Source organism: Phyllobates terribilis, unplaced genomic scaffold (genome assembly GCF_046119375.1).
Source record: "Phyllobates terribilis strain yellow unplaced genomic scaffold, ASM4611937v1 Scaffold_3__8_contigs__length_932513732, whole genome shotgun sequence".
NCBI lineage: Eukaryota > Metazoa > Chordata > Amphibia > Anura > Dendrobatidae > Phyllobates > Phyllobates terribilis.
In genome coordinates, this window is record NW_027362763.1 from 841228264 (window position 1) to 841350159 (window position 121896).

Here is a 121896-nt window from a genome sequence, read left to right on the forward strand (position 1 = left end):
CTCAGCCAAGGCGACTCGGTCAGGGTCATCATAGATGAGGGTCAGAGCTCCGAAAAACCCCTCCACAGACAGGAGACAAACCGAGTTCTGCGGTAACGAAAATGCCCATGACTGAGGATCATCCTGCAATAGAGAGATCACAATACCAACCCGCTGCTCCTCATTACCGGAGGAGTAGGGACGAAGTTTGAAATACAATTTGCATGCCTCTGACGCGCCCCTGGGCCTGTGTCGCGCTGCGTTGCGCACGCGGGAGCTTACCCGGAGCCGGATCTCTTGAGGGTTGTAGTCTCGTGGCGGTGATCCGGTCCGTGCCCAGGGAGTCAGACTAAGTGGCGCTGTATTAGCGGTAGATGTTGGACGACTACGCCACCCGTTGAGTACAGCTAAGGAGCTGCTGCTGCAGGGCAGACCGCTGAGGCCGGTGGTAGGATTGTGCAGCGTGATAGTATAACCCCCAACGGGAGGGGTATGGCCTCAGGGCAGCCGACGTGGATGATGGGGGTAGCAGGAACCACTCGGAGACGGTACGGTGTAGTTCAGGGTCTTTACTGGTGACAACGATAGACCCTCCCGGAGTACTGGTTAGCGATTGGGGCCTGGTCAGTCCTTGAGCAGATGGGATCTCCCCTGGCCAGGCGGAGTTGTAGGCCTCCCAAACTAACGATACTCTTCTGGCTACCTTGATAGAAGCGGGTATAAGTAGCCCACGTCCCTGAGTGTACCGTGTGGTGCTCACCCGTATGGCCGGTGACTCGGGGCCTTCTAGTAGCTTCCGCTCCACGACGGCGGTGCTGGTCCCACGCGTGTGACCGTGCCTTCGGGTTTCTGGGCCAGGGGACCTGCAATCCCCTGCCGGTCGGTTTCTGCTGCTGGATAGGAGTTAGTCCCCACAGCCTCGGACTCCGGGTCCGGTGATAGCTTCTCAGTCAGGGCGAGCTCTGCAGCTGCCAGCCCCTGACTCCTTGTAGCACTGCTCCCACAGAGCTCCTGATGTTCTTTTCCTATATCTGCTTCTCTTCTCTGTCTCTACTTCTTCTCTACTCACTCACCCTGCCTCAGCCCTAGGTTTATATAGGGGAAGTTCTTCCCCTCCCAGGACTGGGCAGGAGGTGTGGCATGCACAGGATCCCTGACCAAGAGACCTCCCACCTGCTCTCAGACATAACATTGCCGTTACTGTGGAAACCAGACCCCTGGGGTGCCACATTCCCCCCTAGTGAAATTTAGTACTCCGGGACTAAACATATTTTTAGAAAAACATAACAAGGTATAAACAATAATAATACAATAAGAAAAACACATAAAGATGGTTACGGCGTGTCCGCAACCGGGCGCAGTCTTTGAAGAAAAGCAAGGTGTCCATTTCACCAAAACAGGGAGACGTAACCAGGTAGGGGTCTGTCCTGCCCCGAGTCCTTAACAGTCTTTAGTCCGTCCTGGGTTACGCTCCAACTATACACAAAGGATTCCCGGTAAATCCACCAAGGACTCCTATAAATAACTAGAAACACATAATTATACACAAGCAACAAGAAAAACAGGTAACCACAAATAAAACAATTTATACACTTCAAATCCTCCAACGTGCGGGTAACTGGCCTCTAGTGGCCCTAGTGGACCTACGGAGCTGACTGTCTAGCCCTGAACTACAGGGTGTAGGAGCTGTCAAGGGTAAACTAGGCAGCTGTCTACCGGCTCTTTGACTCACTAGGGGTACGGCAGGCTCACTATAAGCAGAGGGTTGATCCTCCTGTTCTGCTTGTGTGGAGTCTTCTGCCTCCTGGACCGGCTGCTCTTCCAGCTCTACCTGTTGCTCCGTAGGCACTTGGGATGCTGGTTGGAGGAACGTGAGGACGGGTACCACAACTGCACCATTGACTTGAGTCCAGGACCGAGGGAAGTCTCTGAGCACAGTACTAAGCATATCTTCCCTTTCCTCTACGGGTTGATGGTCTTCCTGTTCCTCTTCAGGGTTCCGTAGCTGTTCAGGACACTTCTTCAGGTGATCCCGGGATACAATGGCTATGGTCTCCCCTCCGTCTTTACTGATGGTACAGACTTTCGGGTTCTCGTGGCTTGAGGGCAGTACGGTGTACGGGTCCTTCTCCCACTGGTCGTCCAACTTGTGGAGCCGTCTTTTCCTCTTCAAGACCTGCTCTCCGGGTACCAGGGGAACAGCGGGAGCATACTGGTTGTAAGTTTTCTCTTGTCTTTCCCTAGCTTGACAGAGACTTCGCTCCACGCTCTCCTGTACTTTCCGGTACTGCTGCTGCCTCTCTGTGTCCCAGTCTGCTTCTGGTGAAGTGTCCTCGGGTGTCAGGACTCCCATCTCCAGGTCAACAGGTAGCTTACCAGGTCTTGCCCTCATCAGGTAAGCCGGGGTACAGTTGGTGGAACCTACCGGGATGTGGTTGTATAGGTCCACTAGGTCGGGCAGCCTCTCAGGCCACAGACTGCGTTCTTCCAGGGGCAATGTTTTCAGAAGATCTATCACCACCTGGTTCATTTTCTCACAAAGTCCATTAGTTTGCGGATGATAGGCTGTCGTCCTTATCTTCCGGCAGCCATACAGATTGCAGAATTCCTGGAAGACCTCCGCTTCAAAGGCAGGTCCCTGGTCCGTCAGCACTTGGTCCGGGTACCCGTGTGGACGGCAGAAGTGCTGCTGGAAGGCTCTAGCTGCTGTTTGAGCCGTTAAGTCCTTAACGGGGACGACAACCAAGAACCGGGAGTAATGATCCACAATGGTTAACGCGTAGACGTAGCCACTTCTGCTTGGGGTCAGTTTTACATGATCCAAGGCTACCAGTTCCAACGGCTGCCGGGTGACGATGGACTGCAGGGGAGTCTTCTGGCTGGCACGGTCCTTCCTTCTTAGGTTGCACGGGCCACAGTCTCTGCACCACCTCTCGATGGTTCCCCTCATGCCTACCCAGTGGAACCGCCCACGCAGCAGGAACTCCAGCTTCTTCCATCCGAAGTGTCCAGCCCCGTCGTGGTATGCCTCCATCACCACGGCTGCGTCTCTTCGTGGCACCACTACTTGCCAGATTAGTTCATGCGTCCGGGAGTTAACCATTCGGCGGCACAACTTCCCCTTATAAAGGAACAGTCGACTCTTCTCAGCCCACAGTTGCTTGGCTTCCTCCGGAGCGTCTGGGTCAAGGCGAGCCTCTGGCCGAGTCAGCATCTCCTTCACCAGTCGGACGGCAGGGTCACTGTCTTGCGTTTCCTCCCAGTTGTAGTGAGGCAAGGGGTTAAACGTAGCGGCTTGCTTACTCCTTACCCGATGGGAATACTGGATAGTCCCATGACGGTGGAACGCGGGGAGTTCGACTTCTTCCAGTCCCTCTGGATCTTCTCCTATGTCCGGTAGGTTTGGCATCCTGGACAGGGCGTCCGCGTTGGTATTGGAGCGTCCTGCCCGGTATTTGATTGTGAACTCGTAGTTGGACAGACGGGCCATCCATCTCTGCTCTAGGGCACCGAGTCTTGCCGTGTCCAGGTGTGTCAACGGGTTGTTATCCGTGTACACGGTGAACCGGGAAGAAGCGAGGTAGTGCTTAAAGCGTTCGGTGACTGCCCACACCACTGCCAGGAACTCTAGCTTAAATGAGCTGTAATTCTCAGGGTTTCTTTCGGTGGGTCGCAGTTTTCGGCTGGCGTAAGCGATTACTCGTTCTTTCCCCTGCTGGATCTGGGACAGCACGGCTCCTAGCCCGATGTTACTTGCGTCGGTGTAGAGGATAAAGGGCTGGCTGTAATCAGGGTACGCCAGGATTTCATCCCCCGTGAGGGCCATCTTCAGCTGGCGGAAGGACTCTTCTTCTAACTTCTCCCATCTGAAGGGTGGTTTCTGGTTCTTGGCCTTCCGGGACTGGCCTATCAGGAGGTCCTGCATAGGAGCTGCCTTTTTGGTGAAACCGGGGATGAATCTGCGGTAATAGCCTACCAACCCGAGGAACTGCCGCACTTCCTTTACACTGGAGGGACTTGGCCATTCCTTAATTGCGGTGATCTTATCAGGGTCGGGAGCCACTCCATCAGCGCTCACCACGTGTCCCAGGTACTGCACCTTTGGTTTCAGGAGGTGACACTTGGAGGGTTTCACCTTTAGGCCGTAGCTTGCCAGAGCTTCGAACACTTCCGCCAGGTGTTTCAGGTGGTCCTCATACGTCTTGGAATATACGATGACATCGTCCAGGTACAACAGGACCGTTTCAAAGTTTCTGTGGCCCAGACAACACTCCATTAATCGTTGGAAGGTTCCTGGTGCATTGCAGAGTCCAAACGGCATGCAGGTAAACTCGCTAAGTCCCATCGGGGTGGTGAATGCGGTCTTCTCCCGGTCCGCCTCTGCTACAGGAACCTGCCAGTACCCACTAGTGAGATCCAAGGTAGAGAAGAAGTTAGCAGATCTTAAAGCAGCCAAAGACTCCTCTATCCTTGGTAAGGGGTACGCATCCTTGTGTGTGATACGGTTGATTTTCCGGTAATCTACACACATCCTCATGGTGTTGTCTTTCTTTTTGACTAAGACTAGTGGAGCTGCCCAGGGGCTACAGCTATCCCTGATCACCCCAGCCTCCTTCATGTCTCTAAGCATCCCCTTGGCGTGTTGGTAGTGTGCAGGGGGTACGGGTCGATACCTCTCTTTTATGGGAGGATGGTCTCCCGTGGGGATGTGGTGTTCTACCCCCTTGACTCGCCCGAAGTCTAACGGGTGTTTACTAAACACTCTCTCGTACTCTTGAACCACCCGATAGACTCCCTGTTTCTGGTGTGAGGGAGTGGAGTCAGTACCCAAATGTAGTTGCTGACACCAGTCCTCCATTGTTTTCTGAGAGCCGTTACCTTCCTCCGGGGAAGATGGAGGCAAGGGTGCTACGGACTCTATGGAATCTTGATTGATGGTATACAATTTGGCTAGCGTGGCATACCGGGGCAGGTACACTTCCCTCTTCCCGATATTTATTATGCGAACGGGCACCCTCCCATGGCGTACATTGACCACCCCCCGTGCTGTCAAAATGGTGGGCCCACTGTCTGAGTAAACTGGTTCTACCATTGCCTGGTAATCTCTACCTCTCAGACCAATAGCTGCCCGGCACCAAATCATCATTTCACTTTTCGGGGGCATGGCAATAGGGAAAGGGTCACACATTCGCACGCTACCAATCTCACCACCGGAGAGTTCTAGCTGTTGCCGTCGCATCAGTGCCCGGATCTCTTTCTGGAGCACTCGCTGCTGGCCGGAGCTGGCGTTCTTGGCAACCTGCTGTAAAAGGAAAATCACCTCTGCAAGACAATTTTCAATTACATTAGTTCCTAGAGTTATCTTTGGGTGACTCTCGTGTTTGTCAATGTCTACAATGATCAGTCCCTGTGCTGCCAGTTCGACTCTACCGATTTTAATGGTCACCTCTTTAAATCCAATCTGTGGCACGGGCTGACCATTGCTGGCGATGATACTCAAGTCGTCGTCAGGGTAGCGGGTGATATCCGAGTCATTCCAGTACTGCTTGAAGAGCACGTATGGGATGGTGGTGACCTGTGACCCGGTGTCCAGTAGGGCACTCATAGGAATGCCATCCAGTACCACGGGTAAGACTGGACGTCCTCCCACATATTTGTCGCGCCAGTTCGATGGGCCTGGTGATCTTTTTCCTGGGGGTTGGCCCTCTACCCCAGGTTGTGCCAGTTTAAAGGACAGTACCTTGCCATATGCCCGGGTTGATTGCAGCGGCGGCAGATGGGTCGTCCGTCCTCGTGGTATCGGTCGCTGGGTCTTCCTCTGGCCGGTGGGGTCCTCCTTGGTCGACGCCACGGGATGTCCTCCGGTCCGGATGCCAGCTGGATCTTCCCTGGAGTGGAAACCTGTAAAGACTGCACAGTTCGGGTTAGCGCAGCAACGCTTTTAGCTAGCTCTTGGACCTGATGGTGCAGGTCTGGAGCCGGGTCATTGTTCAAAGCCTGCGCATCAGCTCCCACAGGCCCTGCCGACAAGGGCGCCGCCTCCTGGTGGTAAATGGTAGTGGGGCGCCTGGGGGTCACAACGCCACCTGGTGCCGGTTCTCGAAGCACCCGGATGGCTCTGTCCTTGAACTGTGCAAATCCCAGATGAGGGTCCTGTAAGGCCATTGCCCGCAACTGGGTTCGGTGGGCATTGCAATATAAACCCTCTATAAATTGTTCAGTCAACAGCCTGTCCTCGTCTCCCACGCCATCAGGGTCGGTCTGCTTAATGGCTCTCAGGGCCTCTTGTAGGTTCAGGGCATAGTCCCTTATACTCTCATGTGCCCGCTGTTTGCACCCGTAGAATCTAAGCTTGATCTCGGCTGAGGTGCGGGTATCAAAGGTGTCCCTCAGCCGGGTTAGTATCCCTGCGACAGTCCTCCCCCCAGGTGGCCAGGACTTTACCTCCCTTTGGGCTGCCCCGGTTAATTGGGCCACCAGGATGCTCACTTTTTGCTCCTCTGTGAGGGGGTACACCTGGAAGAGGCTATCCAGCTTTTCTCTAAAGTCATGCAGGGTATGTGACTCCCCTGAGTACTGGGGTAGCCAGGCTGCCCCCGGGATATAGGGCATGGTGAAAGGCATGACCGCAACAGCGGTGGCGCTGGCGGGGGTTGAAGCGGTGAAGCTCTCCTCCGTATCCGGCATCCTTCTCCCCCCTAGTGGACCGTGGCCTACCTTGCGATGATCCTCTTCCGTAGGCCGCGGCTCCGCAGTGAATCGTCAGGGTTGAGGACCTTCCGTCGCGCTCCTGTGACGTCGGCGTCTGCTGGGCTCCTTCCAGGACCTTACGCAACGTCCGGACGTGAGGCGGGGCTTCAGTTCTCGCGCGCTTTCGGAGTCCACGCCCCTCTTCTTCCCGCGCGGCGTCCTCAAGATGGCGTCCAATGGCGGGAAAACTCCACGTATGGCGGGAAGAAGGCTGAAGATGGCGCCGGATGGCGGGAAAACTCCACCGATGGTGGGAAGGAAGCGGAAGATGGCGCCGGATGGCGGGAATCTTCACCACAGGTAAGTTTGAACAGTCTTTTTCAGGCACGCAGTACCCGGTGGTTGCGGGCACGAAATCCTGCCGACTACGCCAAAAGTTGACGCGCCCCTGGGCCTGTGTCGCGCTGCGTTGCGCACGCGGGAGCTTACCCGGAGCCGGATCTCTTGAGGGTTGTAGTCTCGTGGCGGTGATCCGGTCCGTGCCCAGGGAGTCAGACTAAGTGGCGCTGTATTAGCGGTAGATGTTGGACGACTACGCCACCCGTTGAGTACAGCTAAGGAGCTGCTGCTGCAGGGCAGACCGCTGAGGCCGGTGGTAGGATTGTGCAGCGTGATAGTATAACCCCCAATGGGAGGGGTATGGCCTCAGGGCAGCCGACGTGGATGATGGGGGTAGCAGGAACCACTCGGAGACGGTACGGTGTAGTTCAGGGTCTTTACTGATGACAACGATAGACCCTCCCGGAGTACTGGCTAGCGATTGGGGCCTGGTCAGTCCTTGAGCAGATGGGATCTCCCCTGGCCAGGCGGAGTTGTAGGCCTCCCAAACTAACGATACTCTTCTGGCTACCTTGCTAGAAGCGGGTATAAGTAGCCCACGTCCCTGAGTGTACCGTGTGGTGCTCACCCGTATGGCCGGTGACTCGGGGCCTTCTAGTAGCTTCCGCTCCACGACGGCGGTGCTGGTCCCACGCGTGTGACTGTGCCTTCGGGTTTCTGGGCCAGGGGACCTGCAATCCCCTGCCGGTCGGTTTCTGCTGCTGGATAGGAGTTAGTCCCCACAGCCTCGGACTCCGGGTCCGGTGATAGCTTCTCAGTCAGGGCGAGCTCTGCAGCTGCCAGCCCCTGACTCCTTGTAGCACTGCTCCCACAGAGCTCCTGATGTTCTTTTCCTATATCTGCTTCTCTTCTCTGTCTCTACTTCTTCTCTACTCACTCACCCTGCCTCAGCCCTAGGTTTATATAGGGGAAGTTCTTCCCCTCCCAGGACTGGGCAGGAGGTGTGGCATGCACAGGATCCCTGACCAAGAGACCTCCCACCTGCTCTCAGACATAACATTGCCGTTACTGTGGAAACCAGACCCCTGGGGTGCCACATTCCCCCCTAGTGAAATTTAGTACTCCGGGACTAAACATATTTTTAGAAAAACATAACAAGTTATAAACAATAATAATACAATAAGAAAAACACATAAAGATGGTTACGGCGTGTCCGCAACCGGGCGCAGTCTTTGAAGAAAAGCAAGGTGTCCATTTCACCAAAACAGGGAGACGTAACCAGGTAGGGGTCTGTCCTGCCCCGAGTCCTTAACAGTCTTTAGTCCGTCCTGGGTTACGCTCCAACTATACACAAAGGATTCCCGGTAAATCCACCAAGGACTCCTATAAATAACTAGAAACACATAATTATACACAAGCAACAAGAAAAACAGGTAACCACAAATAAAACAATTTATACACTTCAAATCCTCCAATGTGCGGGTAACTGGCCTCTAGTGGCCCTAGTGGACCTACGGAGCTGACTGTCTAGCCCTGAACTACAGGGTGTAGGAGCTGTCAAGGGTAAACTGGGCAGCTGTCTACCGGCTCTTTGACTCACTAGGGGTACGGCAGGCTCACTATAAGCAGAGGGTTGATCCTCCTGTTCTGCTTGTGTGGAGTCTTCTGCCTCCTGGACCGGCTGCTCTTCCAGCTCTACCTGTTGCTCCGTAGGCACTTGGGATGCTGGTTGGAGGAACGTGAGGACGGGTACCACAACTGCACCATTGACTTGAGTCCAGGACCGAGGGAAGTCTCCGAGCACAGTACTAACCATATCTTCCCTTTCCTCTACGGGTTGATGGTCTTCCTGTTCCTCTTCAGGGTTCCGTAGCTGTTCAGGACACTTCTTCAGGTGATCCCGGGATACAATGGCTATGGTCTCCCCTCCGTCTTTACTGATGGTACAGACTTTCGGGTTCTCGTGGCTTGAGGGCAGTACGGTGTACGGGTCCTTCTCCCACTGGTCGTCCAACTTGTGGAGCCGTCTTTTCCTCTTCAAGACCTGCTCTCCGGGTACCAGGGGAACAGCGGGAGCATACTGGTTGTAAGTTTTCTCTTGTCTTTCCCTAGCTTGACAGAGACTTCGCTCCACGCTCTCCTGTACTTTCCGGTACTGCTGCTGCCTCTCTGTGTCCCAGTCTGCTTCTGGTGAAGTGTCATCGGGTGTAAGGACTCCCATCTCCAGGTCAACAGGTAGCTTACCAGGTCTTGCCCTCATCAGGTAAGCCGGGGTACAGTTGGTGGAACCTACCGGGATGTGGTTGTATAGGTCCACTAGGTCGGGCAGCCTCTCAGGCCACAGACTGCGTTCTTCCAGGGGCAATGTTTTCAAAAGATCTATCACCACCTGGTTCATTTTCTCACAAAGTCCATTAGTTTGCGGATGATAGGGTGTCGTCCTTATTAGTGTTGAGCCACCCCCGTAGTGTTCGGGTTCGGTTCGGTTCGTCGAACACCGGGATGTTCGAGGAACTGTTCGTCGAACTGTTCGTCGAACACCTTAGAACACCGTCGAACACCGTTAAAACCAATGGCAGGCAAACAAAAACACATAGAAACACATAGAAAACACCTGCAAAGGTGTCCAAAAGCTGACAAACTGCTCAGAAGACACTCTCTTTAAAAAAAGCCGGCCAGCAAATTCAGCAGCGGCATACACCGGTACCCGACAATTTAGACAAGAAGGAATAGAGCATCACACATAGATTAGATAGATAGAAACATGTCAGTCACATATATAAGAAGCACAGTGACAGTGTTGGTTACTGCACTTGTCATTTAGTGTAAAGGATTTATTAAAAAAAATATTAGTGTTTTCATGCACCGTCTCTTTAAAAAAGCCGGCCGGCAATTCAGCATCTGTACCCGACAATTTAGAACAGAAAGAATAGAGCTTCACACATAGATTAGATAGATAGAAACATGTCAGTCACATATATAATAAGTACAGTGATAGTGTTGCTTACTGTACTTGTCATTTAGTGTAAAGGATTTATTTAAAAAAATAATAGTGTTTTCATGCACTGTCTCTTTAAAAAAGCCGGCCGGCAATTCAGCAGCGGTACCCGACAATTTAGAACAGAAAGATAGAGCATCACACATAGATTAGATAGATAGAAACATGTCAGTCACATATATATGAAGTACAGTGATAGTGTTGGTTACTGTACTTGTCATTTAGTATTAAAATAAAGGATTTATTATTAAAAAAATTGGCGTGGGGTTCCCCTTAATTTTAGGCTCTAGCGGAGGTTAAGCAGACGGCTGGGGCAGATGTTTGAAGCCTGGGAAGGGGGTAATACCCACGGAGCTTCCCAGGCTACTAATATCAGCCCCCAGCTGAATACATAGCCTTTACTAGCTATTAAAATGGGGGACCCCCCAAAAAAAATGACGTGGGGTCCCCCCTAATTTAATAGCTAGCAAAGGCTAGGCAGACAGCTGGGGGCTGATATTAATAGCCCAGGAAGGGAGCCATGAATATTGGCCCCCTCCCAGGCTAGAAACACCAGCCGTCAGCCGCCCCAGAAATGGCGCATTCATAGGATGCGCCAATTCTGGCACTTAGCCTCGCTCTTCCACGCTGCCCTGGTGCGGTGGCAGGGGGTAATAGGGTTGGGGTTGATGTCAGCTTATAATGCCAGCTGACATCAAGCCCAGGTTAGTAATGGAGAGGCGTCTATAAGACACCCCCATTACTAACCCCATAGTCAAAGTTAAAAAAAACACAAACACCCAGAATAAAGTCCTTTAATTGAAATAAAGACACAATCCTTTATTGTTCTAAATTAAACCATACTTACCATCACGCCCATTCCAGCTGAAGCCAACGATCTCCTGCAAGCAAGCCTGCGCTTCTCAGTGTCTGCGGGATGAGAGGCTGGATGGCAGCGTTCTGCTGCGGTCCAGCCTGTCATCTCGATGTAGCAGAGCTGAAGCTGTCGTGGGAACCATGGAAAGGTAAGGATGAGGTTGCTTTATTATTTTTCTTTTATTGCAGGAGATCGTTGGCTTCAGCTGGAATGGGCGTGACGGTAAGTATGGTTTAATTTAGAACAATAAAGGATTGTGTCTTTATTTCAATTAAAGGACTTTATTCTGGGTGTTTGTGTTTTTTTTAACTTTGACTATGGGGTTAGTAATGGGGGTGTCTTATAGACGCCTCTCCATTACTAACCTGGGCTTGATGTCAGCTGGCATTATAAGCTGACATCAACCCCAACCCTATTACCCCCTGCCACCGCACCAGGGCAGCGTGGAAGAGCGAGGCTAAGTGCCAGAATTGGCGCATCCTATGAATGCGCCATTTCTGGGGCGGCTGACGGCTGGTGTTTCTAGCCTGGGAGGGGGCCAATATTCATGGCTCCCTTCCTGGGCTATTAATATCAGCCCCCAGCTGTCTGCCTAGCCTTTGCTAGCTATTAAATTAGGGGGGACCCCACGTCATTTCTTTTGGGGGGTCCCCCATTTTAATAGCTAGTAAAGGCTATGTATTCAGCTGGGGGCTGATATTAGTAGCCTGGGAAGCTCCGTGGGTATTACCCCCTTCCCAGGCTTCAAACATCTGCCCCAGCCGTCTGCTTAACCTCCGCTAGAGCCTAAAATTAAGGGGAACCCCACGCCAATTTTTTTAATAATAAATCCTTTATTTTAATACTAAATGACAAGTACAGTAACCAACACTATCACTGTACTTCATATATATGTGACTGACATGTTTCTATCTATCTAATCTATGTGTGAAGCTCTATTCTGTCTGTTATAAATTGTCGGGTACCGCTGCTGAATTGCCGGCCGGCTTTTTTAAAGAGACGGTGCATGAAAACACTATTATTTTTTTTGATAAATCCTTTACGCTAAATGACAAGTACAGTAAGCAACACTGTCACTGTACTTCGTATATATGTGGCTGACATGTTTCTATCTATCTAATCTATGTATGATGCTCTATTCTGTCTGTTATAAATTGTCGGGTACCGCTGCTGAATTGCCGGCCGGCTTTTTTAAAGAGACAGTGCATGAAAACACTATTATTTTTTTAAATAAATCCTTTACACTAAATGACAAGTACAGTAATCAACACTGTCACTGCACTTCTTATATATGTGACTGACATGTTTCTATCTATCTAATCTATGTGTGATTCTCTATTCCTTCTATTCTAAATTGTCGGGTACCGCTGCTGAATTGCCGGCCGGCTTTTTTAAAGAGACGGTGCATGAAAACACTATTATTTTTTTTGATAAATCCTTTACGCTAAATGACAAGTACAGTAAGCAGCACTTTCACTGTACTTCGTATATATGTGGCTGACATGTTTATATCTATCTAATCTATGTGTGAAGCTCTATTCTTTCGGTTCTAAATTGTCGGGTACCGGTGTATGCCGCTGCTGAATTGCCGGCTTTTCATGTTTCACTGTTGGCACTGTTCCCATCGATTTGGGCAATCACTGTAATGCCACAACCACCATGGCTGTGGCATTACAGTGAGTGGCAGACAATCCCTGCATGATTGGTGCTCTAAATAGCGCCAGACATGCAGGACACGCTTTTGGTGCACGAACAGTTATCGAACATAACCTCGAACAGCCGAATTTTTTGCAAATCGTTCGGGTTCGTCGAACAACTCGAACACCGCCCAAAACAGCTCGAATTTGAGATTGGCGAACAGTTCAAGTCGAACACCGCTCATCTCTAGTCCTTATCTTCCGGCAGCCATACAGATTGCAGAATCCCTGGTCCGTCAGCACTTGGTCCGGGTACCCGTGTGGACGGCAGAAGTGCTGCTGGAAGGCTCTAGCTGCTGTTTGAGCCGTTAAGTCCTTAACGGGGACGACAACCAAGAACCGGGAGTAATGATCCACAATGGTTAACGCGTAGACGTAGCCACTTCTGCTTGGGGTCAGTTTTACATGATCCAAGGCTACCAGTTCCAACGGCTGCCGGGTGACGATGGACTGCAGGGGAGTCTTCTGGCTGGCACGGTCCTTCCTTCTTAGGTTGCACGGGCCACAGTCTCTGCACCACCTCTCGATGGTTCCCCTCATGCCTACCCAGTGGAACTGCCCACGCAGCAGGAACTCCAGCTTCTTCCATCCGAAGTGTCCAGCCCCGTCGTGGTATGCCTCCATCACCACGGCTGCGTCTCTTCGTGGCACCACTACTTGCCAGATTAGTTCATGCGTCCGGGAGTTAACCATTCGGCGGCACAACTTCCCCTTATAAAGGAACAGTCGACTCTTCTCAGCCCACAGTTGCTTGGCTTCCTCCGGAGCGTCTGGGTCAAGGCGAGCCTCTGGCCGAGTCAGCATCTCCTTCACCAGTCGGACGGCAGGGTCACTGTCTTGCGTTTCCTCCCAGTTGTAGTGAGGCAAGGGGTTAAACGTAGCGGCTTGCTTACTCCTTACCCGATGGGAATACTGGATAGTCCCATGACGGTGGAACGCGGGGAGTTAGACTTCTTCCAGTCCCTCTGGATCTTCTCCTACGTCCGGTAGGTTTGGCATCCTGGACAGGGCGTCCGCGTTGGTATTGGAGCGTCCTGCCCGGTATTTGATTGTGAACTCGTAGTTGGACAGACGGGCCATCCATCTCTGCTCTAGGGCACCGAGTCTTGCCGTGTCCAGGTGTGTCAACGGGTTGTTATCCGTGTACACGGTGAACCGGGAAGAAGCGAGGTAGTGCTTAAAGCGTTCGGTGACTGCCCACACCACTGCCAGGAACTCTAGCTTAAATGAGCTGTAATTCTCAGGGTTTCTTTCGGTGGGTCGCAGTTTTCGGCTGGCGTAAGCGATTACTCGTTCTTTCCCCTGCTGGATCTGGGACAGCACGGCTCCTAGCCCGATGTTACTTGCGTCGGTGTAGAGGATAAAGGGCTGGCTGTAATCAGGGTACGCCAGGATTTCATCCCCCGTGAGGGCCATCTTCAGCTGGCGGAAGGACTCTTCTTCTAACTTCTCCCATCTGAAGGGTGGCTTCTGGTTCTTGGCCTTCCGGGACTGGCCTATCAGGAGGTCCTGCATAGGAGCTGCCTTTTTGGTGAAACCGGGGATGAATCTGCGGTAATAGCCTACCAACCCGAGGAACTGCCGCACTTCCTTTACACTGGAGGGACTTGGCCATTCCTTAATTGCGGTGATCTTATCAGGGTCGGGAGCCACTCCATCAGCGCTCACCACGTGTCCCAGGTACTGCACCTTTGGTTTCAGGAGGTGACACTTGGAGGGTTTCACCTTTAGGCCGTAGCTTGCCAGAGCTTCGAACACTTCCGCCAGGTGTTTCAGGTGGTCCTCATACGTCTTGGAATATACGATGACATCGTCCAGGTACAACAGGACCGTCTCAAAGTTTCTGTGGCCTAGACAACACTCCATTAATCGTTGGAAGGTTACTGGTGCATTGCAGAGTCCGAACGGCATGCAGGTAAACTCGCTAAGTCCCATCGGGGTGGTGAATGCGGTCTTCTCCCGGTCCGCCTCTGCTACAGGAACCTGCCAGTACCCACTAGTGAGATCCAAGGTAGAGAAGAAGTTAGCAGATCTTAAAGCAGCCAAAGACTCCTCTATCCTTGGTAAGGGGTACGCATCCTTGTGTGTGATACGGTTGATTTTCCGGTAATCTACACACATCCTCATGGTGTTGTCTTTCTTTTTGACTAAGACTAGTGGAGCTGCCCAGGGGCTACAGCTATCCCTGATCACCCCAGCCTCCTTCATGTCTCTAAGCATCCCCTTGGCGTGTTGGTAGTGTGCAGGGGGTACGGGTCGATACCTCTCTTTTATGGGAGGATGGTCTCCCGTGGGGATGTGGTGTTCTACCCCCTTGACTCGCCCGAAGTCTAACGGGTGTTTACTAAACACTCTCTCGTACTCTTGAACCACCCGATAGACTCCCTGTTTCTGGTGTGAGGGAGTGGAGTCAGTACCCAAATGTAGTTGCTGACACCAGTCCTCCATTGTTTTCTGAGAGCCGTTACCTTCCTCCAGGGAAGATGGAGGCAAGGGTGCTACGGACTGTATGGAATCTTGATTGATGGTATACAATTTGGCTAGCGTGGCATACCGGGGCAGGTACACTTCCCTCTTCCCGATATTTATTATGCGAACGGGCACCCTCCCATGGCGTACATTGACCAACCCCCGTGCTGTCAAAATGGTGGGCCTACTGTCTGAGTAAACTGGTTCTACCATTGCCTGGTAATCTCTACCTCTCAGACCAATAGCTGCCCGGCACCAAATCATCATTTCACTTTTCGGGGGCATGGCAATAGGGAAAGGGTCACACATTCGCACGCTACCAATCTCACCACCGGAGAGTTCTAGCTGTTGCCGTCGCATCAGTGCCCGGATCTCTTTCTGGAGCACTCACTGCTGGCCGGAGTTGGCGTTCTTGGCAACCTGCTGTAAAAGGAAAATCACCTCTGCAAGACAATTTTCAATTACATTAGTTCCTAGAGTTATCTTTGGGTGACTCTCGTGTTTGTCAATGTCTACAATGATCAGTCCCTGTGCTGCCAGTTCGACTCTACCGATTTTAATGGTCACCTCTTTAAATCCAATCTGTGGCACGGGCTGACCATTGCTGGCGATGATACTCAAGTCGTCGTCAGGGTAGCGGGTGATATCCGAGTCATTCCAGTACTGCTTGAAGAGCACGTACAGGATGGTGGTGACCTGTGACCCGGTGTCCAGTAGGGCACTCATAGGAATGCCATCCAGTACCACGGGTAAGACTGGACGTCCTCCCACATATTTGTCGCGCCAGTTCGATGGGCCTGGTGATCTTTTTCCTGGGGGTTGGCCCTCTACCCCAGGTTGTGCCAGTTTAAAGGACAGTACCTTGCCATATGTCCGGGTTGATTGCAGCGGCGGCAGATGGGTCGTCCGTCCTCGTGGTATCGGTCGCTGGGTCTTCCTCTGGCCGGTGGGGTCCTCCTTGGTCGACGCCACGGGATGTCCTCCGGTCCGGATGCCAGCTGGATCTTCCCTGGAGTGGAAACCTGTAAAGACTGCACAGTTCGGGTTAGCGCAGCAACGCTTTTAGCTAGCTCTTGGACCTGATGGTGCAGGTCTGGAGCCGGGTCATTGTTCAAAGCCTGCGCATCAGCTCCCACAGGCCCTGCCGACAAGGGCGCCGCCTCCTGGTGGTAAATGGTAGTGGGGCGTCTGGGGGTCACAACGCCACCTGGTGCCGGTTCTCGAAGCACCCGGATGGCTCTGTCCTTGAACTGTGCAAATCCCAGATGAGGGTCCTGTAAGGCCATTGCCCGCAACTGGGTTCGGTGGGCATTGCAATATAAACCCTCTATAAATTGTTCAGTCAACAGCCTGTCCTCGTCTCCCACGCCGTCAGGGTCGGTCTGCTTAATGGCTCTCAGAGCCTCTTGTAGGTTCAGGGCATAGTCCCTTATACTCTCATGTGCCCGCTGTTTGCACCCGTAGAATCTAAGCTTGATCTCGGCTGAGGTGCGGGTATCAAAGGTGTCCCTCAGCCGGGTTAGTATCCCTGCGACAGTCCTCCCCCCAGGTGGCCAGGACTTTACCTCCCTTTGGGCTGCCCCGGTTAATTGGGCCACCAGGATGCTCACTTTTTGCTCCTCTGTGAGGGGGTACACCTGGAAGAGGCTATCCAGCTTTTCTCTAAAGTCATGCAGGGTATGTGACTCCCCTGAGTACTGGGGTAGCCAGGCTGCCCCCGGGATATAGGGCATGGTGAAAGGCATGACCGCAACAGCGGTGGCGCTGGCGGGGGTTGAAGCGGTGAAGCTCTCCTCCGTATCCGGCATCCTTCTCCCCCCTAGTGGACCGTGGCCTACCTTGCGATGATCCTCTTCCGTAGGCCGCGGCTCCGCAGTGAATCGTCAGGGTTGAGGACCTTCCGTCGCGCTCCTGTGACGTCGGCGTCTGCTGGGCTCCTTCCAGGACCTTACGCAACGTCCGGACGTGAGGCGGGGCTTCAGTTCTCGCGCGCTTTCGGAGTCCACGCCCCTCTTCTTCTCGCGCGGCGTCCTCAAGATGGCGTCCAATGGCGGGAAAACTCCACGTATGGCGGGAAGAAGGCTGAAGATGGCGCCGGATGGCGGGAAAACTCCACCGATTGCGGGAAGGAAGCGGAAGATGGCGCCGGATGGCGGGAATCTTCACCACAGGTAAGTTTGAACAGTCTTTTTCAGGCACGCAGTACCCGGTGGTTGCGGGCACGAAATCCTGCCGACTACGCCAAAAGTTGACGCGCCCCTGGGCCTGTGTCGCGCTGCGTTGCGCACGCGGGAGCTTACCCGGAGCCGGATCTCTTGAGGGTTGTAGTCTCGTGGCGGTGATCCGGTCCGTGCCCAGGGAGTCAGACTAAGTGGCGCTGTATTAGCGGTAGATGTTAGACGACTACGCCACCCGTTGAGTACAGCTAAGGAGCTGCTGCTGCAGGGCAGACCGCTGAGGCCGGTGGTAGGATTGTGCAGCGTGATAGTATAACCCCCAACGGGAGGTGTATGGCCTCAGGGCAGCCGACGTGGATGATGGGGGTAGCAGGAACCACTCGGAGACGGTACGGTGTAGTTCAGGGTCTTTACTGGTGACAACGATAGACCCTCCCGGAGTACTGGCTAGCGATTGGGGCCTGGTCAGTCCTTGAGCAGATGGGATCTCCCCTGGCCAGGCGGAGTTGTAGGCCTCCCAAACTAACGATACTCTTCTGGCTACCTTGCTAGAAGCGGGTATAAGTAGCCCACGTCCCTGAGTGTACCGTGTGGTGCTCACCCGTATGGCCGGTGACTCGGGGCCTTCTAGTAGCTTCCGCTCCACGACGGCGGTGCTGGTCCCACGCGTGTGACCGTGCCTTCGGGTTTCTGGGCCAGGGGACCTGCAATCCCCTGCCGGTCGGTTTCTGCTGCTGGATAGGAGTTAGTCCCCACAGCCTCGGACTCCGGGTCCGGTGATAGCTTCTCAGTCAGGGCGAGCTCTGCAGCTGCCAGCCCCTGACTCCTTGTAGCACTGCTCCCACAGAGCTCCTGATGTTCTTTTCCTATATCTGCTTCTCTTCTCTGTCTCTACTTCTTCTCTACTCACTCACCCTGCCTCAGCCCTAGGTTTATATAGGGGAAGTTCTTCCCCTCCCAGGACTGGGCAGGAGGTGTGGCATGCACAGGATCCCTGACCAAGAGACCTCCCACCTGCTCTCAGACATAACATTGCCGTTACTGTGGAAACCAGACCCCTGGGGTGCCACACCTCCTTAAATACAAGAAACTTAAATACAAGAAACTTAAATACAAGGTATACCCAGGACAATCGGAGTGGGAAGATTGTCCAGAACATAGCAAGGGATGATTTCACAATGAACTGACCCCACCCTCAGTTTTACATTATATACAATCTGAGTAAATTCTTTCTGTGCAAGTGGCACCAAGTCAATGAGAAAGATGGGAATAGGTTCAGCTATAGCACAGCAAGCAAGTCCATGAGTTTTCACAAGCTCAGCATCAACCATGCTAACTCTGGCTCCACTGTCAACAAACACAGACATTTTTTCGGTTTTTCTCTCTAGCACCACCTCTGCTGTCAGGACAAAGCGGGAACTGCAGTTTGGCCACAGTTGCCCCCCTTGTTTATCCAACTCCAGACTACCAAGAGTTAATCGAGTCTCCTTTTGTTTAGCAATTGAAGGACAGGTCCCAACAAATTGACCCTTTTTCCCACAAAAAAACATAAGCCTTTTTTCTTGTGAATCTCTGGGGAGATGTATGATGTAGAGACACCCCCTAACTGCATGGGTTCCCCCACCTCCCCCAGTACTGGTTCACCCCCAGACTGCTCCCCTGGCAGAGGTACACAACCCCGACAAGAAGGCCCCGGAGAAGGTGGTCGCACCCGTCTATCCCGAAGGAGTCTATCCAGACGTATGGCCAAAGACATGGCAGCCTCCAAGGACTGAGGGGTTTCATATACAGCCAAGGCATCTTTCAACCTTTCAGTAAGCCCCTCACAAAATTGACTTCTAAGGACTGAGTCATTCCATTTGGAATCTGTTGCCCATCTACGGAATTCCGAACTGTATGTTTCCACTGACTGAATCCTCTGCTGAAGGCAACGTAGCCTAGACTCAGCCAAGGCGACTCGGTCAGGGTCATCATAGATGAGGGTCAGAGCTCCGAAAAACCCCTCCACAGACTGGAGACAAACCGAGTTCTGCGGTAACGAAAATGCCCATGACTGAGGATCACCCTGCAATAGAGAGATCACAATACCAACCCGCTGCTCCTCATTACCGGAGGAGTAGGGACGAAGTTTGAAATACAATTTGCATGCCTCCTTAAATACAAGAAACTTGTCCCTACCTCCTGAAAACCTGTCCGGGAGGGCAACCTTGGATTCAGGCTGGACAGGTCTACCTGCAGAGACTCCCACATTGGCGACCTGTAACCGCTGATGCTGCTGCTGTACCTCACAGCGGAGGTCATTCACCTCCAGAGACAGACAACGGAACTGCTATGTGAGCTCTGGAACTGAACCCATACCAAAGGGAGAAGGGGGGAAAAAAAGGTGCACGCCAAAAATACACAAAGAAAAAAAAAAAAAAAATGTCAGTTTTCTGTTTTTGTTATTGGACTCGAGGAGTTTGGTGACTCTGATAAGGGCCACACTCCCTCACCAGTTGATCCCCAGGAAAAACGTGAGCGTCCGCTGTATTCATGGGGATGCCAAAGACTACCCTGTTGCCAGAATGACTATAAAAACAAACTGCGGCACGGAGTCCCATGAGGTTGGAGTACTTAAGTACCTGTTACACCTAGTGATAATAGCCTTTAGCCTGTTCAGAGACTTATGGTGGAAAGAAGGCGCACCACATGACTCAGGAAGGAGCCGGTTCCACCATGTTGAATCTCCAACGCAGTTGGAGACGGATGATTTCTCCCTGTGTGTCCTTGCCGGTGACAAGAACGAGATGGTGACCCAAGAGGCCGAGATTCCTGAGTTGGAGGTTTCTTGTGGGGAATTTTGGTACTGCTCAGATGCAGGATCTCATATTGAAAAATGCATTTGATAATGTGTCTGTAAAAAATGGGTTGCTCAAGAGCCGGGGGTTGACACCAGGTTCCCATATTTCACACTAAATGAGGAACTGCTTTATTGGATCACTAAACCAAGAGGGGAAGTGGTAGAGCAGTTGGTGGTGCCGTGTCCCTATAGGCGTAGAGTGTCAGAGCTGGCCCATTCTCATATCTTGGGTGGGCATCTGGGAGTAGAGAAAACCCAAGAGCGAGTCCTGCAGAGGTTCTACTGGCCTGGATGTCACAGAGAGATTAATTACTCCTGGTCCTGCCCCACCTGTCAGCTAACTGCTCCCGTGTCCCGCTTCCTAAGCCTTCTAGTGCCATTGCCTATTATAGAGGTCCCATTTGACCGGATCGCCATAGACCTTGTCGGCCCTTGGTTAAGTCAGCCAGGGGACACCAATACATCCTGGTAGTGTTGGACTATGCCACTCGGTATCTGGAGACGGTACCACTGAGAAACTCCTCCACCAGGAATATAGTGTCACAGGTGTGTCAGGTGTGTCAGACAGTCATTCTGGATCCAGCTGTAGAAGGTCATTGCGCTTGGCTCTGCAGGCACCTTCTTGATCTTTTTATTTCTGCAGTGCAGTGATATCCTGCTCTCTCTAGAACCTAGCAGTTACCTTCACCTTCTGCTGCTAATTGACACATCCTTGCTGGAAGTTTAAATACCCTCAGTCTCTTCAGAGAGCCGCCGGTGATAGCTGATAGAAGCAGTCAGGGATTAGGTTTCCTGCTCAGCGTTAGGTGCGGAACCTATTTAGGAACGTTAGGGGAGTCAGGGTGTTGTTAGATCTGCCTAGGAGTCTCCACTCCTCCTTTCCTTAGTGTTTGGGCTTCCTCCCCCTCTTCCCGTCCTTGTTCACTTAGACGTTTTCCTTTCTACAGTCTCTACGGAGACCTTGCCTGCATTTTTGTCTGGTTTTGAGGACGTATTTTCTGAGAAGGGGTGTCAGGATTTGCCTTTGCATCGTGCATATGACTGTCCTATTAACCTGACTCCAGAAGCTAAGCTACCAAAGTCCAGACTATATAATCTTTCTGACCCTGAGAAGCCATGAAGGATTTCATTGCGGAGAGTCTGGAGAAGGGACATATCAGACCCTCATTTTTGCCAGTGGCGGCAGGGTTCTTCTTCATGAAGAAGAAAGATGGCAGTCTCCGTCCCTGTTTATATTTCTGGGAATTTAATCAAATTATCATCCGAGATCCATACCCTCTTCCTCTGATTCCAGATTTATTCAACCGGCTTGTGGGAGCTAAAGTGTTCTCCAAGTTGGATTTAAGGGGAGCCTACAACCTCGTTAGAATCAGAGAGGGGGATGAAAGAAAAATGGAGTTCAGTTCCCCGGAGGGACATTTCGAGCATCTGGTTATGCCGTTCGGTTTGACCAATGCACCTGCGGTTTTCCAGCATTTCATAAATGGTATTTTTCATCATTTGGTATGCAGGTTTGTAGTGCTCTATCTGGATGATATTTTGGTTTACTCACCTTATTTTGAGGCACATCGGGGACATGTTAAACAGGTGCTCCAGATATTAAGGAATAACAAAGTATATGCCAAACTAGAGAAATGTGTTTTCGCCGTCCAGGAGGTGTAGTTTTTTGGGTACCTGTTGTCATCTTCGGATTTTCGGATGAATCCGGAGAAGGTCCGTGCGATACTTGATTGGGACCGTCCCAAGAACCTGAAGGCATTACAGCGCTTTCTGGGCTTTACTAATTTTTACCGGAAATGTATTCAAAATTATTCGGTAACTGTGAAACCCCATACTGACATGACAAGGAAGGGGTCTGATTTTTTGAAATGGTCGAATGCCACCCAGCAGGATTTTAACTCTCTAAAGAGTTGTTTTGCCACAACACCTACACTCAGTCAACCCGATGTTTCTCAATCTATAATCGTAGAAGTTGATGCATCGGAGGTGGGAGTTGGGGCTGTGTTGTCTCAGGGTCCGTGCCCTGGTAAATGGTGTCCATGAGCTTTCTTTTCCAAAAAATTATCTTCGGCTGAGAGAAATTATGACATGGATAATAGGGAGCTTTTTGCAATTAAATTGGTGTTCAAAGAATAGCGACATTGGTTGGAGGGGGCAGTCCATCCCATTATAGTTATAACGGACCATAAGAACCTGTCATATCTTCAGTCTGCTAAACGTCTCAACTAGTGATGAGCGAGCACTATAATGCTCGGGTACTCGTTGCTCGGGTCGAGCACATTGGAATACTCGGGTGCTCGACCCGAGCAATGAGCCCAATGTAAGTCTATGGGAAACTTGAGCATTTTTCAGGTGGCTCCCCCCGGCGGTCTGTAGAGGGCCTAAAAATTGCACAAATCGATGGGAACAGTGCTAAAATGACATGGGAACAGCATGGGGAAGACCCATGGAAGCATTTCTGACTCCCAGGTCACTGCTGTCAACAACGTTGTCAGAGCATTACGCCACTTTTACGGACTCACAATAAAACATACAAAAACTAAACCAAAATGCATTTTCCTGGGAAATATGTTAAGGAACATCCTTTCCAGGGTAATGACTTGTGTATAAGGCAAAATAAATAACCAACAACAAAAATACTCCTCCACACCTTGAGCTATGTTCACAGGTAGCGCTTTTGATGCGTTTTTGCACTTTTGCATTGCTTTCAACCAAGAAAAATGCATTCACCAGGAAATGTAATTTTAACATTTTACAACCTTATCTGGCCATGTGGTGTGTGACACATCATCAGACACATGCATACAGTGCTGAAAAGACATGGGAACAGCATGTGGAAGACCTCTGGAAGCATCTCTTACTCCCAGGTCACTGCCTAAAAGTGTACCCATCATAAGTGATCCTTGGCGCATGCGAAGATGCCTCCCGCCATGCACCTGTCATTGCAGACTTGCAACAATCACCGTCCACGTCCTTGTCCCAGTGCAGCGTTCAGTTGTCCCTACCCCATTCCTTGGAATGCAAGCGCAAGTATGCAGCCAGCCACCCACCAACCCACAGGCTGCAATACTATACTGCCAAATTTCTGACAGCTGCTTGTACTTGAAATGTGGCCTTTTAGGCTCGTGGAGGCGGAAGCTGTCCACAATCTTATGGGGGTGGCGACCGGGTATCCATACTCGGTCCCCAGCTGCCACTATTTGTCCCGGTGACGTCTCCGCCTTCCACAAGCATGAGTCCCACAACATTACCCATGCCCTCCCCAGTGCACTTACTGGGAAGGACCGCCTAACCACAAACACGTGGACAGGTGAATGTGGCCACGGATGGTACGGAGCCAGTCCACAGCTTTTTTTGCTGAGTTGTATTTCACCACAGCCATATTCTTTAGCTTGGTGAAAGGACTTGGGAAACCATATCTATCCAGCTGTCATTTCTCCCAGGAAATCCTCTAAAGCTGCTTTCACTTGAAATTTGGCCTTTTAGGCTGGTGGAGGTGGAAGCTTTTCATAACCTTATGCCGGCGGCGGCCGGGTGTCCATACTCGGTCCCCAGCTGCTACTGTTTCTCCCGGTATCGTCTCCGCCTTCCACAAGCACAGGTCCCTCAATATTACCCGTGTCCTCCCCAGTGCACTTACTGGGAAGGACCGCTTAACAACAAACACATGGACAGGTGAATGTGGCCAGTGATGGTACGGAGCCAGTCCACAGCTTTTTTTGCTGAGTTGTATTTCACCACAGCCATATTCTTTGGCTTGGTGAAAGTACTTTGGAAACCATATCTACCCAGCTGTCATTTATCTCAGGAAGTCCTCTAAAGCTGCTTCCACTTGAAATGTGGCCTTTTAGGCTCGTGGAGGCGAAAGCTTTTCATAACCTCATGCCGGCAGTGGCCGGGTGTCCATACTCGGTCCCCGGCTGCCACTGTTTCTCCCGGTATCGTCTCCGCCTTCCACAAGCACGGGTCCCACAACATTACCCGTGCCCTCCCCAGTGCACTTACTGGGAAGGACCGCCTAACCACAAACACGTGGACAGGTGAATGTGGCCAGGGACGGTACAGAGTCAGTCCACAGCTTTTTTTGATGAGAGTTGTATTTCACCACAGCTATATTCTTTAGCTTGGTGAAAGGACTGGCATAGAGGGAAACCGTATCTACTCTGGGTGTCATTTCTCCCAGGAAGTCCTCTAAAGCAGCTTGTTGCAGAAGCAATGGCAGCCCGTCCAACATCAACTCGGTGGTGCTTTGACACACAAACATCTTTCTTTGCGCATTTAATTTCATGACTACAGAGTTGGGCAATGGCCTGATCTGCAATGCGGTTTGAGAAATAACATGCATAAGCACGTCCGATCCACATTGAAAAAACAGCCATAGAGTGTCCGGGAACCTTCCCCCACACTTTTCTTAGCCAGGGCTGCTTCTTGGCAGGGTTGGACAGACCCACCAGAAAACCGGAGACTCCTCCAGTGGGCCCTGGCTTCTCCTTCAGGAGAGTTCATAGTGCCGAGGTGAGGCCATGATGATGATAGAGGCCACCATCTGCTTAGTTTTCTGTTACTTGGAATGCAAGCGCAAGTATGCAGCCAACCACCCACCCACAGGCTGCAATACTAAACTGCCAGAATTCTGGGCAGCTGCTTGCACTTGAAATGTGGCCTTTTAGGCTTGTAGAGGCGGAAGCTTTTCACAACCTCATGCCTCGTGTCCATACTCGGTCCCCAGCCATCACTATTTCTCCCGGTGTTGTCTCCGCCTTCTACAAGCGCGGGTTTCTGAACATTACTGCTGGTACTTTTCTGTAGGAATTTGCTTGCCTCCTACCAGCCTGGAATATTTCCAGAAAACTATGGTATGACGCCATGGTATTAGCACTGCCCCCAGTAACAGTAGCAAAGCCATCCCCAATTTCCTTCTCAGGAATTTTATTTGGTAGACTGAGTGGCTGCCCAAATACATTAGTTTCTCACAAAGGAGCTGAAGATAGAGTGGCAGTAGGTGCAAGTTTCTCCAGCCTGTTAGATATTAGAGGGTGAACGGCAGCACATTGGATCAGTAGTTAGCACTGAAGCCTTGCAGCACTGGGATCCTGGGTTCAAATCCCAGCAAGGACAACATCTGCAAGGAATTTGTATGTTCTCCCCATGTTTGCATGGGTTTCCACCTCAGAAAAAGAGCTGCCATAGAGTGTCCGGGAACCTTCACACACACTCTTCTTAGCCAGGACTGCTTCTCGGCAGGGTTGGACGGTCCCACCAGAGAATCCTCTGGTGTGCACTGGCTTTGCATCTTTCTTTGCATAGGAGAGTTCATGATAGCACTAATTTTGCAGCTGCTATGGGGCTATTGAGCGGGGGAGAAAGGTGAGCCCTCAGAATCAAATCCTCTGGTGGGCAAAATGTTTTTCAATCAGAAACAGCTTCTCAGTGGGAGTTGTATTTCACCACAGCCATATTCTTTAGCTTGGTGAAAGGACTGGCATAGAGGGAAACCGTATCTATTCCGGCTGTCATTTCTCCGTTACCATGTTCCGCCCATTGTCACACACGACCATGCCTGGCTGTATGTTCAGCGGTGAGAGCCACAGAACAAGCTGCTGTGTTACAGCTTTCAACAACACTGCAGCTCTGGGCGGTTTGTCACCTAAGCATTAAGCATGTTATCTTCAGCACAGCCTGTTGCCACTTGGCCAAGGCAGTGCTGCAGTGCTTTCAGCTTGTGACTGATGTGGTCATTTCGGAGATGGAGGAGGAGGTGCGGGAGCTGAACAATGTGATTACATTGAGGTTACATTGGCGACTCTGTTTTTATGCTAAAGAAAGATCCTACTGTTTTTTTCTTTTACGTTATTTTTTAAGGCAAATGCATTCGCCGGGAAATGTCATTTTAACATTTTACAACCTTATCTGGCAATGTGGTGTGCGACACATCATCAGACACATCCTGTTTCATTGATGATGGAGGGACTCTGAAAGACACATAGAGCAGGGCAAAAGTAACGAGTACGACATGTTCCCATTAGAAAGGAGAGAGTCTGCTATACAGTTATAAGGTATGCAGTGAGTCCAACGGCTGACCAATTTTAGGAAAAAACCCACAAAGAATTTAAAGACACATAGAGCAGGACCACAGTAACGACAAATTCCCATTAGAAAGGAGAGAGTCTGCTATACAGTTATAGGGTATGCAGTGAGTCCAACAGCTGACCAAATTTAGGAAAAACCCCACTAAGAAATTAAAGACACAAAGAGAAGGGCCACAGTAACAAGTACGACATGTTCCCATTAGAAAGGGGAGGGTCTGCTATACAGTTATAGGGTATGCAGTGAGTCCAACGGCTGACCAAATTTAGGAAAAACCCCACTAAGAAATTAAAGACACATAGAGCAGGGCTACAGTAATGACAAATTCCCATTAGAAAGGAGAGAGTCTGCTTTACAGTTATAGGGTATGCAGTTAGTCCAACGGCTGACCAAATTTAGGAAAAAACCCAATAAGAATTTAAAGAAACATAGAGCAGGGCCACAGTAACGGCAAATTCCCATTAGAAAGGAGAGAGTCTCCCATAGTGTTGGCCTATGCAGTGAAAGCAAGGGCTGCCAAAAATTTGGAGGCACTTCAATGCCCCTTGGAAGAGACATGGAGGTCAGAGGGCCTCCTGAAAACAATGCTCCCATTATTAGGAAGTGGGTCTCCCATAGTGTTGGTCTATGCAGTGAATGCAAGGGTTGCCAAAAATTTGGAGGCATTCTAATGCCCCTTGGAAGAGACGTGAGGAGGGCCTCATAAAAAAATGTTCCCATTAGAAAGGAGTGTGCCTCCTATACTTGTAATGCTGATGCACTAAGTGTATGGGCTGACAAACATTTACCTCTGGGGGGTATACATGAGCATACTGTATAAAAAAAAATTTTACGGGCATCATAAACACCCTTTAAAAAAATTATGTGGGTGTTGCATCACGGACCACGGTCACCCTGGTGATATGGTGGTGGAGGATGAGGAGAAGGAGGAGGACAAGAGCAAATAGCCAAAATCAGGAAGCGTATACCCATGTCTGGGTGTCAAAAGGTGCATGGGAATACACCTCCAAAGAAAAGACACTGGATTTGAGTTTATGTTACGCTGCTATCATTCGGTGGTGTTGAGAAGTCTGGCCCAATCCAGCCCTTGTTCATTTTAATAAGAGTCAGCCTGTCAGCATTTTCAGTTGACAGGCGGATGTGCTTATCAGTTATATTTCCACCAGCGGCACTAAAATCCTGCTCTGATAAAACGCTGGCGGCAGGGCAGGCCAGGACCTCCAAGGCATAGAGAGCCAGTTCATTCCACGTATTCAGCTTGGATACCCAATAATTATAAGGCACAGAGAAATCACGGAGGACGTTGATACGGTCGGCAAGGTACTCCCTCAGCATCTTCTCAAACTTTGCACTCCTTGTGAGAGTACCCCGTGCCAAAGGGCCTGTGCGATGGGAGGGGCTGAGAAAACTCTCCCAGAACTTTGACAGTGTTCCCCTGCTGGATTGAAGTTGTGTCTCTCTCACCTGTACTCCTTGGTTGTCCAACGAACTGTGACCTCTGCCGCCAGTGTTTTCAGATGGGAATTTTTTTAATAGTTCCGCAACAAGGGCCTTCTGCTACAGCCCCATTTTTGTAGACCTGTCCGCCTCAGGAATAAGAGATAGAAAGTTCTCCTTGTAGCGTGGGTCTAGAAGTGTCACCAACCAGTAATGACTGACACCCAAAATTTTGAGAACGTGAGGGTCATGGGAAAGACAGCGTAACATAAACTCAGCCATGCATGCCAGACTATTAACAGGCAAGACTTCCGTGTCCTCACCAAGAGGATGACTGACCATGCTTTCCTCCTCCTCTCTGTCCTCCTGCCATCCACGCTGAACAGACGGTATGACAGCTGTGCAGGTAGTACCGTCCATAGCGCATGAAACTAGCTCCTGTCCTTCCTCCTCCTCCTCCTCTTCCTTATTGTCACCCAATCCACGTTGGGATGAGATGAGGCTGGGCTGTGTGTAATCACCCTGTATGGTTCCTTGCTCCATCTCATCGTGCTCCGCCTGCAATGCATCCTCTTTGATTGTGAGCAGAGAGCATTTCAGAAGACAGAGAAGCGGGATGGTGACGCTAATTATGGCGTCATCGCCGCTCACCATCTTGGTGGAGTCCTCAAAGTTTTGGAGGATGGTACATATGTCTGACAGTCATGTCCACTCCTGAGGTCTTATGTGTGGAGTCTGAACTGAAAACCGACGGCCTTTTTGATGCTAGTACTCAACAACTGCCCTCTTCTGCTCACAAATCCAACCCAACATCTGCAGTGTAGAGTTCCAACGTATGGGGACATCACACACCAGTCTGTGAGCCAGAAGCTGCAAATGCTGCTGAAACACGGCAAGTGCAGCGGAAGCTGTAGCTGACTTTCTAAAATGGGCACACAGGCGGCGTACTTTAACAAGCAGATCTGGCACCTCCGGGTAGAATTTGAGAAACCGTTAAACCACGAGGTTAAGCACATGGGCCAGGCATGGTACTTGTGTGAGCTCGCCTCGCCTCAGATCCGCCACCAGGTTCCGGCCATTGTCACACACGACCATGCCTGGCTGTAGGTTCAGCGGTGTGAGCCACAGATCTGCCTGCTCTTTCAGAGCTGTCCACAACTCTTCAGCATTGTGCGGTTTGTCACCTAAACATATTAGCTTCAGCACAGCCTGTTGTTGCTTGGCCGAGGCAGTGCTGCAGTGCTTCCAGCTTGTGACTGAAGTGGTCATTTCGGAGATGGAGGCTGAAGAGGAGGAGGAGGCTGAGGAGGATGAGGTGCAGGAGCTGTAGACCATGGGGGCAACTCTGATTGACCTAGGGCCCACAATCCTTGGCTTCGGGAGTACGTGTTCCGTCCCAAGGTCTGACTGGGTCCCGGCTTCCACTATGTTAATCCAGTGTGCCGTCAGCGAGATGTGCCGTCCCTGCCCACAAGCACTTGTCCACGTGTCTGTGGTTGGGTGGACTTTCCCGGTAACTGCGTTGTTGAGGGCACGGTTAATGTTTTGGGCCACGTGCTTTCGTAGTGCGGGGACGGCACACCAGGAGAAATAGTGGTGACTGGGGACCGAGTACCGAGAGATGGCCGCCGCCATCAGGTTGCGGAAAGCTTCCGTCTCCACGAGCCTAAAAGGCAAGCAGTCATGAAATGTGAGAATTTAGTAGTGTGGTCTGTGGGGCGTTGGCTGCATATTTGCGCTTGCGTTCCAAGGACTGGGGTATGGACAACTGAAAGCTGCGCTAGGACAAGGACATGGATGTGCTTCCTGATGCTGCTACTTGAGAGTGTGCAATGACAGGTGCAGGGCAGGAGGCATCTTCGCATGCACCATGGACAGGGGATTGGCTTCCATGCACAACAGCGGAAGAAGCAATGGTGCCACCCGCAGACCCTGTTCCTGGAACCTGGGGTTCAGCCCATAAAGTCAGGTGCTTTGCTGCCATGTTCCTGATCATGCTGGTGGTGGTCAGGCTGGTCGTTTTGCCACCCCTGCTGATGCTGGCCTGGCAGGTGGTGCAAATGGCCTTTTTGGGGTTATCGGCAGAGTTTTTAAAAGACAACCAGACCCGGGAAGATCTAACAGTTGTACTGGTAACTTCCTTCGTGTTGGTATTACGGGGAAGGTTGCCTGCCTTCTGTCTGCGGCCACCACACTGCTTCTTCCTGCCTGTTGGGGTACTCTGCCTCCTTCCCCCTGTGTGCTGCTGTCCTCGCTCTGCATGTCCTCCTGCCAGGTTGAGTCAGTTACTATATCATTCACCACCTCGTCTTCCACTTACGCACCCTCCTCCTGACTTTCTGGCAATTGTGTCTCATCATCGTCCACCTCTTGTGACACTTTCCCACAGTCGCCTTCGTGTGACTGTGGCTGCTCAAATATTTGGGCATCGCTACATGCGATCTCCTCTTTCCCCGCTTCAAGTGGACCGGGCGAGAGGCCTGAATCTATAAATGGAAAAGTGAACAGCTCTTCAGAGTGTCCAAGTGTGGGATCAGTTGTCTCCGGGCACTCTGAATGGTGGGAGGAAGGAGGATCAGGGTGAGGAATATGTGGTCTAGACTCACGGCTACTGAGACTTGACCGTGTGGAAGACAGGGTGGTGGTGGTGGCTAAGTGACTGGAAGCATTATCCACTATCCAACCAACAACCTTTTGACACTGCTCTGGGTTCAATAGTGGTGTGCTGCGGTCCCCTAGGAATTGGGACAGGAAGTTCGGGCGAGAAGATGTGGGTGTTTGTTGTGGCACAATTTCAGCTTGCCCACGGCCTTGTCCTCGGCCTCTGCATGCACCATCACCATCACGTCCAGTTCCCCGTCCCTTGCCACGTGCCTTGTCCATTTTAAATGGAGGACAGTATCTTCCACGCTCACTACAAATGACTGAGTTTGGAGCGAACTTATATGTGATCCGTGTGATGAAGAAAACAGAGTTTTAAATACCTGGCCTGTAGGTAACTAGTTTGAACAGCGAACTGGTGTGAATTGCTTCACTGACACACAGAAAGAAATTTTTAATGGAGTCCAGAAATGGCAGTATTTTCTGACAACGCATATGTGATCCGTGTGATGGAGAAAACAGAGTTTTAAATACCTGGCCTGTAGGTAACTAGTTTGAACAGCAAACTGGTGTGAATTGCTTCACTGACACGCTGAAGGAAATTTTTTAATGGAGGCCAGAAATGGCAGTATTTTCTGACAACGTATATGTGATCCATGTGATGGAGAAAACAGAGTTTTAAATACCTGGCCGGTAGGTAACTAGTTTGAACAGCAAACCGATGTCAAAAACTTCGCTGACACAGTGAAAAAAAATTGGAATGGAAGCCAAAAATGGCAGTATTTTCTGAAAACGTATATGTGATCCGTGTGACAGAGAAAACACGGTTTTAAATAGCTGGATTTCTAGCGCTGTAATATGGAAAGGACCTGGCTGTATTCTGCAGTGCCAACATGCAAATGGCGCAGAAAAACGGTGTTCTCTGGATTGCTTTTTAAGCAAATAATGAGGATTAAGATCCAAAAAAAAGTATTCCTGGCCCCTGAGACCTGGGCCTTTGTATAGAAATATCTAACAGCAGCAGAAGGCAGAATTGGAATGGAGCCTCTTGTGCTATATGCACTGCAGTCTGCTAAATACACTGCCTGCCTATATACCCTGCCTGCCTGATATCTCTGCAGATGGATTAGTTAGTCCTAAAAAGGACTGTTTGTTAAGATGGATATGTGTAATGTACGTTTTTTCTCCCTACACTACCTAATACACAAGCAAATCTCTCCCTGACGCAGCTGCACCTCTCCCTACTCTGCCTGATTCCGGAGTGACTGTGACGAGCACAGCGGCGCCAGGTCTGATATAGACCTGATGACGCTGTGCGGCCATCCAATCACTGTAATGCCACAACCATCATGGCTGCGGCATTACAATGAGTGGTAGGCAATCCCTGCATGTTGATTGGCGCTCTAAAGAGCGCCAAACATGCAGGTAGGGGACCCGAGATCCCGCCGAGCAACCCTGGAAATACTCAGCGAGCGCCAAGCATCTCGAGCAGTGAGATGCTCGGGCGAGCACCGTGCAGTAGCGAGCATGCTCGCTCATCACTAGTCTCAACCCTAGGCAGGCTAGATGGTCCCTGTTTTTTAGTAGGTTTAATTTTGTTGTCACTTTCCATTCGTTCTGCAGCTAATTGACACACCCTTGTTGGATGCTTAGATACCCTCAGTCTCTCCAGAGAGTCGTCGGTGATAGCTCTATTTTCCTATGTCCAGGCTTGAAGTACTAGTGTCTTCTTGGAGTTTCTTTGGAGGATAGTTGGAATGATCTCTTTGGTGTTTTCTCAAGCTAAGTGTATTCCCTTGTCTGTTTACCTTTTTGTCTTTAGTTGTAGTGGGGGCTGACTAGTGCTCACCCCGTCCCCTCCCTATCTAGGGCCTATCGCTAGGGGTAGTCAGGGATTAGGTTTCCTGCTCAGCAATAGGTGTGGAACCTATTTAGGGACGTTAGGGGAGTCAGGGTGTTGTCAGATCTGCCTAGGGGTCTCCACTCCCCCTTTCCCTAGTGTTTGGGCTTCCTCCCCCTCTTCCCGTCCTTGTGCACTTAGTCTTTCCCTCACCTTGCATGACATATAGCCAAAGAGGTAGTGCATATTTTCTCCCGGACAGGCCAGGCAAATGAGATCCTGACTGACCAGGGAACTCCTTTTATGTCCAAGGTAATGAGGGAGTTGTGTAAAGCTCTCCAGATTACACAGCTCCGGACATCGGTATACCATTCGTAGACGGACGGCCTAGTGGAGAGATTCAACAAGACCTTAAAGTCTATGCTGTAGAAGGTTGTGGAGAAGGATGGGCGAGACTTGGATCACCTACTGTCATACCTGCTGTTCTCCATCCGGGAAGTTCCCCAGAACTCTATGGGATTCTCACTGTTTGAGTTGCTATATGGATGGCACCCTCATGGACTTCTAGATATAGCGAAAGAGACCTGGGAAGCAGAGGTTAAACCCCACTGGGGCATCATCGAGCATGTGACTCAGATGTAGGATCGGATCACGAAGGTGATGCTTCAAGCACAAGAAGCCCAAGCAAGGGTCTACAATCGGGCCATCAAGCTGAGACTATTCAGTCCTGGAGACTGGGTATTGGTGTTAGTATCCATGGTCAAAAGTAAATTTCTGGCCAAGTGGCAAGGGCCATACAAGGTGGTTGAGAAGTTGAGTGACTATAAAGTCCACCAGCCAGGAAGAAGGAAGCCATACCAGATATACCAAATCAACCTGCTTAAACAGTGGCAAGACAGGGAACCAGTGGAAGCTACCTGTCTGGCGGCCAATCCTGAAACCAGGGTCGAGGATGTCACAATGGCAGAAACACTGTCACCGGCCCAAAAGCAACAGTGTCTAGAACTGCTTCAGCGAAACCGAGACCTGTTTTTGGAGTTGCCAGGATGTATGTAGGTCATGGAGCATGAGATCTTGACGGAACCGCATGTGTGGGTGAACCAGAGGCCATCTCGAATACACAAAGCCCGCCGCGAGGTGATCTCCAAGGAGGTGTGGAGAATGTTGACCATGGGTGGCATCGAGCAGTCAAAGAGCGGATGGTCCAGCCCCATTGTTCTTGTTCCGAAGCCGGACGGAGAATGGCACTCCTGTAATGCCTACAGAAAGCTAAATGAAGTGAATAAATTCAATGAATATCCAATGCCCTGGGTTGATGAACTTATTGAAAGGCTAGGGCCAGCCAGATACATCACCACCCTGGACCTAACAAAATGGTATTGGCAAATCCTCCTGTCTCCAAGTGCCAAGGAGAAGATGGCTTTCTCTACACCCAACGGGTGTTTTCAGTACACCAGGATGCCGTTCGGTCTGCAGGCTGCCCCAGCTACCTTCCAGAGGGCCACGGACCGGATCCTAGCCTCGCACAAGAAGTACGCCATCGTGTACTTGGACGACATCGTGATCTTTAGCCCAATCTTTAGATTGGGGAAGTCATCTACAGAAGGTCCAGGCGGTACAGGATGTGCTGAGGAAGACCGGCTTTATCATAAACCCGAAGAAGTGCGCTATGGGAAAAGAAGAGGCAACATACTTGGGCTACATAGTCGGCAGGGGTGAAATAAAGCCGCAAGTGAAGAAGGTGGAAGCAATCCAAAAGTGGCCGGAACCGGCCTCCAAGAAACATGTTCAGGCGTTTCTAGTAATTGTTCGATACTATAGGCCATTTATCCCAAATTTCGCCATGATAGCAGCACCCCTGATCGACGTGCTTAAAGGGACAAAGACGGCGATGCCCAAATGGTCTGCTGAAGCGGAGGGAGCGTTCCAGGAATTGAACTCTCCCTGTGTAAACAGCCAGTCTTGATTGCTCCTGACCTCAATAAGGAGTTTGTGGTCCACAAAGATGCCTCAGAGGTTGGGTTAGGAGCCGTGTTGTCCCAAGAAGTGAACGGGGAGGAACATCCCATCCTGTATCCAAAGAAGAAAACTCTCTGCTTGTGAGAAAAACTACGCCATCGTAGACAACGAGCGTTTGGTCATCAAGTGGGCAGTTGACACCCTGAGGTATTGCCTTTTAGGCCGAAAGTTCAGGTTAGTGTCAGACCATGCACCTTAGATGGATGAGGGAATGGATGGGGAAGAATGCCCGAGTCACTAGGTGGTTTCTAGTGCTCCAGGACTTTAGTTTCCATGTGTAGCACAGGCCCGGGTAACTACATGGTAACGCAGATGGCTTGTCCATAATTCCCAGTTTAGCAAGTGAAGGTGCCAAAACCCCCGGCTTTGGGCAGAAGGGGGGGATATGTGACAAAGTCACTGACAGAGTGATGGACGAGAGATATGTTTCACTGAGGCTATTAGCTTCAGTCATGTGAAACCAGCATGTTATGTGCTGAGAGGGTTAAACTGGCATTTTGAAAGGGCTGTTTTTTTTGTGAATGACCATAGTGTGGGTGGTAGGTCATTCACCATATCTCCACCCTACGGTGTGGTCTGGGCTATAAATAGCCAGCCTTTTCACTCAGGTGTTGTTCAGTATCTGGAAGCCAGCTCCAGAGAGAGGAGCTTGTGTTATTTTGTGCTAATCTGAACCGTGTGTTGTGCTAACCCTGAGTGGCCGGACCCTGGCATGTACAAGGACTATGCTGGACATTTTCTTTTGTTTCGCTATTATGCCAGAAGGACCGTGTTTAATTTTTTAAACTCTATATTGGTTTATAATAAACTTATCACATAGACATAACAAAGTAGAGGCACTTCCTTAACTCATAAAAAACCTACAACACAATGGAAGCAAAAACTGCCAATAGTCAGAAAAATAATTACCTTTATTTAATCGATTAAAAATATTAAAAGGGGAAAACTGACTGACAAAGTACAAACAGCCAAGTCACATCTCACACAGTCACTAGAGGGAGCTAATATTCCATAGTTAATAAATGTACAGAAAAATTGATATACATACAAAAAATAAATTAAATTATGCACTAATTGATAACTTCACAGGAACAGTACAGTGATAGTAAACTATATGCATATATATAAATAAAGTGTTCAATGCAAAAGTGCAAATGCATACAGCTATTTGACCAAGGATACCAAAATGGGCAGCCACAGAATTCTATAGACTATAGTGCATAGTAAACATATACAGAGTCTAAACATAAGCCATCACGTGCAAACAATCAACCATACATAATACTGGAGATGACCAGGGATAGTTGAACGGCCCCCGCGTCACCCCCTTGGAAGAAGCTACGTGCGAAACGCGCGCGTCGGGACCGTTCAACTAACCCAGGTCATGTCCAGTATTATGTATGGTTGATTGTTTGCACGTGATGGCTTATGTTTAGACTCGGTATATATTTACTGTGCACTATGCACAATAGTCTATAGAATTCTGTGGCTGCCAATTCTGGTATCCTTGGTCAAATAGCTGTATGCATTTGCACTTTTGCATTAAGCACTTTATTTATATATATGCATATAGTTTACTGTCACTGTACTGCTCTATCGAGTCTCATGCATTTAATTTAATTTATTTTTTTGCATGTACCGTATTTTTCGGACAATAAGACGCACTTTTTTTCCCCAAAATTTGGAAGAAAAATGGGGGGTACGTCTTATGGTCCGAACGTTACTTTACCGGTGGTGGTGGAGCGGGGATCGCGGGGTCCTCTGGCGGCGGCAGACGTGAGATGCGGCTGGAGCCGGGACCTGTACCTGTGCTGGAGTGGCTGGTGTCGGGTGGTGAAGCAGAGGAGCCGGGGCCTGTGCCGGGCTGTGAGTGGCGTCCAGCGGTGAGGCAGAGGAGCCGGGGCCTGTGCCGGGCTGTGAGCGGTGTCCGGTGGTGCGGCAGAGCAGCGTGTGCGGCTTTCGGTGGCCGTGGCCATCTTCCTGAGGCCGCGATCTACAGGAAAATGGCCGCCTGAGCCGGCGCATGCGCCGACCGGGGCTCAGGCAGCCATTTTCCTTTAGATCACGGCCACTGGAAGCCGCAAATGCTGCTCTGCTGCATCGCCGGACGCTGCTCACAGCTCGGCACAGGCCCGAGCTCCTCTGATTCACTGCTGGATGCCGCTCACAGGTCCAGGCCCCAGCAGGTCCACAGGCCCCAGCAAGTCCACAGGCTCCAGCAAGTCCACAGGCCCCAGAAAGTCAACAGGCCCCAGGCAGGCCACAGGCCCCGGGCAGGCCACAGGCCCCAGCCAGTTCACAGGGCCCAGCAGGTCCACAGGTCCCAGCTAGATACCGGCATCTCACCTCTTCTGCTGGTGCCGGGTTCCTGAGGCAGGGAATGGAGGGACCTGCGATCCTGCTCCACCATCACCGCAACTCACAGCTGCTGGAGCACCGGCTTCATGTATCCAGGGTCCACAGCATTCTTCCACTTCCGCCGGGCCGGTTTCCTGAAGGACCCTGCCTCCTGCTCCACCACCCCCCAGGTAATATACCTAATCAGACTATAAGATGGACACAATCTTATAAAAAATATTTTTTTCCTATTTTCCACCCCAAAATTTGGGGTGCGTATTATGGTCCGGTGCCTCTTATAGTCCAAAAAATACGGTATATCCATTTTTCTGTACATTTATTAACAATGGAGTATTAGCTCCCTCTAGTGACTCTGTGAGATGTGACTTGGCTGTTTGTACTTTGTCAATCAGTTTTCCCCTTTTAATATTTTTAATCAATGTTGTTAAATAAAGGTAATTATTTTTCTGACTATTGGCGTTTTTTGCTTCCATAGTGTTGTAGGTTTTCTATATTGGTTTATGCTGTTTAATAAACCAACAAGAAATTTAAAGAGACAGCGATCCGTGTCTACCTCCATGTGCAGCCGAGTGAGCCGATCTACCACACATACTACATTTCATCTTTTAATTCTTTGGTGCTGATATTTTTCTCTATAAAAGGGTACACATGATAAAATCGAAATTGTTTTTTTTTACTACTCTGCTACCTAAAGCAGGCTACATTTCATTTTTTCATTTTTTGGTGTTGATATTGTTCTCCATACTGGTGTACACGTGATAAAATCAAAATTGGTTTTCTTACTATCATGCTACCTAAATCAGGCTACATTTCATCTTTTAATTATTTTGTGCTAGTATTGTGCTACAGCAGGAGCCTACACTTAAGAGTCTAAATTGTTTGCGCTAATAGCGTGGCCCTGAAACCATGACACATTTCAGCATTGGACAGAGCTTGGAGCAGCATTTCTAACTTGAACTTTGATCAGTAACTGGTGGATGAGTGACAGGTGTAGGCTTGGTGCGCTGAGAGCTCTGCCAAATTCAGGCAACACACATGAAGGAGACACAACTTGGAGACCAAACATTTCCAATAATTATGGGCAGATACCACAAAAGTGGCATCAATTTCTATTTATTTATTTTATTCACTTATATAGCGCCAATAATTGCGCAGCGCTTTACAGACATTATCATAGTAGAAATAGTATAATGGGGCTCTGACACCCCTTCCACTACAGACAACCCATCAGATGGAGACCCAACTTGGAGTCTTCACATTTCCCAAAAATTTTAGTAACATCAGCAGCAATAACAACAACAGGCGCAGAAGCCATGACAAAGGTGTCACAGACTGCAATTACACAAGATCAATGCAGCATGCTAAAAAGTACACCATGGCCTAGTCTTCCCGGTCTGCGACTGGGGTGCAAAAGTCCTTGGAAATCCATGACTTGTTCATCTTGATGCAAGTTAGGCGGTCTACACTTTCAGGGGATAGCCAAATGCACTTGTCCATGAACACACCAGCAGCACTGATGACACGTTCTCAGAGAACGCTGGCTGCTGCCCATGACAAAACTTCTAAGGTGTGACAGGTGAGCTCAGGGCACTCTTCAATTTTTCTAGGCCAAAATTCAAAAGGGTCCAAACCCCCCCGATGACATTGTTATTGAGTTCGAGATACTCCTGAACCTTCTTGTTCAGTCATTCACTATGTGTCAGACTTGTACTCTGTTCTGCAGGTGCACAGTCTGGTTTAAAACAGGAGTGAAACGATTCCCAGGTTTTTTTTACATTTATTTTACTCATATAGCACCATTAATTCCACAGCGCTTTACAGACATTAGTGGCACTGTCCCCATTGGGTCTCCAAATCTAAATTTCCTATCAGTATGTCTTTGGAGTGCGAAAAGAAAAATGAGTACCCAGAGGAAACCAAAACAAACATGAGGAGAACATATAAACTCCTTGCAGATGTTGTCCTTCATGGGGTTGGGATGCAGGACTCAGCGCTGCAAGGCTGGTAATGTTTTTGCGTTGAAGATTCAACATGCCTGGGGTTGGAAGCCTATGACTGTGATGCATACTGTGTGCCTCACTGCAGTCTTGAGGAAAATCACTACCGCTTGTCTTCAAGCGTGTTTCGATACTCCAGCATTGGCGCGTCACTTTCCGGGGGGATCTTCTGGCAAAATTTACTCTTGTACCGTGGATCAAACAGGGTGGCAACCCAGTAGTCAGCACTATTTTGAATCCTAACTAGTGTTGAGCGAGTATGTTCTCTTCCGAGTATGCTCGGGGAAGCTCCGAGTATTTACAGCTGCTTGGTGATATGTTTGAATTGCTCCCGTGTGCATGATTTGCAACTGTTTGACATCTTTATTACATATGAGGAATGTGTAAGAAATAGACATTCCTCACATGTAGTAAAACTGTCAAACAGTCGCAAATCATGCACACGGGAGCGATTCAAACACATCACCGAGCAGCTGTAAATACTTGGAGCTCAGCCCGAGCATACTCGGCAAAAGGGTTAATAGAACATACTCGCTCAACACTAATCCTAACAATACGGGTAACAATCATGTTGCAGATAGTGCTGCCAGAAGGCAAGCATGGGTCGGTCTCTTTCATGAGGTCCAAGGTCGTAATGTGTTGGTGGCGGGATAATACTCAAGCTTGCTTCCTCAATCCCTTCCTGTCAACCACGGACAACAGAGAGGGGATCATTATCCTGTTCATCTCGAATCAATCATCTCTTCCTCCTCATCCTCCTTCATTTATTCCTCGGCTCTTGCACCTTCACTAACAGTTTGTCTAGTACCTAGAGCCCTGATCACTCTAATCCACCCTCCCATGGCAACCACCTGTGCGACAACAGTCTGGAACTTAGAGATATTGTTAGTCCTTCTGCATCCTTATCTGCTTTCTACTATTACCCTGGGACCACCACCTCCTCCCGCAGACTATCCAAAGTGTGCTCCAGCATGTAGATGACCAGAATAGTGATGCTGATGATGGCATTATCAGGGCTAACCATCTTAGCAGCCATTTCTAAAGTATGCAGAAGGGTGCAGAGGTCCTTCATCTGTGTCCACTCCGCAAGTGTGATTTGCACCACGTCCGTACTGCATTTGCCCAGGCTGCACGACATGACATCCTGCGTCAGGGCTCGTCGCTGCTGCCACAGTCGCTGCAACATGTGCAGAGTTGAATTACACCATGTTGGCGCATTGCATATCAAACAGTTGACCGGTAGGCCGAAAGATTTCTGTAGCGGCACAAGTCGATGACCCGGGGGTTGCGAATGGTGGAAGTGAGCACACAGCGATCGTGGTTTCTGCAGCAGCGCATCCAGGCCGGGATATGCGGCAGAGAAATTGCTGTACCATCAGGTTGAGGATATGAGCCATGCAAGGCACATGTGTGAGGTTGCCCCGGTGTAGGGCCAACACCAGGTTAGCATCGTTATCACACATGACCTTCCCTGTCTCCAGGTTCAGTGGTTGCTTAATCTCAGCATGGATAGCTGTCCACAACTCTTGATCAGTATGACTGCGATCTCCAAGTCATATTAATTTAAACACTGCCTGATTGCGGTGAGCCCTGGCTGCACAGTACAGATGGTGAGGATTCTCTCTGCACTGTTGGATCGTGTGTCTCATTAAAACCGAGGTTGAGGGCACAGGTGGAGGCCCTAGAGGAGGTGGAGGAGGCAGAAGCACTGAAGGAAGTGTTAGATGCAGAGGTCTGTCCCGCAAACCTTGGAGATTCCAAGACTTGGTGTCTAGTGGTTTAGTTCTCCATCCCCTGGTGTATAGTGGTTTAGTTCTCCAATCCTAGCTGTTTAGTAGTATAGTTCTCCAACCCATGTTGTCTATTAGTTTGGTTCTCAATGTTCTGGTGTGTATTTGTTTCGCTCTCCAACTCTAAGTGTTTAGTAGTTTAGTTCTAAAACCCCTGTTGTCTAGTAGTTTAGTTCTCCATCTTCTGGTGGGAAGTGGTTTAGTTCTCCATCCACAAGCGCCCTACAAGCCTTGGGGATTCCAAGACTTGTGGAGCAGCCCATTCTCTGCCTGCCGCCACAGCCACCAGAGTCACCCAGTGCCCAGATGTAACGCCCTTGGCCATGCTTGCTTGTCCAGGTGTCAGTGGTGAAATGCACCCTGTCAGACCTAGATTTTTTCAAGGAACAGGTGATGTAGTCTGCTCTTTGCTTTGGCATGTGTAGGAAGAAACAATCTTTTACATGACCACAACTGTGGGATTGAGGGCTGACTGCTGTACTGAGAGAGGGTGGAGTAGGGTGAACACGACAAGCTGCTGGACTGTGAGAGAGGTGCAGGTGGAGATGTTATGGTGGATTGAGAAAGATGGGGTGTGCTCGGTGAAGCAATAACAGCAGGCATGTCCACTTCCGTTACAACTGATGGGTTCTCACTCACCCCAATTGTAGCAGGTGAACTATTGGAGGTTCTGCGGCTGGAGACCTGTGTGAGAACACTTGCCACGGTGACAGAGTAGGAAGAAGCAAAAGATGCGGTTGATGGGGCGGCCGATGGTTGGCGAGGTCCGCTAGTCTGCATTTATTTTGCTCATTGAGGTTCCCACATTAATGCATGTTCATCACACATGTGTCAATTCATGCATATATGTAGTAGTCAAATTATTGCATTTTTTTACTGTACTCTGTTGTTTTTAACAAAATTGGCAAATAACTTGAGCTGTGTCATTTGTTTCAGTGTCAAAAAAGTCCCAGGCTAGACAACCCTTGCTACCCCTGCAAACTGCAGACCTGCAAATGATGCTGACCGCTGCCAGAGTTGGGGCTGAGGATGCAGTGTTAATCATGGTTGCATAACTCTGTGTCTGTGCGAGAAGCTGCAACGTAACCTCCTCGTCTTCCTCCTCTGAAAAAAATGTTGGGCATCGCTGCACATGCTTTCCTCCTCTTGAGTCTGTGAATCTTTGGATCAGACATCTGATACCCCGGAATAGAATGTGTAAACAGCTCTGCAGACTCACCCATCTGTAGCTCCCCACAGTCAGTTGGGCGGTTGGAGAGTTGTGAGGTGGGGGGAGCAAGGGTAATTAGAGTGGCACGTCTGAGGACTGTGCTGTGTTTGATGTTGAGGTGAAGGAAGTGGAGTAGAGGCCATTTGATGCAGCACTTGCCATCCACTGGAGCATATGCTCTTTCTGTCTCTCATCTACAAGGCATATTGATGTGCAGGTGTAAAAGATAGGGAGTGGAGTAGCCCGCCCAGTAACAGAAGTTGTCAAAACGCTGCGCAATTGCTCACTGCAGCAAAACAAACCTACTTCTCATCTCTCATATCATCCATGTCTTACAACCCTAAACAGCTATTCAGTACTTTCAATTCTCTCCTCCGTCCACCAGCTCCCCCTCCCTCTCCTCTCATCTCAGCTGAAGACTTTGCCTCATTCTTCAAGCAGAAGATTGACAACGCAAGGCAAAGCCATTGCTTAAAGTCCTCACAGCCCCTCCTCATAACTACTCAGCTCTCCTCCTCCGCCATCAAAAACATCAACTTTCTTCTTTACTCGGTGGAGCCCCCGTACCACTGGACACCTACAGTACAGCAAGCATGGGGACCGCAGCATGGGGACCGCAGCATGAGGACCGCAGCATGAGGACCGCAGCCATCTTCCGACATCTGCCTCTGCCGGAAGGCAGAAACTTCCAGCTGCAGAGATCTCCTGACTCTTGCCCCAACCCTGCCACCAGGGATCCTGCTCCACCAATGGCTCAGCCCCTCAGGTAAGCTGATTATAACACGCACCAGTTTATAAAAAAAAAAAAATTCCTATTCTTCTCCCCAAAATTTGGGGTGCGTCTTATAAACCGGCGCATCTTATAATCCGCAAAATACGGTATACTTGTACTCTGGGTCAATTGTTGCCACATTCCTGGTGTTGCCCCTAATTTGATTTGTTTTGCCATCTTTTGGGCCCATTTGAAGGTGTCGTGTATGCGTTTGGTTTTGCCTCCCATTGAATCCAATGGGGTTTGATATGTTCGACGAACTGTTCTACGAATTAGTCGATGAACATTGGGAAGTTCGCCGAACTGGAACGAACCAAAAATTTAAAGGTTCGCTCATCTCTAGTATCTTGCATCCAAATTGAAATAGACCATTTCTAATTCTCTTTTCCTGCTTCGACGTCACTTTTCCAAGATTATATATATTTTTTTAAATACAAGTTATTGAGAGATTGCAGAACAGAAAAAAATAACAATGGCTACAGAATGAAAATACATAATTACCGTATTTTTTGGACTATAAGTCGCACCGGACCATAAGACACACCTAGGTTTTAGAGGAGGAAAATAGGAAAAAAATTGAAGTAAAAAGTGGGATCATGATGTACTGTTGTGGGGGGAGGTGTCTGCTGCTAACACTGTTAGAGGGAAAATGTCCCCCAATTCTATACTAATATCCCCCATCCTAGTGTATATACAGTGTATATCCCCATCCTCGTATATATGATCCCCATCCTGGTATATATGATCCCCCAATCCAGGTATATATGTTCTCCAATCCAGGTATATATGGCCCCCAATCCAGGTATACATGACACCCAATCCATGTATACATGGCACCCCATCCAGGTATACATGGCCCACATCCTAATACTGGTATGCATGGCCCCTTCATCCCTATCCTGGTATACTTGGCACCCTCATCCCCATCCTGATATACATGGCCCCTTTATCCCCATCCTGTTATACATGGCCCTCTCATCCCCATCCTGGTATACATTCCCCCCTTATCCCCATCCTGGTATACATGGCCCCCTCTTTTCCATCCTGGAATACATGGCCCCCCATCATCCTGGTTTGCATTGCCCCCTCATTTCCATTCTTGTATGCATGGCCCCCCCATTTGCATCCTGGTATACATGGCCCCCTCACCACCCCCCCTGGTATACATGGCCCCCTCATCCCTCTCCTGGTATACGTGACCCCCTCATTTCTATCCTGGTATACATGGCCCCCTCATTTCCATCCTGGTATACATAGCCGCCTCATCCTGGTCTTCTCATCCATCCTCCCAGTGGATGGCCATGGAACAATGAGGTGGAATAAGATTCTACAGGTGAACAACTGGCTACGTCGATGGTGCCGTCAACAAGGATTTGGATTTCTGGATCACGGAATGAATTACCTATACGATGGACTACTTGCTAGAGATGGGGTGCATCTTACGAAGACTGGAAAACATGTATTTGGAAGTCGCCTTGCTACACTCATCAGAAGAGCTTTAAACTAGAACAATGTGGGAAGGGAAGCAAAAGGCCAGAATAAGCCATACAGCTGACAAATACTATTGAGATCTCTGCTACTGGAAGTGGAAAGGAAGAACAAAGACAAAACAATTTAAATAATAAAAATATGGGAGGAAGAGAAACCAATCACAAACTAAAATGTTTTTATACAAATGCACAAAGCATGGGCAACAAACAAGGAGAATTGGAACTACTAATGCAGGAAAAGGAATATGATGTCATTGGAATCACTGAAACTTGGTGGGACGATACACATGATTGGAATAAAAGGCTAAAAGGATACAACTTATTTGCAAGAAACAGACTTGATAAACGAGGAGGAGGTGTTGCATTGTATGTTAGAAAAGCGTATATCTGCACAGAGATTGAAGCTTCAGAGACTGGGAGTTCTGTGGAAACTGTTTGGGTAAGAATACAAGGAGAGAACAACGGAAAGGACACCATTGTAGGCATTTACTACAGGCCACCTGGGCAAGCTGAAGATATGGATGAACTCTTCATGTATCAAATGACCAAGTTCTCCAAAAAATATGACGTAGTGGTCATGGGAGATTTCAACTATCCAGACATTTGTTGGGAATCTCTCTCAAGTAAAACTAACAGGTCAAGCAAATTCTTGTCCTCTCTTGCTGACAACTTTATCTTCCAAAAGGTAGGGGAGAAAACAAGGGGATCTGCTACTTTGGATCTAATCCTTATAAACAGGGAGGAAATGGTTGAGGAGGTAAAGGTGGCTGGGACCCTAGGAGGCAGGGATCATGCTATTATAGAATTTTGGATAACTGGAGGAGGAAGACATGTGAAGACTCAAACTTCAAGGTTAGATTTTAGAAAGGCAGATTTTAAGAGACTCTGAAAGAGAATAGGAGGGATCCAATGGCTGGATGTCCTTAAGGACAAAAATGTCCAGGAAGGATGGGAAATTTTTAAAAATGAGATTCTCAAAGCACAATCGTTAACAATCCCGAAAAGTAGGAAGAATGGGAAGCATTTAAGGAAACCAGGATGGATGAACACAGAACTTAAACACATGCTAAAAAGAAAGAAAGAAATGTTTATTAAATGGAAAGAGGGAGGCATATCTAAAGAAGATTATAATGCAGTCTGCAGATCCTGCAGGGCACGTATCAGGTTAGCTAAAGCTGACAATGAATTAAGGCTTGCAAGAGATGTCAAAAGCAATAAAAAAGGATTTTGGGGGTATGTCAAAAGTAAAAGAAAAGTCAAAGATGCTATAGGATTTTTACAGGATGAAAATGGAGAAATGGTAAGAGAGGATGTTGATAAGGCCGAACTTTTTAATTCCTATTTTGCATCTGTTTTCTCTCAGAAAGAAAATGTAACATCAACTGATCTTCACTGTCCTTTTAAAGGAATAGAGGAATCCAAGTTATCTGTAAACAGAAAGATTGTGAGGGAATATTTAGCTAACATAAATGAGTTCAAGTCTCCAGGTCCAGATGAATTACACCCCAGAGTACTGAAGGAGATCGTAGAAGAAATTTTAGAACCACTCTCCATAATCTTTGAAAATTCTTGGAGAACAGGAGAAGTCCCAGAAGACTGGAGAAGAGCAAATGTTGTTCCTATCTTCAAAAAGGGGAAGAAGGTGGACCCAGGGAACTATAGGCCGGTGAGTCTGACTTCTATACCAGGAAAGATCTTTGAACAAATTATTAAACAACATGTATGTAAGTACATGGATAAGAATGAAGTGATTAACCAGAGTCAGCATGGGTTTGTAACTAACAAGTCATGTCAGACTAACTTAATTTCCTTCTATGACAGAATCACTGACTGGGTGGATCAGGGAAATGCTGTAGATATAGTATATCTTGACTTCAGCAAAGCATTTGACAAAGTATCTCACATCATCCTTATTGAAAAAATGACCAAGTATGCAATGGACCAGGCAACTGTTAGGTGTATTCATAACTAGCTTAGTGATCGGACTCAAAGGGTGGTTGTAAATGGCTTCACATCCAGCTGGATGAATGTCTCAAGTGGGGTACCACAGGGCTCCGTCCTGGGACCTGTATTGTTCAACATCTTTATCAATGATTTAGATGAAGGAATTGAGGGTAAACTGATTAAATTTGCTGATGACACAGCTAGGAGGGATAGCTAATACTAGAGAAGAGAGAGAGAGGATTCAAAAAGACCTAAATAAACTGGAGCAGTGGGCAGCAACCAACAGAATGGTTTTTAACAGGGAAAAATGCAAAGTACTACATCTGGGCAATAAAAATGAAAAAAGCATATACAGAATGGGAGGAATAGAGCTAAGCAACAGTACATGTGAAAAAGACTTAGGTATACTAATAGATCATAGACTGAACATGAGTCAACAGTGTGATGCAGCAGCAAAAAAGGCAAATACAATTCTGGGATGTATTAACAGAAGCATACAGTCTAGATCACGTGAAGTCATTATCGGTCTTTACTAGAGATGAGCGGTGTTCGACTAGAACTGTTCGCCAATCTCAAATTCGAGCTGTTTTGGGCGGTGTTCGAGTTGTTCGACGAACCCGAACGATTTGCAAAAAATTCGGCTGTTCGAGGTTATGTTCGATAACTGTTCGTGCACCAAAAGCGTGTCCTGCATGTCTGGTGCTATTTAGAGCACCAATCATGCAGGGATTGTCTGCCACTCACTGTAATGCCACAGCCATGGTGGTTGTGGCATTACAGTGATTGCCCAAATCGATGGGAACAGTGCCAACAGTGAAACATGAAAAGCCGGCAATTCAGCAGCGGCATACACCTGTACCCGACAATTTAGAACCGAAAGAATAGAGCTTCACACATAGATTAGATAGATATAAACATGTCAGCCACATATATACGAAGTACAGTGAAAGTGCTGCTTACTGTACTTGTCATTTAGCGTAAAGGATTTATCAAAAAAAATAATAGTGTTTTCATGCACCGTCTCTTTAAAAAAGCCGGCCGGCAATTCAGCAGCGGTACCCGACAATTTATAACAGACAGAATAGAGCTTCACACATAGATTAGATAGATAGAAACATGTCAGTCACATATATATGAAGTACAGTGATAGTGTTGGTTACTGTACTTGTCATTTAGTATTAAAATAAAGGATTTATTATTAAAAAAATTGGCGTGGGGTTCCCCTTAATTTTAGGCTCTAGCGGAGGTTAAGCAGACGGCTGGGGCAGATGTTTGAAGCCTGGGAAGGGGGTAATACCCACGGAGCTTCCCAGGCTACTAATATCAGCCCCCAGCTGAATACATAGCCTTTACTAGCTATTAAAATGGGGGACCCCCCCAAAAAAATGATGTGGGGTCCCCCCTAATTTAATAGCTAGCAAAGGCTAGGCAGACAGCTGGGGGCTGATATTAATAGCCCAGGAAGGGAGCCATGAATATTGGCCCCCTCCCAGGCTAGAAACACCAGCCGTCAGCCGCCCCAGAAATGGCGCATTCATAGGATGCGCCAATTCTGGCACTTAGCCTCGCTCTTCCACGCTGCCCTGGTGCGGTGGCAGGGGGTAATAGGGTTGGGGTTGATGTCAGCTTATAATGCCAGCTGACATCAAGCCCAGGTTAGTAATGGAGAGGCGTCTATAAGACACCCCCATTACTAACCCCATAGTCAAAGTTAAAAAAAACACAAACACCCAGAATAAAGTCCTTTAATTGAAATAAAGACACAATCCTTTATTGTTCTAAATTAAACCATACTTACCGTCACGCCCATTCCAGCTGAAGCCAACGATCTCCTGCAATAAAAGAAAAATAATAAAGCAACCTCATCCTTACCTTTCCATGGTTCCCACGACAGCTTCAGCTCTGCTACATCGAGATGACAGGCTGGACCGCAGCAGAACGCTGCCATCCAGCCTCTCATCCCGCAGACACTGAGAAGCGCAGGCATGCTTGTGCTCCTCAGTGTCTCGCTGTGACGGCATCCAGATGAGCCGAGGTCATGTCCAATGAACTCAGCTCACCTCATGCACGTCACTGACAGCGTGGGAAAATTCTCACGCTGAAGCGGTGAGTGCAGGAGAATTCTCCCACGCTGTCAGTGACGTGCATAAGGTGAGCTCATGTCCAATGAACTCAGCTCACCTCCTGCACGTCACTGACAGCGTGGGAGAATTCTCCTGCACTCAGCGCTTCAGCGTGAGAATTCTCCCACGCTGAAGCGCTGAGTGCAGGAGAATTTTCCCACGCTGTCAGTGATGTGCATAAGGTGAGCTCATGTCCAATGAACTCAGCTCACCTCCTGCACGTCACTGACAGCGTGGGAGAATTCTCCTGCACTCAGCGCTTCAGTGTGAGAATTCTCCCACGCTGAAGCGCTGAGTGCGGGAGAATTTTCCCACGCTGTCAGTGACGTGCATGAGGTGAGCCGAGTTCATTGGACAATAACTCGGCTCATCTGGATGCCCTCACAGAGAGACACTGTGGAGCGCAAGCAAGCCTGCGCTTCTCAGTGTCTGCGGGATGACAGGCTGGATGGCAGCGTTCTGCTGCGGTCCAGCCTGTCATCTCGATGTAGCAGAGCTGAAGCTGTCATGGGAACCATGGAAAGGTAAGGATGATGTTGCTTTATTATTTTTCTTTTATTTCAGGAGATCGTTGGCTTCAGCTGGAATGGGCGTGATGGTAAGTATGGTTTAATTTAGAACAATAAAGAATTGTGTGTTTATTTCAATTAAAGGACTTTTTTCTGGGTGTTGTGTTTTTTTTAAATACTTTACTAGAAATTCATGGTGGTCATGTCTAATATTGGCGTGACCCCATGAATTTCGGGCTTAGGGCCAGCTGATAATGCCAAGCTGGCCCTAACCCCTTTATTACCCAGTGAGCCACCGCATCAGGGCCCTGGATGAGTTGGGTACAGCGCCAGAAGATGGCGCTTCTATGAACGCGCCATTTTCCGGGGTGGCTGCGGACTGCAATTTGCAGCGGGGGTGGCCCAGAAAGCTTGGGCCTCCCTGCGCTGCGGATTCCAGCCCCCAGCTGCCTAGTTGTACCTGGCTGGACACAAAAACAGGGCGAAGCCCCACGTCAATTTTCTTTAAATTATTTCATGAAATAATTAAGAAAAAAAGGGCTTCCCTATATTGTTGTGTCCGGCCAGGTACAAATAGGCAGCTGGTGGTTGGGGGCAGCCCGTTCCTGCCTGCTGTACCTGGCTGGACACAAATATAGTGCGAAGCCCCACGTCAATTTTTTTTAAATTATTTCATGAATTTCCTGAAATAATTTAAAAAAATTGAAGTGGGGCTTCGCACTATATTAGTGTCCAGCCAGGTACAGCAGGCAGGAACGGGCTGCCCCCATCCACCAGCTGCCTATTTGTACCTGGCCGGACACAACAATATAGGGAAGCCCTTTTTTTCTTAATTATTTCATGAATTTCATGAAATAATTAAAAAAAATTGAAGTGGGGCTTCGCACTATATTTGTGTCCAGCCAGGTACAGCAGGCAGGAACGGGCTGCCCCCAACCACCAGCTGCCTATTTGTACCTGGCCGGACACAACAATATAGGGAAGGCCTTTTTTTCTTAATTATTTCATGAATTTCATGAAATAATTAAAAAAAAAGTACGTGGGGCTTCGCCCTATTTTTGTGTCCAGCCAGGTACAACTAGGCAGCTGGGGGCTGGAATCTGCAGCGCAGGGAGGCCCAAGCGTTCTGGGCCCCCCCCCCCGCTACAAATTGCAGTCCGCAGCCACCCCGGAAAATGGCGCGTTCATAGAAGCGCCATCTTCTGGCGCTGTACCCAACTCATCCAGGGCCCTGGTGCGGTGGCTCACTGGGTAATAAAGGGGTTAGGGCCAGCTTGGTATTATCAGCTGGCCCCAAGCCCAAAATTCATGGGGTCATGCCAGTATTAGACATGACCGCCATGAATTTCTAGTAAAGTATTTAAAAAAAACACAACACCCAGAATAAAGTCCTTTAATTGAAATAAACACACAATTCTTTATTGTTCTAAATTAAACCATACTTACCATCACACCCATTCCAGCTGAAGCCAACGATCTCCTGCAATAAAAGAAAAATAATAAACCAACCTCATCCTTACCTTTCCATGGTTCCCACGACAGCTTCAGCTCTGCTACATCGAGATGACTGGCTGGACCGCAGCAGAACGCTGCCATCCAGTCTGTCATCCCGCAGACACTGAGAAGCGCAGGCATGCTTGCGCTCCTCACTGTCTCGCTGTGACGGCATCCAGATGAGCCGAGGTCATGTCCAATGAACTCGGCTCACCTCATGCACGTCACTGACAGCGTGGGAAAATTCTCACGCTGAAGTGCTGAGTGCAGGAGAATTCTCCCACGCTGTCAGTGATGTGCATGAGGTGAGCTCATGTCCAATGAACTCAGCTCACCTCCTGCACGTCACTGACAGCGTGGGAAAATTCTCCTGCACTCAGCGCTTCAGCGTGGGAGAATTCTCACGCTGAAGCGCTGAGTGCAGGAGAATTCTCCCACGCTGTCAGTGACGTGCAGGAGGTGAGCTGAGTTCATTGGACATGAGCTCAACTTATGCACGTCACTGACAGCGTGGGAGAATTCTCCTGCACTCACCGCTTCAGCGTGAGAATTTTCCCACGCTGTCAGTGACGTGCATGAGGTGAGCCGAGTTCATTGGACATGAACTCGGCTCATCTGGATGTCGTCACAGAGAGACGCTGAGCAGCGCAAGCAAGCCTGCGCTTCTCAGTGTCTGCGGGATGAGAGGCTGGATGGCAGCGTTCTGCTGCGGTCCAGCCTGTCATCTCGATGTAGCAGAGCTGAAGCTGTCGTGGGAACCATGGAAAGGTAAGGATGAGGTTGCTTTATTATTTTTCTTTTATTGCAGGAGATCGTTGGCTTCAGCTGGAATGGGCGTGATGGTAAGTATGGTTTAATTTAGAACAATAAAGGATTGTGTCTTTATTTCAATTAAAGGACTTTATTCTGGGTGTTTGTGTTTTTTTTAACTTTGACTATGGGGTTAGTAATGGGGGTGTCTTATAGACGCCTCTCCATTACTAACCTGGGCTTGATGTCAGCTGGCATTATAAGCTGACATCAACCCCAACCCTATTACCCCCTGCCACCGCACCAGGGCAGCGTGGAAGAGCGAGGCTAAGTGCCAGAATTGGCGCATCCTATGAATGCGCCATTTCTGGGGCGGCTGACGGCTGGTGTTTCTAGCCTGGGAGGGGGCCAATATTCATGGCTCCCTTCCTGGGCTATTAATATCAGCCCCCAGCTGTCTGCCTAGCCTTTGCTAGCTATTAAATTAGGGGGGACCCCACGTCATTTTTTTTGGGGGGTCCCCCATTTTAATAGCTAGTAAAGGCTATGTATTCAGCTGGGGGCTGATATTAGTAGCCTGGGAAGCTCCGTGGGTATTACCCCCTTCCCAGGCTTCAAACATCTGCCCCAGCCGTCTGCTTAACCTCCGCTAGAGCCTAAAATTAAGGGGAACCCCACGCCAATTTTTTTAATAATAAATCCTTTATTTTAATACTAAATGACAAGTACAGTAACCAACACTATCACTGTACTTCATATATATGTGACTGACATGTTTCTATCTATCTAATCTATGTGTGATGCTCTATCTTTCTGTTCTAAATTGTCGGGTACCGCTGCTGAATTGCCGGCCGGCTTTTTTAAAGAGACAGTGCATGAAAACACTATTATTTTTTTAAATAAATCCTTTACACTAAATGACAAGTACAGTAAGCAACACTATCACTGTACTTATTATATATGTGACTGACATGTTTCTATCTATCTAATCTATGTGTGAAGCTCTATTCTTTCTGTTCTAAATTGTCGGGTACCGCTGCTGAATTGCCGGCCGGCTTTTTTAAAGAGACGGTGCATGAAAACACTAATATTTTTTTTAATAAATCCTTTACACTAAATGACAAGTGCAGTAACCAACACTGTCACTGTGCTTCTTATATGTGTGACTGACATGTTTCTATCTATCTAATCTATGTGTGATGCTCTATTCCTTCTTGTCTAAATTGTCGGGTACCGGTGTATGCCGCTGCTGAATTTGCCGGCCGGCTTTTTTAAAGAGAGTGTCTTCTGAGCAGTTTGTCAGCTTTTGGACACCTTTGCAGGTGTTTTCTATGTGTTTCTATGTGTTTTTGTTTGCCTGCCATTGGTTTTAACGGTGTTCGACGGTGTTCTAAGGTGTTCGACGAACAGTTCGACGAACAGTTCCTCGAACATCCCGGTGTTCGACGAACCGAACCGAACCCGAACACTACGGGGGTGGCTCAACACTAGTCTTTACTCCTCTTTGGTCAGACCTCATCTGGAATACTGTGTACAGTTTTGGGCACCACATTTTAAAAAAGACATAGACAAACTGGAGCAAGTTCAGAGAAGAGCGACCAGAATGGTGACTGGTCTGCAAACCATGTCCTATGAGGAACGGTTGCAGGATTTGGGAATGTTTAGCTTGCAAAAAAGAAGACTGAGAGGAGACTTAATAGCTGTCTACAAATATGTCAAGGGCTGTCACATTGTAGAAGGATCATCTTTATTCTCATTTGCACAAGGAAAGACTAGAAGCAATGGGATGAAACTAAATGGGAGGAGACACAGATTAGATATTAGAAAAAACTTTTTGACAGTTAGGGTGATTAATGAGTGGAACAGGCTGCCACGAGAGGTGGTGAGTTCCCCTTCAATGGACGTCTTCAAACAGAGGCTGGACAGACATCTGTCTGAGATGATCTAGTGAATCCTGCTTTGAGCAGGGGGTTGGACCAGATGACCCAGGAGGTCCCTTCCAACTCTACCATTATATGATTCTATGATTCTATGATTCTATGCATGACCCCCTCATTTCCATCCCGGTATGCATGGCCCCCTCATTTCCATCCCGGTATGCACGGCCCCCTCATCCTGGTTTATATGGCCCCCTCATTTCTATTCTTGTATGCATGGCCCCCTCATTTTCATCCTGATATACATGGCCCCATCTTCCTGGTTTGCATAACCCCCTCATTTCCATTCTGGTACTCATGGCCCCCTCATTTCCATCCTGGTATGCATGGCCCCCTCATTTCCATGCTGGTATGCATGGCCCTCTCATTATAAAAAAAATTGAAAATTTCAGTGTAATTTATGAAAGAAGCAAGAAGTGCCAAAAATTAGGGACTCAGAGGGACTCAGATACACCCTGCATTACACATGAAGGAGGGCCTCATACACATTCTGTTCAAATTGTAATGTAGTGGTACTCCTAGACTCATAAAGTCTAGGCACCAAGTGCCCAAAATTACAAGCAGGGTCACGGGTGTGTCAGAGGTGACAGACAATCGCCTTGCAGTGGGTTGCAGTAGATCTCTACTTTTGGCATTGCAGACAGCTTCTTAGATAAGAGGCTGTCTTTAGGACCGAACGGCTACCTCTCTCTTGCTATTTAGCTCTCTGGCCTGGGCGTATATATACCTGGTGTGTCTGAGAGGGAGTCGCCGGCTATATTCATTTCTACTTGTGTGGCTTAGCAGGAGCAGTACTTCGTCCTTTCTGGAACTTGAGGCCGTGTGCATATTTGCAGTCATCTAAAGCTAAGCAATTTCCCCCTGTTTTGTCTTCCCTTGTTGTCTATAGTGTTTAGTGGAGGTTGACTAGTGCTCATCTCCTTCCATCCCTAGCCGTAGCCATAGGGAAAGTAGGGCGAGGCACGCGTGTGGCGATTGCTGAAGAGGCAATATAGGGACGGTAGTTGAAACAGGGTGACGCTAGACCAGACTAGGAGGTCTCCACTTCCCCTTTCCCTAGTGTCTGGTCTCCCTTTCCCTTTTCCCTCTGTGTTGCACTAACACCTAGCGTGACATTATAGTTGCCCGAGCACGTTTTGAAAAGGGAAAAAAAAAGGAACTGACATTTTGTTTTTTTTTCTTTTCTTTGTGTGTTTTTGGGCGTGCAGCTTTTTTCTTTTTTCCTTTCTGCCTTTTGTATGGGTTCAGTTGCAGAGCTTGCAGAGCAACTGCACAGGCTGTTGCTGGAGGTCCAGCCTAAACCCAAGGTTGCCCTTCCAGACAGGTTTTCGGGAGGTAGGGTGAAGTTTTTTGTATTTAAGGAGGCATGCAAATTGTATTTCAAACTTCGTCCCTACTCCTACGGTAATGAGGAGCAGCGGGTTGGCATTGTGATCTCTCTATTGCAGGGCGATCTTCAGTCATGGCCGTTTTCGTTACCGCAGGACTCGGTTTGTCTCCAGACTGTGGAGGGGTTTTTCGGAGCTCTGGCCCTCATCTATAATGACCCTGACCGAGTCACCTTGGCTGAGTCTAGGCTACGTTTCCGTTTCGGTCAGTGGAAACATACAGTTTGGAATTCCGTAGATGGGCAACGGATTCCAAATGGAATGACTCAGCCCTTAGAAGTTAATTTTGTGAGGGGCTTACTGAAAGGTTAAAAGATGCCTTTGTCTGTATATGAAACCCCTCAGTCCTTGGAGGCTGAAATGTCTTTGACCATACGTCTTGATAGACAACTTCGGGATAGACGGCTGCGACCACCTTCTCTGCGGCCTTCTAGTCGGGGTTGTGTACCTCTGCAAAGGGAGCGGTCTGGAGGTGAACCAGTATTTGGGGAGGTGGAGGAACCCATGCAGTTAGGGGGTGTCTCTACATCATACATCTCCCCAGAGATTCGCAAGAAAAAAGGCGTATGTTTTTTTGTGGGAAAAAGGGACATTTTGTTGGGACCTGTCCTTCAATACCTAAACAAAAGGAGACTCGACTTGGCAGTCTGGAGTTGGATAAACAAGGGTGCATTTGTGGCCAAACTGCAATTCCTGTTTTGTCCTGACAGCAGAAGTGGTGCTAGAGAGCAAAACCTAAAAAATATCTGTGTTAGTTGAGAGTGGAGCCGGAGTCAGCATGGTTAATGCTGAGTTTGTGAAAACTCATGGTCTTGCTTGCATTGCTTTAAGCTGAACCTGTTCCCATCTTTGCCATTGACTTGGCACCACTTGCACAGAAAGCATTTACTCAGATGTACATAATGTAAAACTGAGGGTGGGGTCTGTTCATTGTGAAATCATCCCTTGCTATGTTCTGGACAATCTTCTCACTCCGATTGTCTTGAGTATACCTTGGCTTGTTAAACATAATCCGCTGATGGTATGGCAAACTGGGGAGATTATTCAATGAGGAGATTACTGCCATGAGAACTGTCTAGATATTTCCATTGCTACTGTCTCTACGGAAATATTACTTCTTTTCTGTCTGGTTTTGCGGACGTTTTTCCTGAGAAGGGGGTGTCAGGATTTGCCTCCTCATCATGCTTATGACTATTCTATTAACCCGACCCAGGTCCAGACTGTATAATCTTTCTGGCCCTGAGAGACAAACCATGAAGGATTTCATTGCGGAAAGTCTGGAGAAGGGACATATCAGACCCTCATCTTCGCCCGTTGTGGCAAGGTTCTTCTTTGTGAAGAAAAAAGATGGCGATCTATGTCCCTGTTTAGATTTCCGGGAATTAAATCAAATTACCATCTGTGATCCATAGACTCTTCCTCTGATTCCTGATTTGTTCAGCCAGGTTGTAGGAGCTAAGGTATTCTCCAAGTTGGATTTAAGGGGAGCCTACAATCTGGTTAGAATCAGAGAAGGGGGCGAATGAAAGAAAGCGTTCAATACCCCGGAAGGACATTTCAAGAGTCTGATTATGCCTTTTGGTTTGACCAATGCACCTGCGGTATTCCAGCATTTCATAAATGATATTTTCCATCATTTGGTGGGGAGATTTGTGGTGGTCTATCTGGACGATATTTTGGTTTATTCACTTGATTTTGAGACTCATCGGGGACATGTTAAGCAGGTGCTCCAGATATTAAGGGATAACCAACTTTATGCCAAACTAGAAAAATGTGTTTTCGCTGTTCTGTAGGTGCAGATTTGGGGTTACTTGTTGTCATCTTCAGGTTTTTGGATGGATCCGGAGAAGATCCGTGCAGTTCTTGACTGGGAACGTCCCGAGAACCTGAAGGCTCTACAACGTTTTTCTGGGCTTTACTAATTTTTACCGGAAATTCATCCAAAATTACTCTGTAACAGTGAAACCCCTTATTGACATGACTAAGAAGGGGTCTGATTTTTCCAAATGGTCGGATGCTTCCTTCCAGGCTTTTTCTTCCTTAAAGAATCATTTTGCCTCTGCACCTATACTCAGTCAACCCAATGTTTCTCAACCCTTTATTGTGGAGGTTGATGCTTCGGATGTCGGGGTTGGAGCTGTGTTGTCTCAGGGTTCGTCCCCTGGTAAATGACGTCCATGCACCTTCTTTTCTAAAAAATTGTCTTCGGCTGAGAGAAATTGTGACGTGGGTAATAGGGAACTTTTGGCGATCAAATTGGCGTTCGAGTAATGGTGACATTAGTTGGAGGGGGCTGTCCATCCTGTTACTGTTATTACTGACCATAAGAACCTGTCATATCTCCAGTCAGCTAAACGTCTCAACCCTAGGCAAGCCACACAGTCCCCGTTTTTTACTAGGTTCAATTTTGTTGTCACTTTTTGTCCAGGGGTCAAAAATGTCAAGGCTGCTGCTTTGTCCCGGAGCTTCCCTGGTGGTGGTGACCATGAGAACCCTGCCCTGATATTACAGAAAGGTGTAGTCATCTCGGCTCTTTATCCTGAACTGGAGAGTGAGGTGTTGGAGGCTCAGGGGGACGCCCCTGCCTCCTGCCCTTCAGGAAAGTTATTTGCACCATCTGATCTGCGCCGAAAAGTAATCAAGCAATATCATAACTCTTTGTTTGCTGGGCATCCAGGTGGTAAGGCAACTGCGGACCTCCTCTCTCGTCGTTTTTGATGGCCGGGGTTGCATCGGGATGCAATTGAACATGTAGCTGCTTGTTGTATTTCCTTGCGTTCTAAGGTTTCACATACCCGTCCATCTGGTACTCTTCTTCCGCTACCTATCCCTAGTAGGCCATGGACACACTTGTCCATGGATTTTATTACTGACCTACCGGTTTCTGCAGGCAAAACGGTGGTTTTGGTGGTAGTAGATAGGTTCAGTAAAATGGTTCACTTTGTCGCATTACCTGCACTTCCCAATGCCAAGACTCTTGGTCAGGTGTTCATAAATGAGATCGTGAAGCTTCACAGGGTTCCCTCCGATGTGGTGTCAGATCGGGGGACCCAGTTTGTTTCCAAGTTCTGGAAGGCATTCTGTTCTCGACTTGGGGTGCAGCTGTCTTTTTCCTGTGCCTTCCACCCTCAGTTGAATGGTCAGACAGAGCGTGTCAAACAGAACTTAGAGACATACTTCAGGTGTTTCGTCTCGGAAAATCAGGAGGATTGGGCATCTTACTTTCCGCTGGCAGAATTTGCCATCAATAATCATCATCAAGAATTCACTGGCAGGTCACCGTTCTTCGGTGCATACAGTTATCATCCACAGTTTGGTACCTTCAGTGGCGGAGGAGCTTCAGGAGTTCCTGAGGAGGAACGGTTTGCTTTGTCGCTCTCTTCGGTATGGCAGGGTGTTCTGAGTAACTTAAAGATCATGGGAGACAGGTATAAACGTACGGCTGACAGAAAAAGCTTGCCAGGTCCAGACCTGAATGTGAATGACTTTGTGTGGTTATCTACCAGGAAAATAAGATTGAAAGTTCCTTCTTGGAAGCTGGGACCTAGGTTTATTGGTCCCTATAAAATAACTGCCGTCATTAACCCAGCACCGTTTCGTTTTGAACTTCCTCAGGCCCTTAAGATCCACAATGTGTTCCACAGGTCCTTACTCAAAAGGCATGTGGAACCTCTTGAGCCCTCACATCTACCACCGCCCCCAGTAATGGTTGATGGTATTCTGGAGCTCCAGATTTCGAGGATTGTAGATTCTTGTCTCCAACGTCCTTCTCTACAATACTTGGTGCACTGGAAAGGCTATGGTCCAGAGGAGAGGATGTGGGTTTCAGCGTTAGATGTGAACGCTCCCAGATTGGTTCGCTCATTCCACACCTTTTTTCCTGAGAAACCTGGTCCTGAGTGTCCGGAGGCCACTCATAGAGGTTGGGGTACTGTCATGGGTGTGTCAGAGGTGATAGACAGTCGTCCTGCAGTGGGTTGCAGGAGATTTCTAATTTTGGCATTGCAGACAGCTTCTTAGATAAGAGCCTGTGTTTAGGACCGAGTGGCTACCTCTCCCTTGCTAATTAGCTCTCTAGCCTGGATGTATATATACTAGGTGTGTTTGAGAGGGAGTCACCAGCTATATTTATTTCTACTTGTGAGGCTTAGCAGAAGCAGTACTTTGTCCTCTCTGGAGCTTGAGGCCGTGTGCATATTTGGCGTCATCTAAAGCTAAGCAATTTTCCCTTGTTTTGTCTTCCCTTGTTGTCTATAGTGTTTAGCGGAGGTTGACTAGTGCTCATTACGTCCCATCCTTAGCCGTAGCCATATGACAGGAAAGTAGGGTGAGACACGCGTGCGGCGATTGCTGAAGAGGCAATATAGGGATGATAGTTGAGACAGGGTGACGCTAGACCAGACTAGGAGGTCTCCACTTTCCCCTTTCCCTAGTGTCTGGGCTCCCTTTCCCTTTTCCCTCTGTGTTGCACTAACACTTGGTGTGACACAGGGTCATACACCCTTGAAGGCACCAACTGTAGTGCCTCAATCAAATATTGTGAATAAAGTATAGTTGTGGTACTCCTACACTCATAAAAGCTCTGTACACAGTGCAAAGCCTGCGAATAATTTCAAGCAGGGTCATCCATACACCCTTAAATGCACCATCCGTAGTGTGTAAAAAAAAATTAATAAAGTATAGTTGTGGTACTTTTACACTCATTAAGGTTTTGCCCAAAGTATAAAGCCAGGAAAAAATTATAAGTAGGGTCATCCAGTCATTTATAGACCCTAGAAGGTAACAACTGGCGGGCCTCATTCAAATATTGAACATTAAAAACGCTTTATGTGCTGCTGTCATCTGGTGGTGTGGAAAAGTTTGGTCTAATCCAGGCTTTGTTCATCGTTATCAGAGTGAGCCTGTCAGCAGTTTCTGTTGACAGACGAAAGTGCCTGTCTGTTATGACTCCCCCGTTGGCACTAAAAACCAACTCAGACAAGACTCTAGTGGTAGGGCAGCAAAACACTTCCAAGGCATAGCGGGACAACTCATGCCAGGTGTCTATCATTGAGACCCAATAGTTGAAAGTTGCTGAGGAATTATGGAATGCGCTGGTTTGGTCGGCCAGGTATTGCTTGACCTTCTTTAAAAACTTTTCCCTCCTTTTCAAAAATACCCGGTCATCAGTCTCTGGACGCTGGGCTGGTGTCTTGAAATTGGCCCAGGCCTTTGACAGTGTACCTCTGCTGTGTGTCTCCTTCTCCTCCTTGGTTGGGGAATGTCGCTAGCATTTTCTGATGGGAATTTTTTCAACATATTTTCCACAATGGACTTCTGGTATAGCATCATTTTAGAACATCTCTTCCCCTCAGGAAAAAGAGATGCAAAGTTCTCTAGCGTGGGTCTAGCAGGGTGAACAACCAGTACTCTTTTTTGTGCAAGATGAATGTAACGCGAGGGTCACGGTAAAGGCAGCGGTACATAAAGTCTGCCATATGTGCCAAGGTCCCTTCAGCCAACACTTCCCTGTCTCCATCATGATGCCTACTCTCCATCTCCTCCTCCTCATGCTCCATCTCTTCCTCCTCGTTCCCCTACTCAGCCTATCGACGTAGGAGAGAAGGGATGAATCTTGTGTGGGTACTAGTCTCTTTTGCGGTATCAGCCAGTTCCTGTTCCTCCTCCCCAGCCTCCATCCCCTCATTGTTACCCAATCTGTGCCGAGCAGATGAGATGACCCTCAGGCTCTAGTAATAAGAGTGCAATCTCCTTTGCAGCACAGCAGTACACAGTCTATTATCCTGTAGCAGAGTACAGCATAGTTTTAATACATACACAACCACAGGCTTTTCCTTCACAAGGACTCAATATTACACAGCATTCTTTATCCTTTGTTTAGCTTCCCTCCTGACCTGAATTCTGTTCCCTTGCCTTCTGTGAGATACAGATCATAAGCGACCTTTCTCTTCGGCTCCAGCCAGACAGTGAACAACTTCCCCAAAATCCCCCTTGGGCTCTGCTAAAACACTCCCCTTCTCCAGTGACTGTGTTGACTCCTCTAGTTGGTGGATGCTTCTGGAGCACAACACTTCCTGTCTCATGTGCTTGTGTTACTTCTAATAGTTGCTGAATGCTTTTAAAGCACCAGCACTACTTCTGCATGTCACACTCTGCAACAGCACTACTTCTGCATGTCACATTAGGTTCCTATTCATACATTAGCAGCATCACTCTTTCCACTCCATCATGAGGCCACATTCACAGCATCTGCATCACAATTATATACTGACTGTGTGCGCTAATATGGACAAACAAATTGCAAGTTTAATTTTTTTCAGGTAAGAAAACAGAAGTCTATTTGGTTGGTATGTGAAACTGCTGAATTTAAAGTGGTTGTCCAGCAACTTAAAGGGAATCTGTCATCTAATTCATGCTGCTCAAACTACAGGCAACATGAATCAGATCCTGGCTGCACGATTGCAGCAAAGTATAACCCTCTCTGAAGTATTTCAGAGAAAATATGCGTTAAAAATCCAGCCAGGGACCATAGACGAAGAAAAGACTAGTCCTGCACTGCCATCGGCTGGCCATTCCCTGAGCTACTACAGTTGATTGACAAGTCTCCTCCTCGTGTATAAGTAGGGTCAGACCTGTCAATCACCTGCAGCAGGTTTCGAAAGAGATGGGAGATGTCAGAGCCGGACTGGACTGATTCCCAAATGGATCATCAAAATTTATTTTCACCAGAGTGTTTCAGAGAAAAATATTCTTGGCTGCAATCATGCAACTAGGATCTGCTTCATGCTGCCCATAGTTTGGGCAGTATAAGTCAGATAACAGGTTCCCTTTAACATAAAAAAAATGTTTGTAATGTTGTAAAATAATTAAAGTAGTAATATTCTTTTTGCTCATCCACCATTGTCACTATAATGATGCTTTACATGTTCCCCATTGGATTCTTCACTTCTTGCTCTGTCTGGTTGGGTATGGGAAAGCTTCAGCCATTCACTGGCCGCAGTGGTGAACAACATGTCACTGCTACAGCAAGTGATCGGCTGCAGTGTTCACATGTCTGTTCAGGCTGAAAAGGTCATATATATAGAGAGAGAATTCAGAGAGCTGGAAGCACTGGGAGGTAGGGGATTAGTAAGCTATTACTGTATTTTAAAACATTATAGGCGTATTTTTAAAAAATAGCCCAAACAACCCCTTTAATCTTCATAACATAAAATTATTGAAAATATGGAAACACAGAAAGCAAATAAACATTTTCTTGTATACATTAAATCTTTATTGCTTCACTATAGCTTGTACATAAACTCTTCATATCCTGCATGATGATAAAAAAAAAAAAAATTATCTTACTATCTTTGCCTAAAACATATTGGAACTCTCACTATTACTCATTAGAAGTACTGATCTATTAGCCATTTTTCGCAAATGATTCCCCGGCTGTCAAGAAGTGACCCAGTTAGTTGGTATGGGCTTTAAAGGGGTTGTATGGCAATTTATCATAAAAAAAAACTGTTCCGAATGTTGAAGAAAAAAAATAAAACTACGCAACAAAAAGAAATACCTGGCCATTTTTTGGCCTATGTCATTGTGCCCATGTGGGAGTTATTCTTGAGACAACCTGGACCACAACCACACCTTACCTGCATGGTATAAACACTCACTCTTGCATGTTCTGAATGTGATCTTTATGGAAATATTTTCATAGTTGTTTATTAACTTTTATTTTGGCCATTTGGTAAAAGATAAAGAGCAGCAATTTTTTTTCTACATACGAAAAAAGCACAGAACTTGTTTCTAGATTAAAAAGACAAAGCCGTGTAATCAGTCACTTTTGGATCAATTTGGATTTGTTAAAAAATGTACTGATATCAACTCGAAATAAAAATAATAAATATTCTATAATTTTATTAATGCAACATCAGTGTATTAAAAGCATAGTTTATTTAATGTCATGGATATTTGAAAAAGTTTAGGAATTTTATTTATAGTTGCACTATAGTTACATTATGTAAAAGCACTTCATTCAGTGTTTTTATGCCCCGAACCACACTTCATTGTGACGCTTAAAAAATGTCAAAGGGTCATTATAGCCCATTGCTATCCCAAAAGCCCCATCAAAAGCTAGGCCCAGGGCAACAAGCTCCTCTGAGAGGGCTTTCGAATGCTTTTCATAGTCAGACTTCAGGGCGTAGCCTCCAAAGGATCTGCAAAGACATAATGAACAATGAACAAAGACAGATGCTAAAAAACTGAATCTACATAATACAAAAATACAAGATTTTTCATGGGACAAATCATTAAAGGTACTGTCATATAACTTTCCTATGTGGCAAACAGTGTTGGACTGGGGTGCCAATGACCCACCAGTTACCAGCTACAGGGCCCCACTTTTCAGCTACAGGCAAATGTGACATTATTCTCAATCACAATTTTATATAACAATGAACTGGGTAGATTGTTAAATGAATAAGATGCTGCCTCTATTTGTACATAGTGATTCAAGTGTATTATGCCTACTACTACTACTCATATAAGAGGGTGGGGGTCCACTCTTGTATAGGGGCCCACCGGAGGATTCTCCTGTTCTCTTGTGGGCCAGTACGAGCCTGGTGGCAAAACTACTGTGTTAAAGCTGTTGGGGAGAAGTGGATATCTTACTGTTAAAATAAGCAAATTTGTCATAAAAGAAATGTGGAGTTTCAACATTACTGGGATCCCTACCAATTACAAGAAAGAATAGATTGAGATATTTGGCGAAGTGCTGGTGTTCCCTTATAGTCCTACCAAACACAGCTGCACGCTCAGCCATGGGCCATGACTGGTACCACAGTTCAATTTAAAGAGTAAATTTGTCCAAAAAATGAGATTTTAGGAGATTACAATGATGGAGTCCATGAGTTCAGACCTCCACTGATTCCTAAATTATAGAGCTACAGCCATTCACAGGCACTCAGAGGTTTCATCACAGGAAAAGGCTAACTAAATCCAAAACGGCATGCCTGGAAATAATTTTTTTCCTGATGTGAGCTCATTTTGTAGAATCAATGGAGAAACGACATTTAGGAGATTTCTTCTCTAAAGGTAAAATGATCAAAACCAAATATAAGGTTTCTAGGTCCTTTCTAGAAAAATGGTTTCTGATTTAAAGCCCACATTTCATTATTTTTTCATAACTGTACTAGAAATCAGACAAGTTTTGTGGATTGTCATTACCTGACATAGTAAGATGTTGGAGAATAGCTTTCCAAATACAAAGAAGGGTCCTTAGGTGCAGGGGGATTCACAATGGCCGAGGGCACAAAGAAAGACATTGTGGCATTAATGGATGGGTCAGCTAATGGCACAGTAGCACGAACAGGGACAGTCATTTTAATAGTTACACCTAAGAAAAACAGAGAAGGAAAATTAATAAGTCTTCAATAAGTGAAATATTATACTGCATGCGATTCCTTTTACATCAAATAAATGTACATGAACCTTTACTGAGAACTAAACTAATTATAGAAAACAAATTTTTTAAATACATTTTATGATATAATGAGAAGTTAGAAAGATTGGGAATAGGGATGAGCGGAACCGTGGAAGTTCGGGTTCGTCGTGTTCAACCAAACTTTAGCCCAAAGTCTGGTTCGGGCACCAAAACTGTACCCAAACTTGAACCAGAACCCCATATAAATCAATTGAGACCTGAACTTTGGAGTTGATCTCTCTCTCACTCTCTCAATACAAGGAACTCACACATTATTTCTTCTGAAGAAGAAATAGGAAAGGGTTCTTTACAGTTAGAGGAGTCAGATTGTCAAATGGCATACCACAAATGGTAGTAATTGTAGATACTATGTTAGCATTTAAAAAATGCCTGCATGCTCATCTATTAATAAATGGTATTGAGGGTCATATAAACCCTAGTGATAAAAAGGTAGAATTTACCCACAAAGGTTAAGCTGGATGTACTGGTGTCTTTTTTTCAACCTATGTACAGTGGGGAAAAGAAGTATCTGACACACTGCCGATTTTGCAAGATTTCTCATCTACAAGTAATTTTTATCGTAGGTACACTTCAACTCTGAGAGACAGAATCTTAAAAAAAATCCAGAAAATCACATTGTAATCCAGAAAATCACATTTCACATAATTAATTTGCATTTTATTGCATGAAATAAGTATTTGATACAATAGAAAAACAGAATTTAATATTTGGTGCAGAAACCTTTGTTTGTAATTACAGAGATCAGATGTTTCCTGTAGTTCTTGACTAGAGATGAGCGTTGTTCTACTCGAACTGTTCGCCAATCTCAAATTCGAGCTGTTTTGGGCGGTGTTCGAGCCGTTCGGCGAACACGAACGATTTGAGAAAAATTCGGCTGTTCGAGGTTATGTTCGATAACTGTTCGTGCACCAAAATCATAACTGGATTTTTTCTCAGTAATGATGAAAATTAATGTTAATACGCAGTTTGAGTGTACAGCGGGGTGGGGGGAGGGGCAGGGGATGGATCTCTGCAGGAATAATGAAGATCTCCATTTTTTTTTCTCTTTCCCGCATTTGCAGTGGGGAGGTGCAGTCTGTCAGCCTATCAGCAGCGCACACACGGAGCGAACTGCTGTTTTTCACACAAGCAAGGGCATGTGTCATTGGCAGTTTATGTCACATGTCCTTGCCCTATAAGACCAAGCCATTTTCCCCGTCGCCACCATTTTCTCACTGCTGCAGCTGCGTGTTAGACGGCACCGCTGTTGCTGTGTGCGCTATACCTTGTTAATTTCAAGCCAATTTTCGCACAAATCTACAGATAGCTTGGGAGTAGGGAATAGTTGTGATTGCAGTCCTTTTAAGGACTAGGTTACAGCATTTCCTACGACTTTTATCAGGCAGGTCTGTGCTCTTAAATAGATAGATTGTGGGAGTAAAGACTAATTGTAATTGCAGTCCTTTTCAGGACTAGGTTACATCAGTTCCTATCAGTTTTTGCCAGGCAGGTCTGTGCCAGTGCTGTGCAAGTTTTTTTCACAGCATTTGGCTGAATCTAGCAAAGCTAATCCTTTTTGGCCTATTGCAGAGTGTGTTAGTCAGTGGAGTAGCCTATCTGTGTTGCAAGATATACCATCTGTGTATAGAATACCAATTTTTTTACTGCACCTAGTGAAGTAAAATCTTTTGGGCATACCATCATTCTATTAGTCCATCTATACTGACCTCCATCAGGATGCAAATTGAATATAATTTTTTTCTACATCTAGCTCTGAAAAAATATTTGGGCTTCTAGCTGTGTGTGGGACTTGTTCTATTAGTCCATCTATACTGACCTCCATCAGGTTGCAAACTGAATATAATTTTTTTCTGCATCTAGCTCTGAAAAAATATTTGGCCTTCTAGCAGTGTGTTGGACTTTCTCTATTAGTCCATCTATACTGACCTCCATCAGGTTGCAAACTGAATATATTTTTTTTCTGCATCTACCTCTGAAAAAATATTGGGCTTCTAGCTGTGTGTGGGACTTGTTCTATTAATCCATCTATACAGACCTCCATCAGGTTGCAAACTGAATATATTTTTTTTCTGCATCTACCTCTGAAAAAATATTGGGCTTCTAGCTGTGTGTGGGACTTGTTCTATTAATCCATCTATACAGACCTCCATCAGGTTGCAAACTGAATATAATTTTTTTCTGCATCTAGCACTGAAAAAATATTTGGCCTTCTAGCAGTGTGTGGGACTTTCTCTATTAGTCCATCTATACTGACCTCCATCAGGTTGCAAATTAAAAATAATTTTTATCTGCATCTAGCTCTGAAAAAATATTTGGCCTTCTAGCAGTGTGTGGGACTTTCTCTATTAGTCCATCTATACTGACCTCCATCAGGTTGCAAATTAAAAATAATTTTTATCTGCATCTACTTCTGAAAAAATATTTGGGTTTCTAGCTGTGTGTGGGACTTGTTCTATTAGTCCATCTATACTGACCTCCATCAGGTTGCAAACTGAATATAATTTTTTTCTGCATCTAGCTCTGAAAAAATATTTGGCCTTCTAGCAGTGTGTGGGACTTTCTCTATTAGTCCATCTATACTGACCTCCATCAGGTTGCAAATTAAAAATAATTTTTATCTGCATCTACCTCTGAAAAAATATTTGGGTTTCTAGCTGTGTGTGGGACTTGTTCTATTAGTCCATCTATACTGACCTCCATCAGGTTGCAAACTGAATATAATTTTTTTCTGCATCTAGCTCTGAAAAAATATTTGGCCTTCTAGCAGTGTGTGGGACTTTCTCTATTAGTCCATCTATACTGACCTCCATCAGGTTGCAAATTAAAAATAATTTTTTTTCTGCATCTACCTCTGAAAAAATATTGGGCTTCTAGCTGTGTGTGGGACTTGTTCTATTAATCCATCTATACAGACCTCCATCAGGTTGCAAACTGTATATAATTTTTTTCTGCATCTAGCTCTGAAAAAATATTTGGCCTTCTAGCAGTGTGTGGGACTTTCTCTATTAGTCCATCTATACTGACCTCCATCAGGTTGCAAATTAAAAATAATTTTTATCTGCATCTACCTCTGAAAAAATATTTGGGCTTCTAGCTGTGTGTGGGACTTGTTCTATTAGTCCATCTATACTGACCTCCATCAGGTTGCAAACTGAATATAATTTTTTTCTGCATCTAGCTCTGAAAAAATATTTGGCCTTCTAGCAATGTGTGGGACTTTCTCTATTAGTCCATCTATACTGACCTCCATCAGGTTGCAAATTAAAAATATTTTTTTTCTGCATCTACCTCTGAAAAAATATTGGGCTTCTAGCTGTGTGTGGGACTTGTTCTATTAATCCATCTATACAGACCTCCATCAGGTTGCAAACTGAATATAATTTTTTTCTGCATCTAGCTCTGAAAAAATATTTGGCCTTCTAGCAGTGTGTGGGACTTTCTCTATTAGTCCATCTATACTGACCTCCATCAGGTTGCAAATTAAAAATAATTTTTATCTGCATCTACCTCTGAAAAAATATTTGGGCTTCTAGCTGTGTGTGGGACTTGTTCTATTAGTCCATCTATACTGACCTCCATCAGGTTGCAAACTGAATATAATCTTTTTCTGCATCTAGCTCTGAAAAAATATTTGGCCTTCTAGCAGTGTGTGGGACTTGTTCTATTAGTCCACCTATACTGACCTCCATCAGGTTGCAAATTCAAAATAATTTTTTGTCTGCATCTAGCTCTGAAAAAATATTTGGCCTTCTAGCAGTGTGTGGGACTTTCTCTATTAGTCCATCTATACTGACCTCCATCAGGTTGCAAACTGAATATATTTTTTTTCTGCATCTACCTCTGAAAAAATATTTGGGCTTCTAGCTGTGTGTGGGACTTGTTCTATTAGTCCATCTATACTGACCTCCATCAGGTTGCCAATCGAATATAATTTTTTTCTGCATCTAACCCAGCCAATAGTTTTGGCCTAATACCACAGTTTGGCCACTCAGCTCTGCTCGGTTCCCATCCATTGTTTTTTTGTGCAAACAACTCCAGAGTTGTGAATTAGTTAACCACCAAAATGAGTGGAAAAAGGCCTGCTGCTGGTGGAAAGGGGAATAGGCGTGTTGGGAAGGGGAAAAAAGGTTGTGTCCATGGGGTAGGTGTTAAAGCAACAGTAACATCTGCAGAAGAAAGACCATCTTCCAGCCAAACTTAAATGTCTACTTCTTTTAGCGGACAATGTGATAAGATCCCTTTCTTACGGCCACGCCAATCGCTACAAATTCCAGATGAGGCACAAAAACAGCAGGTGCTTCAACGGATATCAAGTGCTCCTTTAAGTGGGCTCTCCTCCACATCAACTTCAACATCACAAATACTCCAGTCCTCAAAGGTGTCACCCCAATCGCACTTGCTTCCTCACAGCTCCCAAATCTCCAGCTGCCCGTCTGAGTATGAGGTAGAACAGATGGTTGACTCTGCAGAGCTGTTTTCTCATACTATAGCCTGGGAATCAGAGGTCGACTCCAGCGCTTCTGTGAATCCAGACGAGGAAATGATCTGCACTGATGCCCAGAATCTTTATGAGTCGGATCCAGGACCAGACGCAGAAGGTTCTGACCATAATGTAGACCCTCATTCCCAAACTGTAACTCCTGTTGGTGGAGACAATGAGGAAGACGATGATGAGACTCAAATACCTGATTGGAGCGACAACTTTAGTTTTTTGTCAGGGCAGGAACAGGTTGGCTCTGAGGACGACGGGTGTGATAACGCACAGGGTGATGATGATGAGGTTGGAGATCCCACTTACTGTCAACCCACAGTCAGCCAAGAGATGAGGTCAGCAGAGGAGGTGGAGGAAGATGCTAGTGACGACGAGGTCAGGTTGCGCCTTCCTGGACAGAGACGTAGTACTGGAAGCACGTCAACAACTGCATCCTCAAACACAACTCTGCCTCTCACCACAAGTCGTGGTGGCTCTTCAGGTCGCATGGGTGCTAAGCCTTGCATAGCCTGGGCATTTTTTCAGATCGATAAAGATGACCCAACTCGTGTTATCTGTAACATTTGTCAGCAAAAGCTAAGTAGAGGCCAAAAAATACATAGTTTGAGTACTTCATGCATGAACCGGCACATGGACATGAAGCATAAGTTGCAGTGGGAAGCTCAGTGTGCTACAATGCGGCCTAGCCGGCCGGGCCAACCACCGTCTGCCATATCTTGTGCATCCGCGGCCTCTTCATCCTCTGTGACTGGGGGGACAGCAGTCACACCTGTTTTGGGGCGCAGACCTGCCACCTCTTTACCCGCAACAGCCAGCGTGATTGGCAGGTCATCATTTTCTTTGGAGGTGGTAACACCAGCTGGTGTTGAGCGCTGTCCGACATCGATAGCACCACCTTTGGATCAAGGCAACCTAACATGTCCGCCTGCATCTTCCTCACAGACCGGCAGTTTGCCGGGGACACCCTTATCAACCCCGTCTAAGCACAATAGCCAGCCCTCGGTCCCTCAGATGTGGACAAGTAAAAGGTCATTTCCTCCTAGCCATGAGAAAGCTAAGAGGTTGAATTTCACCATCTGCAAGCTCTTGGCTACAGAAATGCTGCCTTTCCGCCTGGTGGACACAGAGGATTTTAGAGACCTTATGTCCGTCGCAGTGCCCCAGTACCAGATGCTCAGTCGGCACTACTTCTCAAAGAAAGGTGTGCCTGCGCTCCACCAGCATGTCGCACACAACATCACCGCTTCTTTGAGAAACTCTGTGTGTGACAGGGTGCATTTCACCACAGACACTTGGACGAGTAGGCATGGACAGGGGCGTTACATGTCGCTGACTGGGCACTGGGTAACTATGGTGACAGCAGGACAAGGGGCTGCTGTCCAAGTCTTGCCGTCCCCACGAGTTGTGCGTCAATCCTCTTTATGTCAAAGTTCCTCCACTGCTTCTGCCTCCTCAACCTCCTCTCGGTCTTCCACCTGCACCCAAAGCCTGTCTGGTCATGCCTCAAGCTTTCTAACTGCGCAGAAGGGATCCTGCACACCTCCTTACTATGCTGGCAGTAGGGCTCAACATCATCAGGCGGTTTTTACTTTGAAATGTCTGGGAAATGTGAGTCACACAGCTGAGGAGTTGTGGTCAGCTCTGGAGAACCAATTTCATGAATGGTTGTCTCCACTGGACCTGAAACCAGGGAAGGCCGTGTGCGACAATGCTGCAAACCTGGGTGCGGCCCTTCGCCGGGGCAATGTCACACACGTGCCTTGTATGGCTCACGTGTTGAACCTGGTTGTCCAGCAATTTTTAGCTCACTATCCCAGACTAGATGGCCTTCTGCAGAGGGCACGGTCGCTGTGTGCTCACTTCCGCCGTTCGCATCCCGCAGCTCAGCGACTTACATCTCTACAGAACTCGTTGGGCCTGCCACTTCACCGGCTAAAATGCGATGTGCCTACCCGGTGGAATTCAACTCTGCACATGTTGCAGCACCGACAAGCCCTGGTGCAATACGTTCTGACGTATAGCCTGGGCCAACGAGATCCAGAGGTGGGGCAAATCACGCTGGAGGAGTGGTCTCAGATCAGGGACCTATGCACCCTTCTGCACAGTTTTGAAATGGCGACGAAGATGTTTAGTGCTGACGATGCCATTATCAGCATGACTATTCCGGTGATTTACATGCTGGAGCACATGTTAAACAGAATTCGGAGTCAGGTGGTGGCACAAGAGGAGGTGGAGGAAGTAGAGCAGGAGGAGTAGTATGCGGAAGGGCTAACATCTGCAAGGTCCAGACGGTCGGCAGCACCAAGGCGGCAGGCATGTGAGGGTGGGGGAGATGGTTTTACCAGGGCGCATGGTAGCAGCCAAACTAGTGAGGAAGGTGCAGGAGCCCAGGAAGAAGTGGAGGACGAACTGATGGAACACTCATCAGATGAGGGAGACCTTGATCACATTTCTGTTGTGCGAGGTTGGGGGGAGAGGACAGAGGAAGGAAGCATGATTGTTACCTCGCCACCAACACAACAGGGACTTGTTGCTCCTGGATGCGCAACACACATGAGTGCCTTCTTGCTGCACTACCTGCAACATGACCCTCGAATTGTGAGAATTAGAAATAATCCTGACTACTGGGTTGCCACACTGTTAGATCCCCGGTACAAAAGTAAATTTGCCGAAATTATTCCTGCCATAGAAAGGGATGCACGCATGCAGGAGTATCAGCAGAGACTGTTGCAGAATCTTACATGTGCTTTTCCACAAAACACCAGTGGTGCACGTAGTGAATCTCACAGTTCCAACTTGCCAACCGTGGGACCGTCAAGTGTTCAGCACTCAAACCGTAACAGAACCACAGTATCTGCTGGTAACATCAATTTTGCGGAATCATTTCACCACTTTTTTAGCCCATCCTTTGCAAGGCCACAGGAGACAAGAAGTCTGACACATAGTCAACGCCTAGAGACGATGGTACAGGAGTATCTCCAAGTAAACATTGAAGCCATGACTGTGTCACTGGACCCTTGCTCTTTTTGGGCTTCCAATCTGGATAAATGGCCGGAGCTAGCCACTCATGCCTTGGAGATCTTGTCATGCCCCGCAGCCAGCGTTATGTCTGAACGTGTGTTCAGCGCTGCTGGTGGTGTGCTGACAGATAAGCGCACGCGGCTCTCCACTGATAATGTAGACAGACTCACGTTCATAAAGATGAACAAATCATGGATCCGAAACGACTTTTCTACCCCTGTGTCATCCTGGGGAGAGTAAAAGATGGATGATTGGTTAAAATCACCCTACCAACCGTTTTAAGCTTTCAAATTACTAATCATGTTTATCTGTATCTTGGCTGGAAAATAATTTGGGCTTTGTAGCAGTGTGCAGCACTGATTCTATTAGGCCATCTATAATAAGCTCCACCAGATTTAAAATTACTAATCATGTTTATCTGTATCTTGGCTGGAAAATAATTTGGGCTTTGTAGCAGTGTGCAGCACTGATCCTATTAGGCCATCTATACTAAGCTCCACCAGATTTAAAATTAATAATAATTTTTAGCTGCATCTAGCCCGGAAAATAATTTTGGGGCTCCGAGATGCGCAAGACACATAAGTGCCTTCTTGCTGCACTACCTGCAACATGACCCTCATATTGTCAGAATTCAAAGTAATCATGACTACTGGGTTGCCACACTCTTAGATCCCCCAAACTTTTCGATCAACCTTTTCATTTTAATAAAGACCAAAAAAATGGTCATTTTTGAAATTATAAGCATTAGCAGGTTATTAGAAACTGAAATCAAACAGTTTTCAACTCAAAACTTTATTCTAGGTGATGTTACATTTTCACATAGGACCCCTTGTTCGAAAGGAGCTTCTGAACTCTCTCGTCCTTTGAATTTGTCAGGTTTTGGATGGTTTCTGCTTCAATTGTTTTGCATGAGGACAGAATACCCTCCCAGAGGTGTTGCTTAGATGTGAACTGCCTCCCACCATCATAGACACTCCTTTTGATGATGCTCCAGAGGTTCTGAATGGGGTAGAGGTCAGGGGAGCATGGGGGTCACACCATAAGTTTGTCCCCTTTTATGCCCATATCAGCCAGAGATGCAGATGTTTTATGTGCAGCATGAGATGGTGCATTATCATGCAAAAAAATGATCTTGCTGTGAAATACACGGTTCTTCTTCTTGAACCATGGCAGGAAGTGCTGTTTGAGAAAATCCACATACATTATGGAGTTCATCTTTAGCGCCTTCAGGGATCCTAAAGGGGCCGACAATCTCTCTCCCCATGATTCCAGCCCAAAACATTACTCCACCTCCTCCTTGTTGGCGCTGTAGCCGTGTTTGCGTGGGGTGTCCATCAACCAGCCATCCTCCACTCCATCCATCTGGACCATCGAGCGCTGCACGGCACTCATCCGTGAACAAAACAGTTTTGAAATCAGTCTTCATGTAATGTTTAGCCCACTGGAGCCGTTTCTGCTTGTGTGAAGTGGATAGAGGAGGTCGAGAGGATGGCGTATGCACAGCTGCAAACCTCAGAAGGACCCTGCATCTTGTTGTTCGGGGGACGTTGGAGGCACCAGCAGCTTCAAAAACTTGTCTGCTGCTATGACAAGGCTTTTTTGCCGCTGCTCTTTTAACCTGACGTAATTGCCTGTAGGAAAGAGTCCTCAATTTGCCCTTATCAGCACGCACACGTGTGTACTGTGAATCAGCTACATACTTCTTGATTGCCAAGACACTTCATCCTGATCATCGCACAATGTTGATTGTAGTCATGCCTTGACCTAAACACTCCACAATTTGTTGCTTCTCAGCAGCCGACACATCCTTTTTCTTTCCCATTTTGGCAGAAAATGTAGGCTGCTTAATAATGTGAGACAGCCTTCTTAAGTAGTCTTGCCTTTTATTGGACACACCTGCCAAACTAATTAGCACAGGTGTCTGCAATTGCTTACAGTGATATAAAGAGCCCTGACACACATCACCATCAATGAGTTTAACTGACAAACAAACAAATTCTTCCCTTATCACTCCTAAACACTTTTTGCATAATAATTTGGAACACAGTGTACATGTGCTTTTCCACAAAACACCAGTGGTTCACGTAGTGAATCTTACAGTTCTAACTTGCCAACCGTGGTCTGTATGGAGTTGTTCAATAAAGGGCCCAAAATTAAGATAACATAGATGGGAGAGGTCTCTATGAATAGGAATTCCTAAGTATTTGATACCCTGTGAGGGCCAGGCAAAGGGAAAGTTGGACTGGATGGAATCCTATATGGATTTGGGGAGGGAGACATCGAGGGCCTCAGACTTCGCTGCATTGATTTTAAAATTTGACCATGTAACAAAGTGATCTATTTCAGCCATAACAGCATGGATGGATATATGTGATTGAGTGATATATACTAGGACATCATCAGCAAATAGAGAGCACTTGTACTCGGTGCCTCCCACCTCAATCCACCTAATATTGGGGTTATGGCGAATTGATGAGAGCAGGTGCTCCGTCACTAGGATGTATAAGAGAGGGGACAGAGGACATCCCTGCCTTGTCCCATTGGTGATTGTGAAAGGTGATGAAAATGTTCTGATGCACCCCCTGGGCCTTGGGACACCCGGAGCCGGACCCTTTTTGGTGGATGCTGGTGGTTGTAGTCTTCGTGGCGGCGACCCGGTTCCGTGGCTCAGGGTGGTCAAACCAGTGGCGGAACTATTTATGTGGTTTTGATGTTTAAATGTCCGACTACGCCACCCGTGGATTGCGGTCAGAGTGAACCGCCGCTGCAGGGCAGACCGCTGAGGCTGGTGTTGTGGGTGCAGCAGAGCGTAGCATAACTCCCCACGGGAGGAGTATAGCCTCAGGGCAGTGTATGCGGAGGATGGGGGTGATGGTGCAGGGCAGCAGCAGTAACGACACGGAGTCAGTGATGCAGTCCAGGGCCTTTACTCACAGTTCTTATTATCCAGACCACGTCTGCAGGTAACGGCTGCCCACGTCGTACTGTGCTCACCAGGTGAGGGGCTCAGACAACTCCCAGATAACTTTGGAGCGCTTCACAGGACCCCCTTTGTGTGTCCTTTGTCTGGCCTTTCTTACCAACCCTTCTGTCCGGCTGCCTCGGGCCTCCTCTTGGTAAACTTGGCGCCAGTTTCCCTGACCCTATGTGGTGCCTTCCTAGCGGGTGTAGCGAGGGGCTGCGCCACATAAAATGTCACAGCCTCCGGTTTCTAGCTGAGGGTCGTTTCCTGCCTCCACTAGTTTCGGGGACCGGTCTCCCCCTTTGGCCTGACCCCTCCACGCAGGTGGATTCGGGCGTGCGGTGGCGACTCGCCCGTCCGCACCCCTGGGATCCCTTCATTCCTCGTTCCTGGAGCCTTCTCCGCTCCTCTTCCTTCCTTCTCCCTCTTCCAGGCCTGGGCCTCTGTTACTAGGCCCGCCTCCGGAGCAGAGCTCATGCAGAGCCCCTGCTCCCTGCCACTTCTGCTCAGACTTCTCTGCACTGAACTAAGATGGTGCCCACCTTTTATACTCCCTTCTCAATGCACCCAGGAACTGCTTCCTCCCTGCTCCTGCACTACAGGGTTCCCCTTCCTCAGTGTTCCCTCCCCCCACTCCAGCCAGGGACAGGGACTGTCGTGCCCATCTCAGAGGCATATTGGTCGCCCTGCCCCACGGCAATGTGGTGTAATGCATGCAGGTGTCGGGTCCTGATCCACACTCCATCCTTACCTGAGAGTGAGATATCACACCTCTGGGTGAGATGCAATACCTCTGTAGCAACCGAGCCCTCAGGGTGCTACGGTTCCATTTATCTTCAGCCTAGGTGACGTATTGTGATACAGGGCCGTGATTTTGGCTATAAAAGGGTCCCCTAGACCCCTACCCCAAGCTTTTTAAGAGAATCATATATGGCGTGCCAGGAGACTCTATGGAATGCTTTCTCAGCATCCAACGAGAGTATCTAATTACAAATTTTTAACTGCATCTAGCCCAGGAAATACTTTGTGCCTAGTAGCAGTGTCTGCTAGTCAGCGGATTATCCCGGCTGTTAAGCAAGCTACACCACCTGTAGTTTGGACACTTAATTTTTTCAAAGGAAATGCTTCGGGACCACGGGATACTCAGTGAAGAGCATCAGGAGGCACCCCAAGGCATAGGGGCTGGGACTGGCAGTAGGATGCCTTGCGGTGGACAGCCGAGCTCGATCCTTATAAAAGCTTTTTAACTGCAGCAGCTTTAGTGGACGCTACTGGAGCTGGAATTACACGGCTGCTGGCATGAGACTTGCCCTCCAATAGATCCTTGTAAATGGATTTAAAGTGTATTCATTCAAATTAGAGAGACAATTTAAATTAAAAAGCTTAGAGCTGCCTCCACCACAGGGGGGCTCGCTCGACCCACCAGCGGACAGGCACCAGTATTGGGAGAGGGGGGCTGGCCGTCAGGGTTCACCGCGGCTCTGGCACAAACCCGGCGACACGGAGGTGGCACGGGCAGGAGCGGACTGAACTTGTCGGCTTCTCACTTTTTGGATTTTAGAAGGGCATGACATGCCTATATCTGTGTCTCCCCCTCCTTTTACTCCTCCACCTCTTTTCTTTTCGCATGACTATATGTACTTGTCACTTTTCCATGTGTTAGTTGTGTCTTCTGAGCAGTTTGTCAGCTTTTGGACACCTTTGAAGGTGTTTTCTATGTGTTTCTATGTGTTTTTGTTTGCCTGCCATTGGTTTTAACGGTGTTCGAAGGTGTTCGACGAACAGTTCGACGAACAGTTCGGCGAACACACGGGTGTTCGACGAACCGAACCGAACTCGAACACTACGGGGGTGGCTCAACACTATTCTTGACCAAGTTTGCACACACTGCAGCAGGGATTTTGGCCCACTCCTCAATACAGATCTTCTCCAGATCTTTCAGGTTTCGGGGTTTTTGCTGAGCAACACTGAGTTTCAGCTCCCTCCAAAGATTTTCTATAGGGTTCAGATATGAAGACTAGCTGTGCCACTCCAGGACCTTGAAATGCTTCTTACGGAGCCACTCCTTAGTTGCCCTGGCTGTGTGTTGGGGTCATTGTCATGCTGAAAGACCCAGCCACTACCCATTTAAAATGCTCTTACTTAGGGAAGGAGGTTGTTGGCCAAAATCTCGCGATACATAACTCCATTCATCCTCCCTTCAATACGGTGCAGTCATCCTCTCCCCTCTGCAGAAAAGCACCCCCAAAGTATGATGTTTCCCCCAATATGCTTCACAGTTGGGATGGTGATCTGGGGGTTGTACCCACCCTTCTTCTTCCTCTAAACACAGCGAGTGGAGTGGATACCAAAAAGTTCTATTTTGGTCTCATCTGACCACATGACCTTCTCCCATGCCTCCTCTGGATCATCCAGATGATCATTGGTGAACTTCAAAAGGGCCTGGACATGAACTGGCCTCAGCATGGTGACCTTGTGTGCCCTGCAGGATTTTAATTCATGATGGCGTAGTGTGTTACTAATGGTAATGTTTGAGACTGTAGTCCCAGCTTTCTTCAGGTCATTGAACAGGTTCTCTCATGTAGTTCTGGGCTGATTCCTAACCTTTCTCAGAATCATCCTTACCCCACGAGGTGAGAACTTGCATGGAGCCCCTGACCGAGGAAGATTGACAGTCATCTTGTGTTTCTTCCATTTTCTAATAATTGTGCCAACAATTGTTGCCTTCTCACCAAGCTGCTTGCCTATTGTCCAGTAGCCCATCCCAGTCTTGTGCTGGTCTACAATTTTGTCCCTGGTGCCCTTAGACAGCTCTTTGGTCTTGGCCATGGTGGAGAAGTTGGAGTGTGATTGATTGAGTGTGTGGACAGGTGTCTTGCATACAGGTAATGAGTTCAAACAAGTGCAATTAAAACAGATAATAAGTACAGAGTAGAAGGGCTTCTTAAAGAAAAAATAACAAGTCCGTGAGAGCCAGAATTCTTGCTGGTTCATAGGTGATCAAATACTTATTTCATGCAATAAAATGCAATTTAATTATTTAAAAATCATACAATGTGATTTTCTGTTTTTTATTCTTAGATTCTGTCTTTCATAGTTGAAGTGTACCTACGATAAAAATTACAGACCTCTCCATTTGGCAGTGTATCAAATATTATAACTGTTTTGGTTTTTTCTTTCATTGATTTTTTACAGATTATTTTATATGATAAAAGTGACTATAATGGAAGCTTTCTTATGCCTAAATTCTAAATGTAGTTAGCAGATATTAGATTACTTTTCAGTCACAATGTGACAGATAGTAGCATTAATGTGGTTTTTAAGCCGCATTAGTGGTGATTTGGAAGGCTTATGCCAGTTATAATTATTAAGCTTTATCTGTCATGGCTAGGTTCACATTTTCTATTACATTTTACAAACATTTTTCTTCTAAGGCTATGTGCACACAGAGAGTAAAATTCATTATTTGCATTTGCGTCTTTTTTTAGGTGCAGTTTTTGCCATTTTTCACCTACTTTACATTTGAGACTTATTATTTTAATTTTCGCCTTTACTAAAGTCTATTTCATATGTGTTTGCCTTTTTTATACTTGTTAATGTAGGTGTGTTATGTGTAGACAGAGTTTTTTTGAGGAGTTTTGGAGCAGAACGTGAGTGGACACTGAGTAAAAACACTCCCAATCCTCTTTAAAAATACCAAACTCCATAAAAACTTGAAGTTTCTGTTCAGTTTCCTCTCCAAAAACTCTACAAAAACTGTGTGAACATATATATTAGCTATGTGCTCACAGCACAGAGTTTTTCTAGAAGATTGGAACAGAAACTCTCCACATCCTACTCCAAATGTCAAAACTCATCAAAAACTCAGAGTTTCCACAAAATGACTATGTGCACACAGTTTTTGAGAAGTGTTTGGAGCAGAAACCGAGAGGAAACTGAGAGGAAACTTCAAATCCTATTCAAAAATGCAAAACTCCTCAAAAACTTGGAGGTTTAGCTCAATTTCCTTTAAAAAGCATAAATCACCAAAAAGACTCTGTGTGGATATACCAAGTTTTTGCTACGAAAACTCAGCAAAAAGACTCTGTATGCCATTTCTGAAATTTTAGGAGGAGTTGGAGAGTTTCCGTTCAGCTTCTGCTCCCAAACTATACAAAAAAACAGTGTCTTAAGTGGTTTCCACTTGAAACTCATCATTTTTGATCAAGTTAAAAAAACTATGCTTGCACATAGTCTAACAGAGCACACTGATGGTGATTCACATCAGTGGCAAGAGAATCTAGCTAGACACATCCACAAGATTTTTTTCTTCTTTCCCTTGGTGGGGCAAGGGCGAATTGCACATGTCTCCATGAGACATCAGATCGGACACAATCCTGCTTTTAAGGCATAATTTCCTTTAAAATGTGGAAGCAATATATATATTAATATATATATATATATATATATTAATATATATGCGTGTGTGTATATATATATATATATATATATATATATATATATATATACAGTACAGACCAAAAGTTTGGACACACCTTCTCATTTAAAGATTTTTTCTGTATTTTCATGACTATGAAAATTGTACATTCACACTGAAGGCATCAAAACTATGAATTAACACATGTGGAATTATATACTTAACAAAAAAAGTGTGAAACAACTGAAAATATGTCTTATATTCTAGGTTCTTCAAAGTAGCCACCTTTTGCTTTGATGACTGCTTTGCACACTCTTGGCATTCTGTTGATGAGCTTCAAGAGGTAGTCACCGGAAATGGTCTTCCAACAATCTTGAAGGAGTTCCCAGAGATGCTTAGCACTTGTTGGCCCTTTTGCCTTCACTCTGCGGTCCAGCTCACCCCAAACCATCTCGATTGGGTTCAGGTCTGGTGACTGTGGAGGCCAGGTCATCTGGTGTAGCACCCCATCACTCTCCTTATTGGTCAAATAGCCCTTACACAGCCTGGAGGTGTGTTTGGGGTCATTGTCCTGTTGAAAAATAAATGATGGTCCAACTAAACGAAAACCGGATGGAATAGCATGCCGCTGCAAGATGGTGTGGTAGCCATGCTGGTTCAGTATACCTTCAATTTTGAATAAATCTCCAACAGTGTCACCAGCAAAGCACCCCCACACCATCACACCTCCTCCTCCATGCTTCACGGAGGGAACCAGGCATGTAGAGTCCATCTGTTCACCGGTGATTGGAACCAAAGATCTCAAATTTGGACTCATCAGACCAAAGCACAGATTTTCACTGGTCTAATGTCCATTCCTTGTGTTCTTTAGCCCAAACAAGTCTCTTCTGCTTGTTGCCTGTCCTTAGCAGTAGTTTCCTAGCAGCTATTTTACCATGAAGGCCTGCTGCACAAAGTCTCCTCTTAACAGTTGTTGTACAGATGTGTCTGCTGCTAGAACTCTGTGTGGCACTGACCTGGTCTCTAATCTGAGCTGCTGTTAACCTGCGATTTCTGAGGCTGGTGACTCAGATAAACTTATCCTCAGAAGCAGAGGTGAGTCTTGGTCTTCCTTTCCTGGGGCGGTCCTCATGTGAGCCAGTTTCTTTATAGCGCTTGATGGTTTTTGCAACTGCACTTGGGGACACATTCAAAGTTTGCCCAATTTTTCGGACTAACTGACCTTAATTTCTTAAAGTAATGATGGCCACTCGTTTTTCTTTACTTAGCTGCTTTTTTCTTGCCATAATACAAATTCTGACAGTCTATTCAGTAGGACTATCAGCTGTGTATCCACCTGACTTCTGCACAACACAACTGATGGTCCCAACCCCATTTATAAGGCAAGAAATCCCACTTATTAAACCTGACAGGGCACACCTGTGAAGTGAAAACCATTTCCGGTGACTACCTCTTGAAGCTCATCAAGAGAATGCCAAGAGTGTGCAAAGCAGTCATCAAAGCAAAAGGTGGCTACTTTGAAGAACCTAGAATATAAGACATATTTTCAGTTGTTTCACATTTTTTTGTTAAGTATATAATTCCACATGTGTTAATTCATAGTTTTGATGCCTTCAGTGTGAATGTACAGTTTCAAAGTCATGAAAATACAGAAAAATCTTTAAATGAAAAGGTGTGTCCAAACTTTTGGTCTGTACTGTATATATATATATATATATATATATATATATATATATATATATATATACACAGCTGTGGCAACAATTAAGAGACCACTGCACAGTTTTCTAAAAATCACCATCTCTACATGTCTGGCAGCCATTCCATTCCAGTGTCAGTTAAATTCCAACCAAAGTACATTTCATTCTACTTGATGTGCTTCTGATTAGGTGATAACCTGAAAGTATAAAAATCACTGTTGTGGTCTTCACAATCCTCTTGCAATAGGACAATCTGGATGGCAAAACAAGTGCTAGGATTAGCCAAAAAGTAATTTGAAAGAAAAAATAACTTTTAACCATGCCAAAGGAGTTGAAAAGTCATGAGTGAGGAAAAGAAGGGCCCAATTCTGGCTTTACTAGCAGAGGGATACAGGGAGCGTCATGTTGCCTCCATCCTTAAAATTTAGAAGATGGCAGTCCATTACAACAAGATCAAGCAGCAGACATTTGGGGACAACAAAGCTACAGACAGTCAGAGGGCGAAAGCGACTCTCCACTGACCGGGATGACGGTCATCTTATTCGAATGTCACTCAACAACCACAGGATGACATCAAGTGACCTACAAAAGGAATGGCAAATGGCAGCTGAGGTAAAGTGCACAGCAAGAACAGTTCGTAACAGGCTCCTAGAGGCAGGCCTCAAGTCATGTAAAGCTAGAAAAAAGGCTTTTATCAATGAGAAGCAAAGGAGAGCCAGGCTAAAGTTTGCCAAAGACCATAAGGATTGGACCATAGAGGACTGGAGTAAGGTAATCTTCTCTGATGAGTCTAATTTTCAGCTTTGCCCAACACCTGGTCGTCTAATGGTTAGACGGAGACCTGGAGAGGCATAGAAGCCAAAGTGTCTTGCACCCACTGAAAAATTTGGTGGAGGATCGGTGATGATCTGGGGATGCTTCTGCAAGGCTGGAATTGGGCAGGTTAATCTTTGCGAAGGACGTATGAATCAAGCCGCATACAAGGTTATCCTTGAAAAACACTTGCTTCCTTCTGCTCAGGCAATGTTCCCCAACTCTGAGGACTGGTTTTTCCAGCAGGACAATGCCCCATGCCACACAGCTAGGTCAATCAATGTGTGGATGAAGGAGCACCACATCAAGACCCTGTCATGGCCAGCCCAATCTCCAGACCTGAACCCCATTGAAAACCTCTGGAATGTGATCAAGAGGAAGATGGATAGTCACAAGCCATCAAACAAAGAAGAACTGCTTAAATTTTTGTGCCAGGAGTGGCATAAGGTCACCCAAAAGCATTGTGAAAGACTGGTGGAAAGCATGCCAAGACGCATGAAAGCTGTGATTAAAAATCATGGTTATTCCACCAAATATTGATTTCTGAACTCTTCCAGAGTTAAAACATGAGTATTGTTGTTTCTAAATGAATAAGAACTTGCTTTCTTTGCATTATTTGAGGTCTGAAAGCACTGTTTCTTTTTTATTATTTTGACGATTTCTCATTTGCTGCAAATAAATACAAAATTTTTAGCTTTGAATTTCAGAGACATGTTGTCAGTAGTTTATACACTGCTCAAAAAAATAAAGGGAACACTCAAATAACACATCCTAGATCTGAATGAATGAAATATTCTCATTGAATACTTTGTTCTTTACAAAGTTGAATGTGCCAACAACAAAATCACACAAAAATGATCGAAGGAAATCAAATTTATTAACCAATGGAGGCCTGGATTTGGAGTGACCCCCAAAATTAAAGTGGAAAAACACACTACAGGCTGATCCAACTTTGATGTAATGTCCTTAAAACAAGTCAAAATGAGGCTCAGTATTGTGTGTGGCCTCCAGGTACCTGTATGACCTCCCTACAACGCCTGGGCATGCTCCTGATGAGGCTGCGGATGGTCTCCTGTGGAATCTCCTCCCAGACCTGGACTAAAGCATCCACCAACTCCTGGACAGTCTGTGGTGCAACATGGATGAAGCGAGACATGATGTCCCAGATGTGCTCAATCGGATTCAGGTCTGGGGAATGGGCGGGCCAGTCCATAGCTTCAATGCCTTCATCTTGCAGGAACTGCTGACACACTCCAGCCATATGAGGTCTGGCATTGTCCTGCATTAGGAGAAACCCAGGGCCAACCGCACCAGCATATGGTCTCACAAGGGGTCTGAGGATTTCATATCGGTACCTAATGGCAGTCAGGCTACCTCTGGCGAGCACATGGAGGGCTGTGCGGCCCTCCAAAGAAATTCCACCCATACCATTACTGACCCACTGCCAAACCGGTCATGCTGAAGGATGTTGCAGGCAGCAGATCTCTCTCCAGGGCGTCTCCACACTCTATCACATCTGTCACATGTGCTCAGTGTGAACCTGCTTTCATCTGTGAAGAGCACAGGGTGCCAATGGCGACTTTGCCAATTCTGGTGTTCTGTGGCAAACGCCATGCGTCCTGCACGGTGTTGAGCTGTGAGCACAACCACCATCTGTGGACGTCGAGCTCTCATACCACCCTCATGGAGTCAGTTTCTAATCATTTGTGCAGACACATGCACATTTATGGCCTGCTGGAGGTCATTTTGCAGGGCTCTGGCAGTGCTCCTCCTGTTCCTCCTTGCACAAAGGCGGAGGTAGCGGTACTGCTGCTGGGTTGTTGCCCTCTTACGGCCCCCTCCACGTCTCCTGGTGTACTGGCCTGTCTCCTGGTAGCGCCTCCAGCCTCTGGACACTACGCTGACAGACACAGTAAACCTACTTGCCACAGCTCGCATTGATGTGCCATCCTGGATGAGCTGCACTACCTGAGCAACTTCTGTGTGTTGTAGAGTCCGTCTCATGCTACCACGAGTGTGAAAGCACAACCAACATTCAAAAGTGACCAAAACATCATTCAGAAAGCATTGGTACTGAGATGTGGTCTGTGGTCCCCACCTGCAGAACCACTCCTTTATTGAGTGTGTCTTGGTAATTGCCAATAATTTCCATCTATTGTCTATTCCATTTGCACAACAGCATGGAAAATTAAATGTCAATCAGTGTTGATTCCTAAGTGGACAGTTTGATTTCACTGAAGTTTGATTTACTTGGAGTTATATTCTGTTGTTTAAGTGTTACCTTCATTTTTTTGAGCAGTGTATATATATATATATATATATATATATATATATATATATATATATATATATATGTGTGTATAGTGCATAGATGTTCCCTTCAGGGTGGTTTCAAACAAGACAACACTGCAATTTTGGATCCAGTTTTTGAACTAAAGCCAGAGGTGGAAACAGCAAGAAGTATCACTCCTTTATAATTATATATTTCCTATCGCATTATATCTCTTTTATATTCCCCATCCATTATGAATAACTTCTGGCTTTGTCACACAAACTGCATTAACCCCTTCACGATCAATGACGTATTTTTATTTAATCAGCAGTGTCCCTGCCTTTGATGTGGGCTTTGACATTGAGCCTGCATCTTTCTCCGTACTTGATGGCTAATTTAATCAGTCATTATGTGCCACTAAGAGCCACGGGTGGATCTGAGTACGTCGAACTCACATCTTTCCCCGCACATGATGACCGATTTAATCAGTCATCATGTGCCTTTAATAGCCGTGGGTAAGCAGTGCTTCCCCCATGGCTGTTTACCAATTAAATACCGCTGTCAATCACTGAAAGTGGGATTTAACCTGGGCGTCATTCATACTGCCTATCAGGACCCCTATCACATGATCGTGGGGCGCTGATGGGTTGTCATGACAGCCGGGAGTCTGCAGAAGATCCCCGTGCCTGCCATCACAACCCTACTGTGAACGCCGGCCTGTGGCCAGCGTTCATAGGAGATCGTGATTTATGCTATACATAGCAGTGCTGAAGTCCTACTATGTATAGCACAGGTGATCAGACAATCGCAGTTTCAAGTCTCCTGAGGGGACTATTGAACACAGTAAAAAGTAAAAAAAAGGTTTTAAAAAATATTACAAACATTAAAAAAACACAAAAGTTCAAATGACCCACCTTTTGCCCAATTAAAAACAGAACAATTGAAAAGAAATTAAAAAATACACATATTTGGTATCAGAAATGTCCGATCTATCAAATTATAAAGTAAACTAATCTGATTGGTAAACGATGTAAAAGGTGATAAAAACAATGTATCTACCCAAAAATGGTATAAATAAAAATGTCAGCTCAGCGCACAAAAAATAAGCCCTCACCCATCCCCAGATCCCGAAAAATAGTAACCCTATGGGTCTCAGAAAATGGTGAGAAACGCATAAACTTTTTTCATTAAAATTTCAGAATTTTTTTCATCACATAAATCAAAAAGAACCTATATATGTTTGGTATCTGTGCACTCGTACTGACCTGGAGAATCATATTGCCAGCTCGGTTTTACCATATAGTGAACATGGTAAATAAAAAAACAACTGTAGAATCACACTTTTTTGCAATTTCACCACACTTGGAATGTTTTTCCAGTTTCCCAGTACACTATATGGTAAAATCAATGGTGTTATTCAAAAGTACAATTCATCCCACAAAAAAAAAGTCCTCATACGGCTATATTGATGGAAAAATAAAAATTTATGGTTCTTGGAACAAGGGGAGGAAAAAATGAAAAACGGAAAATCGCCCAAGGGTGACTGGGTTAAACACTGCCACAAAAACTCCATCATTTTCCATCAATATACTATATATACCATACCTTCCATATTCTGTCCGTTAATATAATTCAAGAGGCGTTTGAAGCTTTTCATTATTCCAAGACCAAACATGTCTGTTTCTAGCTGTGTTGTCACCCAGTGTGTGGATTCATAGCTTCTGAGCTCGAAAGTCTGAAAAAAATTATAAACATTTCACATGAATATAAGGATTATTTTTCTCTCATTTTACAATAGATACAGGTGTTTCTCATAAAATTTGAATATCAACAAAAAGTTAATTTATTTCAGTTCTTCAATACAAAAAGTGAAACTCATATATTATATAGAGTCATTACAGAGTGATCTATTTCAAGTGTTTATTTCTGATACTGTTGATGATTATGCCAATGAAAACACAAAAGTCATTATCTCAGTAAATTAGAATTAACAAAAAACACCTGCAACGGCTTCCTATGCGTTTAAAAAGGTCCCTTAGTCTGTTTCAGTAGGCTCCACAATCATGGGGAAGACTGCTGACTTGACAGATGTCCAGAAGGCAGTCATTGACACACTCCACAAGGAGTGTAAGCCACAAAACGTCATTGCTAAAGAAGCTGGCTGTTCACAGAGTGCTGCATCCAAGTATATTAATGGAAAGTTAAGTGGAAGGAAAAAGTGTGGTAGGAAAAGGTGCACAAGCAACCGGGATAACCGCAGCCTTGAAAGGATTGTTAAGAAAAGGCCATTAAAAAATTTGGGGGAGATTCACAAGGAGTGGACTGCTGCTGGAGTCATTGCTTCAAGAGCCACCACACACAGACGAATCCAGGACATGGGCTACAAGTGTCGCATTCCTTGTGTCAAGCCACTCATGATCAATAGACGCCAGAAGCGTCTTACCTGAGCCAAGGAGAAAAAGACCTGGACTGTTGCTCAGTGGTCCAAGGTGTTGTTTCCAGATGAAAGTAAATTTTGCATTTAATTTGGAAATCAAGGTCCCGGAGTCTGGAGGAAGAGTGGAGAGGAACACAATCTAAGCTGCTTGAGGTCTAGTGTGAAGTTTTCACAATAAATGATGGTTTGGGGAGCCATGTCATCTGCTGGTGTAGGTCCACTGTGTTTTATCAAGACCAAAGTCAGCGCAGCCGTCTACCAGGATATTTTAGAGAACTTTATGCTTCCCTCTGCCGAATCTATGGGGCATTGTCAAGAGGAAGATGAGAGACACCAGACCCAACAATGCAGACGAGCTGAAGGCTGCTATCAAAGCAACCTGGGCTTCCATAACACCTCAGCAGTGCCACAGGCTGATCGCCTCCATGCCACGCTGCATTGATGCAGTAATTGATGCAAAAGGATCCCCGACCAAGTATAGAGTGCATTTACTGAACATACATTTCATTAGGCCAACATTTCAGATTTTAAAATCATTTTTCAAGCTGTTGTTATAAAGTATTCTAATTTACTGAGATAATGACTTTTGTGTTTTCATTGGCTGTAAGCCATAATCATCAACATTAACAGAAATAAACACTTGAAATAGATCACTCTGTAATGACTCTATATAATATATGAGTTTCACTTTTTGTATTGAAGAACTGAAATAAATTAACTTTTTGATGATATTCTAATTTTGTGAGAAGCACTTGTATATTGTACTTTAGCTGGCACATTTAAAAATTATCAAAATCATATAGACTTGTTAATTAGAATGAAGCAGAAAGATTCCAAAGACTCTGGTCAAGCATCCATGTAGGATCTCCGAGGCAGCCTGACCAGTATAATGTGACCTTCTTTGGCCGGCACTCAATTGCCAGCATCTTGAGTGAATCCTGTGATTACTAGGCCCCTGTAATGTCATTATATGGCAACGCAATGCACATAATGGCATTGTGTGACTCAAGACATAGCGGATGACTAATAATCCCAAGAGCCACCCAGGACACCGACATTTGAGTGCTGGCTGAGGAAGTTCACACTGTCTTAGTCTAGCTGCCACAGACCAGGGTCCTGTTATTCTTATTGCTCAACTATAATGCTCATCATTGTAATGGGGTTCTCCATATTTGTAGCCCCTTTTGCAGGACTATGAAATTGGGATGAGTTAAGTCTACACCCTTTTCTGGTATTGGAATAGTGGGGATTATGCTTCTAGTATTTGTGATATGTGTAATAAATTGCCTTACTGTTCTCTTTATATATATTAAGTTATGATTTACAGCATGTCTTGTGTTTGCAAAGTGTTAAACGACTGCCGATCGGCAACATGACTGCCGATCGGCAACATGACTGCCAGTTGGTGCTCGTTTAATAGCCTGTTTACGAAGGCCGTCCCAGCTTCAGATACTCACTGAGTGATCTGTGCACTCAGGCTGCCATAGCTCTTGGCAGCACAGGTCCTGATTGCACAGGATTCTGCGTTGCCGTAAACAATGATGTTTTATGCAGCACAAAAGACCATTTCAGTTGACAAATGAGCGCATCGCTAATTCTTCAAGTGATCGGCAGCCTGTTTAGTCTGCAAGATTATCATGAAATGAGAGTTCCTAGGAAAGCTTGTTCACGATAGTCATGCAGTGTAAATGGACCTTTAGGGTACCTTTTCAGTTAGATGAGCCCAATGTGTAATACACTGTTGGCATCTCGTAGTTTGGAGTACTTATATAGAGTGCCAGATCTTCATGTCCAAAATGAGGTTTCAAGAACATGTAAAATAAGATAACTTCTGTAGCTTTCATTTGTTGCAAAAAATGACTGTATTGTTTGAGGGGCTCCTATTAAAGCTGTTAATGGTAATCACTGGCTGTAGAGTGAATACTGAAAAGCACAGAGACGCAACGCACCTTGTAGCAGAGGAGCTTAGTCTAATAAGAAAAATATTATGAGGTCCACATGGAGCACAACACAGAGCTGAGAGAGTAAGTAGCTTAGAAAGTTGTGAACTGGAGGGGTGAAGCAGACTCTGAGCTTTGCATGTTCAGGGTGGGTGTAATTTTGATTAATCATCATACTGTACATGCCACTGCAGGGGCCATATTGGAAGCATAAGAAATGGAAAACCAATCTGAGTGGAGGAGGTAGCAAGAGACAAACAGAGGGTATCAGGTAGGGTGACTATAAATGAGGAATATATTGGAAAGTTTCATTCCTAGGGGGAAAGGTCACTTTAAGGACTAAGAATTTAATTTTTTATTATCACATTGCACCTGAAGCAGCAAGAGTGCTTCCATATTTCTTTGGAATACTTCATATTTGGAAGACTTTTGTATATATACAACAATGGCAAAAATTAAGAGACCACTGCAAAATTTTCAGTTTCTCTGATTTTTCTCTTTAAAGGTATATTTTTGAGTAAAATGTACTTTGTTGTTTTAGTCTATAAACTACTGACAACATGTCTCCGAAGTTCAAAGCTAAAAATTTTGTATTTATTTGCAGCAAATGATAAAGCGTCAAAATAATAAAAAAGAAACAGTGCTTTCAGACCTCAAATTACTCATGCTTTAACTCAGGAACAGTTCAGAAATCAATATTTGGTGGACTAACCATGATTTTTAATCACATCTTTCATTCGTCTTGGCATGCTTTCCACCAGTCTTTCCATGCTTTCCAATAGAAAACTGTTCAGTGGTCTCTTAATTTTTGCCAGAGCTGTATATATCGCAGGGGGCTAGGTCAAGCAAGTAACGGGGGTGAGAAACCGTTGTCATGTCGTTTTTTGCCAAAAACTGGTCGATTTTCAATGCTTTGTGGGCAGGAGCGTTGTCATGATGAAGCAGCCAGTCCCCCGATAACCACAATTCAGGTAATTTTTTTCTCACTGTTCCACGCAATCACTTCTGCACTTGCAGATAGTAATGTTGGTTCACTGTGGTGCTCGAGGAACAAATGCAACATGTAGGACTCCTTTGATGTCGAAAAAACAAACCATCATGGACTTCAAATTTGACGTTACTTACCGTGCTTCTTTTGGTCTGTGCCAGGAATCTGTCTTCCACTGACTGGACTGCTGTTTTGTTTCAGGATCATGGGCGTAACACCAAGATTCATTCACTGTGATGACTTTTGTCAAAAAATCAGGTTCACCCCCTCTTACTAGCCCAATCTAGCCCCCTGCAACGACTTATTATTCCCAAAAATTAAAAAAAAAACTACAGGGATAGCATTTTCAGGATGAAGAAGAGGTTAAGAAAAAATAGCTGGAGGCACTTAACAGCATTAGTTCAGAAGAATATAAAAAATGTTTTGAAAAGTGGAAAAAATGTTGGGACAAGAGAAGGGGATTAATGTTTTCAAGATGTTATCTTGAATAAAAAAAATGTGAATAAGTAATTATTTTTTGGGGTATCCCCTCGTATATACATATATATTATTTACAGCAAATTAAATAAGTATTGAACACGTCATCAATTTTTAAAGTAAATATATTTCTAAAGGTGCTATTGACATGAAATTCTCACCAGATGTCGATAACAAACCATCCAATTGTTATAGACAAAGAAATTAACACATAGATGTCCATAAATTAAGTTATGTCTAATAATGAGAAATGACACAGGGAAAAAGTATTAAACACGCTTACTGAAATGTAATTAATACTTTGCACAAAAGTCTTTGTTGGTGATGACAGCTTCAAGATGCTGCTGTATGGAGAAACTAGTCGCATGCATTGCTCAGGTGTGATTTTGGCCCATTACTCCATGCAAAGACTCTTCAAATCCTGAAGATTCAGTGAGCTCCTTCTATGAACTCTGAGCTTTACTTCCTTCCATAAATTTTCTAATGGATTTAGGTCAGGTAATTGGCTGGGCCATTCTAGCAATTTTATTTTCTTTCAGTGAAGCCAATTGATAGTTTCCTTGGCTGTGTGTTTGGCATCATTGTCTTGCTGAAATGTTCACTCTCATTTCATCTTCATCATCCTGGTAGATGGCAGCAGATTTTTTTCAATAATGTCTCGGTAAATTTGTCCATTCATCCTTCCTTCAATTATGAAATTTGCCAGTGCCATATGCTGAAAACAGCCCCACACCTTGATGTTCCCAACCCAAACTTCACTGTTGGTATGGTGTTTTTGGGGTGATATGCAGTGCCTTTTGGACTCCAAACATGCTGTGTATAAAGAGTTCAATTTTGGTCTCATCTAACCAGACTATTTTCTCCCAGTATTTCACAGGCTTGTCTAAATGTTGTTGAGCAAACTTTAAACACACTTGAACATGCTTTTTGTTTAGCAATGGAGCCTTGCTTGGTGAGCATGCACACAGGCCATGAAGTTTGAGTGCATAACTTATTGTTTTCTTTAAAACAATTGTACCTGCTGACGCCAGGTCTTTCTATAGCTGTCTACAGGTGATCATTGGCTCTTAGACAACTCTTCTGATAATTCTTTTCACTTCTCTGTCTAAAATCTTGCTGGCAGCACCTGCTCAAGGCCGGTTTATGGTGAAATGATGTACTTTCCACTTCTGGATTATGGCCCCAACAGTGCTCACTGGAACTTTCAGCAGTTTAGAAAGTCTTCTGTAACCAATGCCATCAGCATGTTTTGCAACAATCAGGTTGCGAAAGTCTTGAGACAGCTCACTGGTTTTACTTATCATGAGATGTTTTTTGTGTGGCACCTTGGTAATGAGACACCTTTTATCAGTGAACCAGCTTTATTTTTCACTAAGTGTCAGGATTGCTTTCTAATTACTGATAGATATCAGCTGGTGTCATGACTTTCCATTTGTTTTTTTGCACCTGTCTTTCTTCATGTGTTCATCACTTTTTCCATGTGTCATTTCTTATTATTACTAGAGATGAGCGAACCCGAACTTAAAAGTTCGGAGTTCGTACCGGACACTTAGTTTTAATGTTTGGAGTCCCGGGAGAAGAGGAAGAGAGAGAGAAAAATGTAAAGTACTACATCCGGGCAATAAAAATGAAAAAAGCATATACAAAATGGGAGGAATAGAGCTAAGCAACAGTACATGTGAAAAAGACTTAGGTATACTAATAGATCATAGACTGAACATGAGTCAACAGTGTGATGCAGCAGCAAAAAAGGCAAATACAATTCTGGGATGTATTAACAGAAGCATACAGTCTAGATCACGTGAAGTCATTATCCTCTTTGGTCAGACCTCATCTGGAATACTGCGTCCAGTTTTGGGCACCACATTTTAAAAAAGACATCGACAAACTGGAGCAAGTTCAGAGAAGAGCAACCAGAATGGTGACCGGTCTGCAAACCATGTCCTATGAGGAACGGTTCCAGGATTTGGGAATGTTTAGCTTGCAAACAAGAAGACTGAGAGGAGACTTAATAGCTGTCTACAAATATCTCAAGGGCTGTCACATTGTAGAAGGATCATCTTTATTCTCATTTGCACAAGGAAAGACTAGAAGCAATGGGATGAAACTGAATGGGAGGAGACACAGATTAGATATTAGAAAAAACTTTTTGCCAGTGAGGGAGATCAATGAGTGGAACAGGCTGCCACGAGATGTGGTGAGTTCTCCTTCAATGTAAGTCTTCAAACAGAGGTTGGACAGACATCTGTCTGACATGATTTAGTGAATCCTGCATTGAGCAGAGGGTTGGACATGATGACCCTGGAGGTCCCCTCCAACTCTACCATTCTATGATTCTATGATTCTATGAGAATATGCTCCAAAGTTCAGGTCCCCAATGATTTCAATGGGGTTCGGGTTCAGGTTCAAGTTCGGGTACAGTTCTGGTAAATACAGTTCTACAGGTAAATAATGTTAAAATGCTGCTTGTCCACCTTACTGAAAGCGCAGCTACCAGGAGGAAATTAATTTATATTCTTCCAGGAGCCACTCGCTTTCAGTCAGTTTCCGGCTTCAGGCTCCTGGGCCCCCCTCATTAGTAGGTGTAGAAAGCCAGGACATATCAGTTATCATATTTGTTTATCTGTGATACAACATGTTGTGCAATGAATTTGATTCATTGCCTCTTCTGAAAATCTTTTATTCCAATGGAATACTGCCATCTAATGAAATGCTTTGCTGCAAATTCTGTTACGCTGAAAATGCGCACCATAAATCGCCAGGCTGCGGATGCCAAATCTGCTGAGCCATTTACTTTACACTGTTGATTATTTTGACCCATCCACAGTGACAGTTCTCTAATTCACAGCAGATTTTCTGCCCATTTGACTCGCTCATACACTGAAGCGTACAAAAAGAACATTGGTTCCAATTTCAGAAAAAAAAAAAGACTGTTATTTTGAATAGCAGAAAAAAAATATTCCCCTGTAATAAACTGAATTTCTAAAAAATGAATTTTGTTTGGGATGCAGTGTATCAGGATCACAAAAGGGTTAAAAAAAATTATTCCCTTTCATTAATTGTAATGATGTTAAAAAATATATCTAAAATTCTTACCTGGATAAATTTACTAATCTACACATACAAGCCAAAAACAATAATGAACAAGATTAAAATTCCACAGTAATTTAATTAAGCAAATGAATATTTAGTCTCAATTTAAAGAGGATGTAAGCAGGATTTATCCCTAGAAAACACTCCCACCAACATTTTGTGACTTGAAAAGATCTTTCTAAAGTTACAAATCCATTAGATAATTATAGTGCCATATAACAGGACCGCTGATCGCTAAACTTCTATTCTACTAAGCGGCAGATTGACTGCCTGTCTACACAAGTAGATCAATGTAAGCGATGCATACATGCACACTGTATACTAGGTTGCTCAGTGCACAGAGTGCCATTGTTTTTGGCAGTGTGAGTCCTGTATACACAGGATGATGCACTGCCAAGAATCATGATCTTTTATGCTGCATAAAAGATAATTTCACCCAATAAACGAGTGTTTAACAACCAGGAACGAGCTTAATAAAGATATACCAGGACATTTAATAGGTCCCAATCTGCACAGTGGACCCTTCAGCCTTCATTTCCATATGGTGAAGGAGTTTTTCAAAGTAGTTTTATATTTAATTTTTATTTTCAGTAGTGTTCAAAGTAATAGCAGTGTGTTCAAAAAACATGAGTTAAGCACAAAATCTTTATACTAGTTTCTATGCATTGGGAACATTACACACTGTTTTCTAATTAAAAAAATGACTGATTTCGAACTACTTTACAGAAAATAACAAAAAATGAACATTGGGCTGTTCTAAAAAATAGCAGTGTCTGCATTTGTCTTTACAAACTCACAATATGTACTCTTTTTTTGAGGATTTAGCATTCCTGTGAATCAGTAACCTAATATTTAGTTGTATAACCACAGTTTTTTAGAACTGCTTCACATCTATGTTGCATAGAGTCAACCAAATTCTGGCACCTGTCAACTGTTATTCCAGCCCAGGATGCTTTGACTACATCCCACAATTTTTGGCATTTGTTGGCTTTGCCTCAGGAACAGCATTTTTAATGTCACCCCACAAGTGTTCTATCAGATTAAGGCCCGGGGAGTGGGCTGGCCACTCCATAACCTCAATTTTTGTGGACTGCAACCAAGATTTTGCTCGTTTACTGGTGTGTTAAGGGTCATGGTCTTGTTGAAACACCCATTTCAAGGGCATATCCTCATCAGTGTAAGGCAACATGACCTGTTCAAGTATTTTAATATATATCCAAACTGGTCCATGATCCCTGGTGTGCGGTAAATAGATCCGGCACCATAGTAAGAGAAACATGCCCACATCATGATGCTTGCACCACCATGTTTCACTGTATTCAGAGTGTACTGTGGCTTCAATGCAGAGTTTGGGGGTCGTCTGACGAACTGACTGCGGCCCTTGGACCCAAAAAGAAAAATTTTACTTTCATCAGTCTACAAAATGTTTCTCCATTTCTCTTTAGACCAGTTGATGTGTTCTTTGGCAAATTGTATCCGTTTCAGTACATGTCTTTTGTTTTTAACAGTGGGACTTTGCGGGGACATCTTGCTAAGATATTAACTTTACACAGGTAACTTGAGACTGTCTTTGATCATTCTGGAGCTGATCATTGGCTGAGCCTTTGCCATTCTGGCTATTCTTCGATCCATTCGAATGATAGTCTTCCATTTTCTTCCACATCTCTCTGGTTTTGCTTTCAATTTTAAAACATTGGAGATCATTTTAGCTGAACAGCCCATCATTGTCTGCACTTCTTTATAAGTTTTACCCTCTCCAATCAACTTTTTAACCAAAGTATGCTGTTCTTCTGAATAATGAATGACCCATATTTCTCAGGCTTTCAAGAAGAAATGCATTTACAACATGTGCTGGCTTCACCCTTAAATAAGGGACACCTGATTCACACCTGTTTCTTCACAGAATGATTGATCTCACTAATTGAACTCCACACTGCTATAATTTTGAACACATCTCCTTTCAATTAATTATTCAAATACGCAGACTCAAAAACATGCAGATCATGAATGCGGAGTCTGTTGGTTTTCTTAGAATCTACAGCATCAACTGGTAAATTGTTTGACAATACGGTAATATAATTTATACCAAAAATAGTGATTAATCTGGTCAGTCATATTGGAAACCTATTATTTTGAACAATACTGTAACTGCAAGATAAATTTTATGCTAAAGTTATTGGAAGGATTTATTGGCAAAGAAAAGTCTCAAATTTTAACACACATGTTATCTAAATAATAATAAATAGTTTGACTTGCATGCCTCAAATATTATGTCCTATTACATGTTATTGCTCACTAGGGAACTGCACAAAATGTCTCAAATTTATTTAGAGGGGCAAAACTGTTAACAAACGTGATGTATTTAAGGCTATTTAAAAAAAAAATTCTCCACGTTTCTTGCCACTGGTGTGAAAAGTGGATGAGGTTTACTGAGTGACAGCCATAACTCAGCCAGTTTTATTAACATTTAAGGGCTAATTTATCAACTAATTTTGGCATAAAACTGCTTAAAATGTTGCAAATAATTGCGATGCAAAAAATAAGGAACAAAGGTTGTGGTGGGAGCTGTGATGATGAAAACAAGGATGAGAAGGTCTAGAAAAACAACCAACATTAATAAAAAGACAGCAAGGCGTTTCAAAATAGATCAGATTTCTTCCTCAGGCAATTGTAGCACCCTGAGGATTCGGCTGCTACAGGGGTATTGCACCTCAACCCAGAGGTGTGATATTCCACTCCCGGGTAAGGATGGAGTGTGGGACTGAGCTCGGTAGGCTGCATGCACTACACACATCCCATTTCCGAGGAGCAGACCGACGGTACTCCCACTTAAAAATGTGCAGGTACGACCGAGTCTGTTCCTGGCTGGAGTGGGAGGGGGGTGGTACATCCCAAGTAGTGTAGGGGCAGATAGGGGGAGCAGCCTGGGTAAAGTTAGGAGCTCATTGGGTGCTGGTCACCTGAGCTCACACATAGAGGGATATATAAGGTGGGCACCAACTAGAATCAGGGTCAGACGCAGAGAGTCAGATGCAGAGAGGATCAGCTGCAGAAAACAAGTTAGGAGAGGAGAGAAGAAAGACCAAGACCCAGAGTGAGAGAGGAGAAAAGAGAAAGACCCAGAGCACAGAAGAGAAAGGACCCAAGAACCCAAATTAAAGCACCGGGTGAGGAGTCAGCAAAAGGGTACCGGAACCCAAACTGGTGGGGGTAAAAACAATCCCCAGCCAGAGACCGGAGACCGTGGGCAGTGTCTGTCACGGTCACCCACCACATTCACCCCGAAGGCACACCACATGAAGGGTCAGGGAACCCAGGGCCAAGGGTGTCCCAACAGAAGGCCCGAGGGAGCTGGACCTAGGTGGATCACTGGTGGGGACGGCTGAAGAAAGGACAGAGGGAGAGCTCAGGGCCACGCTCCGGACTTGTTTGGGGGTTGGCTGGATCCAGGACCTGGTGGACGCAGCACGGCTCGGGTGGTCACTAGCAGCTGGAGTGACCAGTACAACATCTGCAGTAAGTAAACACCCTTAACTGCACAACCCGACTCTGTCTTCACTGCCGTCTGCACTACACCACCACAACCCCCATCCTCTGCGCCTGTCCCCTCTGAGGCTATACCCCTCCCGTTGGGGGTTATATCACCAAGCTGCGCACCCACCATCAGCCTCAGCGGACCCTGCTGCAGCGGCGGCCACAGTGACCGCATCACAACGGGTGGCGTAGTCGACACAAAAGAACTTTAGTAACATCTGTAGAACTGCCACATCACACTGAGCTTGACGCCCTGGGCACGGGACCGGGTCACAGCCGCTCGGAGACTACAAACCCCCATCTGATCCGGTGCCGGGTATTCCCCTCAAAAAGGAATATGTCCCAGGGGGCGCGTCAACTTTGGCGTAGTCGGCAGGATTACGTGCCCACAACACCCGGGTACTGCGTGCCTGAAGAAAAGTGCAAGTTTACCTCAGAAAGAAGTCTCCCGCCGGTTCCGGAGGGTCCACGCCATCGGACTCCATCACCAGTCGTTTCCCGCCGATTGTCCGCCATTTCCAACTTGTTCCCGCCATCTGCAGAGTTTCCCGCCACTGGGCGACGCTTCCCGCCAAAACCGCAGATTTCCCGCCTTGGAAGAGCAGCGGACGCCATTATGGGCGTGCCAAAGGAGGGCAAGAGGCCACCTCCCATCGTGGGCCAGGACAGAAAATGGCGCCAAAAGTGGAAACCGCCCCCACCAACAGAGACTGTGATGCTGGAGGTGTCTGTCAGCGTGAAAGAACAGCCCCTGGAGCTGACAGTCACCGAGTTGCTCCAGGACCGCCCTCGAAGTGGGAGGAGACAAAAGAAGAGAACAAAGATGGGTGTCGCCTGGAGCAGGCTAGAGCGAGCGCACCCGGAGGCAAGAGGTCTAACGAGGAGTAGCGGAGGAGCTCACCCGGAGATGGAGAGAAAGCAGAACAGCACCGGCCCGCTGGCCAGGAGTCTGCTAGAGACCGAGGAAGGAGGGCAGAGCAGCACCGGCCCGCTGGCCAGGAGCCTGCCGGAAGAAGAGCAGAGCAGCACCGACCCGATGGTCAGGAGCCTGCTAGAGTCCACAACCCCGCTAGGTCTAGCGGAGATCTTAGCGCAGCTCCCCCGAGACCGGGAGTGTGCACAAACTGCCCTGGAGGGCCTCGCACAGAGGATGGCCCGGGTACAGCGTGAGATACTGGCGGAGTGGAGCCGGGAGATGACCCAGCAAGCAGAGACCAGTCAACGGAGCACGCTACCCTGGAAGAGGAAGCAGACCGCCTCTGAGGATGGCGCGGGAGGACCCAAGGCCGGAGACGGCGCCGAGAAGGGAGCCGAACGCATGGAGGCAGGTAAAGGGGACGCCTATACCCCAAGCCGTGACACCGCTTACCTGCCCCAGCTCCCCGTCGCAGAGCCCGAAAGTCCCCCTGCTGTGCCCGTAGCCGCCATGTCATCGCCATGGACTAGGCCCCGACCGGAAGCCGCCGCAGCGACCCCTGTGACGTCACGCGCCTCGACCCGGAGCGTGACAAAGCAGGAAATACCACCAGCCTGGTCGCAAGGCCTAGTACCCCCGGGCGCCGCATCACCAACAGCGCCCCCTACCTCCGCGGAGCCTCCGGCCTGGCCGCAAGGCCAGGTAGCCCAGGGCGCCGCCGTCCTAACGGTGCCCTTCACCTTCCAGGTGCCCCAGGCCTGGCCGCAAGGCCTGGGCAACCCGGGCGCCACCACCACCGCGCCCGCGCCCGTAAAACCAAGGGTGCCACACCTGGGGGAGGACCTGTTCAGCCAGCTCACATGGCCGGACGGGCGGCCCTTCATCTGGCCCGAAGGATACCATGAGCTGGAGCGGCAACAAAGACTAGGGCCCTTGTGTGAGCCCCTGATCCCGGCTCCGAAGCCCGTGACTCGGGTCTCGCCTCCTTTAGAAGAAGCCCAATTCGTGTGGGACCCCACGGGAGAAGATTTGATGGGGTTCACCGGAGAAACTCGGGCAGTCGCCGCTGAGCATACTGAGTGTTGTCGTCAGCAGCTAGCAGAGTTTGCAAGAGAACGGGAGGAGAGGCGGGTCAGAGAACAACAGGCCCAAATCCGGAGCGCGGAGCAGAAGAGCCGGACTAGGAGGAACCCCCGTGCAGCGCACTGTCCCCGCACCATCGGGACGGTGATAAAGTTCAACCCGCAGCATGGGTGGGGCTTTATTCGGGACCGTAACAACCGCGGTGACGTTTTTGTGACCCGCAGAGACGTCGAGTCCCACCTGCCGGAAGGTCATAAAGGCCGTGACCTCTACGTCGGAGACGAGGTCACCTTCACCCGGCACAAGTGTGCCAAAGGACCTTACGCCCTCCACGTACACCGCTTGACGGAGGAGGAGTTGCGGTACGGGGAGGAGGAGCCAGAGGACCCGGACGGGTCTGAAGCAACACCATATCAAGAAAAAGCAGGAGGGAGCCGTCGTTGAGGACGGGAATAGAGACTGTATATAGTTGCCCGTCGGGGCACAGTGAACCGTTGCTGCTAAAATAGTCCCCGTTGGGACCAGTGAACTGTTTACCCGTTAACCCCTTCATCCTACAGGCTGAGGACTGTGAGCAGCCATTCCCTTCCCTCTACCTGGCCGAGGACTGAGAGCGGCCAACTTCCCCTGTATATAGTTGCGCGTCCTAAAGCGCCCCCTACCGGTTTTATAGAAAACCAGTTTTTCTAAGAGACTGTCGCATTTTTTCCCGGACACACGTTGCACAGTGTCCGGAGGAGGAACCAGAAACAAGAGACGACGAGAATGTTTACATGAAAAGTTTTATATATATAATGTTTTATATGTTTTATTATGTTTATATGAAAAATTTTTGTATGTTTTGGTGTTTTTGTCTTTACAGCCCGAGGACGTGCTGTGATTTACCAGGGGGGAATGTAGCACCCTGAGGATTCGGCTGCTACAGGGGTATTGCACCTCAACCCAGAGGTGTGATATTCCACTCCCGGGTAAGGATGGAGTGTGGGACTGAGCTCGGTAGGCTGCATGCACTACACACATCCCATTTCCGAGGAGCAGACCGACGGTACTCCCACTTAAAAATGTGCAGGTACGACCGAGTCTGTTCCTGGCTGGAGTGGGAGGGGGGTGGTACATCCCAAGTAGTGTAGGGGCAGATAGGGGGAGCAGCCTGGGTAAAGTTAGGAGCTCATTGGGTGCTGGTCACCTGAGCTCACACATAGAGGGATATATAAGGTGGGCACCAACTAGAATCAGGGTCAGACGCAGAGAGTCAGATGCAGAGAGGATCAGCTGCAGAAAACAAGTTAGGAGAGGAGAGAAGAAAGACCAAGACCCAGAGTGAGAGAGGAGAAAAGAGAAAGACCCAGAGCACAGAAGAGAAGGGACCCAAGAACCCAAATTAAAGCACCGGGTGAGGAGTCAGCAAAAGGGTACCGGAACCCAAACTGGTGGGGGTAAAAACAATCCCCAGCCAGAGACCGGAGACCGTGGGCAGTGTCTGTCACGGTCACCCACCACATTCACCCCGAAGGCACACCACATGAAGGGTCAGGGAACCCAGGGCCAAGGGTGTCCCAACAGAAGGCCCGAGGGAGCTGGACCTAGGTGGATCACTGGTGGGGACGGCTGAAGAAAGGACAGAGGGAGAGCTCAGGGCCACGCTCCGGACTTGTTTGGGGGTTGGCTGGATCCAGGACCTGGTGGACGCAGCACGGCTCGGGTGGTCACTAGCAGCTGGAGTGACCAGTACAACATCTGCAGTAAGTAAACACCCTTAACTGCACAACCCGACTCTGTCTTCACTGCCGTCTGCACTACACCACCACAACCCCCATCCTCTGCGCCTGTCCCCTCTGAGGCTATACCCCTCCCGTTGGGGGTTATATCACCAAGCTGCGCACCCACCATCAGCCTCAGCGGACCCTGCTGCAGCGGCGGCCACAGTGACCGCATCACAACGGGTGGCGTAGTCGACACAAAAGAACTTTAGTAACATCTGTAGAACTGCCACATCACACTGAGCTTGACGCCCTGGGCACGGGACCGGGTCACAGCCGCTCGGAGACTACAAACCCCCATCTGATCCGGTGCCGGGTATTCCCCTCAAAAAGGAATATGTCCCAGGGGGCGCGTCACAATCATACAAAGAAATACATAAAATAACTTATAAAGGAAGTTGTGATCCAAAGAAATTACATGTCCCACCCACTAGTGAGTATAAAAACCCAGACACACAATGGAACAAGATATGAATAATTTATAATCATAATACAAATAAAAAAAGATTATATATACATAGTCTCTGGATGAAAAAGTAAATAACAGTGAAGGAAAAGAAGGAAATAAAACAAAAAAAAAGCTAAATTTTTTTCTTATTTTTTGCCTCGCAATTGTTTTAATGGGCCATTAGACCAACAGTCTACAAGAGCAATATCACTTCACTACTACTTTCATCAGAGTTGTGCCTGACCTGCACAACTCCACCAGGTGAGCAGATTCTATCTACTCTTCCCTGCCTCTTATCACCAGGACTTCACCATCGAGCGCTTCTATTTTGTCTTCTAAAATGTTTCAAAAGGCTTTGAGCAAAAATTTTGCGATTTTTGGCATTTTTACACCACTCTCGGGAAGTTCTGCCAACTTTTGAATAATTGGGCAGAGCTCAGCCTGGAGGGGACATGGCTGAGTGCACCAGACAAATTCATCATCACTTATGCCACAAAAGTCACTGACTGGTGTACATTATTTAGGGTGGCACACAGCAGCTGAAATATGCTCCAAATTTAATAAGAAGCAAATTTGGTGCATGGGTTTGGCATATCTTATTCTAGTGCACACTTCATCAAGACTGGCATACAAAGAGCCAGCCTTCATGAATTGGGGGATTAATGCACAAATACACGCCTCCTTATAGCAAATGTGAATTTCAATTTCTGTCTTTGGAATAGCCCAATATTCACCTCATTTATTAAGAGATGTGCACTTCCTAACAGATTTGGCACCTTTCACTACAAAGATTTTTAATGTAAAGCACCACTACAGCATTCTTTGGAGTGGTGCCACTTATTTAAGTTCTCTGACCTAGTATTTACCAGCCGTTGCTTTCAGCTGTTCCTGGCGCCAGTCCAGTTCCATGCCGCTATCTTGTGACCACAACTTCTGACCGACTGGAATTCAGAGGTAATGGTTACTAACTCTCAATTTTAGTCCGTGGTCTCCTTTTGGCTCTTATACTTACACTGAGTAGTGACTTCCGGATCGCCCAGTAAAAAACGGAGCGATCCAGTAGGTCACAACCTGCAGAAGATTGACCAAAGCGGCGCCAATAACAGATGAAGATGGTGGCTGCTAAGTATAAGACAGGGAATTTAGATTAGTGCCACCACTTCAGTTGTAAAATGAAGAAAAAAGAAACACTTGAGTGGTGCTTTAGGATTAGCGTGTCTATACAATATTAATATAGTTGGGTTAGTGCACAAGGAGAAACAACACCTACAGTGAGGTAGAAATTGCCACACAACAGTAGTCATGAACCCTGGAAACTAACGATGCAACTACCGTATATACTCAAGTATAAGCCGACCCAAATATAAGCCGAGGCACCTAATTTTACCACAAAAAACTGGGAAAACTCATTGACTCGAGTATAAGCCTAGGGTGGGAAATGCAGCAGCTACTGGTAAAATTCCCCATTCTGGTAAGTATTGCCCACTCACCAATCCTGGTATGCAGAACCCCTCATCCTCAATCCTGGTATGCATGGCCCCCTCATCCCCAATCCTGTTATGCATAGCCCCTTCATCCCCAATCCTGGTATGCATGGCTCCCGTCATCCCAATCCTGGTATGCATGGCACCCCTTGTCCCAATCCTGGTATGCATGGCACCCCTCATCCCAATCCTGGTATGTATGGAACTCCTCATCCCCAATCCTGGTATGCATGGCACCCCTCATCCCCAATCCTGGTATGCATGGCACCCCTCATACCCAATCCTGGTAAGAATGAATATTTGGGTTGGTACACATATAAGGAACAGGGTTGATTACACTTTTTTTTCGATTCATAAGTTAAATAACTGGGATTGTTGTATTGTTTACTTTACATCGCAGTTTAATCAAGTATATGTCTTTTTATGGGCGGTGCGCATGGCGGCAGCGCCCCCCCGAGCGTGTCTCGTCGGCTGTGTCTAAACATGGTCTGTGGCGTCGGACCACGTGACCAGTCATGTGACTGGTCGCGTGTTCATGACACCCCTGGCCATGTGATGCGGTTGCCGTGGCAGCCTAGGGACACCACGCCCCTCAAAATTCATTGGTCGTTGGGGGACACACCTCTGTTGCCTCATTGGGCCCCGCTGATAAAAATAATAATAACTACCGTGTTAATACAAGACAAAATGACAAACGTTCGGCCCCGACAAAGGAGCAACCGACGAGCGACAGTCAGAATAGCCTTCAGGTAATCAACCTCTCTTCATACACTTTCTCTGAAGCAGAACTGCAGGTGCTTCGTTTGGGCCTGACCTTCTCCCCTTCTAATGGATTTCATCTTTTTACAGCCCTCAAGGACCTAAACCTTTTCTCACGTAAATTAATTCTGAAGAAACTGCATTATAAAGATCGTATTATGCCATCGGTGATGAGCTCTGCTGAGAGGGAGGTGCTACAATCACTGGAGGACCTCCTCGGTGAACAGGCGACCGAAGCCAGAGGTAGGTTCCCCCCACAAATCTTTCCTAAATCCACACGCTTTCCCCCCCTTTTAATCAGTCCAGCTGTTGAGATATTTACTAGACTGGTCTCTGAGGACTTTAGGAAAATCTCCAAGGCACGGGGACAGGACAATCTTACAGGCCCTCAGAGAGCAGCTCTTACTAAACTCCAGTCATACCCTGATGTGGTATTTAAATGTGCTGACAAAGGTGGGAACGTGGTGGTTTGGCCGTGTGTCCTCTATGAGAAAGAGGCACTACGGCAGTTACGTGATAAAAATACTTACACAAAATTGAGCCATAACCCGCTCTCCTCCTTCTCAGCAGAGCTTCAATCCATCTTGGCTAGGGCCTTTGAGGCCAATGTTATAGACAAAAAGGTCCTTGAGGGTCTTACCGTATGGTTTCCCAGGGTCTCCACTTTTTATCTGCTGCCCAAGGTCCATAAAGACGCCGTCAATCCACCGGGACGCCCGATCGTGTCCGGTATTGAGAGCCTCTGCGAACCTATCTGCAAATTTGTTGATTTTTATTTAAAACCTCTCGTAGAGACTCTCCCTTCATAATTAAAGGACACGACGGGCGTGCTTACTCGTTTTGACGGCGTCTCTGTGGACTCTGATACTTTATTGGTTACAGCGGATGTGGAGACCCTATACACGTGCATTGATCACTCTGACGGTTTGGAGGCGGTCCGTCTCTTCCTCGGGGCCTCCAACATGGGCGGCCCTCTTTGCGATTTTATTTTAGAGCTGCTGCGGTTTATCTTGACCCACAATTTTTTCATTTTCAAGGACCAATTCTATCTCCAGCTACGCGGCACAGCTATGGGCGCGGCCTGCGCGCCCTCGTACGCCAATCTCTTCCTGGGGGCCTGGGAGAGATCCCTTTTTGGCGACGAGGGGGCGTGGACCGCCACCCATATCTTATGCTGGTACAGATATATTGATGATATCCTTCTTCTGTGGAGGGGTACACCGCAGCAGCTCAAAAGGTTTATGAGTGAGATCAATAACAATGATCTGAATATCCGCTTACCATATCAAGCGGATGCAGCTAAAATCGACTTCCTTGACGTCAGCCTGGAGGTGGACCTTGACTTCTCCATCAGGACTGATGTATTTAGGAAGCCGACTGCTGTAAATTCACTCATTCATGCCTCTTCTGCACACAATCCCGCAACGATTGGGGCCGTCCCGGTTGGACAGTACCTGAGGGTTAGGCGGATCTGTTCCTCTTCTGAGGCCTTGGTTACAGCAGGCGTTCGATAAAAAGAGGATATAATAGAGCCAAGGCAACACCCCGCTCCCAACTTCTATACGGTCAGAGAATTAATAGATCCATTGACAATCAGACCCGTTTTATCTCCACATACAACACAAAGTGGAACGAGATGCGTACTATCCTTAAGAGGCACTGGCCAATCTTATTGACAGAACCCGCTCTGGTGGACACCCTTGGAGATTTTCCGTCCATGACTTCTAGGAGGGCGAAAAATCTTAATGACTTGATAGTTAGGAGCCATTACGTCCCTTCTAATAAAACTTTTCTCTCAACATTCCAACCTACTCTGGGGTGTTTCCCATGCGGTCACTGCTTGGCATGCAGCAATGTCCTACGTACCCGGACTTTTGACTCTGCGGCAGGGGATAAACAATTTGTCATCCGACACCGTATCTCCTGCAGTTCCACTAATGTGATTTACTATGCTACGTGTGGATGTCCACTCATTTATGTTGGCCTTACATCTAGGGAACTCAGAGTCAGAGTTCGGGAACACGTCAGGGAAATTGCTGCGGCCAAGTCCGTGACGGACCCCTCTGAGTTAAAAACTCTTCCGCGTCATTTCCGCCTCTTCCATAATTGTGACCCATCATCACTACTTATCCGGGACATAGACATAGTCCACCTTGGGGCAAGAGGGGGTAATGTGAAGCGTCTATTGGCTCAGACTGAAACAAAGTGGATAGTTACACTGGATACTTTGTCCCCAAAGGGTTTGAACGAGACTATTAGTTATGCTCCATTTCTATGAACCGCCATGCGTGCGCCTCCTCCTGGTGATATTCTCTCTATGGTCTGTACTGCGTATTTGCTGAGTTTTACTTTAGCAGTTTTTATCTTTATTCTTTTCTTGGTATGGTCTTTTATGTTTCCTAATTTTTGTTTTTATATTTTGTCCATTACTTCTTGTTTAGGTCTTTTTTATTCCCCCAAGATATACAGTTGTGCACCAACCTCATACCTGCAACCACTACCTCTGACTCTCTGCAGGCACCATAATTATGTATGGAGATCGTTATATGTACTAATTTGACTAAATGATATCTCTGTATCCTATGTATGAAGAATTACTGGTGCCTTAGCATTTTATTATCACTGTGTGTTAATTTGCTGATTTATATGGAGAGGTGTCCCATTCATATCTATGTACTCCATTCATAGAGTGGCATTTATGCTCTCTCTCTTTAAATGCACCCTGTGTTATGTTGCCACCCACATTCTGTGCGCGTGCATGTGGCGCGACCTTGCCCCGTTCAGCTGCGCCCGGCGTCTTCCATTCTGTGAATATGCAGCCCCTTGCTGCGTACTCCCGGAAGTGACTGCCGTGTTGCAGCTGCGGGACCTGCCCGTTCCACTGCGCATGCGCCGTATTATGGATGTTATTGGCTGCTTGACGGTCACGTGGTGCACCACCTGACCTCCCACCTGATGTATTTTAAGGTCCTGTTTCCACTCTACCATACCTTCCCTTGAGAAAGCCTATCAGTTTACACGCGAAACGCGCGTTGGGAAGCGGTTTTTCTTTTCTATTTGTTGATATACTGGCCTAGGGTAAGCATTGCTACCTGTCATCCTCCTTTACTGTGGTTTTTTCTATATTTGCTCCAATGGGGGGTTCTTTTCTCTGTTGCTTACTGGACTTTTATGACTGACATATTTATTAGTGTCTGACTTAAATTGAATACTGCCATAATCCACAGTCTATTTGCAGGGCTCTACTCTGTGGAGTCTTACTGCCACAGTGAAAGACCTAGGGGATTCATGGGTGCAAGCTATATTTATTGATGTGTGATTACCATTTTGGCATGTATCCCCCTGTAATCCCCATCCCCCCCTAGTACTGCCAGTACCCGCTGCTATTGATTCTAGCCCTCTTGCACATGTCTTTTTATTATGTGTCTTGTTTTGTCTCATATTCTGTGTTAATAAAATTTATACATTTTTTATCTTTAAACAAAGGCTCCATTTTCTCTTTTTGTGGTATACATGTCTTTGGAGTCTAGTACTTGGTACTGCACACTACCTGTGGTTTGTACTGTGTGCTATAGGGCAATATGCCTTTGGGATTTCTTGTTGCAATGATTTTTAATCTTGGACGGAATACAATGACGCCACCCCGAGACGAAGGCTTGATGCCGAAACGCGCGTCGGGGTGGGCACCATTGCAGAGCAGTTGTTCCATTCCCAGGCTGTTAGTATCATTCATTATACTGTCAACCATGGCAGCCTGGCGTCCATTATGGGACAATCATTACATTCCACTATCAGTGTGTCGGTTATAGTTGTTTTTTTAGTCTATTGAAGTACCTAAGACTCTGTTTCCATTCTATTTATGTTCACACAACAGAACTAACGGTGTGAATATATTGATGCACACTAGCACTTTGCCATGCATAGTTTTTTCCATTGCCCTGTACACACACCTCTTTTTCCTGCTTTTTATACACAGAGGCACATTAAATAAGCTATCCAACATATCTGATTAGTGCCCAGGACTTTGTCCTCTATATTAATTCATGTTCATAAGCAGAAATAATTAAGGCAAACACATCTGTGTATTTCAGCACCAGCTATGCATCGTTTTTTGTTCTGTATGTACATCTTACATTTTTGCCTAGGTACGCCAGATTAGTGGGTCATTATAATTGACTGGTCATATCATTCATCCACAAGTCTGCTGTGGCGCTATCTTTTTTGTGTGTTTGTTTTTAATTCCCCGCTTATTCACTATATTGTCGCTCACAATTACTTTATTTGAACAAATAAAAAATTGTTTCATGTATATTGGACAGTTTTTCGAATTTTTTTTCTTTGGTGGTGTTCCAATCCTGGTATGCATGGCCACATCATCCCCAATCCTGGTACTCATGGCCACCTCATCCCCAATCCTGGTATGCATGGCACCCCTCATCCTGGTATGTATTGCACCCTTCATCCCAATACTGGTATGCATGGCCCTCTCATCCCAATCCTGGTATGCATGGCACCCATCATCCCCAATCCTGGATTGCATGGGCGTGGAGAGGAGTGAATATGCATTCTCTTTAGTAGCGGGCATGGAGAATAGCTGAGCCACAGTGGGAGCAACGGCGCTGCTGACACTGTGTGCACGCTATTAAAGAAATTAATATTCACTCCTCTTCACTCCCATGGGCGTGGAGAAGGGTGAATATTAATTTTCCTTTAGCAGCGGGCACACGTGGTAGCCGCAGCAGCAGCTAGTGCGTGTGCCCCGCTCCTCCACCGCCGCAACTTCCACCCCCCCAACACTATCCACCACCAGAATGTATATACAATAAAGTATATACCCGAGTATAAGCTGAGGGGGGCTTTTTCAGCCTAAAAAATGGGCTGAAAAAGTCGGCTTATACTTGAGTATATACGGTAATCAGATTGCCATATCTGGAGTTGGAGAGCAATTTTCCCCAACGTTCCTGCAATTAGCATCTTTCTTGTAGGGTTTTTGCCTTCCTTTGGATCAACTTGTTAGGTTATAGGTTGAATTCAATGGGCTTATATCTTCTATCAACATTAAACTATGAAAACTATAAGGCAAACTCATTGTCTTGGCTTCTAGCCATAGAAGGTGTAGATAGTAAGAAGCTAATAAACATGCTGTTCCTAAAGGAAATGTAAGTTACAAGTAGATAAATAAATCTGATATGATTATTAAGGGTGGCTATAGCCTATAGACAGGGGATATCTCCAGACACCAGTTAGCGAGGCCCCATTATCAGAGCTCGTAGGCAATGCATGAGTAGAATTTATATTATAACTTTCTAAACATTTAGAAATCTTTCTGCAATTACTTCCGATTGTCAAAGTACTTAGTAAAATCTCTTTCTTGAGGGGTTGACCCAGTAGGCTGGCCTGATACTTTCTGTGGCACAGTGCCCTTTGATACATGAGGCATTGGTCATAGAGCAATGCATCCAGCACTCCCGATCACAGTCACACAACATTATACCTACATAACTTACATTGTATTTTTTCAACACCTGGTATTTGGGGCACTGGTAGTTTCCACAAAAAGGAGGGAAGCCATCAACGCTGTTTTCTCCAGCAAGTGTCACAGTCCCATACACCAAGCACAGGAGTAGAAGAGACGCAGAAGCCATAGCCATTCAGTAAGTTCAGAGATTACTGAGACAGAAGGCTTCTGGCTACACAATTATATACAGCACAGAGGGGGAGGGGGCGAAAGGTTAACCACTTCACTGCTGTTTAGAGCCGAGGCGCAGAAAGTCTTTTGAAAATAGTTTTGTTGACTTTAGGCTGAATCACTTTCACATACTTGCAGAATTAAAAAACTCTCACCATGCAAAATATCTTTATAGAACATCGTCATGTGTTAAAGATCACATATTACAACATTTTAGATAAAAATATAAACAAGTAGTAAATAGGATCTGTCACCAGAATTCGCCATACAAACTGCATACATTATTATATAGCTCCCATAGACCTGATGAGGCTGTTGTATTTATGCTGAAAATCCATGTCAGAATGTCCATTTTTAGATTCTCGCTTCCGCTTCCCTTTCTTTCTTCGACATAGCCAAGTGAGGGTTTAAATTTTGTTAGATGAGTTGAAGTTTTGAATGACACTACTCATGTTATCATATAATGTAGTAATTAATAGGAAAAAATGTGTGAAATAGTGGGAATAAAAAGGAAATTAAGCCATTGTCTTTAAGGCTTTGTATTTATGAGGTTCAATGTGCAGTAAAAAGGACCTGGGAACATGATTTTTCAGGTCAGTACAATTACGACAATACCAAATTTATATCTTTTTTTATATTTTAGTGGTTAAAAAAATGTAGAACTTAGTAAAAACAAAATGATTTGTATAGCTTTTAACTGAAATCTATAATACATTTTTATTCCAGCAATAGAGCTGTGTAAGTGTGCTTGTTTATATATGTATACCATTTTGGGGTAGTTATGATGTTTTGATTACTTTTCATAGCGTTTTTTTTAAAAAGTGCAGGAAAGGAAAAATGGCAACTCTACCTGTTTTTTTGTTTGTTTTTCAACATTTCATTTACAATTTAAATAATTTTAAATTTTGATGGCTCGGACATTCAGATATGCATATTTTTTTATTCATGAATTTCCAGCTACATCAGTCTCCTACTTTGATTTGTTGGCGCTCTGTACAAATTACTCCACCCCACCACTTATTAATTGTTGGTGGTAGTGTTGAGCGAGTATGTTCTGTTCCGAGTATGCTCGGGCGAGCACCGAGTAGTTACAGCTGCTCGGTGATATGGTTGAGTCACTCCCGTGTGCATGATTTGCGACTGTTTGACAGCTTTAATACATGTGAGGAAGATGTAATAAATAGACATTCCTCACATGTTTTAAAGCCGTCAAACAGTCGCAAATCATGCACACGGGAGTGACTCAACCATATCACTGAGCAGCTGTAACTACTCGGTGCTCGCCCGAGCATACTCGGCGAAAGGGTTAACAAAACATACTCGCTCATCACTAGTTGGTGGTCATCTGATGGACCCATGCAGCTTCCTTCATTGCCAATTTCAGTAGTCTTCTGTTTGCAAATTTACAAAATTCTAAGAAGAAAAAATATATATATATACATACAGTGGTGGCCAAAAGTATTGGCACCCCTGCAATTCTGTCAGATAATACTCAGTTTCTTCCTGAAAATGATTGCAATCACAAAATCTTTGGTATTATTATCTTCATTTAATTTGCTTTCAAGGAAAAAACACAAAAGAGAATAAAGCAAAAATCAAATCATTGATCATTTCGCACAAAACTCCAAATATGGGCCAGACAAAAGTATTGGCACCCTCAGCCTAATACTTGGTTGCACAACCTTTAGCCAAAATAACTGCGGACAACCGCTTCCGGTAACTATCAATGAGTTTCTTACAATGCTCTGCTGGAAATGTAGACCATTCTTCTTTGGCAAACTGCTCCAGGTCCCTGATATTTGAAGGGTGCCTTCTCCAAACTGCCATTTTGAGATCTCTCCACAGGTGTTCTATGGGATTCAGGTCTGGACTCATTGCTGGCCACCTTAGAAGTCTCCAGTGCTTTCTCTCAAACCATTTTATAGTGCTTTTGGAAGTGTGTTTTGGGTCATTGTCCTGCTGGAAGACCCATGACCTCTGAGGGAGACCCAGCTTTCTCACACTGGGCCCTACATTATGCTGCAAAATTTGTTGGTAGTCTTCAGACTTCATAATGCCATGCACACGGTCAAGCAGTCCAGTGCCAGAGGCAGCAAAGCAACCCCAAAACATCAGGGAACCTCCGCCATGTTTGACTGTAGGGACCGTGTTCTTTTCTTTGAATGCCTCTTTTTTTTTCCTGCACACTCTATGTTGATGCTTTTTCCCAAAAAGCTCTACTTTTGTCTCATCTGACCAGAGAACATTCTTCTAAAACGTTTTAGGCTTTCTCAGGTAAGTTTTGGCAAACTCCAGCCTGGCTTTTTTATGTCTCGGGGTAAGAAGTGGGGTCTTCCTGGGTATCCTAGCATACCATTTTCATTCAGACGCCGATGGATAGTATGGCTTGACACTGTTGTACTCTCGGACTGCAGGGCAGCTTGAACTTGTTTGGATGTTAGTCGAGGTTCTTTATCCACCATCCGCACAATCTTGCGTTGAAATCTCTCGTCAATTTTTCTTTTCCGTCCACATCTAGGGAGGTTAGCCACAGTGCCATGGGCTTTAAACTTCTAGATGACACTGCGCACGGAAGACACAGGAACATTCAGGTCTTTGGAGATGGACTTGTAGCCTTGAGATTGCTCATGCTTCCTCACAATTTGGTTTCTCAAGTCCTCAGACAGTTTTTTGGTCTTCTTTCTTTTCTCCATGCTCAATGTGGTACACACAAGGACACAGGACAGAGGTTGAGTCAACTTTAGTCCATGTTAACTGGCTGTAAGTGTGATTTAGTTATTGCCAACACCTGTTAGGTGCCACAGGTAAGTTACAGGTGCTGTTAATTACACGAATTAGAGAAGCATCACATTATTTTTCAAACAGTGCCAATACTTTTGTCCACCCCCTTTTTTAGGTTTGGTGTGGAATTATATCCAATTTGGCTTTAGGACAATTCTTTTTGTGTTTTTTCATTGAAGACAAATTAAATGAAGATAATAATACCAAAGAATTTGTGATTGCAATCATTTTCAGGAAGAAACTGAGTATTATCTGACAGAATTGCAGGGGTGCCAATACTTTTGGCCACCACTGTATATAATGGCCACCAATATTAGTGGGATCGGCCGACAGTCTAATATGTATGGTGTCCACCCGACTCTCCCCGATGGATGATGTAGGGAGAACGAGAAATGTCCCATTTTGGCATGTCCTATTAGCTTCTGGCCAAATTATTGGCAAAACCATAGTTTGCCGGTCAGCTATCTATTGTGTATGGGACTGCTTACCCTCCATTCAAGTTGTCTTATCCTTTAATATCTAAGAAAACAATTGTTTCAACCAGGACTCCTGAATTAAGGGTTAATGTACTTATGAGAAGTTATGATTCATCATTATCTGATGTGGATTATGAGTCAACAAATAATTCTGCAAGTCAGAATATGAAAATTCATAGAAAGTGAACACATAACTTACCTAGTGTTAGTACAATAATGCTACGTTTGCCTCTGTAACGAATATGTCTGGTGGACTTTGGCTTAGTTTATATTGTACTCTGCTGAGGAAGAAATCCAAACTCTTGAAATGGGAGCAAATACTCTAAGATCAATTCTAATCTATCCGTCTAAGCTTAGAGTAAAGTACAATGGAATTGTGAAAATTTGGACGTCATTCCAGGACTCAATATGTAGACTCTACAAAAAAAAATGATGAAATCTGGTGTCACCTGTGCCCCGTCCTAAAATCTCGCGCATATACCGCTCTTTTACTGGCTAGAGTGGAACATGAAGAGTGGGGCAGTACAATATATCGAAAAATAAATGATCCCCTTCAAAGCTACAAGTCATCCCACAAAAAAAAATACCCTCGGTTGCATGGATTGCCATTGGTGAAGCAACAGCGCACATTGTGAGCTCCCGCTCTCTAATAACCACTTCACACCATGGTCATTTGTTTTTTGCTCCCCTTCTACCAAGAGCCATAGTTTTTTTTATTTTTCCATCAATATAGCTGTATGAGGGCTTGTTTTTTGCAGGATGAGTTGTGCTTTTGATTTTACCATAGAAAGTGTACTGGAAAATGGAAAAAAATTCCAAGTGCGGTGAAATTGCAAAAAAAAGTGCAATTCCACAATTATTTTTTAGGTTTTTTATTTACTATGTTGACTACATCGTAAAACTGAACTGGTAAGATGATTCTCCAGGTCAGTACGAGTACACAGGTACCAAACATGTATAGTTTATTTTTTATTTAAGTGGTGAACAAAAATTCTGAAATTTTATATGAAAAAAAGTTTTTACGTTTTTTGCCATTTTCCAAGATCCGTAGCCTTTTCATTTTTGGGGGATCTAGGGCTGTGTGAAGGCTTATTTTTTCACCTTGAGCTGACGTTTTCATTGATACCGTTTTGGGATAGATAGGATGTTTTGATCACCTCGTATTGCATTTTATTGTAGTGCTGCAGCAAAAAAAACCTTAATTTTGGCTCTGATCCACCCACGGCTGTTAAAATCAGTTAAACAATGTTTGTCGTTTTTGGGGTTTTGTGTGAAATTATATCCAAGTTGCCTTGTTTTCTTTGTTTTTTTTGGTGTTGTTCCAATAAACACAAATGAAATAAACATGTGTATAACAAAACATGTGTAATTTCAATAATTTTCTGGGAGAAATAATTTAATTTCTGGAACTATTTCAAGGGTGCCAACACTTTCGGCCATGACTGTATACCAGGATGGGGGACATATATACCAGGAAGGGGCCCAGGATTTGGGACATATGTACCAGGATAGGGACATATATACGAGGATGGGGTACATATATACCAGGAATGGGGGGGATATATATACCAGGATGGGGACATATATACCAAAATTGGCTCAGGGTGGGGGACATATATATCAGAATTGGAGGCATATAGTGGGGAAAATAAGTATTTAATACACTGACGATTTTCCTGGTTTTCCCACCTATAAAGAATGGAGAGGTCTGTAATTTTTATTGTAGGTACACTTCAACTGTGAGAGTCAGAATCTAAAAAGAAAAACTAGAAAATCACAATGTATGATTTTTAAATAATTTAATTGCATGAAATAAGTATTTGATCACCTTCCAACCAGCAAGAATTCTGGCTCTCACAGACCTGTTAGATTTTCATTAAGAAGCCCTCCTACTCTGCACTCATTACCTGCATTAATTGCACCTGTTTGAACTCGTTACCTGTATAAAAGACGCCTGTCCACACACTCAATCAATCAGACTCCAACCTCTCCACCATGGTTTTGTGGGGTAAGGATGATTCTGAGAAAGGTCAGGAATCAGCCCAGAACTACACGGGGGGGGGGCATGGTCAATGACCTGAAGAGAGCTGAGACCACAGTTTCAAACATTACCGTTATTAGCACACTAGACCATCATAGATTAAAATCCTGCAGGGCATGCAAGGTCCTCCTGCTCATGCCAGCACATGTCCAGGCCTGTTTGAAATTTGCCAATGACCATCTGGATGATCCAGAGGAGTCAAAGGAGAAGGTTGTGTGGTCAGGTGAGACCAAAATAGAACTTTTTGGTATCAACTCCACTCGCTGTGTTTGGAGGAAGAAGAAGGATAAGTACAACCCCAAGAACACCGTCCCAACCATTAAGCATGGTGGGGGAAACATCATACTTTGGGGGTGCTTTCTGCAACAGGGACAGAACGACACTGTATTGAAGGGAGGATGGATGGGGTCATGTATCACGAGATTTTGGCCAACAACCTCCTTCACTCAGTAAGAACATTGAAGATGGGTCGTGGCTGAGTCTTCCAGCATAACAATGACCTGAACATGCAGCCAGGGCAACTAAAGAGTGGCTCTGTGAGAAACATTTCAAGGTCCTGGAGTGGCCTAGCCAGTCTCCAGACCTGAACACAATAGAAAATCGTTGAAGGGAGTTGAAACTCAATGTTGCTAAGTGACAGCCCCGAAACCTGAAAGATCTGGAGAAGATCTGTATGGAGGAGTGGGCCAAAATCCGTGCTGCAGTGTGTGCAAACTTGGTCAAGAACAACAAGAAACATCTGACCTCTGTAACTGCAAACAAAGGTTTCTGTACCATATATTAAAGGGGTTGTCCAATACTATTAATAATTGGCCAATCTATTTTTATGTTGAAAATAAGTTTTCCTTGTAAATACCTTGCGCTGCTGTTACTGCCTGTGAGCGGCGCTATCACTGGCAGCTCACAGGCATCACATGACCACCGGCTGCAGCCGGTTCTGACATCTGTTGATGTCACGTCAAGTTCCGGGTGCAGCCGGGGGTGACTCACGGCTGCGTTCCACGGTGGATGCTGGGTTGTGGGCGGTGTTACCCCGCGCATCACACTCAGCATCCACCGCATGCTCTCCCTCTCACCATTCATTGGGAAAGCGCGCAGTGGATTCTGGGTGTGACGCGCGGGGTAACCCTGCCCACAACCCAGCGTCCACCCTGGGGAACGCGTCACTGATGTCAAGCCTCACTTGACGTGACATCAGCAGGGGGTCACGTGATGCCTGTGAGTGGCCAGTGATAGCGCCGCTCACAGGCAGTAACAGCAAGGTATTTACAAAGATACTCCTTTTCACCATAAAAAGAGATTGGCCAATTATTAATAGTAGTGGACAACCCATTTAAGTTCTGTTTTTCTATTGTATCAAATACTTATTTTATGCAATAAAATGTAAATGAATTATGTAAAAATCATACAATGTGATCTTCTGGATTTTTTTTAAGATTCTGTCTGTCACAGTTGAAATGTACCTACGATAAAATTTACAGACCTCTCCATTCTTTGTAGGTGGGAAAACGTGCAAAATCGGTAGTGTATCAAATACTTAGTTTCCCCACATTATATACCAGGATAGGGAACATATACAGCAAGATGGGGGGCATACAGTAGAGATGAAAAGTTTTGCATTTTTTTTAAAAGTGTGATTACTTCTGTCTGGTTATTGTGATGCCATTTCCGTGGTGATGAACTGAAAGTCCATGAAGTTGTCATCATGCAAGACCTTAATTTTAACCAAAATGCTTTTGGATATAGGTATGATCATTTAGTTAAAGAAAACTGACTGCCAAAAGTTTTGCATATACTATTCATTGATCACAACATAGAGAGTAATTCATTGATTACAATGCCATAACTTAGTATTTTGTAGCATAATCTCTTGCTTTAATTACTGCACCACACTGACGGGGCATTGAAGCCACTAAGGTATTCAAGATATCTTGAGGGATCTTGCTCTATTCCATTTGCAAATCTGCAAACAATTAATCTTTTATTGCTTTGGGTACGGACCCCAACTCGTCGCCCTAACTCATCCCAAAGGTGCTCTATAGGGTTTACATCAGTATCCTAAATAATGCAGTCCACTATAATGCACACTTCTAGAGGAATATATACACACCAAACAGAATTATGGAAGCAAAAAGATGCGTCTTAATTTTGTTCATGTAAAATCAAACTCTTCAGTGAAACACTCAAATATAAAACAATTAAAAAAAGACAAGGAGAAGTGACAATGAGTGCCACACCACTATATATATGTATATGGAAGTAGATGAAATATCAGTCTAATAGTGCAACAATTTTAGATACATGCAGCCCCCAATTCATAACCCGTAAATATCAGGGCAGAAGCAAGCTCCTTAAATAATAAAGATTTGAAAGAACTAAAACCAATACTCTTTAAGCTGATAACAGAAAATTCAACTGAGTACTGATCCTGAGAGCAGACAGATCAATGTATGATGATAAATTTCATATATAGTACTTCAAACCAGAGAGAAAATTACAAACAATTATAGTGTAGCTAGACCTGCCACAACTGTACCCCTAAATAAGGACTGCTCCAGTACCAAAAAAAAACAAGAAAGAGGGTAGTCTCATAGGTCAAACATAAATAGTAGATAGTTTTAAGGTAATCTCATAGATCAAGCACACATAGTGGATAATTCACAAAACAAATAAATATCTAAATGTATAATGCAATCATACACAACCAGGTGGAGGGATGACAATTACCCCAACGTGTGTTTCGCCGACGTCACGAAAGCATTGACTCATTGTCGCTTCTCCTTGTCTTTTTTAATTGTTTCATATTTGAGTGTTTCAATAAAGAGTTTGATTTTATATGAACAAAATTAAGACACATCTTTCTGCTTCCATTTTTCTGTTTGGTGTGTTTAAATCAGGTGATTGGCTTGGCCATTGCAACAGGTGAACATTTTTCTTTACTAACCAATTTTTGACTAAATTGGATGTGAGCTTAGGATCATTGTCTTGCTGGAATTTCCATCCCCTGCCTACCTTTGCTTTTACCATGTGGCAGCATTACATTCTCCAGTATATCCTTGTACATGGTAGCATTCATATTTCCATCAATTCTATGCAGACGGCCAATGGCAAATGCAGAAAAGCAGCCCTGAACCATGACATTGCCACCACCATGTTATACTGTAGGTATCATTGTTTTCCAATTGGGCGGTATATATAGTACTTGCCATCACTACAAAACAGATTGAACTTGGATTTATCCGACCACAACATCTTACATAAATCTGTGTCTTTCCATTGCTGTGTTCTTTGGCAAACTCATGTTGGACCTTCCGGTTCTTTGCAGAGATGAAAGGCTTCTTGACTGGAACTCGTGCATTCAACCCTTCTGCTCTTAGCCGTCGCACCACATTTTGATGACTCACTTTGACCCCGTATTCTTCGTTCATTTAATGCAAAATCTGTACAGTAATTTTATGGACATCAGATACTAACTTTTACTTAAAAATGTGATCAACTCTTTAGGAAGTTTTCCGTGGTGATCCACTTCTAGGTTTGTCAGCTGTTCTATAATCTTCCTTTTCTTTCTTTAATATATGTGACACTTGACTCTGAGAACAGGTGAATTCCCTAGCTGCCTCTTTTTGGCTTTTGTCTGACTTCACTCTCAGAATAATAAGATTCCTGACATCTGGTAATACATTTGACTTTGTTTTTGCCATGTTTTAACCAAAAAACACACACATAAAAAAATGTAGACAAAATTCGACTACCCATGACAAAATATGCAAAACATTTGGCCCAGCAAATGTTGAAAACTAACACATAAAGGAATAAAACAATGTCAAAACAATTTCTTCCTTATAGCTGGCAACCATTTGCCTCTGGTTTACTAAAATCACCAGGAAAATGGCATCACAACAACCAGACAGAAGGAATCACACTTTTTAAAAAAATGCTAACCTTTTGGTCGCTACTGTATATACTAAGAGGCCCAGAATGGGGGACATATATACCAGGATGGGTGATATATATACCAGGATTGAAGACACAAATTCGAGGATGGGGGACATATATATCAGGATGGGGAGCATAGTTAGGTCCACATATATTTGGACAGAGACAACATTTTTCTAATTTTGGCTCTAGACATTACCACAATGAATTTTAAACAAAACGATTCAGATGCAGTTGAAGTTCAGACTTTCAGCTTTCATTTGAGGGTATCCACATTAAAATTGGATGAAGAGTTTAGGAGTTTCAGCTCCTTAACATGTGCCACCCTGTTTTTAAAGGGACCAAAAGTAATTGAACAATTGACTCCAAGGCTATTTCATGGACAGGTGTGGGCAATCCCTTCGTTATGTCATTCTCAATTAAGCAGATAAAAGGCCTGGAGCTGATTTGAGGTGTGGTGCTTGCAATTGGAAGGTTTTGGTGTGATGTAAACATGCGGTCAAAGGAGCTCTCCATGCAGGTGAAACAAGCCATCCTTAAGCTGCAAAAACAGAAAAAACCCATCCGAGAAGTTGCTGCAATATTAGGAGTGGCAAAATCTACAGTTTGGTACATCCTGAGAAAGAAAGAACTCATCAATGCAAAAAGACCTGGGCGCCCACGGAAGACAAGAGTGGTGGATGATCGCAGAATAATCTCCATGGTGAAGAGAAACCCCTTCACAACAGCCAACCAAGTGAACAACACTCTCCAGGAGGTAGGCATATCAATATTCAAATCTACCATAAAGAGAAGACTACATGAAAGTAAATAGAGGGTTCACTGCACGGTGCAAGCCACTCATATGCATCAAGAATAAAAAGGCTAGACTGGACTTTGCTATAAAACATCTAAAAAAGCCAGCACAGTTCTGGAAGAACATTCTTTGGACAGATGAAACCAAGATCAACCTCTACCAAAATGATGGAAAGAGAAAAGTATGGTGAAGGTGTGGTACAGCTCATGATCCAAAGCATACCACATCATCTGTAAAACACGGCGGAGGCAGTGTAATGGCTTGGGCATGCATGGCTGCCAGTGGCACTGGGTCACTAGTGTTTATTGATGATGTGACACAGGACAGAAACAGCCGAATGAATTCTGATGTATTCAGAGCCATACTGTGTGCTCAGATCCAGCCAAATGCAGCCAAACTGATTGGTCGTCGTTTCATACTACAGATGGACAATGACCCAAAACATAAAGCCAAAGCAACCCAGGAGTTTAATAAAGCAAAGAAGTGGAATATTCTTTAATGGCCAAGTCAGTCACCTGATCTCAACCCAATTGAGCATGCATTTCACTTGTTAAAGACTAAACTTCAGACAGAAAGGCCCACAAACAAACAGCAACTGAAAACCACCGCAGTGAAGGCTTGGCAGAGCATCAAAAAGGTGGAAACACAGCGTCTGGTGATGTCCATGAGTTCAAGACTTCAGGCAGTCATTGACAACAAAGGGTTTTCAACCAAGTACTAGAAATGAACATTTTATTTACAATTATTTAATCTGTCCAATTACTTTTGGTCCCTTTAAAAACAGGGTGGCACATGTTAAGGAGCTGAAACTCCTAAACCCTTCATCCAATTTTAATGTGGATACCCTCAAATGAAAGCTGAAAGTCTGAACTTCAACTGCGTCGGAATTGTTTTGTTTAAAATTCATTGTGGTAATGTCTAGAACCAAAATTAGAAAAATGTTGTCTCTGTCCAAATATATATAGACCTAACTGTATATACCAGGAAAGGGCCCAGGATTTGGGACATATACAGACTGGGATCAAACTGAAATAGCTGTTGCAAAAACACCAATTTTTATAAAACATTAAGCTTAAGATTAATAGGGATGCCCAAACTTTTTCATATAACTGTATATACCAGGAAGGGGCCCAGGATGGTGGACATATATACCAGGATGGGGACATATAAACAAAAAAGGGTCCCAGGATTGGGGACATATATACCAGGAAGGACCCAGAATGGGGGACATATATACCAGGATGGGCGACATATATACAGTAGTGTTCAAAATAATAGCAGTCCAGTATGACTAGCCAGATTAATCACTATTTTTGGTATAAATTATATTATCACGTCAAACAATTTACCAGTTGGTGCAGTAGATTCTAAGAAAACCAATAGACTCAGCTTTCATGCTCTGCATGTTTTTAAGTCTGTGTATTTGAATAATTAATTGAAAAGGGATGTGTTCAAAATAATAGCTTTGTGGAGTTCAATTAGTGAAGTCAATTATTCTGTGAAGAAACAGGTGTGAATCAGGTGGCCCTTATTGAAGGGAGAAGCCAGCACATGTTGTACATGCATTTCTCCTTGAAAGCCTGAGAAATATGGGTCACTCGAGACATTGTTCAGAAGAACAGTGTACTTTGATTACAAAGTTAATTGGAGAGGGTAAAACTTATAATGAAGTGCAGACAATGATAGGCTGTTCAGCTAAAATCTCCAATACTTTAAAATGGAAAGCAAAACCAGAGAGACGTGGAAGAAAACGGAAGACTTCCATTCGAATAGATCAAAGAATAGCCAGAAAGGCAAAGGCTCAGCCAATGATCAGGTCCAGGATGATCAAAGACAGTCTCAAGTTACCTGTGAGTACTGTGACAGTTAGAAGACACCTGTGTGAAGCTAATCTCTTAGGTAGAAGTCCCCGCTAAGTCCCACTGTTAAAAAAAACATGTTCTGTGAGCCCTCGCGGACAGGGTCCTCTCTCCTCCTGTACCAGTTTGCAGTTGCGTTTTTGTTCAAGATTTTTGTAATCGTTTCTGCTATGTATACCCCCTTATTTTCATGTAAAGCGCCATGGAATAAATGGCTCTATAATAATAATAATAGTACTGAAGCGGATACAATTTGCCAAAGAACACATCAACTGGCCTAAAGAGAAATGGAGAAACATTTTGTGGACTGATGAACGTTAAATTGTTCTTTTTGGGTCCAAGGGACGCAGACAGTTAGTCAGACGACCCCCAAACTCTACATTCTAGCCACAGTACACTCTGAGGACAGTGAAGCATGGTGGTGCAAACATCATGATATGGGCATGTTTCTCTTACTATGGTGCAGGACCTATTTAGCGCAAACCATGGTCATGGACCAGTTTGAATATATTAAAATACTTGAAGAGGTCATGTTGCCTTACGCTGAAGAGGATATGCCCTTGATATGGGTGTTTCAACAAGACAACAACCCTAAACACTCTGGTAAACGAGCAAAATTTTGGTTCCAGTCCAACAAAATTGAGGTTATGGAGTGGCCAGCCCAATCCCCAGATCTTAATCTGATAGAACACTTGTGGGGTGACATCAAAAATGCCGTTTCCGAGGCAAAGCCAACAAATGCCAAGAAAGGTGGGATGTAGTCAAAGCATCCTGGGCTGGAATAACAGTTAGAACAAAGAGAACTTTCGGACAAGGTCCCAAATGTATGAAAATATAAATTCTTTATTTGCATAGAAAAAAGGGAAAACACACATGAATCGCTCAGAAACAATTAAAATCAATGAAAAAGCTAGGAAGTAGAGACAATAATATCAATAGTCCCATATCCATGAATCATATATAGAGAATATTTCTCACATGAATCATCAAGATTGCATAATCAAGACCCAAATTGGGTGCAAATTGAAGCAAATATCCTCTAAATGACAATTATACATGTATTATAAAGAAAAAAACCATCATAAAGCGGCAACAAGAATGGAATAACAGTTGACTGGTGCCAGAAGTTGGTTGACTCTATGCAACATAGATGTGAAGCAGTTCTAAAAAACTGTGGTTATACAACAAAATATTAGGTTACTGATTCACAGGAATGCTAAATCCTCAAAAAAAGAGTACATATTGTGAGTTTGTAAAGACAAATGCAGACACTGCTATTTTTTAGAACAGCCCAATGTTCATTTTTTGTTATTTTCTGTAAAGTAGTTAAAATTATATACATTTCTCTTCATGTTTTGAATTAGAAAACAGTGTGCAATGTTCCCCATGCATGGAAATAAAAACCAGTATAAAGATTTTGTGCTTAACTCATGTTTTTCAACACACTGCTATTATTTTGAACACTACTGTACCAGGATGGTGGACATATATACCAGGAATGAGGGCCATGTATACCAGGAATGAGGAACATGTATACAGGAAGGGGCCCAGGATTTGGGACATATATACCAGGAAGGGACCCAGGATGGGGCACATTAGTAGTGTTGAGCCACCCCCGTAGTGTTCGAGTTCGGTTCGGTTCGTCGAACACCCGTGTGTTCGCCGAACCGTTCGTCGAACTGTTCGTCGAACACCTTCGAACACCGTTAAAACCAATGGCAGGCAAACAAAAACACATAGAAACACATAGAAAACACCTTCAAAGGTGTCCAAAAGCTGACAAACTGCTCAGAAGACACAACTAACACATGGAAAAGTGACAAGTACATATAGTCATGCGAAAAGAAAAGAGGTGGAGGAGTAAAAGGAGGGGGAGACACAGATATAGGCATGTCATGCCCTTCTAAAATCCAAAAAGTGAGAAGCCGAGACGGCCAGTCCGCTCCTGCCCGTGCCACCTCCGTGTCGCCGCGTTTGTGCCAGAGCCGCGGTGAACCCTGACGGCCAGCCCCCCTCTCCCAATACTGGTGCCTGTCCGCTGGTGGGTCGAGAGAGCCCCCCTGTGGTGGAGGCAGCTCTAAGCTTTTTAATTTAAATTGTCCCTCTAATTTGAATGAATACACTTTAAATCCATTTACAAGGATCTATTGGAGGGCAAGTCTCATGCCAGCAGCCGCGTAATTCCAGCTCCAGTAGCGTCCACTAAAGCTGCTGCAGTTAAAAAGCTTTTATAAGGATCGAGCTCGGCTGTCCACCGCAAGGCATCCTAGTGCCAGTCCCAGCCCCTATGCCTTGGGGTGCCTCCTGATGCTCTTCACTAAGTATCCCGTGGTCCCGAAGCATTTCCTTTGAAAAAATTAAGTGTCCAAACTACAGGTGGTGTAGCTTGCTTAACAGCCGGGATAATCCGCTGACTAGCAGACACTGCTACTAGGCACAAAGTAT

The 121896-nt window shown here is 45.7% G+C and overlaps 1 protein-coding gene across 1 annotated transcript; it reads right to left on the reverse strand.

The window, feature by feature from the left end:
* Positions 1–61040: 61040 nt before the first annotated feature.
* LOC141258362 (heme-binding protein 2-like) lies at positions 61041–107580 on the reverse strand. Its single transcript, XM_073673368.1, has 4 exons — positions 107381–107580; positions 84560–84689; positions 63001–63169; positions 61041–61991 (listed from the first exon to the last, which is right to left on the reverse strand). Exons 1-4 carry the CDS (start codon positions 107522–107524, stop codon positions 61820–61822), a joined length of 615 nt encoding a protein of 204 aa, XP_073529469.1. The 5' UTR covers positions 107525–107580; the 3' UTR covers positions 61041–61819.
* Positions 107581–121896: the final 14316 nt, after the last annotated feature.

What these genes read in the sequence shown, in the direction of transcription:
- LOC141258362 (XM_073673368.1), bottom strand. Translation starts at nt 107,524, where the DNA reads ATGGCTATGGCTTCTGCGTCTCTTCTACTCCTGTGCTTGGTGTATGGG. An exon ending in AGGTGTTGAAAAAATACAAT is followed by an intron (nt 84,690 to 107,380) that starts GTAAGTTATGTA and finishes AATTTTTTTCAG; the next exon opens with ACTTTCGAGCTCAGAAGCTA. An exon ending in TAACGGACAGAATATGGAAG is followed by an intron (nt 63,170 to 84,559) that starts GTATGGTATATA and finishes TGTTTTTCTTAG; the next exon opens with GTGTAACTATTAAAATGACT.